This window comes from Pararge aegeria, chromosome 8, assembly GCF_905163445.1.
Source record: "Pararge aegeria chromosome 8, ilParAegt1.1, whole genome shotgun sequence".
In the NCBI taxonomy this organism is placed as follows: domain Eukaryota; kingdom Metazoa; phylum Arthropoda; class Insecta; order Lepidoptera; family Nymphalidae; genus Pararge; species Pararge aegeria.
Genome location: NC_053187.1, coordinates 10,756,111 through 10,882,982, shown reverse-complemented (window position 1 = coordinate 10,882,982; position 126,872 = coordinate 10,756,111). Strand labels below are relative to the sequence as shown.

The window sequence follows — 126,872 nt, the reverse complement described above, 5'->3', positions numbered from 1 at the left end:
TAAGATATTTCATAAGACTATTATTTCTCTTTCGGATGTTAAGCGTGAACAGATTGACTTTTAACTAGCAAACTAACGAGAACAGGCATTCACGAGTGCAAACTTATTTTTCACTGTAATTTTTTGATATCTAAACATCCCAGTATAATATTGATCTAAGGACTCGTGACTTATTCATGCATGTTCAAATTAGATTAATGGTCCTGTAGGCGCAGCTGTTAAAATGACAAGCAATATGTTGCGCAGCTTCACTTATAAATATTACTGCGCTGTTGCAAATGCCTGAATCAGCCATTAGTATGATACAAACTCATGTTATGCAAACTGTTGTGGGTGCATCTAAATGCTGCATATGTGTGGCAAGCACGTTGCACAGTCTTAGTGCTGAAACTTGCATAAGTGACCCATCCTTATCTTCCTGCATCTTTCCTCCCGGACATGGGATACGTTTTAATCCCCGGAAGGCACACATCTCCTGTGTGATAATTAGAAAACGAAAAACGCGGGCAACAGCGAGTTTTATATACGAGCTCATAGACTTATGAGCTCTGTGTGGTTCAAACTTAAAAATTTTACAGAAGCTTTAAAATTGGACTGCGTTATGTAATATCGATTTAAGGATATTAAAAAAAACGTGTTATAAATGTAGTTTGATTAAAGGCATGTTAAACTAGTTATTAAGCCACTATTGTGATAAAAAATCACTCTATAAAATACTAACAGATTTTTGACCTAGGTTAACGTGCCTGGATCAATATCGAAATAACTTGTTTTTTTTCTAATTTTGTTGTCTTATTTTGATAATAAGTAACTCAGTCCAATTAAAACTCACTAAATTAAGTTACTGCCTAGCAATGGCAAAGATGTCCAACAGATATACTGAAATATTAAAAGAAAGTAAACAAGTACTTAAGTCGTCTTAGGGCGTTTTAGATTGGGCATATTCGCCATCTCGTAAAAACGCAACCTAGGTAAAGGTACATTTAAAACAAGTAATAAAATACAAGCTTAAATGCGCTGAAAAAATACCCAATCTGTAAACACTCACACCTTAGTTCTTAGTATGATTAATTGTCCGTGTAACTCAAATTCGTGTTACTAGCAGACACTATAAAATTTACTAATTTATTTATTGTCACCTATAAACATATGTCACAGTTGATTCGACATAGGTTTACGGTTGATAGCCATGCTTTGTATGTGAATGCACATAGAAATATTTTATTTAGGAAAAATCAATAAATTATGAAGTTAGAATTTAAAAGGTAGTAAACGCTAATTTTATTGTGAATTCGCTGAATTATTTTTGGACAAAATTATATCATTATGATTCTAGGCATAGGAATCTCAATAGCAAGACACTAGAAATGCGGTGAATGCGTCAATTTCATATTCTAGAAAAAACAATTTTAACAAAACGTCTCGTACTAAAACTACTAGTGTACGCCGTTGTGAGAAACAGTAAATGGGCGTAGTATTTCCACTCCGAATTTTTAGTGGTACGGCCGCTGGCAGCTGTCCTTCGGCGACAAGTGTTTCTATACTTAAAGTGCTTATAGCACATTTCTGGCTTGTTATTAAGATTTCTATGATTCTAGGTAAACACCTTCATACATCTACTTAAACCATGTAAAACAAAAAATACAATTAGAAAACAGTTGTACTCTACAAATACATACATAGTTATTTATTTGCTCAGTGAAACACCCAACAGTTGAATATATTCCTATTTGGATAAGATATACTTAATGGTAAAGATGATGCCAAATTATTTTACAGAAATTAATCTACTTAAATGTCTATAAGACTAGAATAGATTCTGCGGCATCTATATAATAAGTATTTAATTTTTTTTTTATTAGGTGAAAGAAACCAATTTACGTAAGATTATATCTGAGGCTGTGCTTTTCTTTTTGCTTACTACATAGAATGTCATGCTTGTGATATGATAAGTTATTTTAAATTATGATGGCATACATAAAAATCATGCGGATAAAAAGATGCTATATTGCATAAACTCATTTAATTAAATAATTAATCTTTTTTTTGTTCTCAAGAGTCAAATAAGCCTAGCACTGAAAGGTTTAACTAGAGGGGATCATGTACCTACAAACTAAAAGTAGGGATAGTTGCGAGAAGTCCCCTTTTTTAATAGTTTTTGCTAGGCGAAATAAATTGCAAGCAAATTCGACCTAAATTAAAAAATATATATTTGAAATTTCTTAAACATTATTCAAAATTCAAACCGCCTCTAAAACTTAAATATCATATTTTTAAAATTACATAATTATTTTCTTTTATTTAACGATTACTTAAAACTATAGTATAGTCCAATCTATTGAAAATGAAAACGGTTGTTACCCTTTAAAGTATTTGAGTATTACAAAAGATTCCGAATAATTTACATCTTTTGTTTTTGTTTTGCAAATTTAATAGATTTTTTTATTTATTTATATAATATCTACTTTATGAATTCTTTAAATATTTATTTTGTGAATATTAGTGGCTCACTTTTAACATATACTTTGCTTTTAATACTTAATTATGTGTTTCTTTCGTATTGAAGATACACGTTTATTGTTAGATAGTAATAACATAGAAATTATAATTAAGTTAATATTATTTGTTTATAGCAGTGGCAATGCACTAAATTATAAAAAAAAACATTTTCAAGACTAATATGAGTGGTAAAATCTAACCAATTTATTATACAAATAATCTTACAATCTAACAATTACTTTTTAGTTTATTTGTTTGGATAATATTAAAAGTTAATAAAAACATACATTCTTAAACGAAAAAGAGAAAAGATTGTTTAAATAATAAGGGTATACCCACATATTGTCAGGATAGTAGCGAAACTTAAGGGCCCCATGCTCGATCCGTCGCTTCAGTCTGATCGAAAGAACGGATCGATATTGTACATCAATATTTTTGATTATTTACACGTAGTCGAAGACATTGCAACTAGCTTTGCTATGAGCTCGAAAATTACATTTCTACTAAGTATTCATTATATTCGGCTTTCTATTATGACACAAAAAAATACTAAATCAAAGAAACCATTTCTTATGTATGTGAAAAGCTTTTTTTCGAGATTAACCAGGGCGACGTGCGACGACGTTTGTTAAGTGTATGGGAGCCTTTACGCCTTAGGACAATAATAAATTTAATCCAATAACTTCAGATGACAGATTAACGTCTGTTTTCTATGTTTAATCTATCTGTAATCTGTTGATCTTATAAAAGTTGTTATTTGTTAAAAGTTTTATGGATATTTTTAGTCAATAACAAGTAATAAATGTATAGATTAAGTTTAGGAAATGGACGTAAATTGTGTAGTGATATCCTTTCCGTTGATTCTCTGGGAGTTTTTTCTGGCGTTAGCCAAAATTAAGTGCCAATAAGAAATAGATACGGTACGATTAAGCAGGCATAATAAGAAATAGATTTTTTTCCAGCCTGAGTTATAAAAATGTTGCTTGTCGCTCTCAATATACGTTAATCGGCACCCTCGTGCCAATCGTGTCGTTTTTATGAGGTTTTAAGCCAATAGGAAAAGAAGGCCTGTCCTTATTGGTGGAAAGTCATCATACAATCATATTTAGTTAAGGCACTTATAGCCCATCGGGTTATGAAAATTTAAGAGTTTAAAAGATAGTCCGTAGATAGGAAGGCGTAAAAAGAATTTAAAAGTGCACCGAGAACGCACACTGAAAACAGTGTGCGTTCTCGGTGCACTTTTAAATTGAAAAAAATAATGATAAACGTCTATCAAGTCTATATTAAATAGCGTTACATACACCTTCAAAACGCTGTTACACAAACTGTATATTTCTCTATCTTTCAGTACATCACTTACCTAAAGGGTAAAACTTAATTACCTACCCATGAAATAAATTTAAGGGTCAAATAAATGGCTTTATTTTTCTTATTACGACTATTAGTACGTAAAAATAGGTTGGGGAAAAAGTTTTTTCGCATTATAGTATGTATGAACTCGTAATAAAATCTCTTTGGCTATACTATTTGTATCAGCCAGATATTTTGGTATCATTAAAAGTTCAAATTTTATAGAAGATAATTCCAAATTCAAATTAGGAAAATGTGTGGTTTTTATTAGATTTTTGTACTGTGAAGATGAGTGAAACCAATGAAGAAATTCGATACTTTTTTTAAATTTTACTACAAAAAAGGTAAAAATGCACAAAAGCCGCGAAAAAAATTTGCGATGTTTATGGACCTAGTGCAGAGTCAGTGAGAGTAGCACAAATTTGGTTTAAGCGTTTACAATCCGGAAATTTTGATGTCAAAGATGTAACTCGCTCTGGTCGCCCAATTACGGATAAAATGGATGCCATTTTTGAAAAAGTGGAGCAAGACCGGCATATGAGTATTTACAACGTAGCTGAAGAACTGGAAATTGACCACAAAACAGTTTTGGCGCATTTGAAAAATACTGGGTTCACAAAAAAACTGGATATTTGGGTACCTCACGAGCTCACTGAAAGAAACCTAATGAACCGTGTACTCATTTGTGATTCTGTAATGAAACCGAACCATTTTTGAAGAAGCTGATAGCTGGTGATGAGAAGTGGATCATGTACGACAAGAACGTGCGAAAAAGTTCGTGGTCAAAGGCCTGTCAGGCTTCATAGACTATGGCGCAACCCGGGTTAACTCTCAACAAGGTGTGTGTGTGGTGGGATTGGAAGGGCATTGTTCATTATGAGCTGTTACCACCAGGCAGGACCATCGATTCTGAACACAACTGCGAACCACTGATGAGATAAAAGCTGCTTTCTCTCAACTTCCTGTTGAGAGAAAGCAGCCGGAATTAATAAACAGAAGGGGTGTGGTTTTTCATCATGATAACGCTAGACCTCACACATCTTTAGCCACTCAACAAAAATTAGGATAGTTTGGTTGGGAGTTGTTAATGCATCCGCCGTATAGTCCTGACTTTGCACCTTCAGTTTTCCACCTGTTTCGGTCACTTCAGAATTCTTAAGGCAGTGACACTGCCTAAAGAATTCTGAAGTGGTTAACATCACGAGAGGACTGCCAAAACTACTTGTCGCAGTTTTTTTTATCAGAGGCCCCAAAATTTCTATAGCAATGGGATTATGTACCTACCTACAAGATGGCAAAAAGTTATCGAACGAAATGTTATCTAAATACTCTAGTTATATTAAAAAATGTTTTGAATTTTCTTAAAAAATGCGAAGAAACTTTTTCCACAACCTGTATATTACAGTTAATATTAACAATTGGCAACCATTACTATAATTGAGCGTAATAATAAATGACGCAGACACCAACGCATAAATTAGCTTATCAGTATGTCTTGAAGTCTATTACCAATAGGCTAAGCAAGATGATATTGTTCAGTGTTTAGTTATCGGCGATCGCCCAAGTATCCGGCCTCTAAACAAATCGGCTTAGAAATGTTACATAGTCACAACCTAATTAATGTCTCACTGAGAAGCATAGGCCTTATATGAGTGGACATTACACTTATACGAAATAGGACTAGCTCGGACTTAAGAAATATTTTAACTGTGAAAAAGTTATGTTTTCGTAAATTCTTAAATTATTGTGAGCAAATACAAAGTACCCTCTAAAGATCTCATGCTTAGACCGCTATGCTATTCAAAGGCAATTGATATAACCTTCACAATGGTACTTACTTCATCAGGTCCTCTCGTTATAATTGAAATCCTGAAAGTATATTTTTATGATACGTTTTATTTTAACAATTAATTAAAAAAAATATAAATAAACATTTTACAATAGACTAACTCAGGCGTTATATTAATTAATGTTTTAATAATATTTGTATTCATTGTCTAGCAATGTTATACTCTCTGGGTCTCAGGTTACCGCCCTATTAATTGAACGTAGCTAAGCAGAAAATGCTCAACCCACTCAAAAGTTATAATTCAGTTTTTGACAGTTGTATACGTCTCACAATAAGTGGTTTGATTATTCGTAAATGCAAAAATATTTTTCTTTAGATTTCTTGGATAAATGTCATTGCTTATTGGACCTTTCATACCAATAACTGAATCTTGTAAAGCAGGTTGAGTCCTTTCTGCTAAACTACGTTAAATTTATCAAGTGTATTTGTTTTTTATTTACATATGTGTTCAGAATCTTGTCTGAGGCTCCGATATTTAAATATGCCCTTATTCATATATAACTTTGTAAACTTACGATTTTAGTAAATATGGTTTTGTAATTTGCAATATTAAAAGTGGCAATTACTTAGTTTATTTAGCATTTTAAGGCTAGGGCCTCATTCCTAAATGTTTAGTACTTACATTTTGTTATAGTACTTTGTCAATTAAATTTCACAGCTCCATGATATTGGGAAAATTTTTGTTGTGCAATTAGTGCGATATACGCATTTTTGTTGAAGAAAGTCGCTTTATTAATTTGGTTTTAATTAACGTTTTATGAAAGAACCATAATTTCTGGCAATAATAATTATTGCGATGATCGCAATGCCTCAATCAAATGTTTCGAATACTAATTCTTTCGTACACAAATCTCTAAATTAAATTGATAGGTCTAGAAGTATCCATTATTTAAGACCAGTCAATTTAGTCAAAGAGATATCACAGCAGAATTGGTACTTATGTGCTGCGTACTAGAGTAGTCTTGTGTCCCTATACGAAGTTTATGCGATCCATAGTCTCGTGTCTGGGTGGCTATTAAATCAGACTAATGGATTTCTTGATTTATAATTAACATGTCTGATCGGGTATTTCCCATTTGTTGAATGAAACTTAATCCATAGAACACTCTGTTTCACCCGAGCTCACTTCAAAACGATCCATACACTATAAATATTTTTCGTCTCAAATTGTTCCATTTCTCCATTGCAATTATTTTCAAGTAGCCAGTTTCATAATTGTAAGGCTAGATTTGTTCGAACAATTTGAGAAGTAAAAATATATGTTCTATGAAACAAAAAGAAAATTATTTTTATTTTGTCCGACAACGTGTACGTCAGGTTTCACAGAACTAATCGGGAACTAGTTTTCTACATGTCACTTGCAGTCCTGTGGACTGCGAGGTGTAGCGCAACTATTTGCTTTGACACTCTTGTAAGTAATACATTAAATACTCAAAAGATTGAATCAGACAACTATCGAAATACTGTCCCAGCTAGAATATATAAGACAAATTAATATCTGTTTAAAAAAACTTGTTATTATTGAACTGCATTATTGTGATCGTTTTGGACTCTTGTTGTATGTTTAGATGTATTTCTCGAATATTTTGAACTTGTTGACTGTTTGTCATGATAATGTAGTTCGATTTGAAATTTACATATTGCGACATTTTTAGATGGATGTGACCAAAAATATGAAATAAAAATTAATTAGGAATGATTCTTTTATTTACATTCTTTGGAGTACGGCATACCTTTGAAACTAAATTGAAAGTAGGTAATTAAAGATTGAAAAGTACGTGTACCGACGTATACTCTAGCGCATAAACAGAACTGAAATATTTGTGTACAACACAAAAGTGGTTGAATTCTTGGATATAAAATTTATTTTCACAAGACCAGGCTCACTGTGAGTTAAATTGTTTTAATTTAACAAGAGTAAAACAATGTGTTAATTATATTAAGTTGACCTATACAAACCGAACTACTTCTTCGAACTACTGTTGGCACGATGAGGAGGAAGCGCTACTTTGACTGCCTCGTCGGTCTAGTGGTCATTGGTAATTGAAATACGGATCACGAGGTGCTGGGTTCGAATCCCGGATTGGGTTTTAAATTTTGGCGATATTTTGATATTTTCTGTTAAAGAATTTTAGTAGCAGCTTGATAGAAAATTAGCGGTGACTCGGAGAGCAAATTAAGCCGTCAGTCCCGGTTATTATTACAAACTTGTGACAATAGTCGTTAAAACCCACCAACCCGCATTGGAGCAGCGTGGTGGGTCTATGCTCTTAAACAGTCTCTTCTATGAGAGAATCACTGTGCCCAGGACGCAGAGGATGCTGATGATGATGATACTAATATTTGATTTTAAGTTAAAGGGTTTGCTAAAACTGTGTTTTACCTTGCTCTGGCAGTTTTTTTTTGTTTTCCTCCCATATTCATTGTTTCTATTGTTTATTCAAATAAATACTAACTACACCTATATACTTATACTTCACAGGCTTTAGTGGTATATTATGTACTGTTTCTAAGACTTAAGGTATCTGTGAAACTGAAAACCTAATAGTTTTTGAGTAGACCACTGCCATAGTTTTACTGAAGGAAATAAGATACAGCCCTAAATTCACATGCAAATTTAAAACCAGGTGACTCCTTTCACTTTATTAGGTACGTGTCGAGTAGAGTAGATACTATGCGCGTGTCGGTCTTTTATCTTCAATAAGGTTGTCATAAGTAAACATTAAGAATGTTTTAAATTCGTTTGTGTGAAAAATTATATATGCTTTTTTGATTTATATAATATTTTTACAGGGCGATTCCTTATGAAATTTACTTATAACATTATTTCGTAATTTAGATACACGTTGTATAAATTAAGTATAAGTAAGTATTTAAAATACATATGATATTATGCATTGTATTCACATATATTATCATTTTTGTTGGAACTGTTTTATCTGTGATGTCACTAAGAAACGTCAGTATTCCAAGAAAAAAAAAACGGACTATAGGTTGCTATAATAGTTTAATTCGTTTAAAATATTTTGAAGAAAAATCTTGTTATCAAGGCAAATACGTTGTGTAGTGGGGAGGCGGCGAATATTGCGGTGGCTGGACATCCTTAACTTGTACCTTTAAAGGTCGCTTGTCCATCGGAACCGGAGGCTGCTTCCACCTGGTGAACATGATTAGGTGAAATTATTCGGCCGTGTTAATGGATAGGTGACTTTTTGGCATGTTGGCTGTCGCCTACGTATCATAATCGTTTTATTCTATGCCTTTCCGTTTCTGGTTTCTAAAAAAATGAGTAAATTAATAGAAATCCTTTTGCATATGCAGGCCAAATCTGAAACTCTGTTTTAGCAAAATGTCAAACACATTGGGACATTAGCGCGGAGAAGATTATGCTGCTAATTATTCTGTTGTACATAAGTTAAAAAATACTACTATTATTTTCTTTGTGGAACATTGTGAAAAGGACAGCAGTAATTTAAAAACAAAATTTTTAGTTACTTATGATTTTTTGTAGAACATAATTTCTACCATCGTAGGTGTAACGTCTTTAGCGAATGCTGAACTATACTGTCCAACCTGCATCTACAGTGATGACCGTTGCGATTTGCATGAGACTTAACAATGCAGGTTTGAAAGAGTTTTTAGTGAGAGGAGTGCGTCCAATCATAAGGAGTGCGGCATGAGTAAGAGTTGTTACTTGTCGCATGCAGCGCAAAGGTAGGTCGTCTAATTTTGGCCTCTAAGAATTAAATAAATTGTTGAAACTTTTAGGCGTAAAATATGTTTTAAAAATAGAAAAGAGGCTGTAGTATGTTTGTCTTTTCCATATTTAAAAGCAGACTTAACACTAAAAAAAACGAAACGATTGTTCACATTATCCTAAGACAGTTAAAAAAATGGACTATAATTATTTAATGAGCCAGCTCTTAAAATAAGTTTTAAAAAGTGACGTCTCGTCATAAATATATGAGGGTAGATGCTACGATACAGGTATGTGACGTGTTACAAGTATGTTTCCAGCCATACCACGGCACAAGGCTCAAGTCGTGCGGCGGTTTCGGGCGGGCGAGACGCTCTGCGCGTTCTTGCCGCAGTGTGTCCGCGTCGCGCACTACCGCACAACAAGCACGCAACGTGAAGTAGTAGATCAACTCAACGCCCGAAAGGAGTGAGAATCCTAGGAACAGTCCTGCTATGCCACCGAAGGATACTGTAAGATTAGATTGGCATGTATTAATACCTTTGACCTCGTTGGTCTAAAAGCATATTTGATTGTTCGTTACTCTTTGACGACCTCCAGGCGCAGCTGTGTTTTAGGTTGGAGGACCCGGGTTCGATTCCCGGCAGGTACAATTTGTAAATTTATAATTATTACATTTTGACTGGTCGGGAGGCTTCGGCAGTATCTAAGTTACCAGTCACCACCCTAGCGACGAAAAGGTGCCTCTAAGCGATTTAGTGTTCCGGTACGATCTCGTTCAGAAGATATAGGCTAAATATAATCATCATATTAACTAACAGCTAGGACCGCTATCATCTTTTTTGTAATATTGTTCAAATTATATTATCTAGAATCATCATTTTGTAGAAACCTACTACAAAATCATGATTTTAATTAATATAAGTAGAACATTTTTAGAAAGAACAGCTATCTATAAAAATTTATAAACCAAAATATAGCGACAAAGAGCACAGTAGGTAGGTACTTACTCTGAATATACCACCTTTTGGCTTGCCTTTCTGGGGGACCGAGTCCCCGGCGGAGTTTTGTGCGTTTTATGCAATTAAATATTACTTTAACGGTGAAAGAAAACATCGTGAGGAAACCTGCCTGAGAGTTCTCCATAACGTTCTAAGGGCGTGTGCAATCTACCGATCCGAACTTGGCGAGCGTGGTGGACTACGGCCTAAAACCTTTCTCATTCTGAGAGGAGATCCGTGCTGCTAATGGGTTGATAATGATGACGATTATTGTGTAAGAAAATCGTATTTATTTTGTAGCACCGAATATTTTCATTTGTCAAACAGCCAAATCTAACTTTAGGATCATTAGGGCTAGTGTTACACACGCTTCGAAGATTGGATCTTTAACTAAATCGAACAATTGCAGCGTTTGATTAACTGCTTCATTTGTTTTTTTGATGAATTTCTTAAGGCTGCCCGCACACAGTCAATATTTTCTTCCAATAATAAATAATATAATATTTAATAAATATACTACGACAATACACACATCGCCATCTAGTCCCAAAATAAGCGTAGTTTGTGTTATGGGTACTAAGATAACTGATGATTAATTTTTATGAATAATTTACATATATAGATAAACACCCAGACACTGAAAACATCCATGTTCATCACACAAATATTGTCCAGTTGATGGAATCGAACCCACGGCCTTACGGACGACTCAGAAAGCAGGGTAGCTGCCCAATCTGCCGTCAAAACTATATTACATACAAGAATATAAAATACTTCAATTCAACAATATTATGTCCAAAATTATTGTCAATATGCATAATATATGATTAATTTGTGCAAAAATAAGTTATTTATTGGTCTTCTTCCGAAGATATTTTTGATGCTTTTTATCGATAAGACTGCCCATTGTACCTGTGTGTTATATTTAGTGTTTTTTTTGTTTATAATTTCATTCTGTTAAATATACAATAAAGTGCATTTTCATTTCATTTCATACTTCCGAATATCTTAGGGCAGTTTGTCAAAATTAGTCATAATGCCTATTGTCAATAATATTTACGTGTGTGCGGGCCGCCTTAGGGGGCGCCTATGGATCCTGTGACATTAGACGTGCATATTGTAACTATGTAACAAGGTAAGAATATATAATAATTTCGTATTAATCATTTTTATTTAAATATGGGTTGCAAAAAATTCAAATGTGTACAAACCTAAAAGATCGACCCAACCAAAAAGCACTTCGCGTTTGTACCTCACCATGGGCCAAGAAACGAATTCTGTTTCAAGGGAGTTAGTTTGTGACGGGCCCTTGTTGGTACTGCAAAAAGGTTCCTTTATCAACATACTTAATCTTATCTACTAGCGGTCCGCCTCTGCTTCGCTCGGTTTTAATGCAGATACTATTGTGGGGCAGTTTAGAGTGATAAATAGTACAATTTCGTAGTACATAAATTTAATATATCGTGGTGTAGTGAGGGTTTGCAATGTAAGTAAGCGAACAAAAATATGTTTTTCAAATAAAAAATCTTTGAATTTCTAAGCTTTTCGCTACTATAATAAGCATAAAACCTTCCTCCTGAATTACCTTCTCTATCTATTGCTGAAAACTGCATTAAAATCCGTTGCGTACTGAGTTTATAAGATCTAAGCATACAAACAGTGGGAGCGACTTGATTTACACTATGTATTTAAAGATATAGTACCTGTCGTAAAATGTCGAAATATTGATATTTTTACTTACTCGATGTCTGTAAGTTTTTCAACCTCATACACTGTATGGGAACATCCTAATTCACACGCACAGCGAGTCACGTCGGTTATTGCAGCAACATGCTTAGCTATACATTCAAGTTCCTTCACAGTGCAATACTTATAGCCTTCTGTAAAATTAGTGTTAGAGAATTAGTACCTACATCAATAAATCCACGTAGTTAGTTATGTTTAGTAGATGCTACTAAAAACTGGATTTAAAAAGTTTAGCGATGTAGTCATCCACATAAATGCGTTGTAAATTCCTTTAAGTAACACATAGAATGCAAAGTAGATAAAAGAATTCCAAACTTTTTATAGGAAGCAACGGTACAGTTAAGGATAGATAAAAAATAAAACAAAACATTGCTCTAAGACGGTTGGTGCGTCAGAAATGTGCTGTGTATTTCATTCTTCGTGGAAATAAATAAATATTTATAGTAGGTATTAATAAGTAATTAATATTAACCTATTAAATTTAGATGAATGTTTTTTGTTTTACCAATCTAATTTAAATAAGGATTTGAATAAGAACCTACTCCATTTTTGTAAGTCGGCTAAGAATGGTAGGTTTAAGCATTAGTATGACTTCCTGTAGATAGTGATTAAGAAAAAAAATGAATCATACGCTTAATCAGTAGGTAATAGAAAGAATTACTTATGTGAGGATAAAAGTGTGGAACGCATTTGCAAAAGGACCGAGCCCGCTGCATTCGACACTGTCGCATACACGCTGTATAAGTGTAAATCTTGGAAGTTTCCAAAGTTTGCTCATCAGCGAAGATGCAACGGCGCTGGCGAATCGAGAGCTGACGAGCATCTTCTGTTGTGTACGTGTGTTTGACGGAGAAGGAAACTTTCTCCACGCGACGGTCCCAAGAGTGCTGAGCATTCTGCTCCAAACCAGCCATTTCTTCCGTAGAGTGTATGTATATCTAAAAATAGTGTTAACTCAAGTATTTAATTTTAAACCTTTAGCCATATAAAATACTAATTGATTAATCGAAAACGTACATCAATAGTCGTATCATTACGAAACGAATTGAACATGAAGGACCACTTCGCGTCAGTTTCGTGAATAAATGCTTCCGTAAAGAGTTCGTTTTGTGCTTGCCTAGAAAAGTTTCCGCAAATATTAAATTCAAGAAAATTATTGAAATAACAAATATTGCCAGCAGACACAATGTGAAACTTCTTAATTTTTTATTCCACTACAAATTAGCCCTTGACTTTAATCTCACTATCAGATGCAGCCTAAGATGGTAAAGGGCGAAGTTATGTTAAACCAATTTGTATTAGATATTAAGTGTATATAGCTCTCTTATTTCTACGTTATATCTTTTTTCCTCCCATGTAACGGCATGCCAACGTGGCCTTGAAATTTAAGTCTCAATAATCCAACCAAAGTATTGAATCGCTGCTTAAGAAGTTTCACTTAAAAATTGATTTTTGTTTTTCTTACAGCTTACCAAGGCCATGAACGTTCTGCGTGTCGCGAGTTGAAAGCGTAACAAAATCCCATTTCTGTAAACACTGGCACAAGCAAAGTACAGCATTCCTCGGAATCTCCTTTCCATTCGCAATCGTAGAACAATGTTTCACAGTGTCTTACAATCTTTAAATATAACATTTCTTATGTATGCTTGTATTAGCAATTAAGGTACGTAATATGTAAATCTAACTAGGTCAGGAAATTCTTATTGACAACTGAACCGATAGCAGTATAAGTAAGGTTAAGTTGACAGCAAGATGTACCTAAGAATTTATGAAAAATAATACTTACGCTGAAAACAGCATCTTTAGGACGTAGAATAGGTTCAACCTGGCCGTTTTCTATTATATAATGATCATTAACAAATTCCGAAGCTCGGCTTGCAATAGATTCATAACTTAATGACGCTAGCCACCGCAACATGTCTGGAGCTTTTGAGGGAGGGTCGGATTCCCACGTTCTAAATAACAACAAAATAAATTATCCACACTCATATTGTAAATGCGCTAGTCTGCATGGTTGTTACCTATGTTCGGCATAAACTCGGCACTGATAGTAATGGAGTTTGGCGCATAGCTTTCATTCTGGAGATGGACATAGGAGGATATTTTTCATCCTGGAAAAGCTCCCAGGAACCTTTCCCGCAGGATTTAAGAAAAATAACCCTAGTTACATGTGCCTGAGTTAACAGCTCAAATGATCTTGACGAAATTCTGCATAAAGAAAACTTGAATCTTAGAGTAACAGACTTCTGTATCCCAAAAAGACGAATTGTATTTAAATAAACCTAGCAAACGTGGATAATAAGTAAGTAAGTAAGTAAACCAGGCAACAGGTAATAATAATTAAGTATATTATAAAGTTGAAACTTTTGACATACTTGTTAATGTATGCTTGAAGCAACTCTTCGTCAACTGGATTATGATCGCATAATGTAACGGCAGGAAACGGAACGTCCCAGTTATGGAAATCGGTATCTAAGCCTATAAAATATCAGCCCTTATTAAAAATTGTCATTGATTGATAATTGTCATTGACATTTATGTACCTACTTACAAGAAAAAAGAAAATATTTAGAAAGCCCTAACAGTTTTCCCAAAGTACAGAATAAAATTAAAAACAACTTGCCTGTAATCGTAGGATTAGTCTGAAACTTCTCCCATAAACTTACAATAATAATACAAGTAGCCACAGCCCCTATAGCAACAAAACTGAACCACATAAACCTGCAAACGAAACAAATACATAAAATCATAATAGTATGATTTTTATGATACACATACGAATTAAGAAATATTGGAATCACTTACTTCTCGCAAAACGGTCGTTCTTTCTCCGCAATATATCGAACACCATGCAACGTGGAATTGTTGAAAAATTCTGTTGTTTGATGCCTTAGACTGGTTGCGAATAAAGACAATGGTCCATCTTTGGACGGTTTATCTTTTAGAATTGGTTGTTCCGCAACCCAGTTTTTACGTTTCCTGAAACCAGGGCCATATTTCGGCACCGCTTGGGGATACACCCTCATTATTATCCCTTAAATAATGTTAACTACCTTAAACCACCAAGCAGTATCGCTGGTGTCAGGATAGTATACTGTTAAAATTAGAAGCTAATACCTACAGATGGTCGATATCCACGGTATCACGCAAAGTAGATAACATCAGAGCTATCGACCGCATAATTGACCATTAACAAAAGAAGGCCATTTGTCTTTCAAACCTAAAACACGTACCTATTAACTCAATAGTAGGAACAACAGTACAATAAAAATTAATTTATTAAATTTATTGATAAAAACATACTGTTTAATACAATCATGAAGATATAAATAAATAAATAAATCATGAAGATGTTTTTTATCTACTACTATTCCGAAGTTTACAAAGCACTCATTTCATTGAATTTCTTTTTGGATGTAGAAGAATCGCCAAATTCGACGTCACGTGGTAATAATGGATCTATTTTAATATCCAAGTCTTTAAGTGCATCATCGAGTATTTTGATTTTTCCTAACAGTTTTTCAGCTTGGAGATTATAACCTGGCTCCAACATTTTTCCACTTGGATTCAACTTAAATAAATATTCGGCCTGAAACACATTAAGTTATTAATTTCAGGTATTATTTCCCTATACCTAAGTATTTACAAAAAACTATAAAAGCTTACTAGAAAATCAATGGGATCTTTTGGACGTAGCTTAGCTACTTCTAGCAGCCCAGAGGTCAAAGTTGGAAAGATATTGTTCATTAGGTAGTTCCTCATAGGTTCTCCCGCAGCAGCTAGAGCAGCTTCCTCTTCTTCGCGCATGAGAGAGTATAATTCCGACTATTATGGAAACAACAACACAATATTTTACAAATATTTTTATCTCGTGGCGCGCATCTTTGCCCTACTAATCTAAGAAGAAGACCAGAACCAATATACCAATATTCTTTTGGTTATCTATAAGACAAAGACATAAATAAGGAGTAACTAGAGTAAAATTTACATTGCTTAGTTTAAAATCAGATACTTTAAGTGAAAATTAAACACTCCTATGATTCTAAAAAAAAATCAATCGTTTTACAATAATATTCGTTTGGGTACCCTCTCTTACCCAATATTCCATTTTCTCTTCACGCTCTGCTTTCATTTTCTCTTCTAATTCTATAATTGCTCTTTCTTCTTTAGAACGAAGAGTTTCCATTTCTTTTTTCTCTTTTCTTTCTGTTGCTTCAATTTGAGCTATGGTAAATAAAAACTGTTAATTAAGTGGTTTGTCGAAGTTCAAACGTGTTATATTAAATATTCGTTCGTACCAATAAGTTTTCCATAACGACATGGTCTTCCCATTCGCAGAGCAACAGCTGCATAGGCACCTTTCATAGCATAATCTATGTGCTCCTTAACCGGCACCACTAACGGATGGAGATCAAGCTCATCAAAAAAGTTGAGAGGAGTGACATCACGCGCATCGCCTGCTCTAAATTCACTTAGACGCTTCAACACCATTTCTTCGTCAAATCGAAAATCATCTTCGGGTTGACGCATGGCTTTCTCGCAAACAAAATCATCCGTAGCATCCAATGATACAATAATATCTAAAAGTGTATGTTCAGTAATTTTAATTACAATTTATGTAAGATATTGCAGTGACATCAGAAATATAACAATACCCGGTAACATTTTTTTCAGCACATTACTATAGAGATCGACATCTTCATCAAATGGTTCTTCATCGTTTTCTAAGCCTGCATCTGAATCTTGTTCTTCTCCTTTCTCAAATACTAAGCAACACATGGAATGATTAGTTTTTATATCGATAAAATCTAGAGATATATATATATATATATATATATATATATATGCAATATTGAAGGTTTAGGGAACAGTAAGTAGGTATAGCAGGCATCTTACACACAGAACATTGTGTCAGGTTTGTTGGGAAACCATCTAGCACCCATCCTTTGTTTAAGGCTTCTCGACATAAAAGTCTTTGGCGTATATATCTATAAAATAGGAAAAAAATATACTGAGGCAATCGATACGATATTTCATGTACATAAATAATTTAGAATTATAATATAAAATAACTACTTGACATGCAGATAACCGACATTTCTATTGTAATTCGTAAGTATGATGTAATTACTTAGATAAATTGATTCCGACTACACACCCTAATATTTCGTCTTCGCCTAGCGGTCGTCCTGATTTTAATAAAGCAAGGTTTTGTTTGGCGTTCTCTTGCATGCCTTCCTTTTCGTCGGTATCGTCGACATCAGAGGCCCCATCATCTTCTTCGCCATTCAGCATAGGCAAATCAGTTGTTTCACCCCTCTCCCAATAATTTACGCGCCAAGACTGTAACAATTCTTTATCTTACTTATCTCTTAAACTTTTCTTAAACTTATTACCTACAAACTACCAGTTCATACACTTCCACGCCATCTTATCGCCAGTTATTGTGTCCACATTTGTCCATTAAATCCTGAACGAAAAGTACCATAACACAAATCCACAAATTCATTAGGAGTAGTAAAATTAAAAACGAATTCCTTGGAAACGAGATCCTACACATAGGCTACATCATGAATTGCTATGCTTGTCGTAGGAATACCTACCGTTGAACCAGAAATGTCTTCGAGTGAAGACTGCGAGCAAGCTGGTGTGAGACTCTCGAGCACAGTAGACAGCAACATAAATAGAACAGGGGAGGTGGGTGGATGACTGGACGAGGAAAACTGAGAACTGGGCGTACTAGCGCTTTTAGGTACAGCCTAATTTTGAAGAAATGAATTTAGTTTTATAAATACCAAGTCTTCTATCATATCATTCACAATTGTTTCCGGAGATATATAAAGAAGACCGTAGGCCTCGCAAAGGAGCTTTGACAACGTCGTCTTGCCTACAATTGGAGGGCCGTAGATAAGAACCTGCAATAAGCATCACATGATTTTATTATATATTTTATATATAAATAAATATATACGTTAAGTATAATCAAAACAAATCCATATCAACTACTTTTAACGATTATTTTTCTAAACATTTAATAATTAAGGCAATTATATCGTCCACCTTAAAAGGTTTTAATCCGTTTTCTTTCTTAAATTGGTTTATAAGAGCGGAAATGTTTTCTGAAAAAGTCAATTCCGAGACCCATTGTAGTGCCATCGTTTCGACAATAAAGGTGGGTTCCATGTTAAGATTCAAGGTCATCAAATCGAAAATTCTTTGCTGAAAAGATTTCACAATGCACAGACGTTAGAATTGAAAGGATAAAAATAATGACACTTGAAAATGATACTTACATCAATTTCCGGAATCAAGAAAGTATCTTCTGGCGGTATGCATTTGAACATTCCAGAGCCCACAAGTCGCCCTAAAGGTTTTATGATCTACAAAATATTAAAATGGTCGTATGAATGATTTATTAAATTGATCAATTCAGTTATAATATCCGATTTTAAAATAAAACTTAAATCAATTTAAATAAAACAGATAACCTCTCTTTGTTTTGTAACATTTTGCTCCACTGCAAGTATGTAGAGTTTCTTTGGAAAGTCAAGCACCAAATTGTAAACTATCCTGAAATAAAACTTAGCGTACATTATTATTTTGTCTATAAATAAAAGATAAGCGAATAACAATAGGCTCCAAGAATGCATTTCCGCACTCATTAAAGAATCAGTGCGAATATATAACGTAAAAAACATGCCCGCAATGTAGACGCCTTAGGATTCAGGAGCCAATGAACCATTTATGAAGTCATGCAAGAACGCGTCTTGTAGCAATTAAAAATAATACAACTAAATAATACATATGGAATAGTTAAAACAATTAACACATGATTTCTGTGAGTTAAGAGTTGAATTAACTCTCGATTCCACCAGTAACATGACATACTCGTGCGTGTTTACTAATGTTAGTCTGTAGGTCAGAACAGTGAACCGACACAAAAATGCATCGGCAAAGAATACAATACACAATATTATAAGCATTAACTATGGAGGAAATATTTTGTATTATTGCTATCATGGGGAGGAGACATTTTTAGGAGGGTAGTTTGAGGAGGGTAAAGGATCCAATTTTATATTCTCCCACAGCTTTATTTAGTCTCCGAGCATGGCCATTAAAGTGGAAATACCAGATTCTCTGCCTGGAAGGGTTTGAACCCTAGGGCTCGAAGAAGCGAAGAGATCGTCGGCCTGAGGGCGCCTCATGTGAGGCCGAACCTCGGCTCGGGCGACGATTGGAGTGAAAGGGTTACGGATGGTGATTAGTCCGCACGCTTGCGAGACCGTGGTGTGAGCCCACGTCCGGATGACGTCAGAAGTCGGGGACCTGTGCATGCGAAGACGCTGTGCAGAAAACGGTTTTGGAGAGCCTGGAATCTCTTATATGCGGAGGGAGGACGAAACGCGAAGGCGAAGCTCACATATGACATGATGGGGCGGACACAAGTTTCATAGTGCCACTTTATGACGAAGTGGCAACTTGCTACGCCTGTTCAACATGGGGTAGAGTCTACCAAGGATGAACGCAGCCTTGTTACGCGCTGCGCTAATGTGATCTGCGAAGTTAAAGCGACTGTCAAAAGTTACACCATATTTCTTGCTTCCGTGCTTTGGCAGGCGGAGACATTAATTTTATCCCTTGTCAAGAGATTTAAAATGTATCTCCTGCTTATGCTAGCCGTGCAGGCATGGCTTACTATCATTTTAAAATAAGTACCACTAATTATGGCCTCGAAAATTTGAGAGCGAAGAATAAGTATTAACTTTTTCTAGTGCATAACTTAAAATAAATATTCCTTAACCTGGCGTTACGTTCAAGATACTACTGATTAGTTTACTTAAATAATCTTTATGGTGTCTCCAGTAAAATCAGCAAAATTGTCTTTTTTAGGTCAACGAAAATTTAAATTAGATACATAATATATTTCACTTACTGAGCAAGGTCTTGAACATTGATTAGGGGAACAGCGTTGCCACCACGACCTAGAATTGGCAGAAGTTTTTCGCATTCCCATGCCTTTTCGAACCAGTAGAACAACACGTCCTCGCGGCCTCCGTAGGTGACCCCCGACCCGATGACTATAGCTCTGTCATTTCAGATTATCAATGTTCAAAATTAAAAAAAGTATGTCTTGTTCGGCAAAGTAAGATCGTGCGACCTGTTATCATACAAGCACATAACTGCCCAATGCAGGGCAGAGGTCTCGTCCTAGAATGATAAGGACTTAGTCCTTGAAGGCCAAGTGCAGATTGATAGACTCCACACGCCTTGATTATGACTTGACTTCGCACGCGGACATTATAGAGAATTTTTAGGCATGCAGATTTCCTCAAGTTTTGTTTTATATTTAATTTTTTTGAAACGCACATACCTCCTAAAAGTTAGAGGCACTGGTCGCACTTGGGCCTTTCATTCTGGGGGCCAAAATGCGACCAGTATTTTTTCTGAAATGCAAACGAAGATTTGGTAACTATTGCACGGATTACGAATGAAATTGATAATGCAGGCCGTTGAAGGCTTTCTGTTTCAATCTTCGAAAATCTTGACCATGTTTAAAATTCCTTTTTTTTCCTAATTTAACCATTTGTAATGTTATAATAATAATTCGTTCTTCAATTTAAAATTCTACGAATTTTCAACTCTCTTTCTAAAAATCACTTATTTTTTTTGTTACTTACATTATTAAATAACTTAAATTATTTACTTAATTCTTTAGTGTTATTCACAACTCACCTGATTTGTGATCTATACTTCCTAGCAATACCGATAACCTCGTTTTCGACATCATAATGCATTTTGTAGTTTGGGTGTGGCTTTCTTTTACGAAAATCCGTCTCGATGAAAGGCATATCTGGGGTATCCTTGATAAAAGCAGATAACAAAATTACAAAATTACATTCCGAAACTCGTTTTTTTTTTGCCTTCTAGAGTGAAACGAATTTACTATTTTGTTGCTTGAAATTTTCCTCATTAAATTAGAATTTCGACAATAAGCAATATTTTTTAAGCAAATTTTTGTGAACGAAATAAAATCACAATGGCAAAAATACCTTTATTCCTTTATAATATCCTAGTTTCTCTATCTCCTTAAATTATAAAATGATTTCTACATCATTGATTTCGTAGTCTGTATCTAACATTATTTCATTAAATGATACTAGTGGCATTAGGTAAAATCTAAGATAAAACGGCTAACCTATACGTTCGGCGTACCGGAACGCCAAGTAACTTGAGCAACGGAAGTTAGCGACCTGAAACCCAGACCTACTTAAGGCTAATCTAATCTATAGCCGCTAGATGTTGAGATCTACTCACATCGGTCCACGAAACTATATTAAAATAGCTAAACATATTAAATTAGCTAAATTGCTAGGGCGACACAGGTAGATCCAATAAAATAGAAAAACTTGACGTTTTAGGAGAACTATAATTTATACTATTGGAAAAGTTCGTAGAAAGGATAGAATACGACAACTATTATTTAAAGGCCTTTAAAGTGTACAACGTTGATTTCTAAACAAACCAAATTCTGACATACTTGACAAATTCTACACGCTAGAATCTGATCTAGATGTGTAACATAATGAATTGAGTTAACCTTCCCAACAATGTCATCATCATCATATCAACCCATTACCGGCCCACTACAGGGCACGGGTCTCCTCCTACAATGAGTAGGGGTTAAAGCCGTAGTCCACCACGCTGGCCCAGTGCGGATTGGTGGACTCCACGCGCCTTTGAAAACATAATGGAAAACACTCAGGTTTCCTCACGATGTTTTCCTTCGCCATTGAAGCGAGTAATATTTTATTTACTTAAAACGCACATAACTTAGAAGAGGTGCATGTTGGGATTCTAACTGGTACCCGTAATTGAAGTCTAGCTCTTACCTACTGTGCTGTCACCGCTTCCAGCAAGGTATGTGAGCACAGTTTGAGTTCAACTACTATTGTTATAACGTGATTTATCTACCTAGTCAATGATGAATGATTATATTCAAACAAAAGGTAATCGTTTGTAAAAAGTTTTACCGGGTCTAATGGCTTAGTAACGGCCCATGTCATTACGGTCGATATAAGAATCAGGTAACGTTTTTTAGAGTCGCCTGCGTCTCCGTCGTATTCTGGATTATCTTGTGCTTGCTTTTCAAAAAGCTCTTTTAACACTGTAACAGGTTTAAATAGTAAAAAAACTAACTTTTTAAATAAATGTTGAATACCAACTCAAACGTTAAGTATTTTTTTGTATAAATCAAGATAACTATTGCAATAATGCTACAACTAGCTTCTAGTCGCGAAAACATGTGAAACAACTACAACAAACTATGACAGAAAATGTGGGTGTAACCCGATAAAATTAATACATATGAGTAACCTTTTCGAGATTACAGGCATGATGCTTTGTCGTGTGTGTGCTTAAGCAATGCATATTTATATGCTATAGCAGCAAAGCGGTTGATTAGGTGTAATTTTTTTGAAGAGTTCCGCATTCTGTCTCCTAAACTCGGCATCAGACCTATAGGATATTTAAAAGGGATCATTTCGGAAACAACCCCTCTTGAGAAAAAAAAGAATATCGCAAATTCCCGAACATTGTTGTATCTTGTTGTAAGTATCTTTTATTATGGTTTGTAGTGTTACAATCGGTCATTTTGTAGTTAATGCTGTTCAAACCTTTAAGTGGCTAGTCACACTGATTAGAAATAAAATATTTGTAACTTTCCTTTAGTATGCATTGTGAACAAGCTGTTGGTGTAACTTAATAAATAAATAAATAAACATACTTCAAAAACATCTGTATTGATAAACTTTTCCTTTTTCAAGGATGTCAGTTAAAAATAATTGTGTAAATCCTATGCAATACCAAACACCTAAATGTCATATGATTTCACTCACCACGCGCGGCGTCGCGTTTTTATAATAACTATTATTGTTACACATTATAACGCCTGTAATACCACACCAATGCAAACGCGAAGCCTTACAGTCTACCTACTTATACGTAGAATATCGTGGAATACCTAAGGATTAAAATAGGCCTTAATAAGGTACTTAGGATGTTTTTGACGACCCACATGGCGCATTGGTAAGCGTTGCGGTCTTAAATGTGGAAGGTCCCGGGTTCGATCCCTGACAGGCCGGGAATATATAATTTAATTTTATCTGGTCCGATATGGTGGGAGGCTTGGGTCGAGCCTAGTTACTCCTCCACAGACGTGTCGAAAAGCGATTAAGCATTCCGGTTTAGGCAATCAAGGATCATAACTGCCATACCTCCAACCCATTACTATCTTAGACTGCGTTATCACTTATCACCTGGTGAGTCTGCAGTGTAAGCTTAAGTTTAAGTGGTATAAAAAAATGTATTTATGCTTACTAACATTTCAAATAATCCATAGCAATTTTCAATTCGTCTCTGCTATAGCTTATATCAAAGATAACCGTCCCACATGTAAGCATTTGAGGCAAACAATCGGCTGTTGGAACAATCCGGGCGACGCTATCCAAAGACTTGACCTTGGGGTTCACAACGGTACCTAGGCAGAAGGCAGGTTATTGTAGCATTTACATAAATTGAAATATAAAAGAATAATAGAATAAAAAGGTAAAACGATAGGTCGGTAGGTATACTACGTTTCCTTTAAAGTCATTACATTTTTTTGTTATGTACGTTTTATTTAATTAAATAGAACCTAATTTAACGGTGAAGGAAAACATCGTGAGAAATCCTACATGCCAGAAAGTTCTCCATAATGTTCTCAAAGGCGTGTGAAGTCTACCAATCCGCATGAGTTCAGCATGGTGGACTCACTATTTTAATATGTTACTATTGTAACGGGTTCACTGAGTGGACTACGTTACGGCCTAAACCGTCCTCTTTCTAAGAGGACAGCAGTGTCTTGTAATGTTGATGATACGATGCTTTAAATATGGAAATAGCGAATAATACCTATTAAACTCGATGTTCTTATTGTAGTTATCAACATTTTTTTATAAATTGTTAACTTAATTTTCACTTAAAAATAACGAAAAGAACATTGTAAGACAGGTAAGAAAAAATATGAAACACTCAAATATACTATAAAAGTAATTACACAGTGTGTTATAAATACCACCTCTTCTATAATAGGTAGGAACCTAAATTAAGAAATATCTTAATGTAGATAAATACCTATGTTTTCTTCTAAATTAGTAAAAAACCCGCTGGTGTTGGAGCTTAAATCGAATGGTTTCGTATAAAGGTTATATATATATGGTGGTGGTGTTATATATATATGTATATATATATGTATATATATATATATATTAAGGATTGAGGCTTATATAATAAGGCGGCAACTCCGGTGGTGTGGACACATATCCAAAATGGGTGAAGAAAGAGTGGCTAAGCGCATATTTTACTCCGAATTGCAGGTTGGGAAACGTAAGCAGGACGGGCAAAACTTGCGATATCTTGAAGATCGGCCGCGATGGAGACACTCCGTAAATAAAAAAGTATCGGAGTTACAATATAATTGGTGGAGTACTGACGTGCTGTCAATGTGATCGCACGTTTAAAACAAAGAGAGGTTATGCCAGTCACTGGAGAGCACATCAGGTACGCTCATAATGGCTAGAAGGAGTCGCTGTGATCGGATACGGCCAGGAGGATATATAGGAGATATATATATATATCTTAATATATATAAATCTCCTGTCACGATGTTTGTCCGCGATGGACTCCTAAACTACTTAACCGATTTTGAATTAAATGGGCACACCGTGAGCAGTCTGGTCCAACTTAAGAGATAGGATAGCTTAGATCTTTAATTATAGTATATATTATTTTATTGCAAATTATTTGTCTATAATTAATTGACAGTCACATGTTATATATAAAAAAATTAAACGCAGACGAAGTCGCGGGCAACAGCTAGTATATATATATATATATATATATATATATATATACTAGCGGACTCCAGGGCCATCTGTCGGGCTGATTTGTGAGTCTAAACCATCCAGGGTGCCACCCATATGCACACTACAAAATTCATTTAAATCGGTCCAGTCGTTTAGGAGGAGTTCAGTGACATACACACGCACACAAGAAATATATGTATGAGATTAATACTTATATATAAAAAAAACCTACTATAGAGTCGTATAGCGGAGAATAAGTAATAGAGCATAGTAAAATAGGCATGTGACACTTTGTAGGACGGTATACTTGCATGCGCTGCGAAGTGTTGCTCTGTTTATAGGTGTTTTCCACTTACCATCAGATAAGTCGTCTGCAGTGGAATGCACAGGATTTTGGACCAGGGTATGCAAAAAGAAGGAAGATGGCATAAAATTGAAAAATCCTTCCCCTTTATGAGTTATACAAAAAATTTAGGGTATGCAGTGCTTTTGTGCATGTATGAAGAGCACGCCACTGCTGGCAATCGAACCCGGAACCAACACACATAAGACAGCGGTCAGCATTGCGCCATCGGTCATAAAACTTATTTAATAAAAGTGTTAGAAAATTAGTTGAAAATAAATCTTCAGATCGAGATATTGTTTTCCGACGATTTCAGAGAAGCCAGATTTTAACCGCGGACCTTTGCCGTGCTATAAACCTGTTTTATGGCCACCAGTCGTCTGCTTGTTAATTGACGGCAATTAGAATTTAAAAAAAAAAGAGTGCTCCTTTATTGTAAAATCACATGAGTACCTATGATTTCATATGGTTGTTCTGGAGGTAGAAGTGATAAATGCTCCACGTGTTCTCCTATAATGGTTTGTGACGACTGCTTAGAAGATACAGCTGCATTTCTCAACAAGACTTTAGAAACTTCCTTTAAGTAATACTCTCCGTGATAGGAGTCCAAATTGTTAATAAAATACCGTTTGAATGAGTATAGCAGGTCATAATTAGAGGTGGATTTATCTGACGACATTTTATCCATAGATTTCTTCATGATAGACACCACTAAAAGAAATCGTCCTCTATAAGAAATTTCTATTCATCAACGAATTCAATGACATTTAATAATTTTTTTAAGTGTCAGAAAATTTTCAATTTTGTGCCATTTTTTTTTTTTTTTTAAGTAGAGTTTTTTTAGTCGCGTAACTATTACATTATGTTTGTTATATTTAATCTTGGCTCTGGAAACCAAGCGGTACTCAGAATTATCGTTCTCAGGATACGAGTTGCAAATCAGTGATTTTACGTTTGCTGCCAACCAACCATGTTTCAATTTTCATAACGTAGTGTTGGTATTATCTTTGGTTAATGCCACGTGAGAGCATTTATTGTTTCCGTATTTTTGGAAATTGTGCTGAATAGGTATCATTATCATGGTCACCCCATTAGAGAACACCTCTCTCTCAAAAAGTGCGTGCCGAGATTCGAACTCTGTGCCCTCGCATGAGAAGCCGAAGTGTTAACCACTAGGCTCTAGGGGACTCACCGCTCGAATAGGTATAACTTTTCTAAATGAATGAAAGAAACATATATATTTTAAGTCTCAAATATAATTTTATTCAGATATAGTAGGTAATACTTTAATAAGATACGTTATATTGATATATCTTTACTTATTTAAAAATAATTAAGTACCATACAAAATACAAAGGCATTATGGCTAGGCACAGATATCGATGGCTAACATAATGTTAGTAGTAGTTCCGCGGGTTACATCTACGAAAATGCACAAGGTTCAATGTACGTTTTGTGACGTCAATTCTGACAACTATTTAAAGGGGTGTCAAAATTCATGTCACAATAATACCATGCGAAATACAAAGGCACTATGGCTAGGCACAGATATCGATGGCTAACATACATGATAGTAGTATTTCCGCAGTTGACAACTATGAAAATGCACAAGTTTAAATGTACTTTTTGTGACGTAAATTCTGACAACTATTTAAAGAGGTGTCAAAATTCATGTCACAATAATACCATGCAAAATACAAAGGCACAATGGCTAGGCACAGATATCGATGACTTACATACATGTTAGTAGGATTTCCGCAGTTGACAACTACGAAAATGCACAAGTTTAAATGTACGTTTTGTGACGTCAATTCTGACAGCTCTTAGGGGTGTCATAACTAATGTCGCAATAATTTATAAATACGATGAAATAGTAAAACACGTGAGTTACGAATTATGCTTTCCTATATTTATTTTGGAGTTGAGACGGACTAAATAAAGCAAATAGCAATAGCAATACGATTTTCACAATCGATTTTATTTACGATCTGTAACAAACTACATCGCACATTAACCGGAATAAACATCTTTTTTCCCCGTTATAATTTTTGTAATTAAAATAATAATGGGCCGTTAACAAATCGCTAGGTCCAATCCTGTAGCGGTTTTGCGGGTCTATTGTATTTCTAGTGCGGTGAAAAATCCGTGTGTTTTGAGACTGTATCGTACTTATAATCTTCGTCTCACAGCTTATTGTGAATAACGAACCTTTCAGTAACGCGAGGATTATAAAATGAGTGTTGCAATCAGTTCACTCACCTTCCTCAAAGCATGTGTGGTTTTATATTGATCACGAAGTCAAAAATTTGAATGCTTGAAATATAGATCTCTTATCTATATTTCAAGCACAAAATCCTGCTATTGTAATCCAAACAATAGCTAACAGCTCTAGTTTGCTAACTTGTATTGCACAGAACGGCGCTAATATATCCGATATCACGATCTATAAGTCATAACATAACAGACATGACAAGCAGACGTCGGTAAATAAAAACAATAAAAAGAAATTTTTAAGGTAAACTTTAATTTAATATTCAAATCCGATAAACAAATTTTATTAAGTAAATATACACATTGAGAATTAGAATTACCTTTAAGTATTTAATATTAACTTTCAATATGATGAGTAGTTATATTGAAAATTATAAATTCATTACAAGATAATTCTTCCTTTTTAACATGTAATATGTAGATATAACCTTTTTATTGCATTATTTGTTAAGAACGGATTCGATTCAAATAGTATAATAATATATTTATATGTAACTGCACATCTGAAAACAACACCACTGCGAACAGAACTTGTGTTACACGGCTAGCATGAACAGGATTAATTTTTCATCACCCCTCTTCTTGCCGCGGTACGTATCGATGCTGATGATACGTACCGCGGCATTGTTCCCTGCCTATGCTAGCTGAGCTGGAGAAGATGTAAAATGAATACTCTGTAAAATATTACAGCTGGTAAAATACGTATCTTAACTTACTCATCTATTGCAATATCTAAACTATAATTTAAATGAAGTTTGCAGTTCAATGCAATATTATTATTCAGAAATTAACATTCTGTTTCTTATGCGATAATATATCTCCAGTTACACGATTTATGTTAAAACAACATAATAATTAACATAGTGGTGCCAATCCGGTTGTACGTACGTTATAGTATATACTAAACCAAACCAATAGATATAAAAGTAGTGCGGTCTTTTCAACGGAAAAATCATGAACATTGGGATATGTTGACAGCGACTTTATTGCTCAACTAAAAGCTATAACAGTAATGGTGAAATTGTGGAGCATTTATGTTTTTATATTTATATCATTGTTTAAATATTATATCGATCACAAGGCAACACTTGTAAGGAATCTATTTAGATAAAATTTTAGCCCTTAAGAATTTTGTCGCACCGTTGCAAATGACTGAGGTTGAGCAAATCCAACTCCGGATTGTATAAAAATTTTAATTTAGACTGCAAATAGCTTGAAAATTTTTAACAATAAAATAAAATTAACCTATCGGTAAATGTAATTTGAAAACATCAACCCCACTGGTTTAATGGCAAAATTTTTAGAACAGTTAGTTATCAGGTTAGTCTACAACTAAATCAGCACCAGTAAGTTTAACATGATTGAATACAGAATACAGCCTTAGATATAACATAAACTTTAAAATCTTTGTAAATAAGAAACATACCAATAATAACAATTATTCTAAGCTAAGAACAATAAAAAGTTTAGCGGTCTATTTCAAAGGCACAAATTTTGATGTAGCATAAAAATAATTAAGCGAAAATGCATTGCTGGATCTTAAAGCCGATACTTCTTAAGGCTTGTCAAAAAAACACTGCGACTGGGTATGTATTGTTAACTATATAAAAGTACATTTTCTTTGCATAGCACTAAATAGTGCAAAATATTACAATATTTTAGAATTTTAAATTGAGCAGTAGTATCAGAAATACTTTAATAGAATTCTTTTAGTACAACTACTAATTTATATTTAAGAGCACCATAGTTTAATTTATAACAGATTAGATATATAATTATTACAAAACACACGTAACAGGGTATTTGTTTTGCAGTAACCTCTTAGCAGTAACATATCGTGCGTCAAGAAACTTGAATGTAAAATTTTAACAAAAAGGAATGTTTAGTTGTCATATCAATAAATAACTAATTTTATAACAAGGCACCAAATTGATTACTGATCAGTCTTAAGGTATCAAATGAGCAAAATAAAAAAAAATCTGTGGCAAAAACCAGTATGGCTTTAGAATGGAATTGAAGGAATGTTTCGATTAGTCTCGAAAGACCTTACTTTTAGTAACGCTCTGGCTGTGTAGGACGGAGATCAAGGTTTACAAAGTAACGGATTTTTATGACATTAATAATATTATATTAAACTAAACGGTAACCAAACATTTCTGATTGATTTAATAAGAAATGATTAAAATCCAACAATAGTACATAGATTCTTTTGGATAAATGTACAATACTGAGTTTTTCTACCTTGAATTATGTGCCATTATTTGTTTACATATCCTATGGAATGTTTTTTTTTTTTGTTTGATCAACAAATTTCAAATGTCGCAAGTTATTTATAAGCGTCCTCATAAAATACTTATTGAAGAAACTAGCTGCATTATTAGTTAGGTAATTATAAAAATAATTCCAAAAGTTTGAATAAGTATCTATGGCACCTGTTTCACTTTACTCCTCGTAATACTGTTTAAAATATATTGTACTGATAAATATTCACTAATTATTGTAAAGGTTAAAAATATTCGATATGATTTACGGACGGCCTATAATTTTACAATATACACTACTACGATACGCTACATTTTTAAGTACTATGAATATCCCCCTATTCTGTAACTTTTATAGAGATCATTCGGCTCAATTAACAATATAGGTATAGCCTTTAATGTGAAGTGATGTCTGAAGTGCGATTAATCATAAGATCCAACATTAATAGGACTTAAAATTAGTCCTGGTAATCAAACCAACTAGTTTTTCTTGAAAAATGGCCCTGGCGTTCCTTGATGAACAGACATTTGTCATTTGTCATTTTAAATGCTTAGCAATGAACAAACGCACGAGCTTAGTGCGTGCTCGTAAGATAAAGATTAAGGGGACTGTTTACATTCCTATGTCAAAAGAGTTCTAATTTGTCATGTTAATATTTACCACCACCGCTTAAATTCTATATTAAATAAACGGTAAGAAATCTTTCACATGTAATAAAGTAAATAAAGTATACATATGTATACAGTCATACACACGGCTGTATTAGCGAATATTTTGTTATATATTTTATGCAGACTTCTAAAAAAATCTATGTTTAAACTATGTATTTTTTTATATGCGCTATACCGCTTTGGAAAATTATTTTATTGTTTGAACGTGTCTCTCAACGTGTTCCCGTTGTCACCAAGTCAGGATCTGATGGGAGGATTCCATTGAAATCAAGGGCACTACTTATTGCCAAATACAGTACTTGTTAGGTTAACCTGTCTTCTTTAAATCAATAAATAAATAAGTTTTTTAAGTCTGAAAGTCATTGAAATCGTTTAAAATATGCAAATTAGTTTGTTGATTGTAACCATTTAAAACATTATTGTAAATAAATTATTTGTCATATTCGAATTGTTTCATGGCTAGTATTTCAATGAGTATCTTTACTTGAAATAATACTGTAAAAACGGCTAACTTATATTCCTAATAATAGAATTTTTCCATGCTGGAACTGTTTAAATATTAAATATTAAATTGGTTATGTAAAATTATGTTAAGTACAATTAATATTAGTGGAGTTGTAATTTATAAACACAGCTTATGGAATGCAAGCTAAATAGATAAATCACTTAGATATAATGTTTGCAAAGAATGTGAAGCATCTCGCTTTAGGTTTCTTTCGAAACTTAAAAGTGAAATGGAAAATGGAACTCTTCTTTATATCAGGAGCTAGCTGGATGGAGTTGATTGCAAAATGACTGTAATTTGACAAGCTCATTTATCGCTCACCAAATATCCTGTCGTTTTGTTATTTGGGGTCTCAGGTACGACAACCTGAGCATAGCTTTAGTCCTTACTTTTGCATACTCTTATCCTTTAGGCACCTGCTCTAAATGTAAAAATGTGTTTTTTGTAAGGCACAATATCAATTCACTCACTTCGATCACTGCCACCTGAAATTACTCAGTAATTTCGGAGCACGTCACGCTTTAGTTTATGTTCTTCGGGTAATAATTACTTAAAAAGATATTAAAAACGGAAAAAAAGCTTTTTATAAACGAAGTTTCTTTTAGTTGTTAATGAAGCAGCAATAGTCAAAACACTACGTATCGCTAGCGCAATTTATAAATATGAGTATGTGCAGTTTTTAAAGTTGGGTAGTTATAACGGATTTGCGGTGGATTATTGTAATTTCTTTTTCTCCTATGCCAGATGGGGAGCTGGGTTCTGATGTAACGAGCCAAGGCGAAAGAGATGAAATCGGTTGAGATTTAGGAACTAAACCTTCATTTCTCTCAACAGGTTTCGGAGATGCCATTTTTGTTTGCGTCCGTGGAGGTTCAACCACGACTATAGAAACGTATTGGGAATTGTTTGGGTTTGTTTCATTTAAGATTTTCGGCGACGGTGTAGACGGAATCGATAAATTAATATTTGTTGATTCGTTGATAATTTTAACTTCACTTTCTCGAGCTTTTAGTATATTATTGCATTTGAGCTGACCTGGCGGTAAATTTTTGGTAGACGGCAAGTAGCATTTTGTTTGGTTGTTAGGCACTTCGTTATCAACTAAATCCAACTGATCTTTTTTAACTTCATTCTTTGAATCATCACTGTTTAATTTCTCTTTAACTAAGCTCATTAGAAGATCATTTAATGGATTAAATTCAGCAACTGGTGAACAGTTACAAGATGGCTTGTTAATCACTAACTGTGACAAGTTGCTCTTCTTTTCTTCAATATTAGTTTTATCCATCTTGAATAGAATCTTGTTGCTGATGGCATCATCTTTCGAAATTAGTAACTCTTCTGGACCCTCATCACTGATAACTTTCTTTGTTGAGGGTTCTCCCACTTCAATAGGTCTAGTATCACATTCGACCAAAGTAGATTTCTGTGATTTAGCGCTACTCTTTCTCGATAAAGTATCAAGACAAGCGTCAATGGCCGGAGCAGTAGGTTCAGCTGATGTACTGGGTTCTGGTTGAGAGGAAGTATCAGATTTTGTTGTTGTATTTTGTTTTTCACGTTCTCTTAAAACGTGACTTTGCCTCCGCGCGAATCTTTGACTAGGACGTCTTTCAAATTGAACCGTTCGACGTGCACGATTTTGCTGTGTAGTTTGATATTCAGTTTTACCTGAATATTGAAATCTCGAACCCATTCTGAAGAAGTTTTGTCTGGCAGATGGCCCTTTAACTGGGGCTCGTAAACGGAAGAAAGTGTGATGTTCTACAGCACATTTCCAAAGATGTTTACAGGCTTTTTCATTATGAAGTCTGAAAACAAATGTGTGTTCTTGTTCTCGACCTTGGTCATCGTCTTCAACAACCACTAAAGTCAATTTCTTCTTTTTAAAGTCCAGCTTACTGATTTTGGGCCAAAAAAATAATCCTATTTTTTGCGGTCCTTCAAATACAAGAATGCCTGTAGGAGTTAAACCTAAATGATACTCACATCCATCTTTGCCGAGGACAATGTGCATGTCAACACCATACATTTCAAGCCATTTTGCCTTGTTAAGATAGTTGACTTCTGCTTGAGCTGGAGAAAGACCCTTACATTTTTTGAATTCTTCCAATATTTCAATTTCCATTTCTTCACTTTGATTTGGGACAAATCTGAACTCTGATACAGTAGCAGGTGTGTGTATACACTCATCAAAGTCACCAAGCTCCGACTGCAAGGCCAATGCTGCTAATTCTACTGCTGTAGAGTGTGGGCATTCTAATTTGCTCTCTAAAATATCTTTTTTTAATTGTAAAAAGAACTGGTATCTAGTTAATTCTTCTCTTAAGTTATTAGGTTCAGATGAATAAAATTTCACCTTCAGTCTTAAAGTGTATGGCGGACCTATTTTTACTTGTTTTTTGATTGTTTTTGTTGGGTCCAGCCAATGTTTTACATTATTTGTATCAGTAAATTGTAACCCAAAATAATCCTTCTCTATCAAATCTAAGGAATAAAATACTTGTTCATATAAATCACCAGCACTAGCCTTTTTAGAAAGATTAATAGATAAATCAGTATCATCGAGAAGCATTACCTTGCATTGTATAAGGTTTTTGTTGATAGAGGCTTTCTGATTTTGCTTGTTGCGTGTCTGGCTAGAAGAACGCCCTCTTCTGCTGAGAAACCGTAACATTGTTATGGTCACTTAGATCTGTAAAGAACGAAAAAAACATTATTTTTCGATTTATTGTACTAAATTTAACCAATATGGTAGGGTGTGTGTTGTGCTTATAAGGGAATTAACTATGTAACCTTGCATGATCAGATCTTTCTATTTATTTTCAGAGTCCCAAAAGTGCAAGAGTGTCAAAACTATTGGTAGCTATTTCTTAGGGAATCTTATAGAAAAAAAGGATAGAGCTCTTTTTCACCACACCCAACAAACTAGTTTAAATTATCCGAATTAAATATTTTAGCACATTAATTAAGTAAATTTAATTTAAAATTCAAACCAATGCATTTTTATTTTTATTAGTTCTTACAAAGTTCTAAGTTGATACAAGATTAGTTACCAAAAATATTCATATTTTGGAGACCTGCCCAGTTTTTGGAGAATGCATGATGAAAACGTAAATTGCAAGGTATGGGACATGTATGTATGTCATAGGAAAAACTAATGAAATAGCTGCTATAAATTTACCTTATAGGAAGAAACTCTTGCTCTGCCTTACATATTTATCTGATCTATGACATACTTCTATTTGTCTGATCAACATGCTATTTTGTAATCCAAGTAACACTTCAATAATATTAGGGTAAAAGTTGATTTCATAGTTACATGTTATCAATAAGTGCAAATATTGTTACAAACGATTTCTTATCTAACACCACATGATTGTAATTTAATATTTGTTAATGTATTCCCAAGTAACATTGCAGCATATGGAGTATTAAAATCAATACAAAGTTCTAAATTAATCTACTACATGCCATTTACTTAATTACCGAACATTTATAAATGAAGGCTAGTTAGTTTAGTCATTAATTCCTTGATATAGATGACAAAGTCATGGGGGTTTCCATTAGAAAATTATATGTACGTAAAGTAAACTTTTTTTAATCATCCAGATTTTGTATTGTAGAAATAAATCATGCATTTTATCGATTTAAGTATATAAAAATTGCTAATAATACTGTCAATACATACCAAGTAGGTAAACGACCCAAGTAGAATAGCAACTGGAATCAACATTCAATCGTGATGGATAGATCACCAAGCACTAATTTGAAGCTTTACAAATAGTTACACATTACAGTCAGTACACACAGTTTACACTTTACAGTCAATCTCAACAACTAACGCAATATACAAAAGTTTTGATTATCCTTAAGTTACTAAGAATTAAAAATATAGTACGCAAAGTTTTTGTTGCAGTACATGGCGTTGATACTTCATAGGGACCTTCATAAATTTACAGTTCGCGATGAAGATAATTAAAAGTTTGACATTTGTTATTGACAGTGACATTGACTTAATTCTTTATATTGTCCTTTCCAGTCTATGCCATGAAAGTCGATTTCAGAGATTTTACTACTTATTATTTAAGAAATTTTCAATAAACCAAAAAGTGGAAGAACTTATTGTAGTACTTAATTCCCTTTTTAGATTTTTATATTAGATTAGATAAATCAATTCCCTATTTTAATATTATTGTACACACACTGAAAGAAAAGTAAAGTGATAATAATATTTGTTTTATTTTCTTACTGCAGGCTGGTATTTACTGAAAATATCTTTGCCCAATCCAGGAATAGACATTTTTGTTACTTCTGAAAAACAATTTCTGGATTTGTGTACAAAGTTCTTTAAAAGAACTTTTACAAAAGTCTGAAGAAACCAAAAGAACTTCTTTTCTTTTCGTTTCTTCAGACTTTTGTATCCTTATTGGTATCTTTTCCTCATTAATATGCGTGTTGGCAGTACTGATCAATCTGCTGTTGCTTTCCGGTCGCGGTATTTATATCCTGTGCTCTTTCTTCATAAATCATTGTCATTTATTTCTACATTCTTTGTGGTTAATGATTTCTGTTCTTGTGGATTTGTAATTTTTCAATCAAATTGTTTTGTGAACACCATAGCTGAAACTATTGAAAACCCTTAAAAATCGTAAGTTTTTATTAACCCTTTAATTTTTATTATTATGGAAATATATTCTATAATGGGGTTATCTTTGACATGTCGACAATTTTAAGATCAATGATATACATAAGGACTTCATAGTGAGTTATAATTTTTAAGATGCCTGTAGCTGATGAAATCCAGTCCTCATGGGCTGATGAAGTGGAAATAGATCAGGGCGCACTTCCACCACCATCAGAAGTAGTTGAAAATGGACTCAAAATTGTAACAGAATATAAATATGACAACGACAATAAAAAAGTCAAAATTGTCCGTACATACAAGATTGAAAAACGTGTTGTCTCAAAGGTAATTATTTAATTCTACCTATTTATTTATTAAAATAATAATTTGCCTGAAACTCTAGCCAACCCCACTGTTTTTGAGATCAAGTTACATATTAATACACCCTGATAGGAAGCCGAGAGTGCAATCTATAGATGGGATGGGCACATACTTGAACAAGGTATTGCAGTAAAATAAACCCACACTGCAGTACAAAAAAATAAATATCTTGGATGTTATTCTGCTGGTCACATGGTAACCATTTGTGTTTGAAGTCAACCTCAAGATCAGATCTGAGTAAGTTAAGACTCAGAATCCAAATCTCACTTCCCTCCAAAGTACTTAGTCCACTGCTGTTCCCATCTCCACTTGTTTTCAGATCTCATCATGAGTTATTGTTGTTGTCATGCCATTTCACATTTCTCATAAATGTTTTATGCTAACCAGTAATTCTTTCACATTTCACAGAGTATTGCAAAACGTAAAACGTGGGATAAATTCGGTGATTCAGCGAATGACAAACCTGGTCCTAACCCAGCAACCACCAATGTTTCTGAAGATGTCTCGATGCAATTCATTACAAGCAAGGAAGAGGCACAGCGTCCTGATGAAGGTGACCTAGAAGCCCTGAAGGTGAAATAATTAATACTTTTTACAACTTTTACCACACTTTCAAAGGTCTTCCTATTATTGATACATTGGACCTCTGGTAATCCGACAAAAGTTTTACTGGGCATTGCTGAACCATCAACATTTTTGGATTATAGAATACTGCCTAAGACCCCCTATAGTCTGGTTTTTGTTTACAAAAGAGGTCCTTGTAATCCAACAAATTATGGATCCAATGGGAAGATTCAATCTGTCCAATCATACATTTCTACATAAGACAAGATTGTCAAAAAATAGTCAAAATAATAGACACATTGGATTACAGGAGTGCTGGATTGGACAGTGTCCAGATTACCAGGGCTCCATTTTATAAGTGCCATTAAATAAATCTTAGTTGAAGTTTTCATATATGAAACTGAAAGGATTTGAAATTAGTCTATATTTTATTCATTTGGTACAATGTTTTCTGGTTTTTTGGGATGGATGTTGATAGAAAACTAAAAATATCTTATTATTGTTACATGCAAGAAAAATATTAGCATATGATATATATTGAGTCATTTTATTGATTGTGATCATCATCCCTTAATTACACTAACTATTCAGATTACTGCTGATGAGCGATAAAAAAAGTATTACAGTAGGACAAAATAATTATTGTAAACTGCATAAAATTTCAGCAGCTGGTCTAATGTTAGTTATTTTCATGTTATTTTGAGGCAGCTTAAAAAACTTCTAATTTATGCCTTTATGTTCTTTAATAGTATAAAAGCAGATGATATCCATCTACCGGTTTTACTACAACAATATACAAAAGTACTAAATAAATTAATCAAAATATTATTTTATTCCATATTATTTAATACCATTAATATTGTTTTCCTATTTTAGTCTAGGCCTACCAAGGTGCTGTTCAAATGTCGTACATGCCAAGGGGAACATTGGACCTCAAGTTGTCCATTCCAGAACACACAAGTAGCTCAGGCCAAGGCTAGTGAAGCAGCTAAAGCTGCTGGTAAGTTTTTGTATTTATTAAATCAATTTGGTATAACATAATAGGATTGCCAGAGTGCTTTCCATCACGCCCCGGGCTGTTCTGGCTGTGCCTTTTTAGGTGATAAAGTTAAGCACTCACACTAAGCTAGTTGTATTATTTGAGTAGTATGTTTTTGTAGTATTATTTTTCCTGTGTAGCAATAGGTAATCAGATTTGCTTACTAGATAAAAGTCCACATTTTTTGAATTTCATATAAAGTAATGGCTACTACACTGTCATGGGCTTATATTTTGATAGTCTAATTATTTCTGAAATAAAAAAAAATTATCAGAACTGATGAGACTAAACAAAATCTCTGGCTGGCTATATAAGAGTGAATTCTTGCAATGTACTTATAAAATTTTGTAATAACTAAAGTTAAATATTAGTTGTTTTTGTAAAGATTGTATAGGAATAAAAAGTAATCTGTATTTTTTTTATATTTCAACAGAAGCCAAAGCTTCCAGCACCAACAAGTATGTTGCACCGAATATGCGTGAAGGCGCAACTCGCGGTACAGGTCGTGAACCTCCAGGCGCACGACGTGACGACCTGGCAGCAATCCGTATTTCTAACTTAAGCAACTTTGCGGTTGAGGCAGATTTAGATGACCTGGTGAAAGGCTTTGGGCCTGTACAGAAGTTGTACCTTGCAAAGGAAAAGGTATTATACAAACAATTTGTTTTTTTATGTATAAATATTGCTATACAATCCCACAGCCCAAAGTAGATCATGATCTTGTAATCTAACTGTACACAACTTAATTTTTGTCATTAGTGTTGAGTAGTCAAACATGAATTGTGTTTTTTATATGCTTGTCCTTTATTCTTGCTGCAACTGAGTGTCTTTTGCATAGACCTTTTTTCTGGGTACCACAGATTATATATATCAATCTTATTACAGCATCATTAAGCAGGTCAGATATATTTAGATTTGAAACAATAAAAATATTATACATCACTTGTTGCAAGTGCAGTGTACATTTTCGTGGTGTTTCAGTTTCACTTCAATTACACACACAACTTCACAATGGTGGTTGAAAGGCTTTTGGATGGTGGTATGTTAAGGGGTCTTAATAGAAAAATGCAATGTAAACTCTATTGTTCCCCTTTTCATACTAAAACAGCAACAGTTGTTTAGGAAATCTCTGTTTTATAGTAATTGTTTATTCATAACAATAATTTTTTCAGAGTACGGGACAATGCAAAGGATTTGCTTATGTGCATTTCAAATTCAGGGGTGATGCTGCTAAAGCTATTACTACATTGAATGGTTATGGTTATGATCATCTTATATTGAATGTAGAGTGGTCCAAGCCGCCGCAAAACAATTAATGTACCCCCAAACAATTAATGTACCCCCAAACAATTAATGTGCTCCATGTTACAGATTAAAAAATAAATTTGAATAAACTAATGTCATAGTTTTATTATTTTCCATTCTGATAAAAAGCTTTGTCAAGCCTAGCCTAGATTCTACAATATCTTGCAACATTGGGATGAAGAAAAAAAAATAATTAAAAACAGGGAAATTATTTAATTAAAATAAATTACACAAGTCACAATCACATTATTCATAAAGAGTCCTCAATAACACTTTTTTTTTGTAAAAACCAAGTAAATACAACAATTTTAACTACATGCTATACACATATAACATCCACTATAAGCACAGAACAAATGTCACTTGGAATAATAAAATAGGTGAGAATTTTTTGTAGCAAGGTGGTGGTTATAATACATTTGCAATAAAAAGATCTTTTTTATGTATATTTGTTAGATATCAATATCGTACTTTTCATCATCACTGTTTGGACTGTATGCATCATCTGGCAGGCGAACTTCTCCACAGAACATAAGTTCTACATAATTGAAATAATCTAAAGCAATATTTGTAAGCATTGCACCAGTTGCAACACCAAGCATTGTACCAAGAACAGGTCTTTGGCCAATCGAGCTTCTTAATATTGCCCATAGGAATATAGAACCAAGGGGCCAAAGGCAGCCTCCTAGGAATGCCCATGAAAATCGTCTTGCAGGTGCTGCAGCTGCTAGGTGTGGCCTTGCCCACAACCACAACCCAGCACCACCTCCAGCAGAAAGAAATAACACATCTGTGATATCTCTACGAGGAAACAATCTGAAATGAAATTGTATATTTGAAAATGAAATTTGAAAAATAAAAAAATATTGCCATAATGTTACTAGGGAAGATGAAAGGATTTGATCCCAGGTGTATGTGGTATTGATTACTGAATTGTTTAATAAGGTGGTCATTATTCACTCGTCTGCAAAATTACAGATAGTAAATTTTTTTAATTCCACTTTTAATGTAGGCTATCAAACAAGTATTTATATGCATTTTTCCCAGGTACAGGTTCAAATTGAAGTTCATATTGCAAAGAGCAATATAGCCCTCAATTTTTTTGATACCTTGCTTAGCTTGGTTCATGTAGGTTGGTAAGGTAAATTTAAGATTTTAAAGTAGTAAAATTAAATCAAGGGTAATAACATGGTTACTAACCATCTAAGTTTTTAGGTTAGCATGAGCATAGTTAATTATTAAAGAAATAATCTGTACTAGTCTAGCATTTAGAAATAGGAGTTGTTCATTCCTATTCCTTGTCAGAGAGCGATAGGAGTTGTTCACTCCTCTTTCTCCTTGGAGAGCAAGTTAAATTGTTGCTAGTAATTATCAAGAAACTAATAATAATGGTTAATGTCCCTGCATAGCTCTTGTATAAGAAATGCCTGTGTCCAGCAGTAGACATTATTCAGCTGAGGACGATAAATATAATGTTATACTCCTGGTTCAGACAGTAATAGAAAATAAACCAGGTCATATGAATAAAGGGATCCTCAGAACTACTACTACTAGTTTATAGATATTAAAAAAAAATCTTAACTAACATTGATAAAGATAGGTTCTTTGTATTTCCAGGGCATATAAATATTTTGTACATACATACCTTACCATCAGATGGGGGTTCATTACACCCACCGACAAAGTTGTGTAACTTACAAGCCCCTGTATAGGCAAATAATAATATAACACATTATCTTTTGTAAATGGTGGTACTCTCACTTGATTTATGGATTTATTAACTGTATCCACTGTTTTATTTATGGTTGCCGGTAAAGTGTTATATTGCCTTCTCAAGTTATGATAAAATCTCTCTAAAAATTCCATATTGTGCAAGTGGTTATGCAGGTCCAATACTTTAGTCTTGATCTGTTGCGTAGCGAAGCTCAAAACATAATTTGGCAAGGGTAGGAGACGTGACGCTGTAATTTAGAATATATCTAACTTTATAATTTATTAGTTACAAGGTATACCAACAAAACATATAGAACAACAAATTACAATAATTTCTTTGATTTCACAGATTATTAGCTATTTTAAAAAGAAATCCACAGATAAAATAACACGAGCGTCTGTGTTTCTAGGACATCTATCTGAGGTGACTCATTCCTTTAAGAAACAGCTTTAGGGAAGCAGAAAATATATCTTTATTTTTTTCTATTTTTTTTATATAAACAAGAATAATTAGTTAAGAAACATGTGAATAGTAATCGCTTAGTCAGTATTCCATTTTTGATAAGGTCACTCACTCTGTGTGAGAGGTACCTTCAGCAGGGATAGCACAGGCAGAAGACAAAAATAACTCAGACAAGGGATATAGTTAACGTGTTCACCTACTAAAGCACAGAAACATGGAACAGGAGAAGTTTACTTCCGTTTATTATTAAACATATAATTTTTGGATATTATTTCCAATGCTCTGAGAGTTATAAAGCTGTAAGAAAAGATACATTTTTCTTTTTCCCGAGGAGAAAATTGTCTCCTGTTCATGCTAGCCGTGCTGGAATGACTTCTCCTTTTCACGTTTAAAATATCGTAATAAGTACTCGTTTTGGTCTAGGTACGTTCTAGGTATAAATATTAAATCCTTGGGGTTTAGGGGTTTTAGGTTTCAAGTCCATGATCAATTGGCATATGTCTTTGTGTTTGTCATTTTTATCTGTTATCATTATATTATCATTTGTCTGGTATGTGGATGTCATTTAGAATTGTCAAATTTTAAATTTTAATGTTATTGAGTATATTTATTTGCTGTAGAATATTATTAAAATCGCAGTTTAAATATGTTAAACTGAACATATAAGCCGTAAAAATGATTTTGTCATTGTTAAAACATCACAAGTTATCTAGAAATTTCACAAAACCCTTTGAAATCAGCTTAGTAACCTCTAGAAACTGTGCAAAAATTCTTGGAATTGAGACATCCTGCGATGATACAGGATGTGCCATAATCAATGAAAAAGGAGACATATTAGGAGAAACTTTGAATTCGCAAAATTTAATACACTTACGTTATGGGGGCATTATACCAGATGTGGCACAGGACTTGCATAGAAAGTATATTGAACCTACTGTACATAAAACATTAGAATCAGCACAATTGAACTGGTTAGACATTGCAGCTATAGCTGTTACATTAGAACCTGGTCTTCCCCTTAGTCTGGCTATCGGCATGAAGTATGCGAAGCATTTGTCTAGGAAATATAATAAACCCCTTATACCTGTTCACCACATGGAGGCACATGCTTTAGTTGCCAGAATGCAGCACAAAATATCATTTCCATATTTAACCCTCCTCATATCCGGTGGGCATTGTTTGCTGGCCTTAGTGCAAGGTGTTAATAAATTTCAACTTCTTGGTCAAAGTATTGATTGTGCACCAGGGGAAGTGTTTGACAAAGTAGCAAGGAGGATGAAGCTGCGTAATATACCAGAGTACTCACAACTATGCGGAGGGAGGGCTGTGGAAATGGCTGCTTCTAAAGCAACTGATCTAAACTTATTTCAATTGCCACTCCCTTTAGTTGATCACAAAGATTGTAATTTTAGTTTCAATGGCCTGAAAACATCTGTAATGTATCAACTTTTTAGGAAAGAAAAGGAACACTCTATTGAAGCTGATAAGTTAATACCAGAAGCAAATGACCTATGTGCTGCACTATTAATGACCACATCCAGGCATCTTGTACACCGGACACAGAGAGCTATGGACTTTTGCCATAAAAATCATTTATTACCTGATGAGAAAAAACAATTGGTGGTCTCTGGTGGTGTGGCATGTAATAATTACATTTTTAACACATTAACAGAGTTATGTAATGAGTTTGACTACAAAATTTATAGGCCTGAACCAAAGCTATGTACAGATAATGGTGTCATGATAGCATGGAATGGTTTAGAGAAATGGCAAAGAAACATAGATGTAGTGAGCAAAAATATTAATAGCTTGGATATAAAAGCTGTTAGTCCTTTAGGTGAAAGTCTCATTTCCAGTGTTGTAAAGGCTAGAATACCAACAAAGTTAATAAAAATAAAAGTAAAATTATGATATATTTTTTTTTTATTTAAATGATCAATTGACCTGATCTACTTACTGTTTCATTGTGAACCAACCACAAAACTTGCTCAAAGGGTTGAGGGTTGTGATTGGATGATGCAGCTTAATAGGTTTTAACTTTTTTTTATTCCACTACAAGATGTTTACTGCTGATAATGATGCAGTCTAAGATTGTAACGGGGCTAAACTGTCAGGGTTATGGCAGTTAATTGAAATCCATACTAACCAGTTTCAATGCAACGGTTTGGCGGCACGCCTTTGTCATATACGGAATCCGGGACCTTGCACTTAAAACCGCAGCATTCACCGATGCGTCTAGGAGGTTTGCAAAACTTGGTCTAGCGGTTTGCATGGTCGACTGTGTTTCACAAGGTCCTCGGTTCCATTCCAGTCGAGCTAAAAATAATTGGCAAGTAAGAAATTTTCATAGGGCCAGCGTGGTGGATTACAGCCTAAACCCCTTTTCATTGTGGGAGGAGACGCGTGGAGACACTACAGGGGTAGTGGGCCGGCAGGTATGTGATAATTATTCATTTTACCGATTGGCGTCCACTGCTGGACATAGGTTTTTTTAATTGGGGGCTACCACCAGTCAGCCTACTAAACTGCCAACCTCACCGGCTGCCCGGGTGCACCCTGCCATCTAACCGACGAGGCTCTGACAACCGACAAGTGGCATTATAACCACGTCTCGCCGTGCGGTCACGGGGGCGATCGGACTAAACAATGATTAGTCCAAAAGTCCACCAACAGTCAGATTAACGTCAATACCGAGGTCGATAATCGAGCTGAGGTCAGAGTCCTGGCTGGAGGCACCCTCGGGTCGACGTCTCCCACTCTCCCCCCCGATGTTGTCGAGCCCTGGGGCTCTTCTCATGGCGAGCTTTCACGCTTGCCCCACTCCCCCGGTGACGCAGTAGCAACCCCTCAGGTGGTTATCGGCAAGTGTCCTTCCGAAAAAGCAAAAAGCTCTACTACCGGGAGGGCGAACAACAGTTCCAAGTTGGTGTCGGAATCGTCCACAAATCCCTCGTCAACAATATTGTTCGAGTCGAAAGTGTAATTACGAAATTTTTAGTACCGGGTAGGTAGGAAATGGGATATTGTCATTGTACGACTAAGTGCCTCGATGAGCGCGTTAAATAATTGTCGCATCGGTCCCAGTTACTAGCATGGGATGATAATAATCTTTTAAGATTGGGCCTATCAATGGGCCTAAAGAGGTTATCATTTTAAAACTTATACAGTAGGTAGGTACCTTCCTAAAACTAAAGAAGGTTATGTAGGTATAGCCGTCGAATGAATACCTGATCCTCACTGAACAGTATACCTAATGCAATTTATTCCTAGAATTCCTTTGTGTTCATGTTTTTTAGTCAACTTTTTGCTTGTAGGTAATGAGTATGCACATCTCATTTTACCACGACGATGTTTTGTAATCCGAAGCTCAGTTTTAAGTCGCAGTGATCGTATGCTACGCGTATCTATCAGTATTTTTTAATTCATAGAAATGCTTCGAACACTTAAAAAAGGCGGTTCTTTCAAAATAACAGTGTTTTATTTCAAATTTAGACTGAATTCGACTATAAAAGGAAATAAAAGTATGAGAGGTTTAACCAGTAATCCATATGTACTGAATTTTAAAGATATTCCAGGCCCTAAAAGCTATCCTATTATCGGAACTTTATATAAATATTGGCAATTGCTTGGTAAGTTGCATTTTTTTTTTAATAAATTTTAATATACTTAGCTGTTGCATTGGTTATTCCTTACGTCCTATTACTTACTTAAGTCAAACCGGCAGGACGCGAGTCGCGACATTTCCCATAGGGAACTGGTTACATGTAGCGTATCCAAATAAAATACAATTTTACTCGGCACCAGGCTTTGGACAAGGCTAGGGAAAGAGGTGTATTAAGCCAGTTTTCATAGAAACTTTTTTTTCAAAACCTTTTTCTAAAATTATTATATCAACGCATTACTGGCTTTCTACACGGCACGGGTAGGAGACCCTTGCCGTGTAGAAAGCAATGAGAAGGTGTTAAGGCGGTAGTCCACCACAAGTGACAACCATAACAACAGATGTGTTTATATTTAAGATCAAATGGGGTCAAGGATTACTATGAAAACAACATTAAGGGTATGGTGGCAGATAATATAAAAAAAGTAATGAATAACAAAAAAATCACTCACATGTTCATACACACACGTGACACACGTGATAATATATTACAATTAGTAAGTGTGTTGATTCAGTATGCTCCGTTTTCTACTAGCCTTGTAGATAGACCAGATAAGCTGGATCTCTGAGCTTCTTATAAAATTGAGGGAAATAGTTAAGAAACATCTTAGGTATACTTATAATTAATGCCCAACCACCTCATAAGTAGATATTATTAGCCTATAATGCCCAACTGGTAGGCACATGATCTATACTTAGTTACATAGATAGATTAACACACTGTTTCAATGCCATTGGTGGGCCTTAACGTTGTCTTTAGTAGTTAGATAAGTTCCTAATATTGTCTTCTGTCGTATAAATATCCGTTAGCAATTGTTTTCTTATTTGCTTAACTTTTTTCACGTAAATACTCATCCGATTTATCAATTATCATAACAGTTTAACACAAAATTAAATATGACTATCGGCACAAAAACCGATCAAAGTCTGAGTTGGACTTTTACCAAGGTGCAATGTAAATACACCATTACTGAAGTGTTTACTGAAACACTTCAGTAATTAGTCGTAACAATATTAAGATTGAAAAAAAAACATTTTTTTTTTATTAAAGGCTTTTAAATATTCTTGGATTAAATTTTGAATTATTCATAGAGACGCAATTCAAATTAATATTCTCTAAAAATTATAACTCTCTACTTATTACGGTTCATGAAATACAACCCGCTAAAAACAGACGGATGAAGGACACATGGACAGACGTACAGCACAGATTTGGGAGCTGGGCTCCCGTTGGTCCGGATAACGGAATCCTGAAAATAACCATTAGGAATCTAAGCACAAAGATTTGCAGGCGACTACGATACAGAGGCAATAGACAAAGCGGCATGGCTCAACTGGCGCAAGTACGGAGGACTTGTCAAAGAGGAACCTGGTATAAGGCTACTACATGTATATGAGCCACAGCTTATAGAAAGCGTTTTCCGCCAGAAAGAACGGTACCCAGCAAGAAGGAGCCACGTGGCCATGCATCATTATCGTCTCAGCAAACCACAAGTTTATAACACTGGCGGACTTCTGTCAACGTAAGAAAAGTTATTTTAATGAATTTTAGATGCTTATAAAATAGAGTTCAAAGCGCAGGCAGGTAGGTATTAGGTATTAGAGGTAGGTATTAAGTATTGCAGGTATGAGAGGTAACCCTCTAATACTGCAATACCTACTTAATACCCATACATTTCTTGCAAGAATAAAATAGTCATTACGATCAACCAATTATAATAATCGTCTGCCAGAGTAGACGGTTTAACGTACGTTTCAAGGAAAGGGGTGGAGAGCGCTAATTGTCTAACTCTCAAGTTTTTACCTACTGTAAATTTCCTAAAAGAAAAACTTGATATCTAACAATTATTATTTGCCCGACCCCGAGATTAGAGATCGAACCTCTGGTGATCCGAAGTCGAATATGCTAATCACTCGACCAACAATAACAAGAATACACCAACTAGGTACCCAAATGTTTTTTTTTTTGCGTAATAACAATTGTTTTTCTTAATTCAGAAATGGTCCTGATTGGTGGAGAATAAGAAGTGCTTTCCAAAAGAATTTCTCAAGCCCCCAAAACGCCAAGCAATATGTTCAAGAAGTGGACAATATTGTCAAAAGATTCATTCAATGGATCCACCATAACAAACCGTCTCATCATGACGATTTTTTACAATATTTGAATCGTTTATATTTAGAAAGTAAGTCTACTATTTATTTATGCTATTACGTAATTCAGTTCTTCTAGAATAGTAATAAAATACAGAACTTAAACTCGCCGCGTTATAGGCTATTCTAATGCTCATTCGCGGGAGATGGTTGCGAGACCTGAATAGTAAGTTATCTGGTCGCAGTAATGTCGCAGTCAACGTCGACGGCTGAAGGCGACGACTTAACGCGGTTAACGAAGCACTTATGATAGGCCTTTAAATTATCAAATATCAACACAAGACCAATGGAAAATGAAATATAAAGAATCTTTTTTGTTGGACTTCGTTTAGTCATAAATTTAAATCAAGAGCAATCGAATTAGTTAAGCTGTAACCACTAAGGCAACACTATTTTCTTGTTTTTATACGCTTTATATTAGCTTCACTTGTATGTGTTTGTAACCGACTTCTTTGGGCGCGATTTTGATCCACTTTAAACGGTCAGATTTCTTTCAAACTTTGTAGACATATCGAGGACCGATGACAATACACTAATCTGAAAAGATTATTCCAATTTTCATTATAAAAAATAAGATTTTTTACTAATTACTACAGCGCCATCTAGACCCAAATGTAAAAAAACCTTTGGCGTTCGCGTACCTAACAAATTCCACCGAAAACATTAAGCTACTAGATGGTAGAGGGCGTTAGCTATTACTTTTTAATGGCCTGATTTAAATAATAATTAGAACTTGCATTTCGAGAGACGGGCACACTGACCAAAAAAAAAAATATTTTATCTCTTTAATGGTGGATGGGTTACCGATTAATTTTGCTCTCATAAAAATAATAGATCAAGAAAAACTAAAAAAAAATCGCTATTATGAATAAACTAAAAGAAAGAAATTAGTTTAGTTTTTTATACCAAGCGTGTTTTTTTAGTTTGTTTGAACTATTGAATTTTTTGTTATTTGTATTGTGTATCTGATACAGCTTTTTTGTCTGGCTTTAAGAGTAGGGCTGTCCTTATCATAATGCAGGATGCTTATAGGTAATGATAGTTCTACCTTTAGACCTGACGATTTAGTTTAGTTAAGATATTTGTGTATTGGCACTGTTTCTAATTTGTAAGCCTTATCCTTGACTAACCTATTACGTAAAATTACAAAGTATTTCTGTTCCAGTAATAGGAAAGATTGCTTTCAACGAAGAATTTCAGAGTTTCTCACCACATGAGCAGAATCATAAATCCCGAAGTAGTAAAATTATTGCTGCCGCTTTCGGGTCCAATAGTGGAATTATGAAGCTCGATAACGGCATAATGTGGAGGTTCCTTAAAACGCCACTGTACAGAACTCTCTCAAAATCTCAGGAATATTTAGAAAAGTAAATATTTATAACATATTTAATTTATTTACGTATTTATTTCTCGCTGGAAATTGACTTATTCTAATAACAGTCTAAAAGACTGGTATTTCAATAACCCAATTCTATCCATCTTTAGTCGTAAGTTAAATTTTAAGTCCATCCTACTAGCTCTCGTGTAACGTATATGGAAAAGTGTGTATCAAACGCTGCATTTTCCATTACGTGGTAAACACTTCAGCACTAACGTTCAACGATCTTCTGAGTTAGCTTCCCAACTCGCTGGGCTATGTCAATTCACTCCGGATCTTTTACATAAATTAGACGATTTGCGAGTTCCAAATAAAACCGAAGAATTTGAAATGTGCTGCAGAAGATCTACCTTTACCAGCCGTGGACGTCCATTGGTTGACATAATAATGATCAAGGGTTGCAAAAAACGTTCCATTGATTGATTATTCATGAAAACCAATCATGAAAATTGTAATCATGATGATGTGGTCACAAATATGGTGATATGGGCATTTTTAATGGAACGTGTTTAGGTGTGACTTTTTCGCGCAAATTGTGTATGGCTGTATAATAATATAGAACCTATATTTTACAGAATATGTATGGAAATACTACTGAACAGAATAACATTTTACGAAAAAGAAAAAGATGAAACTGATAAATCATTGTTAGATTCATTTATTCGACTTCCTAATATAGACTTGAAAGATTTAACTGGAATCATGGTGGATATTTTAATGGCAGCTATAGATACGGTAATGAACTCCCTAATATAGCGAATGCTCCTAAAAATAAATACTTGAACCACACAATTAGGAAATTAAGAAACCGTGTACACGACTAATGTTGAAGCATAAAATACCACTCCACTTAAGTAGTGTTTTTCGAACAGGCGATTAGTCACTACATTCCATTTAGCAGTTCACCGTAATTATTTTACCTTTAATGTCCTAAACGTTTACCATAAAATGGGGAAAATAAGAAAATTTTGTAAGCTAGCAATATTCCGCTGGTGTGAAGTGAGATGTGCGCTTTCACTGTTTTTGGACACAATTCACTGCATGCAATAATGGCTGAATGAGGGTTCTGAACGTCCTTAATTCTGTCACTTGAATTTTTTAAGAGGTTTTTTGTTGCATTTCAGACTTCTTACACTACGAGTTTTGCTTTATACCATCTAGCACGAAATCAAGAATGCCAAGATAATATTTTTAATGAAGTATTATCGCTTCACTCTACAGAAGAAAATGAACTTACTGCTGATCTGTTATCGAATGCTGTGTATGTAAGAAGCTGCCTTAAAGAAAGTCTTCGTTTGAATCCCGTCTCTATAGGAGTGGGAAGAATATTACAAAACGACATGATATTGAAGGGATTTATGATACCAAAAGGGGTACGTTGATTCTGATTTAGTTATACGCCTTGTGGTAAAGGCAGATCATAAAACTGTTGTCACCACCCCTCGTCTTTCCGCGGATGTCGTTCAAGGCGACTTAGTATATATAGCGAGTATAGCGGAGAACGAGCAGCAGGGTCCTCGGTATTAATATAGAGGACTAGACGAGGACGAGGGTATGCACAGGGTATGCAGATGATATATAGTGAAGAACATTTCCAGTACGAATTATAAAATCTAAAGGGTAAGCTTTTTATAGCTCTTACAATGCCTATCCTTAAGTTTTTTACAACTCGTACTGGAGATTTTTTTAATTTTATATCATCTGCCCGCTTAGTGTGCATGCAACTATATATATCCAATTACTGCGGTCACCAACCCAGCGTGGTGATTAATTACAAAAATAGTAATTAATGAAGAGTCTTTTTCCGATGGTAAGTGTGGAGTACATGTTCTGTTACCAAGTGATGTTTCACTTTGTGGAGTAAACCGAACCCAAATATTTTAGGTTTAACAATTCACTTTTTCCAATTTTTTGTAGGAAATGTAAGAACTAGTACGGACTACTGTTACACAATATAAGTTATCAATTCAGCTGTATTTTGTTTGATTTTATCGTCATGTGAATGGCGTGTACTAAAGTATTCAAATAAGTGGCTTCCCCGTTTCTAAAATAATCATTATTAATTGATAGTTATTAGTCGTATGTCCAACTGCTGCTACATGAAAAATCGTAAGGTAATCCGTTTTCTGTAATTTTAAGCCTGGAGTTAGTCAATAATTATTTTGCAACCCTAGTCTCGACAATCTTTAAGATGTCTCGCTGGTAGATTTTGTAAATTATGCCTTCTCACCTTTAATAATAAAAATGATGTTATCCTAGACGTCATTATGAATCTGATTTTAAAATATTCATAGCTGGCACTTATGCACGTAGTTTACTCATGTGCTTATGTAATAAAATTAATCATATTTTTAGACGGTGGTAGTGACCCAAAATATGGTGGCATCTCGATTACCCCAGTATGTTAACGATCCGTTACGCTTCAAGCCTGAGAGATGGATTCGCGATTCTGAACAATTTGAAAACATTCATCCATACCTAAGTCTACCTTTTGGTTTTGGACCCCGTTCATGCATAGCAAGACGTTTAGCTGAACAAAATATGTGCATTACTTTGATACGGGTATGGCATTATTTCTCATGTTTATGTAGCTGTTTGAGTATCCTTATATTTAACGCCCAACCTTTCCTTTCAGTTGATTCAAAAATATAAAATAACATGGATGGGTGGAGAACTAGGAATAAAAACCCTTTTAATCAACAAACCCGATCAACCGATATCACTATCGTTTACTCCTAGAACAACATAGTAGTAACAATTTCTTGTGATTGTAAAAATGTTGGACTGTATTTTCAAAACTTGAAAGCATCTATAACGGTTTAAGTTGCGGTCTGAAATCAGAATTAAATGACTATGCAGTGTTTATAATCTTTTATTTTTTTACATAATACTTACATAATAATTACAGTGATGAAGTTTACAAACTGGTCGCACTTGAATTTCCAGTATACGCTGTAGAGGTCAACAAATACCTATTTTATTTTGCTATTACAATGTTTGGTAATATACGTTCTAAGGCGATATTATGCGCGCAATGCGCTGAAAATGAAGAAAACCCTGTTTCAACAGTTTCTCCACGTATGTTTTCAACAATTACCTCTGAAGTTCTGCTAGGTATAAGGAGATTTCTATGTCTAAAACTTTGTAATGGAATTGTTGATACTTTAACAGAAGGTAGAAATCGAGTTGTGCTTATAAAACCATCAGGGTATGGAATAGAAGTCTTAACAGGTTTGTTAATTACGATCCCAAGTGGTATTTTTGGTAGACGAAAATTCAATAATGGCTTAATTTCAAGCATAGATTTTTCCACCATTATATTTTGTGCACCAACTATTTCCGATGAGACTGTTATAGGTGGGCAAGGAACAGTAAATCCGTAGCTGTGTTTTTCTATCAAACAAGTTGGTATATGAGGAAGCTTTGGCAATATGACTTCTATTGGAATCCTAGGTGGACTCAGAGGTATAAACGCTGGTAGTTCAGGCATCATCACAGTATCTTGTTCAATTATTATTTCTTTGACCACTACCGGTAGTCTTTGTTGCTTAATAACAATATGTTCTTGAACAACTACAGGTGTTGGCAGATCGGGCATCACTAGTGGTGACAAAGTAGGCGCTTCGGGAATTTCTGGCAATACGTCTGACAAAACATCGCTGAATGTTTCATCTCTCTTTGAGTCAGTTATGTTTGTTATAATTTGCGTCTTATACTCTGTATCATTTTGTACTCTACTTAAGAAGAATGAAGCATTCATACCAGATCCTATTAAGATTTGTGGTTGGAAAAAAAGGTTATTTCCTTCGTGGAAAATCTGCGACGAAAATGTCGATTCTTGTGATCTTTCTGATTTCATTTCAACTTTTTTGGTCCTTTCTTCTGTCATTTTTATTTCAGAACTAGTTTTTTGCGATAAGCTGGAAGCTATTCTATTAAAGTCATCTACTGCATCAGGTGATGAACTGGACTGTGCAAACATTGCAATTGAAAAAACCAAAAGTATTCGTGTTTTCTGTAAATGAATAAATAATTGAATAACATTATTTTGACAAAAAGAAACAACTGCATTAAAAAATAATTAAAACTTACCATCTTGCTGCTATCTGGATCCAACTTAAATTGCATTGAATTTAGAAAAGATTCGTTACTTTATATAAATGTTTTTGTAGCTAATAACTACTTAATTGGGACCTCTTGAACTTGTATATTATAAAAACCAGCCCCTTAATAACCATGTTATGGCACATTTTTGTGTTGCAATTAGGTGCATACCCGTAGGTTTTAATCATCCACAATTGAAGATGTAATAAAATCGGTTGCAACATCGTTCGAATTATAAATTCTTTCTGATATTTACTATTGTGTTAACACATTTTCTGGAAGCTTTCTAGCTAGGCCACTCATTAATAATGGCATAAAGAACGGTTAAGTGAATCTATAAATGATTATAACTCTAAGCATCGGATTTATTTATTTATTTATTCGGATTATTATCTGACCAAGAGTCTGACAAAACATGGTGGGATTTTGAAAGAACAAATATTTTACCTAACTAAGTCACAAAGATATACCTACGAATGAATAGTATTATTGATTAAGATAATATTGAATGAGTTATGAGAAAACTAATAAATGTTCCACTGAACGGTTAAGGTTGCGGACTGAAATAAGAATTAAAAGACTATGCCGTTGAATGTTTTTTTTTTACATAATTATTACAGTGATGAAGTTTACAAACTGGTTCCACTTGAATTTCTAGTATACGCTGTAGAGGTTAACAAATACCTAATTTATTTTGCTATTACAATGTTTAATAACATACGTTCCAAGGCAATGCCATGCGCACAATACGCTGAAAACGAAGAAAAACCTTTTTCAACTGTTTCTTCACGTATGATTTCAACAACAACAACAACAATAACCTTTAAAGTTCTGCTAGGGATTAATAGGTTTCTTTGTCTAAAACTTTGTATTGGAATTCTTAACAGATGATAGAAATCGAGTTGTGCTTATAAAACTACCGAGTATGGTACAGAAGTCTTAACGCGTTTGTTATAATACGAGTGGTGGTATATTCTAGTGGTTTTTTTGGCAGACGTAAAATCAATAATGACCTAATTTCAAGCATAGATTTTTCCACCATTACATCTCCTAAACCGACACCGTAACGTAAATCCGTACCTGTTATTACAAATCAAACAAGTTGGTGGAGAACAATATCATGAAAGAACAATATGAGGAGACTTCTATTGAAATCCAAATACTTTACCTAACTTAGTCACATACCTAGTATGATAATATTATTAATTCAAAGGTGTGTGTTCTTAAAATCCTTTAAATTAATAATATTTTTTACTGTGTTTAATAGTATGAGACAACTACCTTATGCCCGCCACTTCGTCTGCGTTTGTTGTGATTTTAAAGAAACGCAAAGAAAGAGATTATTTATATGGGTGTAAAATTATACAATGTAAAATTATAAACCTTCGAGATGCTAGCTATATCTAAGCAATATTTTCTCAAGATCGATTTAAAGGTTTTGCTGGTAAGCCCTTTAAAATTAACACTTTTTTCAACCATCTAGAAATTTTACCCCTGTTTATTTTGCACCCATGTTAAATAATCTCTTCCTTGGCGTTTCTTTAAAATCACAACAAACGCAGATGAAGTGGCGGGTATAAGGTATTTCCAGCACCCGAAACAACGCATAGTAATCGTTAAATAAAGAGTCCAAAGGATAAAGTTATTTGACTCGTATGCAGTAGGTTAGCCAAGAAAATTCCAACCTTTTTTTTATGAAATATTAGCGGTCACGCCCTCATATAATATGTGCAATGTATGAACATAAAAAGCAGTGTTTTAAATCAGTGAGAGAGTGAAATTTTTAAAACCTGTGACATATATTTATGCCTTTATTTAATTTTAAGAGCCAAAGTACCAATTTTCATCAAAATTGATACAAACTTTAAACCCTTTTGGAGTGAATTAAAAAAAAAATCCGGTTAGGTCAAAACAGAAATCTACAACAAAATTCCAAGTTTCTAACGGTTGAGGCTGTGCGATGATTATTAGTCCGTCAGGACCTTGAACTTTATATATATGGTCGTTTCTCGGGTAAAACTGTGGTCGAACAATGGGTAGAACGACTATATAAAAAAGCGCGGAAAAAGCTTGTAGAGCGAAAATTTATTTCAAGTCTAACGATTTTCATTTCCCTTTATAAACAATTCCGTTGTATGTTAAACTTCGCTATTAATTACCTAAATGCGGTAGTGTGTATTTCCGTGAGTTTGTAACCTCCAGCAAATTAATCCCTGAGCGGATCTTAAGGAAATTTGGCATTTGTCTTAAACTTTCTACACGCGAAGCCCGTCTCTATACAGCAAGTTAAGCTACATCTAACCTTTATTCAAAAAATCTGAAATGGTATGCAGATGAAGCCGCGAGTTACCGATATTAAACATACTACATACTTATACCAATACTAGCGGACCCGCGCGACTTCGTCCGCGAATGAGTCGACTTAGAAAAATAGTCGTATGTTATCGCGACAACAATTCCAGCAATTTCGTTACTACATATTTCCGTCGTTTGGCGTAACGTTTACCGTTCACGCATCGCACGCATCAGAATCTCTCAAAAAATATTTTTTTTGAAGTTTAGCAACATTTATCACTAAGCATAGTAGCCATTGGTGCGTGATGTTATATAGCCATTTGTTACTACCAATCAAAAAAAAAAAAAAAAATCGTAACAGGATTTTCGGAGATTAGTGCGTTCAACCAAACAAAATTTAAAAGCTTTATAATATTTCAATTATGCCTATCCAAAAACCACGTCAATCTTAAACTCCGGATTTTGAACGAAAAATGCGGAAAAAATAGCGATGCTATCCTGTAGAAGCTGTTTGCTTTTCCGCGATAAAAAGAAGCCTATGAGCTATTCAAGACTATATTGTTGGTATCTCTGCCAAATTTTAGCCAAATCGGTTCATACGTTGTGGCGTTAAAGCGTAACAAAATCCATCCATCTATAATCCATCTATAAATCCAAACATACATCCATCTATCCATACATCTATTTTCACAAACTTTCGTATTTATAATATTAGTAGGATGGTATGTTTGCATTCGATCGTTGTCCCATATGCCTTGCGACTTGCTCTTATCTCTGAAGAATTATGTCCTTGATCTCCGACAATATTTATCAGATCTTTATTAAAATTAGACAATGCATGCTTGGTAGTACACACTGTCAAATAAAGAAAGAATTATTAAAATAGGTGCAAATTTGGTGGAGATATGAAGTAAAATTCATAAAAAAATTTATATCATCATATAATTTATCCCATTGGAAAATTTTATCCCGGAGGAAAATTATTTTTTATCGGGATAAAAAGCATCCTAAATGTTGACCCGGAATACCAGCTACCACTATACCAAATTTTAAAATATAGTAAATGTACAGAACTCTTCCAGTTACAGTTTTTTCATAAGTATCGATTAGTAGAATTTTAGTATACAGAGTCTGTTATGTAAACGTGCATAGAATCCATTTTACTTTGTATATACATTTAAATGTTTGGTATTCATAGTAGGTATATAATGGATTATTAGTTAGAACAATATGGAATAAGGTCAATAATTTTATTGATTGTAAATGGATTAATAATTACGCAATCTTCTGAAATGACTATTTCAATTAATATACCTAAGTATTATTTAATTTTAATAATAGTACCTTATAAATATAAAAGGCAGCATTTCCCCGAAATCATCATTGTAACAAAGTTAAGACAACATGAAGGTGAGTATTAGTTTCTTCGATATTATTTATATGTAACTACTAAAAAAATTATCTATAAACCTCATTACCTAGATCTCCGAGTAATAAAAAAAAACTCTGACTCTACCAGCGGTTCGAAAGGCAGATTCCACTGAGAAGAGCCGGCAAGAAACTCAGTAGATTGCTCTTTTCTAGCAGTTTTATAGTTTAACAATCTTTAGAATTTTTCTGTTTTGTGAGACATAGGAGCAGAGTGACCTGCTTCCAAAAAGCCTTGTCGTTAAGGAATTTATCAATCGTGTCGTAGCCACGATTGGTTACATATGTTTTAAATTTTAATATATTGTTTAAACCTAGGTAAAGGTAGATCTAATATTAACTTCGGTATCAAGTTATAAAAGTATACACCCATTCCCACAAAGGATTTCTGTACTTTTTGCGGACGATATGCAGATATCACTAATTTATGTCCTTTGTAGTAGATCGATTGTTTACATCGGATTTTTGTTTATAATTACTAATGTTTTGTTTAATAAAGATTATATTATTATAAATATATTGCGAGGTTAGACTAGTAAGTAAACCAATTTCTTAAAATTTGGCACGTGGAAGGAATTCGCGTGAACTAAGTTTATATATCGATCGCACAGTTCTTTTCTGTAGTATCATCAGCTCTGCCTTATAACAATATATTATATTTTGGAAGTTATTACAATTAAACCAAATTTCATTTACTGATTTCTTTATATGGAATAACCCTTGAAATCCATCGAGGTTGGAATTTATACATTTGAAATCTAAAGTAACCGAATATAACGGAAATCAAATGGTTATTTACTAGTGGAATAATGTTGGTATTTGACTAGTGGAATTATCTGTACTTTATTGAAAGTTAGAAGTTTTTTAAATTTTAAATTTATATTTTACTATAGATATATATTATTGTTACAGATGTATCTTCTAGGAGTGCTTTGTTTGGTTGCATTTACTAGCGCATTACCAGTTCTACCTGAACCACCTGCTCTGCCACATCATGGGGATGTTATAGTCCATGATGCACAAAGAGGAGAACACGAAGAAAGAAAAGATGAGAATGAAGCGATGCCACCTAAATACCTCATTATAAGTTTACCAGAGCCTCCAATTTTGTCTCCTTTTGATGAGTCTATTCTTGCAGAATTGATAAATATAAACAAAGAACATGAATCTGTAGTGGATAAGGACTCTCAAAAAGAAGATCCTGAGGTCAATGATGATAAAAAAGTTATCACGCAGGTGGTTGTTCCTAGCAGAGGGGCTTGGACTAACATTATCAATTCTTTAGGCATTCCTATTTCCCTGCCGTCACTTTCAAGCCTTCTGCCCTCACTAACAAACATTTTTAACCGTCCCCCTCGGATCGTTTACCCTGGTTATGTCATTTAATAGATTAAATAGCAAAGGAGCCATGCTATTGAAATCACACTTTCTCAATCAATTAAACACAGTAGAATTTATTTAAGTTTTTTATTGAATCAAATTATTTAAGTTTATATTACGTAATTATAAATACATATCTACAAGGAATTAATAAAATAAATTAGACACGACTCAAAGGCACTTACCGATATGTATTTCATTTTTTCTTTTGTTTACATTAAAAGTTAATCTTAAGTAGTAGGTATGCACAGAATAAATAATTCGACATCATTGTGTCATAAATAAATGTTTATCGATAAATAAACTAGGTACCAATTAATATAGTCATTGGACCTAACATCTTTGGACACAAAAACAATATTGTATCAGCCTTTTACAATGTTTCTTGCAAATAAATAAGATTAAAATGACTCCATAACGTTCTCAAAATCGTCTGAAGTTACCGAGCCGAACTTGGAACTCGCACCGGCGCACCGCCATTTAGCGTGGTGGATTACAGCCTACACCCTTCGCATTGTAACAGTAGGTATACCAGTTAGCTATAAAAGTATTGGAGACGCTATTTGAGAAATGTTTTCTTAAATCTCAATTATCTATGCCCAACTGCTGGGTATAGGCTGGAAATCGAATCCTAGGCTTCGTAATCCAAAGTTGAACAAACTAACCGGTAGAACAATGAATTTACCCGGTATCAATACACATCATAAAAGTATTTCCGTAAGCGGTGACTAAGTTGAGCAGATATAACTTGCTTCAAACGATGTATGACAACATGATGAATGGTGCAAGTTCTCAAAGGCGTGCGAAGTTCTAAGACGACATCCGTGCACTTTACTGGCCCGTGAATGGGATGGAATAATAACGATGGTAAATAACGTCTTCCGATCAAACGATCTGTTGGTTTGATTTAATTCTTTGAAGTTTTATGTGGACTTATTACTTTCCCTCACCATCCGTAACGGCCCATTGCTGGTGCCACTTTAGCCAGGACATTATAGCCAGGGCAGACAGCTTAACGTGCTCTCTGAGGCAAGGAAATTCACATCGCCAATTTCCTAATTTCGGGCTGAGGTCCTCAATATATCTAAAAAGTTTTAACGAAATCAGAACGTTTGAAGAGGGTCAAAATCAAATCAAAAAATAGTCGTTTACAAACATACTAACAAAAATGCAGGTGAAGCTAATAAAAAGCATGTAATAAAAGGGTTGTGTAGTTCGGAAATTTATGTCAAGCGCTGGTCGCCATACAAATTTTTTACTACTTTTAACATGTGCTGTTATCATTGTGGTCCACATACCGCATAAGCTTGTGTCTAAATTGGGCTGGTATTTCCTGAGATCGACGTGTATGTATAATCGATACTATGTAATAGACTACAACTGCATTAAAGACCTCTCCCATAACCACCACTCTGGGTAGATGGATAAAAGTAGCACAGAGGACGCATGCTGCTGGGGCTTTTTCCGATATTTTCCCTTCGTTGCCTCGTACGACACCCGCGGGAAGAGGAGGGGTGGCCACAACTGTATTTTGATCTGCCGTCACCTCACGACACGTATTTTTTAACATGCTTAAATCACTGGCACTGTACTTTAGACTGGCATAAATTTAATTAAGCGATTCATCAAGGTTAATTTTATAAAAACGACAGCATAACGTAGACAATATTTATTTTTTCATACAGAGTACATCTTATGTCATCTTTATTTTCCAAAGTTGTCATACCATGGGGACAGAGTAGGTACGGGTGGCGGTGGTTTGTTGTGAATGGATTGCGGTGTGCTGGGATTTGATGGCTGAGGTGGTTGGCTGTTCAAAATTGGTTTGAATTCCTCTTGCTTCTTTATATCGTTCCAGGCAAACTTATGGTTGCCCCGGCTGGGAAGAGAAGGCGGCTGGCGGGGAACATTATTGGTAATTGAATCCGAAACGTAAGAGGCCGATGGAGCAAAATGAATACCTTCGATTCCTTTTGAATGACTCAAAGCATGATTAGGAGATGGAGGGCTGTGACGTTTTGGTGGTTCTGTCCACTGCACATGTTGTGATAGCGGCGTTGGAGTACTAGGTACATGTGGAGGTGTGTGAACATTCTGATGTACTGCGGGAACGTTCCAGATGGGAGCTGAATTTCTCTGAAGACTGGGTTCGTTGTTATGTGGTCTTGAAATGGCAAACTTCGGCGGAGGTGGTACCGGTGACCCTTGTGGCTCGTTGCTATGTCCTTGATAAGGATAGTTGTTAGATGAAACTATCGTTGGATAAACGTGCTGCGATTCTCTATCGGCTTTCATCGAGAAAATAGAGACAGGTGTCGTCGTTTGTGATCTGGTGTTGATGTATCTGCCAACGTTTTCTTCTCTCATTTCTATCTGTGGTGGCTGATCGCGCCTTATTTGCTCGAAATTGAAGGAGAATGTTGAGTCAGGGCCCACTTTTAAATTGGATTTAAAATTATCATCGAAGTAATCCATCGGCAGTTCATTGTAATTTGTACTGTCAGCTGCTAGGGCTAATGCCACGTAGAATAAGAAAATTATAGAAGAACGCATTTTTCTGTAAATAAAATGTTAATATTAGACATAGCTTATTTTACTGAGTCTTCCTACTCAGTAAAATAAGCTATGTTTTGTTGTTTGTTGTTATTCGAAGTCTGTCAATTTATTATAAATAAATTGACAGACTTCGAATTATTTTAACTGGTAAGTTTTCCTATAGTTCAACTACGTTAATACTTTAATATTAAAGACGTAGGCCTCTCAACTCTCCATAAGATAAAACATTTAAATTTACTGAAATTGAGAAATTTAACACAACTTTTGCAGGAAAATGGAAAAAGAAAAAATTTAAAACATGATTACATTACATTTATAAGAATCGACCCAGCAAAGAGTAACACTTTCTTTTTGCTTGCGGCGAGGGTTTTAAATACGAAGGACTTCTGAATACGAGTGTACTTATATAAATATATAAGTAATGTAAGTGACACAAAGGTTTATAAATATTTGTATAGCTTAAGTAAATTACTATTATTTACCTTGAAAGTGTGAGCGCCATCTGATGTCAACGAGTCATGGCTTAGGCTTTTTATAATGGTCGCTTAATTAATACATTATATTTAAACTCATCTGGTTTTCGGTAAGTGATGTTGCAATTTAAATATATGATTGTTTGATATAGGGTACAATTAACTAATCACCCTAAAGACTAATCAGTAACTACGGGAGAAAAAAATATTAAAAGTGATAGTTTATTTACGTTTATTTTGTTCATTCAATATAAAGATGCACAAAATGGTGTTCTCCTTGTTTTCTTAATCCTAAGATCCTTAGCGAAGTTATGCAATGGGGTTATAATAAAATCGTAGCTAATAAAAATCACGAATATTTTAATAATTATTTATTTGCAAGTAAATAGAACAGTTAATTATTTGCATTTATATATATAACCAGTGAGATGTTATTACCTTTAGAGGTAATACATACCTACATTAGTCGTAATAATACGAAACGCAAGACTCAACTTTATAGAAATGTAGACTTTATGTGGTAAACACAATCTCTTTTACTCATATCCACCATTAAATGAATGTTATATGAAATCTTTAATCAAATCCTTCATCATCCCAGGGATTAAAATCAGAGATACGATTATTTGAGAAAAAAAATTTATACATAAATTAAACCAACTTTTTTAAATTTGGAGTTTATCGATCGATCGATATCGATCTTTTTAAGTAAATACTTTGGCCAAACCACGCGTCAAATCAGCGTTGTTAGCAGCATTAAGGTTCGCGTCCTGTGTGTAACAAATTATAAGACTTGCTTATACAAGCGTGCCTTGCGATTGGTCGCAACCAGAATGCAGACTTGAATGCCACTGAAGGTGGAGGCTGAACGTTTGGTTTGTTAGTTTGCAAATGGATCATTTTCCTTAGAATGTTTCGTGTTATCACTTACTTTAAGTAATCATTGAATAGACTATTTTAAACAATAAGTACTAATTTGTATACATTAAAATTTAAAATTACAACCTTTCGTAATCGCACGACTGTTTTGCGTCCCCTTCAACCTGACTAATGTGCACACACATCAGTTTGGTTGAATTGGTATAACGGGACACTGCAACTCTTGAGGTAATTACATCTCACTATACAAAGAATATGCTTTGTAAATCGCCATAATTATAGTGAACTAAAAAGCTGGCAGATACAGTTATTTGGTTAATAGTAATATTAGTACGTGCACTTCTTATTTTTATTTTCGTAAAGAAATAATACAGCTCGATAATACCTACGTATTATAAATAATAAAAATCAATAGTTACGAGTAATCATAAATAAATCCCACTGTATAAGTTATAGGAACGAGATGTCATTGAAATTCTCTTACTAACATTAAATTTAGGAAAATGACTAATCATTCGCTATAACCATATTATATTCTTTCACCAAGCTTAAAAAGCTTTTAATGCTATGAAATGTAATATGCGCAGGGACATTATGACGTCATAGATTTGTTAACAAATCTTAAACTCTTAGGGATATATAACAAATTACAGTATAAGGCATACTTAGTTACTGAATTATAGTATAATCGATCTGATTTTCTCTATTTACTGGAGAATCTAGTAAAATAATAAAAAAGTTCACACTGTACTGATGAACTACATTAATAGTAGTTGGTCAAATATAAAAAAATACCAAAAAGGGTTTTGGGGGGGTTTATACTGAGTTTTTATTATTTAATAATATAAAAAAAATTGCTATTTTGAAATATTTAAAATACAACAATAAAACTAAAAAAAATATATATATCATTATTGCAGAACGACATGATTCGTAACTACATCTCTGAGGCTATCTGACCTGAGTGCTTTTTTTTACCAATTTGCCCAAATAATTTGACTTTTCATCTAAGTTTCATAAGATTCAGTTTAGTGAATTGACATCGCATTGGCCTAGCACTTAATTTCTGATATCCCTGGGGATCAAGTGAAATCCCTGATATCATCATTTCCCTGTTGCATATACATTAATTTAAGAAATTAAATTATTTACATAGTATTTATGTAGTATATTACACTACTAATGTTTCTAATGGAATGTTTAATTTGCATTATGTTTTAAATTATTTAAAGTGGTATAAACATCTGAGCCCTGTTTTATGATTATCTACGGCATTAAAATCATAACGTCGAATAAAACTCGTGACATAAATTTTTACACCTCTTCTTATAAGTTCCGTAAATTTTTATGTTAGATTCGAATTATAAGATAATCAGGGCTCTGGTATAGATTATATTATCTGTTTCGTCATTCGTCAATAAAAAGCAGTTATCTGTTTATGGAAGCATTTGTATTTGAGTAAGTTTCTTAATAAGGGAGCATAAACACGATCGCGAGGCGCCTACGCAGACTCATTAGCAAGAAAATGGCTTTGTGACAAATCAAGTCAAGTTCAATGCCCCTATGTCTAATAATATTATGTTGACGTTTTATCTCGGTAATATAAATTATTTATACGTAATAATATGTTTCTTATGTTTAGACTGATATTTCGTTTGGGCTGGTATTGAGTGTGCTGGTAACTGTTTCTCAGAAAAACCCAATATCTATTAATTTTTGGCCTGAGCTGGGCATTAAAATAATGTGATCTGTAGTAAAACATGGAAACCAATAGATATAATAAGAGATACGTTGCTAGTTTTCAGAACTATCGGGTAATTTAAATATTAATAAAAATGTTAGAATGTCAAAATGTTTTTTTAACTAATCTGGCTATATTATTGTTTGCATAATTAAAATAAGTTTGCCGTCATAAACAGCAATGTTATACATAAAATAAACATATAATTAAGTATTTTATGGCATCTAAGTAATAATAGATAATTCAATTTCAATTACCGTTTGTTTTCATTAAATCCAGTCATAATCATAGATTTTATAATCAAATTAAGTTAAATAAATTATTTATCATAATTAATATTTTACGTTATGTAGTTTAATGATTAATATAATAATATCTACAATTTTTTTTTGCTATACTAAGTATATATGGCTAAGAAATTTTCGTTCGAAGATCAATCGTTTTGTCTCCACCAATCAATTTGTAGAATTATTATTTTAACTATAAATACTGATAGCACAGGTGGTAACTTCAACACAGACGAAAATAATGACTTAGTTTATTTCACAGGTCTTGGATCATAAGGAGTTGCGTCATGACCGACATATCTGTTATTTTTCCGAATTTGAAATCCCTGGCCCGGTGATGTATTGTAATAAATTACTCTTCGAATTCCGAACGGATCAACATATCCAAAACTGCCAGTCCGTTCGTCAGCATCTCTCGATTCTTCCTCATGGTATTGTTTCGGAAGGTAGTATCGGAATCCGTTGCGTCTAAATGCAACGCCGTCGTAACCTGGGAACTGGGGCGTGTAGCCATCACCAACACGTATGCCTGGTTGTCTTCTCGTCCAGTCATTGGCATGTCTATAGGAGTTCGGATTGAATAAATCATAGCGTCCTTGGGGCGTGCTATCACTTCCATAATACCCGTCTATGCTATTGGTGTTTGATGGGTCATAATCATAAGGATTTGGTCGAGGAGTAGCTTCATCTGCAGTAATAGGTGGTACCGTTGGTCTAGGATCGTATGTGGGAGATGAATCAATTGAATTCGGTGATACTTCTACTCTGGAGGTAGACGAAGAGCTAGAATATGGTGGAGAAGGCGTTATGGCCACCACTGAGGGGTACGGATTTCGTGGGCTGTAAGTTGAAGATGGCAGTGGAGCGCGCGTAGTTGTTGTGAACAGAGGTGTGCCTCTCGGTGGATGATGAGCTGGTGCCGGAGTGATATTATATCCAGAGTCAGTTGGTGCTGTTTTCGCAATTTTTAAAGATTCCTGAAAGTAAAGGATATAATTAGTATAAAAAGAGAAAAATTTAATTCCAGGTGAATATTAGAAGTTGTACATACACCAATGGGTCGATTTTCTCCAACGTAAACAGTTTTTGATTTATAAATTCTATATCCTTGGTCATCAGCTATGTAATCTTGTAGCCTTAAATATCCATCGGCACCCACCCAGCCCGTAGTTCCTGGAAAAATAATAAATGTGTTCAATGATTCACTGATTTCAATGTTATTTATATAGTTGTTGAGCTGTTTTGAGTGTGGGTGTAAGGTTTTATCGACTTCTAATTGCGAATGTTCCATTTTAAGTGGATAATTTCAGTAAATGACATGTTCAAAAGTAGTGCCATTATTTCACAGTGTTGGGATTTGTGATAAACAGAATTCATGGAAGGACAGTGTCCTCCTTAAATTTTCACAATGTCAATGTAGCAGAGGCTTAGTCTACTTCGCTTAGAGGCTTCGCTTAAGTGATAGATCTAAATCTATCACTTTAGACATAAATGGACAGAAGCTGGCACGTTGAAGGATATGTTCCTTGCTTGCCCTGTCGAGTGTTGCTCCGATTAGAGGCGACGGTTTTCCACTTACCATCAGGCGTCCCACCTGCTTGGTCCGTCAAGGAGTAGGACATTAATTATATGTGCATTAATTAAGGTTATGGGCTTCTTAATAAATTATGATTAAATCAATTATGAGGTGGCTTTTAGGTTTGGATATTTCAGGCAATAAGAATTTATATCTAATTTGTCCATTAGAATGCAGTCATTGAATTTACCAAGAAATATGGCACTTTTTATTTAGATAAAAATGAAGGTGTCATTACCTACGACAGATCCATCTTTTAGGCGTCGTTCTTTGCGATACTGTCCGTTGTGTGTTTGGTAGAGGAAGTATCTTTCGTCGTCCTCGTCGGTCTGTATGTGGAATTGGTCTGGATCCTGCTGAGCACTGTAACCGTCTAACGCAGCCAGCGCACTATATACGCACATCTGTGGAATAAAAGAAAATAAGGTTATCGGTTATCATCATCCGACTAGTAGGTACTGTCCTAGTACTCAAAATAACCACTCACATTTGAGAGAGGTTAAGAGCTTAAAATCTCTATTTTGAACAATTCACTTATTATAGTATCAGCTGTTGCCACCGTTTTTACCTATCTCGTAGGAGTCGTTTGTTTTCCTAGGTTAAGCATATTTTACTGTCCGGCCTTTCAACTAACTCTGTATCAAAAATAAGGCAATTGGTTGCTAAGTTAGAGCGCTATTAAGTAACGTAAAAAACAAACACACTTTCACATTTATAACATTAGTATGGATTTCAGTTATTCCAATTTGCTTGCAATCTGAAATTGGAATGTGAGCATTTACTTTTGTAATATAGTTTGTTTGTACCGGTCCTGTATCGGTCAGTTTGATCGTAGTATTGCAATTATAAGCACTGATTGGAAGTGATTTACGAAGATCTTCGTGGTCCGGTAATGAGTTGATATGATGGTGATGATGATGATCGTAATATTAAAAAATACAATGCATGAGGAATTTGTTTCTTCACCATTTTTAAATTAAGCATGAAGTTTCTATTTAAGGTGTTTAAATTTTAAACAGCAGGATATAATTCACGATCTCAGTTTCACGAATCTCATGTCCGACGAACGTGGGATTGGGGATTGTCTAACAAAATCACTTAAGTCATTGTGTCAAGGATAATGCATTCCAGTAGCTTTGATAAAATTAACAAACATGCTAAAAACACTAACAACTAATGTTGTAATGTAAAAACACGCACAGTTTTTGCTGTTATACCCATTAAATGTTTTTGTGGGTGAAGTCTTCCCGCGTTGTGCACTATCCGTAAAATCGGGCATTAGGTATGTGAAAAAACAATGGTAAAGTCGTGAATCAGTGACGCACGGAACCGACACTTGTCGAACAATAGCTAGATGCTAAGTAGGCCTCGAAGGTCATAATGAAGTAGTGAAACTGTTTCTAATTTCAGAAGTATATGCAATATACTATATCACTGAAATATTATTAGTACTTAGGTGTAGTATACCCACGAAATAAGTAAGACATTTAAAGGAAATTGTACCAATATTGTTTTTTCCAATACCATCTAAAGTTCAAAGTTTTAATGAAATAAAATGGTGGTACCCATCCTGTGTACCAATCGTGTTCATAAGCTTAGCTGTAGTTTTAAATTTTCCTTACAACTGAGCAACTAAGGCTGATAAATTTCATAGAAAGCGGTAACTTATATCAGCAGTATCTCGATATATTATTGTAGTAGTATACAAATTACAGAATATTCTTTGGTCTGATCTGGAGGGGTGCTTAGGCTCTGGCTAGTTACCACCTTAACGGCAAAGATGTTCAAGCAATTAGGCAAGGGATAACTGATGATTATAGTTTTCATACTCTTATACAACTATCCCGGTACAGTTTTAGACTACAGTATTAACCGTAGCAGTACAGCAGAACAGTATTAACAGCACCGGTTTAAGCGTTATCTAATAGCTGATAGAGTTAGATCAGCTATCAGAAGATAGCTCCGAGATTTTATCACGTTCGAACAGTTTGACCCAGATTCAAATCAGTTAAGGAATGTTTAGTGAAGTCCTAAAGTATAAGTTAAATCTTTACTTGCTCTAACTTTAAAAGTTTAAAATAAAAACCTGCAAGGAAGAGTTGCAGATTAATGGTGATGTATGCATATAGCCTTACGCATGACTTGTCTCCTAGAATAATAATAGGCGCAGGTATTCAACAGCATACGAGGTTGATGGCGCAACCTCGGGAACAAAACGTGGGCCGGTAACTAAGGACCTACGCGGAAACACCAATGCATGTCAGATTAGATGACTATTTACAATGAGATACCGAATGTTTGAATATTTTGTGGAGCTATTTCCTTCAATAGCTATTGAACAACCGTGTGGTTGGTCTGGTACCTAGCATGTTTGACTACAGATCACGAGCTCCTGGGTTCGATTCCCATAAGTTTATCTATCAAGAAATTCAGTACGAGCCGTAGGAAATTGGCTTGCCGGTTATTAACATTGGCATTCTGACTAATATAATAAATGCAAACGTGTGTTTGTTTGTCGTTTCTTTGCACACTCTCTTTGATTTTGGGCATAGCGTTAGTTTAATGGACGGCAAGTAACATAGGCTACTTTTTATCCCAGGAAACATATGGTTTTGTAAAAAACCGTAATAACCGCGGTCAAGCAACGCGGGCAACAGCTAGTGTGATAATAATTGTTAAAGCCCACCGATCCGTGTTTAAGAATTAAGAGGCTTGGTGGGCCAATCCTCTGTTTCCTTGTCTACTATGAGGGTAATCTCAGTTGTAGGATGTTACTTCGAGTATATGCTGATGATGACCAATTAGATTGAAGCTGGCGGAATTCGGCAGAATCCGATACATGTTTTACGTAAAAAAGGTGTGTGTAATCTGTACTGCAACCCTGGGAAAGATGTGGCAGCTAAATAAATTTTTATTGGCTTCTTCTCGTTGGAAAAACACAATCAATGAGCTATAAAGAAGTTTGCTTTTACAAATCTGTTGATTAACAAATAACACTGGATATGTAGTATGTACCATGTAAATATTTAAAACGTAATAAGTTTTAATGAGATCACGCATTATTAAATTTGTTTAGGGCTAATTATATTTACTCTGTTAGTACTAGATTTTACGCCTACAGCAATTTATGCCTTAAAGTTATTCAGATAAAGCATATAATTAGTAAAAACGGCAAGCAATCGTATATATTGCTAAAAACTATTGAAAACCTTAAATGTTTTGTACTTTCTAGTCAGTGTCGTGCACTAAATATATGCGCAAAAGCATTGCCTATTCTTAAACTGATACAGAACTCGTATAGGAGAGAATAATTATTGCCGTTTTATGCAATTTTCCTGCAGTATGCATACCCTGGTAAGAAACCCAGTGTACAAACAGTATTTTTGCATTCGTTTTAGAAAGGTAACCTGTAATATTGGCCGCGTATAACACTGAAACTACTGAATTAATTAAAATGAAACTTTACATGATTTGAGTTCACACTACGAGGGGTCTTACCTCGTAGTGTGAACTCACGTGAATGGGATACTTTTTATCGCGAAATTCAGCACAGTTCTTTTGGGAGAAGGGGTCAAAGTGTTTAAAGATAAAATCGGTGTACATTTCAGATAAGGCATAAATGCCATATCTGAAATGTACACCGATTTTAATAATTATTTTTGTACTGTAAAAGTCATAGTATTAATTTGGTTGTAACCAAATTTTGTAAAGATCTGATGAATATGATAAAAGATAGAGGAAAGAACTCCTCAGCGGTACGGTAGCTAACCCGTCACTCAAGGCTATTTATACTGAATACATAAAAAGTTGCCAGATTTATTTCACAGCTATGACTGAATAAAAAAAGGTGAACATGTTCTTCTATGATCTTCAGCGTTCGAACCAATTAACAATGCGATTCAGATTCTGAGACGGATGGGTAACAAGTTTTCCTTTTTTCAATAATTCCGAAGTCGTACACCCACTCATTTGTTATAAGTAATTAAAAGCATTGTAAGTAAGGCGAAACACGAGGTCCCCGGGACGGACATTTGCGATTGGCAATGTTTAAATGATTGAAGTTTCAGTGCATCAGAATAACCTTGCACAATTAATTTAATAGCACGTTGAGAAGACTGTGGGATCTCAATTTGTTTATGCGTGTTATACACAAAGGCTCGCGTCACGTCATTGCTCTTTCATTGAGTTTGACGGCCTTCCTAGCGCAGCAGTGTGCGTTATGGACTTACTAGTACGATGAGTTACGATTGCCGGCGAAAACGAGTTAAGAATGTATAATTTTTAAATTGGTTTAAGCTCCGTATTCAATTCTATGACAGTTGCTAACGGGGACTGATAACTTGACAAAATTAGCATAGAGACAGCTTGCATCCTGGTGAGGGACATAGGATACTCTTTAAATCGAAAACAACAAACTGAAACAAACGGTAGATATTTCAAGGGTAGATTGGGGATAAAAGGAAAAAGGTGTAGAAGAATAAATGGAAAGGTTCCTTTTATTCTTCTACAATTTAGCCCTTTACTGCAATCACCCGGTGGTAAGTTATGAGGCAGCCTAAGATGGTAGTGAGCCAACCTGTTTGGCAGTAAAACCCATAGCCCTAATCTGTTTCTACGCAACATCGTACAGGAGCGGTAAATTGTTTGGCGACAGGCAACGGCCGAAGCCTCCCATCATATAAAATCTTACCTGTTACAAATTGTACACCGACTAAATCGCGAGCAATCACAAGTTATTAAATAATACATCACACCTAATACATGCATGCATGTCTAATGTTTGTTGATGTCAGTTTACAATAATTTCATAATCTATAGGTACCCGTGGAATAATTAGCAGAGAAATTCGGACCGGAAATTGAAGGTATTATGTCACCCTGTTACTAGTTATTGTGTTTCGAAACTAATGTAATGGACACGAACTTTGTGTCAGTCAATCAGTGCTCCATTTAAGGACCTTGTACCTGTTTGTATTGCGTAATACTTGCCTTAGTTTATCCCACAGTCTTGTAGTGCGAATTAAAATGACTCAGCGATGGAATTTTAATGGTTACGGTGTTAAGTGTCGCATAGTATTAATAAATCGACGTTGATAAAAATAAAACAAGGTAGTTTATTTTCGAAATGTTCTAAATAAATTATCCAGGATTTTTTTTTTATTGTTTTATTTTGCAATCATATGTCGGCTGGTAGGTTGTAGGTTATATCTAGGCCCTATCGTGATACAACTTACAAGATTTTTTTTCGAATAAATTACTTGGTTTACAATTTGGGCTTTCGCTGATGCTAGGAAAGACAATGGTATGAAACTATATGAACGATATAATCGAAAGTATAATCTATTAGTAAAAGCAGAATAAAATGGCCCTAAAATCACAGAATTAAGAACATACAGAAATCGTGTACACAACTAATATTGAAGTACCAAAAACCACTCCACTTTAGTAGTGTTTCTTGAACAGGTGGACCACTTCATTCATATCAAAAGATGACAATGAATATTTTACTTCCAATGTTCTAAACGTTTCTCATAAAATGGGGAAAATGGGAAAATTATGTGGGTAGCAAAATTCCGCGGGTGTGTAATGAGACGTGCGTAGGGTGTTTTCAATGTTTTTGTGGACACAATGCACTGCATGCAATAATAGCTGACTGAGGGTTCTGTATGTTCTCTATTCTATGTCTAAAATAAATGTTAGTTGGGGCAAAAATTTTGCTAATTCGATGTTTAAAAATAGGCTCACAATTTGCGGATGAGGATTTTACGCGGGCACTTTTTGACAACTGACAAGCACGTCTTTTTCATTTGGTCATCAGAGTCTCTATTTGTGGATTTTCGCCGTGCAGTGATAAGCGGATTGGTATTATAAGTGGGAGGGCCCGGGTTCAACTCCGTGTCGCAAAGCAATTTAGCGTTCTTTGACATCGAATAATGCAGATCTCCAATAGAGCAGCAGAGGAAGATGAGTATTATAACTGATGATGATGATAAAGCTAGGTATGTTTTTCTTAATATTAGTTGTTCGTAGCCAAAAACTTTTTTAATTCATATTTTCTATGGTCAAAAGAATCTGTCATAGATTTTAGAAAACATGGCGAGCTATTGTTATGTTGTAAACTCCTATATACATAAACTTATCTATGAATACAAAGCAGTGAATTTTAATAGGTCGATAAATGATTTTTATTTGTAAGCTTTAATGGGTATCGCTTGTATGGTAAAAAATGATGACCTATTGACGATGAAGTTGGGGACTTTTTAGTGATATCACTAGGTAGGTATGAGAACTAAGTAATTGTAAGTCACTGTCATTATATTCTTTTGCCTTATGTACCTACGATGACTAATCATAAATAATATGATAAAAAAATAACATTTTGAACTGTTATATTCCTTTTAACCACGTTTAAAAACCGTTTATTAGTCACATCTCATGGTTACAAAAAACCTGTACAAGTACTTAATGTCAGTGTAATCCAAAACAAGACAAAGTCGCGGGCAACTGCTAGGGATAAAAACTATACCACTAAATTAGTAACACCGTAGTTGTTCGTTTATAAAATATAGGGAACTTTTATAAAAATAAACTTAACGTTTATCATAACTTCTTATCTTTTTTTAGGGAATTAATAAGTGCAATTAAGTAATGAAATTTACATTTTGTTAATCAAGAATTAGAAAGATTTGTACGCGTCTACGCAACGAAACAACATGTAACGTAAGCCTACTGCCTACTACTGGGTATTCAACTAAGTATTTACTTATACAATGCCATAAAATATTTGCTAATTATGTGAACAAAGTAGAGTTTCTCTATTATTTTATTCCAGAAGTAGGTACAGAGATATGAATCTGGAAATCTACTAAATAGTATTTATTCCATTCTTGACTAACATAATGTTAACTGGCCATTATGTTAAGATAGGAATCAATGGTTTTATTCGTTCCGCTCATTCATACATATATCAGTTATGCTTTACTTTGCGATAATAGCTTCATTATTTTAAAGTTACAAATATACCTTGACGTCTCTAAAATACAAATTAAAGAGTTTAACTTTTAAGCTTAAAAAATAGGGCTTGTCGTGAGCTTTAGCCATATTTTTTTGATGCTTCTGCTTTAAGCTTTGTTGAATGATTGAAAATATTGAATAAGCAAACAGGGCACGGAAGTTGGTTATAGGTATTTTATTATATATTAAGAATAGGTATGGGTATTTAATATCGACGTGACAGATTGTTCAAAAACTTGCGTGCAACAATTTAATGGCGTTAATCACCCTACATAATTGCATTTTAATATAATTACCAAAACTTGAAATTAGGAACTACAGGTAGGTAGGTAATTAGCCTAATATCATTAGGTTCTTTAAAAGCAATACATTATTTTAATTCGGTATCAGTTAGCAAAGTGCAATTATTCGAAACACATCTTCATCCCTGTACATCAAAATGAAATTGGTGAGTACTGAGTACTGCGTATTTTATTCACTTAATTATTCTTTCATTAAATTCACAATTAAAAATTTATTTATATTTATTTATATTTAATATTTTTGATTCAAACAGGCCTGTCACAGGCCGCTATGAATCGTTCGTAACCAAACCATTTCTGCCTTTATTATGAGGTGATTGGTGACATTCATCATGATATTTATGGTTTGCTGGTTACTATTTTTTTTTGTTTAATTTTTTAGAAGGAAAGTTAACTCATAAGTAATGTTGTTTCTATTTTCAGTTTTTGGTAAGCCTTTGCTTATTCGCTGTAGCATCCGCTGCTCCATCTGAAAGCAGTGATAAGCTCGCTGCGATTCGTGCTTTACCAGCGCTAGAGCACGAGGAAGTCCACGATGAAGCCGGACAGTATGCGCTACGGTACGTGACAGCGGAGGGCACCGTAGTTTCAGAACGCGGGCGTCTTGTACCCTCCCACGACGGCACTGGATATGTCCTTGTCACCGAAGGAGAGGTTTCATACGTGAGCGATGACGGCAAAACCTATGTCACCAAGTACAGCGCTGGATTAGATGGCACCAAAGTGGAGGGAAGCCACCTTCCTACCCCCGTTGAAGTTCCTGCCAGCCCTTGAAATAAAGCAATGACATACTAAAATATCTTTTATTTATACATTTTAGTTTTACATTTGATTGTAAATAATTAGTCTAAAGCTATAAGGATAGTAGTAGAATAAAAACAAATGCCATAAATTGATGAACGAAAAATATATCAGCCTACAGCGTAAAAGACCTGTAGTAGTGATAATTACTTGCACAACACAACACAAGCAAAATAATTATTTTTTAACAGATTAGAGTTAGCAAACTGTTAAAAATAATTTTGAGTAAACCAAATTTCACGGTTAACATTATCCTACGGAAACGTATTTCAATGTTTTTGGGTGTTTTTTTGTAAATGAATGAATATTTCGGCTGAAATTGAATCTGGCTTAATTTATGAGCTCTCAGATAAGTACACGCAACGTAATATATTCCTATATTACGTTGAATGTACTTATCTGAGATTGATGAGAAACTTTTTCAATAATAAAAGATATTGTAATAGACGACAAGAAATGTTCCTATTCCAACATTACGAATAAATCAAACAATATTCTTTAGATTGATGATGACAGCAAGAAATCATCGATCTCGGAATTCAGTAGCGAGAATTGTGTTATTTAATTTGCTCTTAGTTCCTGAACAACTGGTAACGCAATGAAATTCTTTAATAGAAATTTATTTCAACATTTAGGTAGATAGCCATTGTCTTTTTTTGACCATTCACAAAAGTCACGAACTATGACGATGTTCGCAAAGCCCCGTGATTCATGGATACAACGTGCCCGCGATAACCATAAATGGAAATGAAATAGACCGACGACTTTAGCCAATATAGGCGGCGACGTTATGGGATTCTATGCAATTTGAGTCACTACGTTCACATATACCGTCTTCCTCTGCTGCATTCCTGCGATGCACTAACTACAATGCAAATAGTAATGTCCTACATTTCTTGTACAAGAAGCACGAGCATCTGATATGAATACAGTTATTTTAACAGCAGCTAGACTAAGAAATTCTCAGGATTTTTTACATTTATTTATATGAGAATTCTTGGAACAGAAATCTATTACCTGTCAAACATTTTATTGGTCTGGTAGTTAGTATCTTTGAATCCTTGATCAGGCCAAATATTATTAAGGTTTCTGTTTAGAAAGTCTCAGTACCTACTGGTGTTGGGCGTTGTAGGCCCGGTACTTCGAAGATCTGATTAAGTCGTTATTCCCGGTTAATATCGTTAACATGATGAATAAGTCGATGAGTATGAATCTGGTGGTATTAATATAGTCCAAATATGTTAAATTATATAGGTAGTAGTAAGTTTAATTTAATTTAAGAAAGAAAATGAGAAAAGGACTAACTTTACAATTTAAAGTTAGTTATTTTTTTACTTCATCAGTAGGTAAATAAATAATATTAAATTTAAAATTTTCCCCGAGCTGAGCTACTTAGCTTTTTTTTATGGGCGACGCTACTATCAACACCTATCAAACACCAACTTAATTGAGACCATTGTTACATTTGCTGTAGGTTCTGCAGTGAGTTTTTGAATTTTGAATTTATAAAATTAAATGCCAAAGGGTCGATGTAGATATCTTTTGGTATGAAGACCAAAATCGCGGGTATTTAATAGTTGGTAACTTTAGTATGCTTCCGCGTTGGTCATTTTAACGGGTTTTTTGGGTGTTTTTTCCCCCGTACACAAGCGGAATTAATGTCCTAATTAAAATTTTGTTCTCATGACTAATTACTCAGACCATGCTGGGGACATCAAGATATGAGATCACCGGCAATAGGTGGGCGTGTACTCAGGTAGTTGAAATACGTTTCGATGTTGGCCTGTACATTATTGTACAGGTAGATAAGTCCCCAGTTTCATTGGACCATGTCCTTCGTGGTTGTGGGCGCTGCCCACGTCTTTGTGTGGGCTGAAAATGCGCAAATCCGCATTGCACGCACTAAAATAACCTTGTAAGTCATGTTTATCAAGAACAATTTATCATATACTGTAGAACCAGCTCAATAACAGAACTTTTTTTAATCCTTACTCGTGTTAATATTGTGTTTGTTGGTAAGTCCTCCCATCATGCAGAAAATAGCAACGGGTTGGTTTCATTTTTTCATAAATTGTTGAGTTGAAATCATATTTTCATAAAATGTTTAGACTTTGTTTTTGGTTTTTTTTTTATTTTACTATAAGGTGCCTTGACTGCATTCTAACTTGGCGGCAAGTGACGATGCTTTCTAAGATGGTAGCGGCTTGATATGCAATTCTATAAAAAAAACCTAATCGATTCATAGCACGTGATACGTGGCATCATAGCAACCTGAATCCATAGAAAAATAAATCATGGCAACAGGACGTCTGAACATTCTGAAATTATAAATTCCCATATTGCCTCTGCCGGGGTTCGAACCTGGGATCTCACCAAGACATACAGACCACAGCACTCACCACTATGGTTGTAACAATATCAATAGTCCTTTGACGCAGCTATCACTTTTTATTCCAACCAAGATAAAATATAATACGAAATATGCAATAGTTAAGTTTAACATAAAACGGTAATACCTATTCAGGTTTCTACGATTCAAAAACATCTTTCACTATATTATTAAAGCAAAGCTCTCTCCGACACTGGCTGACCGTACATAACCTTTAACCGGAACCTTTGGTACACGATTATTAGTAAAGATAGAAAATATTATTGTATTCAGACGGGACCAACGAAGTAAAGCCAACATTTTGTGTTTGTAAAATCCTATTACGTATTTCTCGTTTGTATGCAACTTCGCACAACTGCACAGTTACTGCTACATTCCTAGTCATTTAACTTATTGACATAATTACAAATGTAAGAACTGTTCTTGGTTATCTGCTGCTGCTGTGCTGGATGAATTTTATTCAAGTTTTCAGTAATAGACACGTTAGGCATACCCATTCCTAATTCCGGGCTATTAATAAGAATTTATGAAACGAAAAATCTATAAAATTTTGTAAGGACTTGAGAATCGAGTCCTAGTCGATAAGTATTTACGGCCTACTAAACTAACGAGTTACCTGTTACATTAACAAATTCAAAATAGGTCTTTCTCTACCGACAAAGACGTGCAAATAGATTTAGCTTTATGGTACAATATCGCACAGAAACCGATTAGGATTTAGGATATGTCCCTAACAGATTAACCCTAACGGGACATATCTAAAGCCATCTTAAACGACATCATCTCAGTATAGTTATAATACTAACCACTAGGTGAGTTTGAAGTCAGAGCTAAACGTGACAATTAAAACAATATAAATATTAAACAGTTGCAGTCATTAAAACAATCAACAGTTTTGATTACTGTTTAAATATAATATTCAAATATAAACAAAGTTTGAATTAATTAAATATTTGAGAAAACACTGCATATTACAAGAGTTGCTCTAGTTAAGCAGTTTTCCGGAAACAACGAAAGTGATGCGCGAACGGCATAAAGGCGAAGGTTCTCACGCGATGAAAGCATCTGACGTAAGTAATAAGTAACTGAGTGCAACGCTGCCAACGTTAAAGATTATGCGTAACCTCAATGAAATTGCGTACGTGATTTTGTTTAAAGATATTGTTATGAATTATGTAAACGTTTTCTTGCCTTTTCATAATTCGTAAACAGCTTGAAATACGCTCACTATAAACAATTTAATATTGATTATTTTAGTGTCATAGTAAAAAGCAGTGACGATTAGTGTAGATAAGATAAGTCATTGGACTATAACTTTGTTGTAACTACTTATGAGTAGAAGTTTAAGTCAAAAAAAGTCAGGTAAATAGATTAGATTGTAATAGGTAATAAAGCATCTCACTGATGCTCTATGGTAGAGGAAAAAAGAAGAAACCTATTCTCTGCTAACAATGCACATTGAATTTAATTTATAGCTTTGACTTTTTGGTTAAGTATTGGTTATAGCCTAGTGGGTAACACTTCGGCTTCCCTTTTGGAGGTACCGAATTCGATCTCCAGCACGACCTCTAACTTTTGGGAGTTATGAGCATTATAAATTCAAACATTTAAAATATCACTTGCGTTTACTGTGTAAAAAACATCGTGAATAAACCTGCATGCCTGAGAGTTCGCATCACCTTTACGCAAAGGCGTTGGCCAGCGTGGTGGACTAAGCCCTTCTCATTCTGCGAGGAGACCCGTGCTTTGTAGTGGGCCGGTTATTGGTTCATAAAGATGGCGATGATGATGAACCTTTTATATATTGCAAATGTTAATACTGAAAGTGAGCCAAAGCAATATTGATTTTTATATCATTGTAAATCTTTAGGTAGTCGTAAAATGTAAGTAGAGTACAAATAAAATAAAATTCTACCTGGAGATAATTTATTAGGTCATTTACAGCTTATGCAAATGAAGTGTCATCCGACTACCCAACAGGTACAGGGTCGATTGTTCACATTAGATCCATATCACCTCAATTTAAATATTGTCATGTTTGAAATTCTGAACAAAAGAAATATATTTGATCATATAGCGTAGTTTTTTCAGCCATAGGTTACTATAATTTATTAGTCTCGTCGTTTTTAGGTCACCGTTCAACGATCTAACTAGTTTCAAATGTGAATTTTGAAAGGTTTTTATCGAGTACCAAGTGAGGTACCTACACTGTTTTGTTCCCAATTGCTAATTTCTTGCAACACATAATCTATATAACTGCATTTAATGAATTTTAACGAGAATTTTTCTCATATGGTATATAAGACAGAATTTTAAATGGTTACCGAGGAATGTTTGAGCGGATAACATTTCGCGATTTTTAAGAACATTGTGTTTGAGATACAGATCACGTGAACGGTCACATGAGAAAATACGCGCGCGCATTGTTTAACAGAAAGCCCAACATGTCCGATCGGAAGCCCAGTGGTACAAAAACACTTGATGTACTTACCCATTGTTACACAATTTTTTGCACAACCCGCTCTTTGGTATCGAACGAAATGCACTTTCTATTTGAAGCCTATGTGGACTAAGCAATGATTAAGATGTTGTCACATTACAGTTTCTTGTCATTATTCTCATTGAGTAATATCTTTTTCTGTACTACAAGTGAGTACTAATATGAGACGCAAAATCAATATTATCATCTTCATTGATTTTTAAGGAATTTACCACTGAATTGTGTTAGAAAAACAAATTGTCTATAATGTAGAAGCGCCGGGCTAAAATGATAGAGCAAAGATGTGAATATGTACAAAACCCAAAACAAAGTAATTTTTAATAGTCGATTGTCAATTTTGCTTTTCACATATTATTATCATATTATAATTAAGTATTGATTATATTGGTTACTAAAGTTAGTTTCTAAGATTTAAATTATACATAACATTGAACTTAAAAAAATGCTTATTGCCACCGCCCTGTTCAAGGATACGATTAATTTATTTTTAATTAATTCTTCGCTGAAAATTTATTTTTGTATTGTATTGGTTTACTTAAGTGTATAAATCATTATCAGATAAGTAAATAAAGCATTGTCTATTTACAGTTCTTCACGTATGAATTTTAGAATATAATCATATTTGCCTATTTTTTAATTTGGAAATGGAGTATGATTGTCTATGTCCACGATACTACATAAATATTAACGTATGAATTAATGACACGGAAGTAAGAGATAATCTATTGTTTGTTTCTGATTAGTGAGCACATGTTTGCGTTCTATGTCGACGCTGGTGATCACATCGCACAAAGCAGTGTGACCAAGTATGACAGATTTGCATATCGTACGTTTGTCGATAGAACGTTCTTAGTTATTTCATATATGGTGTTGTATGGCTACCAAAAGCTCTTTATTAACACTTTATCTAGGCTGTTTAGACAGAGGTGTTGAGATGGATAACTGAGAATGCATATGATGAAGAAACATTAAGAAACTTATATTTTCATGGGCTAGCAATAAGAATTCGTGGTAACGATATCAATGAAGCTATGTTTTTTGTATAAAGAAATGCTTGCTAAGGATGGAAGCATAGGGATTTGAGCTAAGTATTGAGATGTGCTATATTAACCGCTTCACAACTGAGATTCGTGGAATTGGTCTCATAGATTCGTAGTCTAGCTAGAAATTGCTTCTCACCTTTGAAACCGGGTGTTGTATGTGTGCGTTTTTTTTTAATTAGGTACAAATTATTCATACATTTTATTTCTTTTCATTTACACCTAACCCACTTCAAGTCATGTATGTAAGTTGCGGATCCGGTTATTACCGAATGCGTAAGTGTGTTTGTTTGTTGTTTATTAACGCCCTAACTAAGCTGCTAATCTACTTGATTTTTGGCATAACGGAGGAGTAACGTACGCCTTTTGTCTCAGAAAAATAAACGGTTCCTACGGGATTTGAAAAAAAACCGGTGTGAACCCGCATTTAGAATGCGGGCATCAGCATCACATAGGAGCAGCGTTGAGGTTCTTTCTAATTAGTTAGCAATATTTCATCATCATAACAACCCATTACCGGCCCACTACAGGGTACACTGGGTAGTGGGCCTGCCGCCCCCATACAGGTCTCCTCGCACAATGGTTTGGGTCACAGTACACTACGCTGGCCCATTGTGGATTGGCGGTCTACACACAACTTTGAGTATACTATGGTGAACTCTCAGCCATGTTTTCATTTCATTGTTTTCATTTTAGGTTTTCTCGCCATACTTTTCTTCACCTTTGAAGTGATAATATTTAAATTGCTTGAAAGTGCGTGCTGGGATTCGTACTCGGCCCCCCGACAGTGATGCCGAAGGTCTTGCGACTGGCTATGAACTAATACTTTTATACTCATAATGGTTGCCTGGAAGAAATCACTGTAAGTGATAAGGCCGCCTTTGTTATACAAATTTAATTGACTTGTACTTTTGTTGTTTTTGTCTCTTTTATTTATTTTTGTCCTGTGTGCAGTAAAGTATTTTTGATTGATTGATTGACTTTTATGATATCTAATTTTATCGAATAAAAATAAGCATTAAATATATGTTCAAGTGCATTCCAATTGCGAATCAAATATTCGTGGAGAAGGACGAGTCTTGGAATAAGATGCTTTTATGGTCAATTATTACTAGTGAATTTCCTGTTACTTGTGCAGAGTTCCTTACTTGCTTCTACTCAGACGTATGAATTAGCAATTAAATGTCCGTGGAATGTGAAATCTTGAATCCCGTGATGGTTTGCGGAAATGTACCTACCATGCCGAGAAGGATACTAACTGGTCGCTTTCACCCACGGAGTTTGACGAATTGACGATAGTTAACTGTAATCTAAGGTGAGTCAGACCATGTCGCCAGTTTACGTAAACTTCGTGACCCGCTTAGATTGGTGTACATTTGGGCGTAAGCAAAATAAAAGGAATATGTTACTTAGTAACTGCACAAGTTGGGTAAGCCGGTATCTAGGTACGAAGTAACAAGTATCTTATGCACGTTTGATATAAATGCAAGTTATATAAGAGTCAGTACAATAAAAATTAAAATGTATACTTGGTAACAAAATGTGAGTTTTAGCATTGTTTAGCCCCTTTAGCATTATTAGTTAATTACATTCAATATTTGTTCAGTTGTTATTTTGAAATTATAGAATCAAATCTCCGTTACTCTTGTTATTATGTCTCCTGTAACACAGTTTTAACTACCGCAGGAGACAGGGCTTCACACTCATGAAATGTATACGTTTATTTTGATAAAATAAAGATATTATTATTATTATTATGAAGCATGAAATAAAAGAAGAATCAAGATCACCAATTTGCGACAAGGTTACATCAAAGATCAAAATTCAAAATTCCATTACAATTATTGGACTTTGACGAAAGGGGTTTAATGAAGACACATATTAAATGTTTATTTCTATAGTTTAAATTTCTACTCTGTAATATCGATGTGAAATCGATACTCTGTTTTGACGAAATCTTCATTTAATTTCTTCTTAAAAAAATGTATTACCTACATGTATCATTATGATTTCATATTGAGAATAAATATTGCGCAGTTCTGTCATAAAATATTTGCAATCATCAGATTTATTAGAATTGCTTCGCACTTATTGCTATATTGAGATTATTCTATTTGAGATATAAAAGTTTTCGCAACTTGTCTTTGTGCTCCGATTTTGAATTACGTATTTAGTAACGTCGATTACCTTCGCGATTTCTTCATGATATAAGTCTTTGATATGACATTTTTATTGGAATATTCAGTGTCAAGACAGATTACCAACTGTATTTTATAAAGAGTAGGTAATATTTTTAAGTGTAGATAAATATTTGTTCCCTATTGCTACACATCATATTAATTAAGCGTTCTGTTACGTTTATAAAATAAGAAATCAACCGAATTTTTGCCACTTAGCGATCACTACAAAGTTTCAATAATACTGATTTTTTTCCATAGAAAATAAAGCTAAATCACAAGCTACTTGGGTTAGTAGCGTCCTAAGTAGCGTCGCCTGTTTAATGTTAAAATTGAGACTGATTTATACTTTTAGATATGCGGCTTATGCAAACGTGGCTATAAAGTTTTAAGTAGCCTTCTAATGTTATATGTATGAAGCAGCAATCTTAGAATGCTTTATTTATCTGAGGCAGTAATATAATTACTGCTGCTATAAAATATGTTGTGCGTTTTGAATAATAAAGTAAGGTTCTTTGATTATTATGATACAAGTTGTACGTGAGCTACCTACGCTTATTGATTTCGTAACATGTCAGTTAGGTTAGATCGTAACAAAACCCTCTGAGACAAAATAGTGACAAATGACACAACTGACTCCTCACTCACTCATCATCATTTCATCATCATCTAAACCAGATTCTTTTGCTGGCATTTCTGCTGCAAAAACAATTTTTTTTTTTTTGGATTTTATACTACCATACGATACCATACGATATCACGATACAGTATATCTACTTAATCGTGATGCTGGGTTGTTAATGACAATATTTTGAAGAGAACACCCCAATACCTAACAATTTTTGGCATCGCGCATCGTATCTGCTCATGACCTCGTGAACTGCAATTGAACACGATAGCCACTAGACCAGAAAGTTAGTTGTTCGAGCAACAAGGGATATTTGCAGCCTAATAAGTCCCATCGTTGGGCTATTGCTATTTGTGGCCAGTATTTTAAATATACGACGAGTTCATTGCGCCAGAGACGACTTGGTCGGACACGGTTTTCGCCTATCACTAACTAACTAACTCATCAGGCATGCGCTAACATGGCCGCCCAGTCCCACCTTAATTTGGCAGCTTTGTGTCCCACATTGTGGCATGTATGATTTGTGTTTGTACAGCAAGGCATGATAAGTTTTTGAATGTGGGGGTAACACCTACGGTTACCCCTAACCTCGTAATCCCGTGGGCACCGCTAAGTCCTTCTTCAAGATACTATCTCTGCAAAATACTGCCTGGATTAGTTTAGATGTACTGTGGTTGAACAGACTGACACATATTCGCATTTCGGATATTAGTATAGATGCTTCGAGGTTATAACATAGTGTTTTATAGATTCTATCAACATAAACTGGTTAACATTTTAAAATTAGGTATAGCTATCATGTTTTTTAGTATCTGTAACTGCACGTGTGTTAATATAATATAATGTTTAATCATCGGAATAACAGTGACATCTGGTAGAGTTCTCAGATTACCTTTTGAGTTATCAAAGCTAATGGTAGTGCGTACGGCAAATCTATGGGACATAATTTTCTATCTTTACTCCTCACGTTCTACCTTTTGGCCTCCGCCTCTAAACATGGGGTGAGAGGGAATAAGAGCATAAGCCGATGACATTTTTGTTGTTGGTTGTTGACAACAACTTGAAGAAGCCCACTACAAACTCACTTTTGGATCTAAGGACCGGGAACTTTTCATACCTTCGTTGTAATTTTATTTAATTTTAGTTACCAAATATAGTTATAAATTAAATGTACGTATCAAAAGTGAATACTGGATTGTTTGAGTAAATAGGTTTTCGTTTTTGACTTTAATTATTGACACAAACACTACAGTTGTCGATTACATGTAACGCTTTAAGTTATCCCTCCAAAAAAATGCCTATTTGAGAAACTTCATTATCTTTGTAGGTCAATCAGTGACCAGATTACTAGAATGCCTTTAATTTTTATAAAAATATTCCATACAGTTGCAATATCGTATCCATCAAAGTGGGTAGGAATCTTTGTACTTACTAATATTAATGTAAATATATTGAGTGCTGTGGGCGCTTCTAAATTGCAATTGTTTTGTATCTGCCTATTAAACGTGGGTAATTTTGGCAAGGACCTCGTATTATTTATAATCTATTGTGTGAACCGTGATAGGATTTTACTGATACATTGTTTTCTCAAGGTCATCGAACATTACTTTATAGTTCCCCTAAACAAGATTCTTACGTGAGTAAAGTATACCTTATGTGAACTACTTTCTTAGGTAATAAAAGGATCGTTGGTCTAGTGATTAGCGTGTTTAACTAACGGATCAATAGCTTCTGGGTTCTATTTATCGGTCGGCCCAAGAATTGTTAGATATCGTATTAATAAGTCAAAAAATATCAGTACCAGCACGGCGTTACCAAATTGGTGTTGTTTAGCCTCGTACCTCGGAGAGTATGTTAAGCCTTCGGTCTCGGTTATTACCATATGTGAAATTATAATTTTGAAAACCCAGCAACTCGCATTGTTACAACGCGGTTCATCTAAACTACATTTTTACGAATTATTAATTACCCAGGGTAACGAATTGTTTGGTAACATTAAAAGAAAGGTAAGCTATTCTTTATAAGCTATGCTCTAGAACCCTCTGCCCCTGAGTCTCCTCTGTGAGAGAAGGCCTCTACTAAGCAGCAGGACGCTAATAGGTTAGTGACGATAATATTACTTTCCTTCGGTACTTATAGCGTATGGTTAAAATATAATATTTTCTAGGGCCGTGTTTTCCACTTCGGTTCTTTTTCTACTATAAATAATAAATAAATATACTACAACAATAAGCATATTAGGCTAAAGTGTTTCTTGATGGAATTTTGTTATGAATTATATACATAAATACATATAAACATTTTCCAGTATCGAACACAGCCACGGACTCAGAAAGCAGGGTCGCTGCCCACTGTCCCTTAAATAAATAATTATAGTTAAGCATTCACAAGATAAGCTATATCAGTTAAGCGAGGATGTGGTATTGGATGAATAGGTATTCATAGGGCTCAGTTTTTGTAAACATACTCGAGCTATGTGGTAAGTACCATCTTATCCCGAGTAATTTTGGACTATACTATCACCTACACCCTAAATACTCAGTTACGTAAATGTTGCATTATTTCACGGATGTAGATCGATTATATCATGAAACATAAGTACATGCACCTATTAAGAACCAGTTTCTATTAAGATCACACTTCAATTGACGTTTTACATAATGCATTTTATAATACTTGTTAAGGCAACATAAAAAAGATTTACATTTCCTTAGTAAATAGTAAACAAGATGTAAGAGGCAATTCCGATGACAGCATGCCTCTAATAAATAATTGGAGCATTACAAATTAAGCACGTTTGAAGTAGGAAAACTATCATTAATTTTAGGTAAGATGTTACGATGGGTCACAAAAAATGTGTAACGGTAAGTGATGATAAGAATTCATAGTATTATTTAGAAAATTTAATTAATGAATATATCTAAAAATTTTGTTTGCATCGTGAGAAAATGCGATTTTACACAAAAAATTGTTTAAATTAAATATTTTACAAATCGAAAATTGCGATTTTTCAAAAAGAAAATAGTGTATAGCGGTATAGCGTTTTTCAAATGTTTAGTAAAAAAACTCCTACTAAATCAGCATATCCTACAAAAAAAATTCAATGAAGTAGATGGTAGGGAAGATTCTTTTTTTAATTTCTTAAACAAAAAATTATTTTAATTTTGCTTTCTGAGTCCAAGGCCGTGGTTTCGATTCCCACAACTGGATTCCCACAATGTTTGTGTGAATATCAATGTTTTTCAGTGTCAGGGGGTTTCAATGTATATTATAAGCATTTATGTATATTATTCATAAAAATATTCATCAGTCACCTTAGTACCCATAACACAAGTTACGCTTATTTTGGGGCTAGTTGGCAATGTTTGAATTGGCATAGTATATTTATTTATTTCTTTCTTAACCATGCTTTGCCTTTTAGAACCATGCCATGGAAGTATAAGTAAAATTATATTTTACAGTATTTAAACAAAATAGTCTACGATTAACAAGGTAGACACACTATTTTAAAATTTATATCAAACATAATTATAAAGTATAAATCTGTTTTTTACTTAATTATTAATTTAAAGTTTTATTAACATCAGACGTTTTGATAATAAACCAGACGATTCCGAAGCACATCCATTATAATTTAATAGGAGTCATCGTTTTGTTTATTATGTAAATAATTTAAAAATTAAGTGTCAACGACTTACAAAACGGGCGACCTCGGCCTTGACTTACCTAATACATTCATCTGTCATATTAAAAATAAAAAACAAGCGCAATCGGAGTTTTCAGCTATACATATAATGTATAAAACATTTAAATAAATGAAATATGGCTATCTGCTATTGCAATATGCCTCTATTTGAACGATAGCGATAACCTAAATCTGCGTATTAAAATGGTTTGTCTGTTTGTCCGAGCTTGTCTTTAGAACTGCAGAACCATTATTTTGACAGGCCTTTCAAAGGAAGGTACAAGATTATATGAAGAATGAAATTATAATCCATCTAGTAGACACTTGCAAAATTGTTTTTTTTTTGGTCGAAAGGGTTTTTTTTCGAAATGGTCCCATTTAAATTTTATATAAATCTGATGAAGAACAAATGTGAATGTTTCGGAGACAGATTTTTCCAAAAATAGCAAATCAACCGCGATTGCTTTCGTAGTTTCGCCAACTTATGTTGACGTGTGAGTTTACGTTTCAAAAGTGCGTATATACTGCGGCTGATTGCCTCATCGGGTGAAAGAAAGCCCACCCGGCTTATTTTTTGCGCAAAGAATCAAGCCTGGCTGTTCAGCGCTAAAAGGCAGCCAGTATTCTTGGCACCTTTACATTATTTAGTTTTTTAATTAGTTTAGTTATAAGTTTAATTGTAACATTATTTTAAATTTTTTAGAGCTTACTAGTTGCAAATTATTTCCCGAAAGAAAGCTTAGGCACTAAGTATTCAAGCTTGATTTATACAAAAATGTATTTACTTCTTAGTTGATATAAAATTAATAATAAAGTCAGTTTTGTTTAGTTAAAAAAAAATTTGTTTAGGTAAATAACCAAAGCTATTGGTTATATTATGGGTTATTAAAATTAAAAATTTTAAAATTAGTTAATATCTTAGTTTCCTAAATTAAGGCGTCGACATGTAGGTGTATATCATAGAGGTCAACGTAGATTTCGGAACCGACATGCGATCCTGCGTCACACACATTTTGTAATAATTTAATCCGATTTCAAAGTAGCAAGATGGCAGTCTTAAAAATAAGATTTTTGTAATGCTTGGCATGTTTTATGCAATATACGAGTAAACACCTACTTAACGGTTTTGTGGTTATAGAGTCAGACTTCAGGGGTCCTCGGCTCGATTCACGCCTCGGGCCTTAAATTATAAGGCTAGGTTAGCTGTCACGTTCTTTATCCGCGCTTATAAGGTTTTTTACACATTTCGTGGGAAACGTTTTATTTTCTGGGATAAAAAAGAGCTCTCGTTACTCTCCGTCTTTTAAATCAAATCAAGTTGATTGGTTGCTTAGTTAGGGCGTGAATGTATGACAAACAAACAAAAAAACGTGTGTGTACTTATGTACACGCGTTAGAAGTTATACTTCTTTAGCGTAACAAGATAATTTTTTTATCTTTCGCCTTATTCTACGTTTGTGGAAAAAAATCACTTACCATAGAAAAAAGGTATTGTTATAATTATTGAAAGACACTTGTCAAACCTTTTAAGAAAAACTAAAATGTTGACTATAGCTAAGTTAGTTAAGTTATAGACTAGACTATAGTATAGTTAATGGTGTCGGTTTTACGTGACGGTGTGCGCGCGCATCGTAAAAATTTACTCTCACCATTTTCCATAACGCGCGAAAAGTAGTGTAACTTCAAAAATCTTTTAAATTTATAATATTAGTTAGGATTGAGTTTTATGTCAAAATATACTCAGTATTAGCCAGAGTTAGTAAAATTCACAGTTAAAATCTCTTGCCTACATGTAATAACGTTTACAGCCCGTGAAAATGCATTGGAGAAAAAGCAGCTGATCTACGAGTATGTGCAGCAGTGGAACATTTATAGGCTTCTTAGCTTCTTACCTTTCTACAATTTATTAAAGTACATTACGTTAAAATTACGTAGATTGTTAGCTATTGAAGTTTTGTTACGAAAAAATATTTGATTCGATAATTAAATAAAGTAAACTGTAGAACAAATTAGTCTCAAATTTTTTACACGCTTTCCTGTAGGTTTCTTGCATTTTTGCAACCAACTCGTTTGGACTTGATTTGATCCTCTTCGAACGGTCTGATATCATTCAAACTTTGTAGATATATAGAGGATCGATGATATAAGAATGATGTTCATTTTAATTTCCAACCATTATCTTTGTCTAATATTAGCATATTTTGTGGTGAATGGGTAACCAATTAAGTTTTCTCTAATAAAAATAATAGTTTCAGAAAACTAAAGATCACGCTTTTATAAATAAACTAAATTAAAAGCCCTAACAAAACTATTGTCATCAGAGTAAAGAATCCAAAAATGGGTTATAAGTACGAGTAGTTTTTTTTGGTTTATTTAGTGGAAAAAAATAATTGGTAAAGTCGCAAAAGTTTATTAATTTAATTTTGCCCCCAAACATTAAATAAAATCTCTTCCAAATCTTTATGTAGGTATCATAATTACTATATGACGCAATGTAGTTTTATAAGTATCATTTGCTCTCAATTAAAGTTTCACTTATGTAAGTATAAAAATAAGGACAATTATTTAAAATTATAAAGCGCGTAATTTATTTATTCATAAATATTCATTTGAACAAAGCGCAAACCCATTTAAAAGTATTTTTATGCAAGATCTTGTTATTAAAATCCATAACCTTATTGTTAATATTAAAGTGTGTTACACAGATAACTTACTTCTAAAAATATGTGAGGACAACAAAAGACACTTTTTTGCCTATGGAAAAAAAGATTCGATAAAAAAAATCTGTGAAATGTTTCAGAAATATATGAAGCTTACATCTGTGAGTCTATTTAAATGTTCGGGGTCATGAAGTGGTTACATTTTAGACTTATGTTTATATTTATTTTTGTGGTTTTATAATCGTGGGTGAAGCTGCGCGCGTGCCTAGTATAACGAAGAAAACCCCAAACTTCACTATTATACTAGGTACAGATAATTAAAGAAACGAAAAATTAACTAATCATTAAGTTTAACTTATGTGTGTATGTATGATGTGGTGCTGGAGAAGAATGCTAAGAATACCTTGGAATGCATTCCGGACCAATAAGGCCATTCTTGAAGAACTCGGCATCACGCAACGTCTATCCTCCAAAGTACAGGCTCGTATTCTCACTTTCTTTGGTCACGTATCCAGAAGAGACAACGACTCCATTGAACGTCTGGTTGTCCAAGGAAGTATCGAGGGCACCAGATCACGCGGAAGACCGCCCATGAGATAGGCTGACCAAATAAAGGCTGCAGTGGCTGTCCCCTTACATGAGTGTGCTAGAAAGGCAGCTGCCAGAGAGGAGTGGCGACGAATAGTTAAGCGTGCCACAACCCTTAAATGACGACCACGACCGCTCTGACAAGAGCGAACCGACTGAGAAGAAGAAGTTTAACTTATAGGGTTTTATAATGAGCCTTATTTCATCATAATCAATAGCCTATAACGGTCTATAGCTGGACTTAGCCGCTCCCAACGGGAGATTTTGGCCATATTGTAAGCACGCTGGGCAGACGGGTTGGTGATCGCAGTAGGTGCCCTCGAGCCTACTTTACTGTGTTCGTAATACCCATTACGTAAATCTATGTTTTCGAAAGCAGGTCATATTAATAAACCTACTAACTACTACCATAGATTCAGGTTTCTTATAAAATTAGTAGGTGTATCCTAATGGTTAAGTGTGAGAGAGGCGGCGGCTGGAGGTGAATATACGTTTCTAGGTTCTTCATAGGGTTGTTAATTAAGGTTTTTTAGCATATTAATTAGATTTATTAGAACTCTTTTAATAAAAGTTTTCTGTATTTAGCTATTTTAGATTCAGTACTATAGTTAGTTTTTACTGTAATACACAGAGGCTTTCAAAGATTTCATGATAAAAAACTTGAAGAATGATTTCATAGTTTTGAAAACGTACTCTTACATTATATCAATGGTTATAAACTAGACTAAGTGATGAATGTTTTTGGTATACAAGTACTTTAGTAACACATAATTTAACAAATAAATATTAATGTATTTAGATACCGGATATTTTCCTTAAAATAAAAGTAATTTAATACGAAGATTATATATGATTGAAATGTATAACAACTAAAAAGAATAATAATTGTTTGAGTGAATGTCAATGTAAATATTGCTATATTGTACTCCTATAAAAAACTCCACGCAAACTCATATCAGGTGCAAAAAATGCAACAAAATAAAAACATATTTTATAAAATAAATATTATATTATTTATAATACTTACTTATAAACATTAATTTTGATAAAGTTTGGTATAAAGTATTGCTAGCCCTACGTAAAACGGTCGTGCGTTACGCAATTGGCGAGTTGGTGGCTCGATAACTTGCTCTACATTCGTTTTGTCTCGTTGCAGACTGCTTGCAACTGACCACTTTACTGGTTTTATTATCCCATAACAAGTCTTGAATATTTCACATTCAAGTTATGTACGAATTCCAGTAAGCTTGATTGTCCTATATTCGGCGTCTGGGCTTTATTTGCTTATCTCCTAAACTGGCTGAAATTGTTTTATAAGTTCGCGAGTAGCTGGAATCGATTCGTTTCGCAGGTCAGACAAAGACTTATTAAATATTGTGGTATTTTATTTAAAATTCTCTATAAAGTTGGAGTTAGTAACTTGGCGGTGTCACACCCCTATGCAACGGGGATCACGTTAGTTCCCTGTTTTTGTCATTAATATGACGTTATTATTTGTGTCTTATGATCATTAATAAGTTTTCTAATTCTACATGTTCTGTGCTTATTACACGTCTACGTCAGGAAAACATACTACTTAACTCTTCAAAGTGCATACAATAGCACTTTATAACTCAATAATACCATTCATATGCGTTATGTTAACAATCTCAGAAGAACGCGCATTGTGTTCCAAGTTTTGACTTCCGAACGTGCTGAGAGCATTCGGTGCAAGGTTCCTGTCACGCTATTGTTAAAACCCGTTCCACGATATAATAGCAGCCATTAAAGATTCAAGAATGAAGGTTTGTTCGCTATCGATTGATTGTTAGCAAAGGAATAAGCGATTCTATTTTTATGTTTCATTTTCAGTGTATAGCATACAACTTTTTTGTTTCTGACTATTTCAAAGGCATTGTTTGCGTTATCTCTTCGAGGCTTACGTAGGCAAGGTTTCTACCAGAACTTTAACGAAGTACATGTAACTGACGTAAACAATGTGCTAATTATAATTTTAGTCATATAATTATTTGTTATATGCTAGTAGTATTAACATGACTTAGTTCTTCCTTACCTTTCAAATACTGTGTCAATTTTGCTTAGAGTACAATATGCATACATTTTTTAGGAAGTATGCATGCTTATTATATACTTGAAAGTATTATATTCTGTTGAAATTCAACAAATTTTAATTGTGTATGTTACAAATTGCTTTTAAGAGAAATTAATGGTATAGAATCATGCAATCAGCCGGATTTCCTAAAGGTAATAAATGTATATATACCTGCTTTGTATCTATGTTTTGCAAGTTTGACATTTACTAATCTGTAGCAATTAAGCGTTACTAAAGAGATTTCTGTAATACATTGCATTAAAAGGATGTAGAACGCTTAAGAAGTAATAATTGTACGCTATGTTTGTCATGTTTGTCAAATATAGTAGAATTTAACTAAAGAAGAAGTATCCCAAAATGTATATTTAGATTTTATAATATACTTTATCTGTTGCCTGAGCATTTTTTGTTTTTCATAAATCCCGCGGGAACTGTAAATTCCGTGAGTATGTGTAAACTAAAAAGGAATATATGTCTTAATCCAGAACTAACATTCCTAATTCCAATCAAATTTGTTCTGTAGATTATGAGTGAAAGAATAACAAATATCCATCAATACATCCATACACACTTTAGCATTTATAATAGTAGTACAATTATAGGATAGTCTAATATAGAAATGCACGTTTACCTAGGTAAAACGCGCGCACTTAGAGAAATAATAATATCTATACAATCTTTCTTTAGTTTTAGGCAGAATTGAGTAGGTAGTCACAGAAACTCTGTCACAGAAAGGTCTCTTATAGCCTACTTCAATAATAAGCTCAATACTATGTTAATGCTTGCACATAACAACAATCTTATGTGAAAGCTCCGACGAACATCTTAAGAAGCTTTCGCAGTAGTCCTTGAAACGGCGCGTATTGTGAGGATGTTCCTCACTCTGGAGCCCTGCGCGCGCCGGTTGGTTGGGCATTCAAAAGCCCCGCAAGCGGAGGGTGGATGTTTTTTCTTATAAATTTCATAATATTGTTTTATATTTTTTAAGCAGTGTTAAGAAATTAAAAAAAAAAAATTAAAATCAATAAATGATAGAAAAAACATCGCATGTGATAGAAAGAGAAGGTGTGTGGCCTTCAATGAGTCGCTCTGTCATAGGAGATTTACTGTCGTTTTACCAACTAAAGAGGGAGCAGAAAAGTTTTGCTATTACATTTTTAAGCCAACGTACTAAGTTAAAAAAATGTATTTTTTTTCACAGCTTTGTTTAAGTTTTTAACACCAGTTATAGTTTGCAAGATCACGTAATTTATATAAAGCTTGCTCAATTAAATATTGCAATCTGCTTTTGTATGTAGGTGAGTATGCGGCTGAGGTACCTTCCACTTTCACTGGTATTGGTAGGACGATTGAAAGTAAAGTGTATCTGGATGAGGCGGTGATACAAAAAATCGTGACGGAAATTGTTTAAAGACTGCCTATACCGGATATTATTACAAAACATTTGTATGGGTGTTCTACATATTGTTTTGTTTGCAAATAGTTGTGTTTGGCTTTGTTTTAGAGTTTTAGAGTATAAAATGTAATAAATTGATATAATTAATAAAATAATATTGTTCCGCTATAGTTTTAGGAAATTAACTGTTAAAATTTGTTATAAAAATAAGCGGTGATAACCATTAAATCAGCTATTTTCTCAGAAAATGTGTATGTTTGTGCATGTGAGTAAACGTATGTGAATTATTGTTTATTTTTTTATTTTTCTGTTGTTATTGTAGAGTGAATATTTTTCAGTGTCTGGGTGATTATCTATATTTTATAATTATTTATGTATATTATTCATAAAAATGATTTATCAGTTATCTTAGTACCCATAAAACAAGCTACGCTTACTTTGGGATTAGTCGGCGATGTGTGTATTGTCGTAGTATATTTATTTATTTATAAGTATTTATGTATGATTGAGTATATATTAGTTTATGATTTTATATTTATTTATTATATTTTTCTTATTTGTGCAATTTTGTTTATGTATTTGTATTTAGCTTGAAATAGCTAAATACAAATTAGCAGGTTTACAATAACTTTACACCACCTGTCCGCTCTCACTCATCTTGTCCTAATCCAAAGGTTACCTGGCAGAGATCGCTACTAAGCGATAAGGCCGCCTTTTGTATTCTACTTCTGTCTTTGTATTTCTATTGTTTTTTTTTCCTAACTTCATAGTGGTGTACAAATAGAGTTAAATTAATAAATAAAACATAAATAAGTATTGTACTGTTTGTAGGCGATGGATTTCACCTACCATTACTTTGGGTCATATGCTTGGTCAGTAGGTTTTGTATATTAAAAATAGTTTTACACAAAAAATTCTATCCCATTCTTTGTGTCTTTTTTTGTTGGAACGAGCGTCAAATATATAAAATCTTTCTTTCACTTTAAAGCCCGTCTGTTGAGAAAGGTTATTATAGGTTGTAATATCATGCTACGACCCTGAGAAGCCAAACAAACGTAGCATGGGCGAGCGATGCGAAACGGTGGGTTGAGCTATATTGTGTAAAATAGCGCATGCAAGTTTGTACGAGTATCTTATCAGCAGTTATACGCGGAGGAAGCAACGGAAAACCGCTTATGAATTAATAAATTATTACAATGTATCCATTTAAGTGACTGTATACAAAAAAATTAAGCTGCATGTACTTATTCTTTTGTTTTCACCTAGAATCCAAGTAGGGAATACAATCGCTTTTTTTCGGGTCAAGGGATATTAATAAAGTAACATACCTATTATATAATCGATATTTATTAAGAGCTCAACCAATCACGTTGATTATAAATATTCAGATTGCTTCCATACTTTTCCTTGCATATCTGTTGTTGATTGGCATAATAACATCGGTATACCTTGCCACCGGGTGGTTCATAACTTAGTGCTCTACGTGTTGGGTGTAATCTACCGCTATATCCACACCACGATTGAACACAGTTATAGTTTAACGTTACAGCATTAGTTTCTGTTTTTAAAAGTATTTTACTATCTCCTTCGACTAACTCTTTCTTTTTAAGACCATCAGAGTACGGTACATAGAGATCGTGATCACAATTGATCGTGTCTTCACCCTGTTCACATATAAATTCCTCCTGCGACAATATATTGGACTCGTTCGGCCTCGCTACGTTCCCAAAGTCTACCAATTTGGTGTGTGAATCAACATTGTCCTTCTTATGGCAAACCCGCCCACCGTCTGAGTACGCTAAGCAATCGATCAAATAGAATATTTTATTCGGAATGTTGTTGGACAAGAACAGCAACTTATCAATATTTTTATAATTATTATATTTGACAGGTTCGCATTGATATATTTTAGATATCTGTAGAAAGCAATACTTGAGTGTTGATCGTGGTGAAACTATTTGAATGAAGGAGTATATTTTAACGTCTCTGCATTCCGATGATGAACAGTTGTAAAATACACTATTTCTTGCAGTCGGCAAATATGGTTCGTGCGATGGAATGTTGTCGTCAATAATTCTTCTACGGCTAGAACTGATAACCTTTTGGCAATATATTGAGTTGTCCTGTAATATAATTTATAAAATATATAGAGGAACCTGGTACTAAAACTACGCATGGACCAGTTTTGGTGACATATTAGTACCCAATATCATTTTTTTGCGTCTGATGACTATGGGCCCAAAGTCTCCAAAGCAAGCGCTGTAAAATTATAGTCCAAAAAATGCAACCGAACGTAAATACGTTCGGTTGCATTTTTTCTGTATATCAATCATTTTTAGTTTTCGCTTACATTGTAACAGCCATTTAGTAATTTGGAAGATAATTAGATTTAAAAGATATGAATAGTTACCTTTGGATTATTCAAATTCGCACCATATAAAGGCAACGCGATAATATAACATGTATAAATAAAACGTTTCCTGCCCACGCTCCGAGGCCCACGTGTTTTTTTTTGTAAAAGTTTTCATTAGAGTATTCGTGACTTACGCGTTATTGTTTATACCAATCATATAAGCAATTTGCATAGGAATTTGTAACGCTAACTCATTAACTCGTTTTTGTGAATGCATTTACTTTACCAAATTTTAGTTCACATGATTTTTAAATATTTAACGAAAATAGGAAATAAAAGCAACTACGTGAATATTATTCACGTAAAAAAAACTGTAAATAGTAAAGTAAATAGTAAAGATAAGTGAGTAGTAACGACAAATAACGTATAAAAGCATTATTGTAATGATAATAACATTACATAAATTTATTTTGTAAGAAATATGTACAGAAATTTGTTGCAATGAACTAAAATGAACTTTTTTTACATTTATTTTGTCTACCACCTATGTAAAATGTCCAAAAATGTATTTAAAGTTAGCATGGTTTTTTTTAGAATAAAATAATAAGCTAACTAACAAAAAGGTACCTAATAATTTTTCCTGATTTCCAGGCTAATGTTCGGGAGAGCTAACACGCTTTTACCAATTATACCGTGGAAATCGACAAAACAGAAATTCATGGATTACTGATAGTTATAGAATTATATATAAATTACCTTTTCGATAAAACATTTAACTTCCGTGTTGTAACGCTGAAAATTAATGATTATAAATTATCAGTTATTATATATATTATTAATATTTAGTTATTAGTTTTATTTTAGTACTTGAAGTGTTATTTAATAAACGTTATTTTTAGTATCCAACAACTAAATTTTATCGGTTTAGTGTTTCAACCGGACATACTCGTAGGTAACAAACAGATAAACACACAAGCAAATATACAAAAAACGGACACACATTTGCCATTAAGATATTGGTGAAGAAATATTGGTTTTAAAATGCATAAATCTTTGGTAACAATAAAGAAAAAGTATAAAAATTGAGCATTTTTTTTTCTTTTGTTCTTTTTTTCGCATTTATAATATAAATATGTATTAAACTTAATTTTCACTGTAAGGTGTTTCGCAAAGTGTCGCCTGATTTTATCCAATACAAATCTATTCTACAGACTAGATTTGTATTGGAGTGAGAGACTTATCACTCCAATACAAATCCGGTACTAAATCTTTTCTACAGTTGGAAGAGATTTAGTACTCGTATTTAGACGGTTCTGCTAATGGGTATTACATCAAAACCTTCCTTACCGCTTGAACTTCTAACAATAGACACTGACCAATGACTAAACATAAAAAAGTGAAATTCATTTCTCCAACATTACATCATGCGTGCAAAATAAATTGCGTTTACAACGAAATGTTTTAACAATGAAAATTTTAACTATTGATCGCTTCATTGCGAAGTCATATTGTTAAATTTGATTGGTTAATAGGCAACTAGTTGTGCCTGCGGCATTACCCGCGTTTATTGTGAAATAAATGAAAAAAAGTCTTTATAATTAATGTGATTCATAATAGATTAAACTCATAAAACGGTTCACATTAAAAGCAAAAAAAAAAATCATTCGCAAAGGCGGTCTTATAAAAAGCGACAAGGCCGCCTTTATGAATTGCTTTTTTTCTAAGGTTGTATACAATTAAGTATTACAAATAATTTTTATTTCCACAGGAATCCTTAGCCAAGGAATAAAATTAGCTTATGACCGTCTCCAGGATGCAAGCCTTCACGAGTCTTTTTTGTCAATATCACTTACATTGTGCAATGGTAACAAACAAACAGACTTATTTATAACATTATAATTTATTATAAAAATATAATTGTGTTATAAAAGTGGGGAAACTAGAACTACATAAGCTAATTTAGAGTAACTATAAAGTGTGTAAGGATCGATATAATACATAGTACGTACTGCGTACGTGGCAAGAAAGTAAGATCTACAAATTTAAGACTCAAAATATGTCGTTTCAGCAAAAACACAATAATATAACTTGTTTAAAGGTTTAAAATCTACAAACTCACCAGAAGAAAAAGCTCCTGTTTATACATTGTTCATCCCAGCCGTTTGCTGAAATTGACTCTGAAAAGATAACAAAATATTACTTTTTAATTGTTATATTGAATAAGCATAGTGAAGATCAACCGACACGATAAATGATGATTATATTAAATCAAGTAAAGTGAGTAAAACATCCTTAAAAATATAGGTTTCATAAAAGTCCTTGCAATGAATAAACTAAGTGTTAAACTTAATTCGAGTTTAAGCCGAGTGAAGCAAGAAACCCAGTAATTAGATTATGAAAATCAAGCTTAATTTGCTTAACTCCGTGAATAACACCAAACAGATCAAGGGCAATGACCGGACAGAAGCATCTTCAGAAGCAGTTGACTTTACAATGAATAATTGTAAAAATAAATCCTAAGATTTTTTCATTGTATTTGTTTATGAATAATTGTTATTATCATGGTGTTCTCCAAAGTAACGCCTGCTTCTATTCAACTCTAATAAGAAGGTTTAATAACGTAATCCATGGACTAAAACAGGTATATAATTTGTAATTAAAAGAATATTTGTATCTGTATATTATCATACTACTAGTCATATAGTATTACAAACTCATGGACATTTAACAACATAATAACGCAGGGGAGTATAATCATAGAGTACTACTGATAAGTGATTAGGTGTAGTACTTGTTATTATCTCGTGAGTCAAGGACATAAATTTATACTTATAAAATTTACCTGTCAACGGTCTCTAATCACTGCCACAGGTAAAAGGTACCCCATTTGATATTAACACGACCCAATACGACGAATTTGAATATCACGACTCCCACGGTACAGTGGTGAGTGCTGTGATCTTATAAGAGAAAGGTCTGGGGGATGACCCCCGGCGGTAGCCATTTGGGAATTTAACTTTTTACTGGTCTGGACTGAAGGGACACTTCGGCCCAAGCTAGTTATCACCTTGCGGACAAATTCGTGCCACCCAGCGATGTAGGGTTCCGGTACAATGTCGAGACCACACTCTAAAAAAAGAAAGCCAACTAAGAGAGATTTTCTCTTAGTTGACGTTATATAAATTATAACAATTATGATAATAAACATAACAACAAAAGCTGATTAGTTATAGCAGCAAGTTCATTATAGATTGAGCTAATCACTATCTTGTTAAGAATAATCAATTTTTTTTAGAGTGCATGTTCGGAAAGTGATTAAAACTCTGGTTTAAGTTAAACGAGTCAAGTCCTTTTCTCGTGAAAAGGACTTGACGTTCATGCCTTGACTCCTGTACATTCAAGCTTCGCAGTAAGTAGCAATAAATTAAATAGAGTCGATTCATATTGTTTAAGCGACACTTAAACAATATGAGTGGACTCTATTTAATTTATTGGTTAGTACCTTTTCAGAGACATATATACTTTTATATATACAACTGCTTAATGAAGCACAGTCAAAATGAGCACAGAAATAACTATACTCAATCTACGTACACCCACTTACAACCTCGAAGAATCTTTAGCAAGACTGTTAGCTAACTATAATAGATTAAACTACAATAGATCAGACAGACATCCAACATTTTCAATGTCACCAGTTTTCCAAATCATGATGAAGCATCGTAGTATTCAAAAATCATGACCGACACAACTTTTTTGACGGCCGATTGGCGCAGTGGGCAGCGACCCTGCTTTCTGAGTCGAAGGCCTGAGTGGTCCAAGGGTGAGTTCGAATCGCGTAACTGGAAAAATGTTTGTGTGATGAACAGAAATGTTTTTGGTGTCTGGGTATTTATTTTTATATTATAAATATTTATGTATATTATTCATAAAAATATACATCAGGCATCTTAGTACCCATAACACAAGCTATGCTTGATTTGGGCCTGGATGGTGATGTGTGTATTGTCGGACTATATTTATTTTATTAATTTATAACTGTCCGTAGTTATTGCTTTACTAGCGGTTGCGCGCGATTTCGTCGCATCTTGCCTTACGTAAGTACAAAACTTAGTTTCAAAGGGTTTTCATACAGAAACCATTTCTGAAGAAGAGTGTCCGACACAGACAATGTAATTCTTAAAAAAATTCTGATATCGCATAATATTTATTTAAGCAGTCTCACAACATAACATCACCCCTGTACACTCGAAAGGGTTACGCAGATGTATTCACTATATCGGGGTACACACACATTGTCTATCAAAATTAGTAGTAGTTGCATATTTTTACGCGACAGGAAACTATTTGAAGCTTCGACCTATTCCAGCTTTATTTATACTAAAATTTATTTGCTTCTTAGTTCGAAGCTAGTTTTAGTTTTCTTAAAAAATGTTCTTCAAACGTGCAAAAACGACCTAATATCTATTATTGATTTGCATTGCGTGTAATGATTTCTAATGTATGTTTGAATCTTTGCAAATGAAGGGATTATTTAAACTCCGTGGTCGAGTATTTACGCTCTAGTTTTGGCAAGGTTATGTGTAGGCATACTGGACGTAACAATGCGACATGTGTATCGTCATCGTATGAAATATGTAATGTGACATTGAAAATGTAGGTGAGTACGACGGCCATCGCGTTATGACCGTACTTTGTTAGCAATTGCGGAATGGTACAACACTAACAAGAATACCTAGTTTACGGCAGCTTTTAAGTAATCATCATTATGTTTTAAATTAAGAATCGTGTTAAAGCGGTAAAAGGGCCGTTCAAAAACTGTATGAATTTCTTTTATATTAAACAAGATTTATTTTAAACAATTACAGGTTACTTAGGTTAGGTGAAAGTTTGTAAGGAGAAATTTATTTCAATATAAGTTATTTATTTTCTATATTAAAAAGTAGAAAGGTCTATGTCTGTCAATACGCTACTTCCGAATGGATCGGAATGAATTTTAATACTTTTCCGTGGGCATAGGCTATTACAGCAAAATTTCTTCATACTTCGGGAATACTCCGCAGACGAAAATAGTTTTCCCAGTTTTTTGTTTTTAAAAATACGAAATGACGCGATAAATTGGCCAGCAGGTATAACGGCCATGAGTTGATAATAATTATGATTATGATGTAAAATCTATCTCTCTTTTAAATGAGTTCTTACTTAAACATTAGGATAAGTAAGCCGTAAGGTTTATATACCTACAATAAATGCAATGAACCTCATCATACTTGATGATTTACTCTTTAAGAAATAACTATATGATTTGGATAACGTATCAGGATTACAACGTAGTGTTATAAATTACTGTAACATAATAATGACTAAAACATATTTAAAGAAAGTGTCCCATAATGGGACACTGAACGATAGTGAAAATACAGTGGTCCTGTGCATACTAATGAAATTTATTGACGTATCATTTAACAGTGTTGATTTGAGTGTGTTTATGTGTTGCATAATATTGGCGATTAGTATGCCACGTTCATATGATGTTTTACAATTATATATAAATCAATCTTCGTTAATATTAAACAAATTATTAATCATCATCATCGTCATGCCGGATTGGTACTGAGATTTGCTTGGCAAAAATAGCTTAATACTCGTAAAAAATACTGACTATAACATATAGCCTCAATTATAAATCTAAATCGGAATAATTTTATAAGTTTTCTGATTTTAAATTATTCTGAGAGTAGACATACACTTTCCCCATTTATATTATTATATTTTTTCCCCTAACATTGCGTATTTAATATCTACTTACTAGTTCATACATTTTCCTTCTTTCTCAAAGGAGAGAGAGAGAGCAGATCCACCACGCTGCACCAATCTGTATTGGTGTGTTCTAAGGATATTCTATTTATTTTTTGTTTGAGTAATTAAAATATCACTTGCTTCAACGGAGGAGGAAAACATCAAAGGAAACCTGCATGCCAAAGAGTTCTCCATAATGTTCTCAAAGGTGTGTGAAGTCCACCAATCCACACTGGGCCAGCGTGGTGAACTACAGCCTTAACCCCTCTCTTTGTGGGAGGAGACCCAAACCCTGTATTTTGCCAGTAATGGGTTGATATGATGATGATGAAGTTTGTTGTGGGCTTCTTCTTAGACCAGGACGCGTTTGGAACCCTCGTAGCTTTAGTTTTAAGTTTACAAATGTGGTTATCGCCATCATCTCACTACCGTGTAATTCTCATGTAAACATCAAAAGTGCCACTTATGGGCCTACTTGAATAAAGATATTTTTGACTTTGACTTTGATGATGATGATAAAGAAATATATTACAATCATAAAAACCAAGGCCGACAATTTAACATAATCTAAGACTATTCAGATATAGTATAGATAAATAATAATATATTTAATGTACCTAAGTACAAATAAACGAGTAATATGAAAATTTTACTTAAAGCTTTAATAGGTATAATCTATTTTAAACATGAAATGCGGAAAAGTAACTCTATAGCAAATAAAAGAGACAGTTGCGGCATATACTCGTAATACTGCGGTTTGTTATTTAGAATAGCTATCTATTATGTCTGTGTGCTATTGTATTATGTTGATGGATTTATATATTATTAAAAAAAACCAAAATTTGAAATTCATTTATTTCAAGTAGGTTAGTAGAGTATGGGTTGTTTCACTGTACAGATTCTACTTATAAATAACTAATCGTACCTTACTATGTTATTGAATTTTATATTTTGAAAGCTATTTCGAAGTGAATGCCATATTATATTATTATTATTTGAACTGTTAAAACTGTGCCCGTTTCCTTCAGCCAGTTTACTGCACTTGATCATATATCAGAGAACGGTCAGCAGCGTCCTTAATGCTACTACCACCATCTGCTGCCATCGCCAATGTCTGCCCAGCGGTGATTATGAGAAACCCTCCGTCTTATGAGAACCCTCCTCAAGGGGGAGGTTTAGTCCTTTAGTCCAGCAGTTCACTGTTATAGGCTATTGATGATGATCATAAGTTAATAGCTTGTCAGAAATTCCTACCATATTAAGGTTGACAGGAAAATATAATATTGGCTAGAACATGAATTTGGAAAAACAACCTGATGAAAACCTGTACAAATGTTTATCTGTAGTTTTTATTTTTACCAAAGATAATTAAATTGTGTATACGCATTTGTTGGAATTAAGGAAGTCGTAGTAAAATTTATTAAATAACTTCCTATTTGTACTGATTATAATGATGATAAACCGTCTTTTCTAATACTAGTTAAGATGCGGATTCGTACCTACTTGTAGGTATCTCATAGTTCAAAGATTATTTCTTACACCGCAACTCTCACTTGATTGTTAGTTTAAAGATAAAAATAAAAAAAAACATTATAATATCTTCATTGTTTCTCTTTTTCTGCTAACGTAGATCAAAAAAGGAAATCGTATGGCCAGACAGGGCGCGGGAAACTGAAGTTGAATTTGATCAGTTTGTCGCTCCATAGTCTCTACAGCTGGCATGGATATTCAAGTTGCCAAATACCACACATTAAAAATAACAACCAGCCAGTTGTTTCAAAAGGAAAGGCAATTATATTTTTTTTAATATTAGACTTTTAATGCCTTTTCAAATAAACTTTATTTAATATTTTTAGTGGCAACCACTTCCGAGATAATAGTGAGTTTAGTAAAAAAGTACGCTTTGATAATCTGTGTCTATTTAACACGCTTTTATCTGCCAACATAGTGGTTCGATTACACGGTGGGTTTCCGACACTGCCAATTTCAACCGTGTTAAATCATCAAGGTCTGAATTTAGTGGAAATCAATTACGCTTACATACGTACATAGACTGTTAAACACGTTACGCTTCCGTAGTCTGGAAAAAAAAGGAAAAAAATACTACAAAATCTTTCTTAAACACTAGATTTACATAAATGATTGAATTTAAAGCCTCATGAAAAAGTTAATATAAAAAGTAAGTAGAACACCTGACAGGAGGAAGCACAAAAGTGCAGTACAAGCAACCTTTTATAATATCGAATTACCTCCTCTGCTTTCTTGCTTAAGTTAAGTTTTTTTTTGTAATTTTAGTTCCCAATCGTATTCGTCCCAATCGTTGGATCTGTCCAACATGCGTTCGAGAGCGTTGCTTCAATATTCGTTTTGCAATTTTTTGGGGTCGAATAAAAGACTAAAGTTGACATCAGCTCAGCCGGGATATTGAACTGGTTTTTTTAATTTGTTGAAAAACTTCGACTGGTTTATAGATCCCCACATCCTACTTTTAGCGGATCGAATCTAAAGCCGACGAAATAAATACCTATTTAGATTATTTTTTCTCAATACTGTTAAAATTAAAATGAAGTAGAAGCTACAGGACTCAACTTTATTATCAAATCAATTTAAAATATGCGATATCAATTTAAAATTTTGTAAAGTACTTTTGTATTGCCTATGCTGCTAGCCACCTAGATGTGTTATTGTATCCAACAACGTCTCTCTAATGGTAAAAAAGTAGTTAAATAATTAAGTATGTAATATTTAAGATAATAATTATGTAAGAAATGCCGTGAGCAAGTGCGTGCTACGTGGCGACTAACTAAATTAATATTCCGACTATTCACTGTAACGAAAAAATAATCGAATGATTTTGAATCATGATTCAAAAGAGCATTTTCTTTTTTAATAATTCCCTTGTGTGGTAAATTCACCAATTTCGAATGACGAATAAATACACTGAAGATCGAATACATTAATTAATATGACACCTTGTAACACCATAAAAAAGTTACCGTGTATAAATTCTTGAAATTATTTATTTCGAGAATAGCCATAAATATAATTTATATATTGATTTGTGTCTCCATTCCGTGGATTCTGGAGAAGGGACAACTGGGAGTTTTTGAACTTAGCTTGTTGCATTTTATAATAAAACTGCAACTGCCTGTGGCTTCACCCGCTTGTAAAGTATCATCAGCACCTAGTTTTATCCCATATTAATCGGGATTGTCTCTTGTAAACATATTTCATCAAATATTAAAAAAAAAAAACCATTGCTTTGTTACTGCATGTATGCCGGAGAAAACTAACAAACACGCGTTCGCGTTTGTAATATAAGCAAGCAAAGTAATCCCTACTAAAAATAATTCTTCTGGGTAGAGTTTCTAATATCCCATGAGATTGAGATATTCTCCAGAAAGCAAAAAATCAGCAGAGTCAAATAAAATGAATGCTAAAGATACAAAGATTGAAATAACTTGGTATACTAAATAATTTTCTACAAATTTATATCCCGTATTACACCTCGGGGATGGAATTCTCTTGGTTTGTAGGTTGTCTATCAGTCTGACAAAACAAAGCGCTTTTGATAATGTTAAAGCTTAAACCGCAATGAAATCTCGATACAAAATATAACTTGCGAATAAATAAGTGTATCTAAATCATTCTGTCATTTAAATTAAAAGATTTGGGAAGTAGATGAACTGTTTTTTTATGAATGCGTTAATCTGGTTTTGCCTTTATAAAAGTAATGTGTTCGTTGACTTTACATTGTTGGCCTAATACAGTCTAAGATCGTATATGGATAATGTGAGTACAGTGAATCATTTACCAATCCGATATCATTCATGTGGTTTTCCTCAAAATGAAAATGTTTTTTTAACTAATTCTAATTTGTGTGACACATCTTAAACTTCATGTATCTTTAAAATAGCTATTCATTTACTTTTTCTTTACCTATCTAAACATTAAAGTATTAACATTAAATCAATGACTATTATACCGACTGTGGTTAAAAGTTCCGTATTATATCACCCATTACTGGCCCACTACAGGCTACGGGTCTTCTCCCGCATTGAGAAGGGGTTAAGGCCACCACAGGGGTTAAGGCGCAGTGTGGATTGGTGGACCGCATGCCTTTGAGAAAATTATTGAGAACACTCAGGCATGCCGGTTTTCTCACGTTGTTTTTCTTTGGTGAAACCAGTGTTATTTTAATTACTTAAAACGCACATAACTCAGAAACGTTAAAGCGCTTGCTGGGATTCTAACTCGGTCCCCCCAAAAGTGAAGTCGAAGTCCTACCCACTGGGCTATTCCCGCTTCTAATAAAATAGTTCCGTGTACTAAAATCTTAATAAAATGTAAAGTAGAAAGGTATATCTATTACATATATAATGAAATTATGATATAGGTTCACCTATATCATTATATCGTTATATTTATGCTATAATATATCTCATTATGTAATCTTATACTGCAATCATTTGCGATGTTTAATTGAGTAGTAAATTGATAGTTATATATCAGGAGTGAAAATTATAATATAGTTTCCTTATGTTACATACTAGGTTAAATAATCAATCTGAAAACAGAATCTATTGACTTCCGAACGGATGTGAAGTTTTAATACTCAGAGCCATTTGTGTAGGTGGGTATAATTACCCTCACGACTTTGTACTAATTATCGTGTGCAATTGAATGGAAAAATCTTTAGCAGTATCGATTATAATTGAAACCATAAAATAATTAATAAAGAATTTTTTTTTAATATAAAATGTTCATCTATGTATATAATTAAAGAAGTGCAGCTAGTAAGTAGTACCTACTATTTATTGGCTAATGTACATGTTGCCAATCGTATTATATCTTTGATAATATTTGGTTTATATGTTTTGGGATTCGTTTTTTAAATGGAACTTTTTTGAGAGAGAGTTTTCTGCCTAACAAGATATTCGATGGAAGGACCAAATTGAGACACATGCGCTAATTAGGTATGTTCTTTTTTGGACCATTAGTTCCAAGGTCAAATTTAATGTACCGTAGAGAATTTATATTATAATATTATCATACATTGTTAAAGACGTTGTTGTTTGGTAAATTACTGATTACAGTATGCTATGGTGTTCCATGCTTTTTGATTTTAAGAGGATTTTTCCGATTTTAGCCTGCCTTGTATTAGCCTGGTTTGGATGTATTTTATCTGTCTACACTTTATTTATGGTATTTATGGAAGAACTACTTAAGAAATTATTTTCAGTTGTGCTCAAATTCACTTTGGCTTTTCATGTAAGAAGTATATAATTGTTTGTTTGCAGTGAAGTCTAGAACACATTTGCATTTTTTTCAAAATATGGGAGTCTTTCTGAATAAATCAAACTACATAAAATTGAGCTAAAAATGTAAATCGAGCAGTTGTCTTTTTCAGTTTTTATAAGCGTTTTAACGAGAAACACTTGCGAATTAATAATATTTTTATATAGCTTGCGAAAAATAGATTATAATAGGTAAGAATATAATAAATAAGAGAAAAATATTAACACTGATTAGTATAATCCGTGCTAATGAATAGATTATAAACAGGAGTCCGATTTCGTAGAGTGAGATCGATCGCTTTTTATAAATTTATCTTCGGTTTATACGCAGGGTCACTTTTTTTTTTCCCGCTTATGTTTTCCGAGTCGTGGTGTGCCTAGTGATGTTGGTAATTAGCTCATTAGTTTTTCTAAAGATGCGCGACGAAGCAAAACGGTAAAGCGTGTGTCACGTCAACTGTACCTGTGTAGGGAGGAAGCAAGTACAAAATAATGAAAAGAGTGACCTACAAATGACACAAATTCGCAGGTAAATTCAGAGAAAACAGAATAGTTCATCGATATCAAAAACTTTGAAAATGAAGGTAAAAAAGCCTTGATAATTTTTCTTTCAAGGATAACATTTGGTTTTGTTTCACGTCACAGTTTAAAAACGTAACTGAGGAAAATACCAAAGAACTTATATTTCAATTCATATTCATTCACTTGCGACAGCCTTAAAAGTATAAAAATATTCAATGTTGCTTATGTTACAAAAAAACGAGTGTCCTTACTTAAATTTCAGTATAAGAAATCGTCACCGTCTAATGATTTTGTTAATTAGCCTTTTTTTGTTTTAACACTAAGTAGGTATGTTGAAAATCACCACGTCTTTAATTTGGTAAATTATAACTTTGATAGTTTATCTTCTTCTTATTTGATGTTTAAACGATTAATTGAATATGTTACAATAGGTTTAAACTACTAAATTCAATGTGATTTCATACCGTAAATATATATATGGTAATATTTTGAGCATTATGAGGCATTTGTTAATTCATATTTTAATTTTTTAATGTAGCTGTTACCCTTAGCTTCACTTGCGGTTGATTGGTTTTATTTAAATCCCGCGGGAACAGTTATTTTTCCTAGGCTAAAAAGTAATCTGTATAATTTTTTTGGTCTCATCTTAGTTGTCAAGCTGGACATAATAAAAACGCTTCTATTGTGTCCTGTGGTTACAGTGTTCAGCAGTTTGATAGGAATAAAAGCTTCCTATGCTCATCTGTGGGTTTCAAACTATTCATGTGATTTATACTATTAAGAACAGTGCAGGTATTGAGCCGAAAATAAAAACAAATTAATAAATAGACAAACAAACAGAGATTTTCGCATTTACAATATTGATGCTGTCTTTTCTATTCTGGTTTTCTACATTTAAAAACCCGAAGATTTATTTTGCATACAAAATTTTCTAACAAAGTCCTTGGTAAAGCTATATTTTTTGTAATAGAATAAACAAAAGTTTCTAAATTAACAATTAAGATTAAAAAAATATTAAAATGACATACCTACATGTGCTAATTAATAATTTAAAATATTTAAATTATAAATTTTTAGCCCATTTAGATCTTTTATGTAAGTCTCTGTACATTCTTGATCTGTTTAACATAACGTAACGTTGTCATGCAAATGTAGAGTAAGTTATCAAAGTATACCTGTGAAAAGATTGTCGTTAAACCTTTTTTCTTTACTGACCTGATGGCGCCATACTTATTAGAAGTGTGATTTAGTGGCCCATCTCTTTTACAGATTAAAACCTGAGATTTTAGACTACAAGCTAAATAAGCTGTCATCAATCCAGGATCTGATAAAGTTTCGCTGCGTTATAAATTAATATATCTTAGGATTGTAAAAGGACCTATAAAAGATTTTGTTTCTGCGAAATTACCGCAAACCTTGCCATATTTTTGCTTTAGATGTCCTAAAACACGTAACACAATTTCCGTATAAAGCTTTTGATGTTGTAAATTGACTTTTTTTGTCTTTCGAAAGTCTTTTGTTTTTTTAATCGTTGCCTTATTTCAGCTCGGTAATCAATCGTATGTATAAACCTTCATAATTCGAGCAATCGATTGCCGACAAATGTTTCAACTTACTAAAAATGTGGAACAGGATGCGAATTATTAATTCCTATTTGTTTTTTAATTTTATTATGAAATGGATGTGAACGTGTTTGTTAAACAACAACTCTATTTTAAATGTATTAGATAGTGTTATTATTAAGTTCTTTAGCAAGGGTTAATTATAATACCTGAATCAAAATACTAACCTTTCCAAGTTGGCCGATTAGTTTCTAATAGATTTGTTATAAATGTAATGTAGCGTTATATTTATATTCACAGGGGGTTTGTTTTATTTAAATTTTACGAAAGTAGAACTAACACTCCAATTGTAAACTAACAAAGAATATTCACAGCCTGTTAAAGAGAATCGCAACAAAAGGAAATGAGGTGTGTCCTCAATACTTCCATTTAAACGGATAGTTACAACAAAAAGATTAGGAGACAATACGTCGCGGCCGCGATCGCATCGAGTTCGGAGTTTGAAAAGCACGTGTTGCGCACGCGACTTGCTTTTGACTACTAACTCGTTGTTTGCCGCCAAAACCACGCGGAGATAGTATCTTGCAAATCGAATTCATTCACTATATTATGCAATGCACTGCTTTATAGATATAGTATGGTTGTATACCGCGACCGGGTTAATTTTCGCGGGTGACCCGGTAATGATTTTAGGGCACGGAGTCCGAAATAATATAGCTAGGCTCCTATATCGCATTTTTTAAGAAAATTCAAAACATTTTTTATATAGTTTAATTACATTTAACTAGAGTATGTAGGTACCATTTTGTTCAATAACTTTTTGCCATCTTGTAGGAAGGGACATAATCCCGTTGCTTTAGAAATTTTGGGGCTTCTGATCAAATAACCGCGACAATAAGTTTTTGCAGTCCTCTCGTGATGTTAATCTGACACTGCCTAAAGAATTCTGAAGAAACCCAAACAGGTGGAAATATGAAGGTCTCCCAGCCAAACACTCTTGATTTTTGCTGGGTGGCTAAAGATGGTTGTGGTCTAGCGTTATCATGATGAAAAACTACACCCCTTCTGTTGATTAATTCCGGCCGCTTTCGCTCAACTTCTTGCTTTAATTTAATTCCTGCCTAGTGATAACAGCTCATAATTAATGCCCTCCCAATCCCACCACACACACAGCATCACTTTGTTGTGAGTTAACTCGGGTTTTGCCACAGTCTGTGAAGCCTGACCGGCCTTTGACCACGATCTTTTTCGCACGTTCTGGTCGTACATGATTCACTTCTCTTCACCAGTTACCAGCTTCTTCAAAAATTGGTTTCATTACATCGTAATATTTAATCACAAATGAGTACACGGTTCATCAGGTTTCTTTCAGTGAGCTCGTGAGGTACCCAAATATTCAGCTTTTTTCTGTACCCAATTTTTTTTTTTAAACTGTTTTGTGGTCAATTCCTACCAAGCTACGTTATAACTACTGATATGCCGATATTGCTCCACTTTTTCAAAAATGGCATCCATTTTATCCGTAATAGGGCGACCAGAGACCAGAGGTGCATCTTAGACACCAAAATTTTCGGATTGAAGACGCTTAAACCAAATTTGTGCTACTCTCACAGACGCTGCATTAGGTACACAAACGTCGCAAAATTTTTCGGGGCTTGCGTTGCAGTTTTACCTTTTTTGTAGCAAAATTTTAAAATGTATCGGATTTCTTCATTAGATTCACTCATCTTCTCAGTACGAAAAGCAAATAAAAATCACACATTTTCCTAATTTGGATTTGGAATTCTTTAAAATTTAAACTTTTTATGCTAACAAAATAAGCCAGATAAAATTCGAGTAGTCTAGCCATAGAGATTTTATTAAAAGTTCATACATACTATAATGCGAAAATACTTTTTCCCCAACCTATTCGATTTTGAATTTTATTTGTTACGTGGGGGGAATCTTCCTAAAAAATACCCGCCGTCGATGGAGATCAGTATACGGATTTTAACCCACTACAACCAGCGGTGGCGCATCAGGTGGTCGCATGTGGAGCTGGCACGTCCCGGGAGAAAATAGTCACCAGACCTCATGTTCTTCCCTTTGGGCAAGCTGCCGCCTTCCCGGAATCGTAACAAAATATGGTAAACTGCAAGAGCCGCTCACGAACCGATGACCCTACATCATTGATACTACGAATACTACAAAACTGAAACATGGTCAGCAACTATCTTGGCTTGTAGGGTTAAGATGTCAGTCGTTCAGTCACTGAATGTGATCCATTAAAAAAGAGATCAGTTGTCGAACCAGAGTTACGGATATACCCCAACGAGTTGAGACGCTAAAAAGAAATGTGCTCATAGATAAGAGCAAAGAAAAAAAAGCATAATTGTAAACTGTATATGCAAGCTCCTCTCCTTCTTTCTTTTCCTCTGCCTCGTTAGTTAGTGTTATAGGTTCGAGGGATAATAGGTTCGGGCTACAAATCCCGGTTAGATCAATAATAATAAGGTATTGCGTTTACCGTCGACGTGGTCGCTAACTATGAGCCTCATAAGAAGGCACACAGAGTTACTCAGCGGAGTTGAGATAGCTATGTAGAAATCTATAGATCCGAAGAAGTAGGTACAAGCGCAACCGACTTAGCTCAACGAGTCGCTAAGGTGAAGGAAGTAAGGTGAAAGAACATAGTTCCGAGCACCGGGTAAAGGTTCAGTTTCGAATCTCCATTAAAGTTTTATTTATTCCTTACATAGTGCCATAGATATCCTGGTCTTGTTTAACGCTCAATAGTTATATTGATTCAATTTTAAGATAAGTTAATTGGAAGATTAATGCCATCTGTATACAGACTTAGGAATTAAAATGGTAATGTTCGATCAGAGCTCGATGTAAGCTGCTTATTTGAATACGACCTAATACATAGTTCACAGGAAATGATACAGATGGCGTAGTGTTTGTTTAATTTTCAAATTTAATGGCCATAGATCGCATAATCGTCCAACCAGCAAGCAAGAATGTGCTCGCTGCTTCAAACCTATAAGGGCTGGGATTTTGTCTGTGGTTAGGATCACGGAACTTATCAGATGATAATATGCAGAAAAGTTTTGTGTTATTTAGTTATAATGTTTTTTAGGATTCCGAAGTTAAAAAGAAACCCTTGTAGTTTTCCTATGTCCCTCGGTCCAGCCCAGTAGTAACTAGGAATTTAGCGTGGGAAAGCAATAAAAAAAAACCTAAAAAGAATTGTCTAAGATTTTATTTTATCACTTCCTGCCTTAAACCAAAACTGGGGATGAATTATTTCCTAGTTTTTCAAGGACGTAACGTAGTCGCGGCTTATTAAATGTTCTTGGAGTTGAAGTCATTTGCTGTGTTTGTGTTGTGTGAACAGCTAGTATATAAGTTTATGAAGCATGTAAAAATGAAAGAAGTTAAAGAAACATTGGGCATTGGTTGAAATGAGAATATCTTCAGCGTTTCAAACAAAATCTCTTTTCTCTTTCTGTATGTTGAGACAGTAAACAGTGGAACCCTACATGGCGCGTGCCCCGACACGTACTTGAACCGTTTTTTGAGTCTTAGTTGCTAAATAAATAAAATAATTATATTATATTTTATATAAAATGTAAAAAAGGAAAACAAATCTTATCTTTCCAAACATAATATAACGATTTTGGATTAGGGGCAGTCATATATATTATACTGGATTATCCAATTCAGTTTTAATGTCAATCTTTGAAAAAAAAAATCAGTAATAAATCTAGGCATCAATCTGTTCTTCTTTATTTTTGGCTATTTCAACACAACATGAATCAATCAATAAATTACTGCCCAATTTTAAGAGTATCTTCTGATTAACATTTCAGCCTTTATTCGAAATGTATCACTTCCGATGACGGGGTTAGTCCATTTTCTTTGCAAATACTTATTTTAAGGTTACATATGAATTTTCAGGTTTATTTATCAATATTTTATCCGTAAAATTAAAACAACTTAAATGTCAAATCACATTTCATAATATAATAAAATAACATTAAAATATGAGTATAATAAATGGCAGCTTATGGCAGTGTTTACTAAGTAATAAAAAAAAAAAAAAATTTACAGTTATACACCATTAAAATAATGTTACCGATTGTTATCACATTTTTATATATTGTGATTTATTATGTACAGTTCTTATTCACTATCTATTTAATTTACTAAGTAATAAAAAAAAAAAAAAAATTACAGTTATACACCATTAAAATAATGTTACCGATTGTTATCACATTTTTATATATTGTGATTTATTATGTACAGTTCTTATTCACTATCTATTTAAGAATAATTGTGAATATTGCTGATGTTAAGTAATGCTTTTATTTACTCTACTCGGAGTCCACTGGATAGTATAGCCATTTAAACTCGTATCCTTTAAGTCCATATTTTTCATCCTTCTCTGTATCAGGCTTTGGCACTTCATCAGACTGTACGTCTAAAATTTCCTGGGAAATTCGTGGATGAAATCCTTTTTCATCCGCAATATAATCTACTCTTGTTCTAACACCACTTCTTGCTGTGACATAGTAATATCCAATTTTTACTCCACTCTTGTATCCTTCTTCATGGTGACCATGGAAACCTACTGTGTAGTTAAAGGTATATAAAAGTTCTGTCATATCAGTTTGCGTTAAACCTTTTGGCAAACCATCGTTTTCTCCTTGATTTTTGTTATAAATATCAGTATTTTTATCTACTACTTGCATTTGGGCTGCTATGAGAACTGGTTTTCCAATATTTTGCTGTGAAGACCCGAAGGACGTAGGCGTTGTACCTGTGTTATATTGTTTTTCTGTGTTAACTCTTTGTAAAATGTCCATAAAGGTTTTTGGTTGTCGACCTCCTGGTGTTTCTTGAGCGGAAGTATTTTTTGGCTGATAGTTCCTGCCAATTGTATTTGATTCTTGAATATAACTTTTTTCTATGTTAGTTTGATGGCTTTGTCCTAATGCAGTTGCGCCAAAATCTTGAACTCTGGATCCTCCTTGTTGTTGATTACTTTGAGGAAGATTTAAAATTTGATTATCGTCTCCCGTCGCAAAAGGAGGTTGTAAATGATATTGCCCATCGAATATTCCTTGTTGTGTCTGTTGCCCTGCATTCAGTTCTAGTTGATTATTTAATCCAGCACTAGATTTTACTAAAGAGATTGGCTCTACGCTTAATTTTTGCTGGTAATTTTGTTGACCTTGTGCCTTTTGCAAATATTTTCGCCCTACATTAAAATCATCTTGAGGATTATTTTGCGGACTAGGTATGATTTGTGAATACTGTTCTTGATTATTAAAATTAACTGCTTCATTACGATAAACTTGACTTGGATTTGGATTATTTTGTTTTGGTGCGGATTTCTGTTGATAGCTTTGTTCCAACTTTGACGGTGATAATTGTTGCCGTGCTGCCGAATTTTCATGCTGTGAAAATTGTTGATTTTTATCATTTTGTGAAAATGTTTGAGAGTTACCGACCATTTTAGTGTTTCCTGCGATTGGCAATTGTAGATTGTCTTTTGGTGATAGTACTACAGAACTTGCTAATTGTGGTTGAGGTGTTGTTGTTGTTGTTGTGGGTATTTTGCAATGAGAGCACGATTTTAAAGGAGAACTACTTTCTTGTTTGTTTTGTTGAGTTTTAGCAAAAGATTGTGGTTTTGTCAGCTGTTGTGGTGATTGAAAGGAAAGAGAGTGCCCTTTTCTTTCACCGCTATCAGGCGCAGTTGGATCTAAAATTAATATAAAAACATATTTAGTGATACCAAAACAGTAGGTGATATTGAACTTGAACTAAGCAGGATTTTTTTATAGTTAATACTCACAAGGTTTAACTCGAATATTCTTCATCGATATTATTTTAAAGTTTCCATTTTCGTCTGTTGCGTAAACTGTTACATGATATACACCGTCAGCGGTAATGAAACCAAATTCACCCATAATTATACCATTTTCATCTGAAAAGAAACGTTAAGTTTAAATTACTAAATTGATACTAAATTTTGTTATAACAGACGAACTATGAAAATAAAATAAATAGAAACTCAGGTATAATAGGACAAGTATATTATTATATGGAGAGCTAACCACGCGAGGAAAGTAACTTAAAATATGGAAAATTAATAACAATGGCTGATCAGCCAACATAATTTTTGAGGCGAATAATTATGATTGTTACAGGATAAACTTGTTTACCACATAGTAGAAATTAGCATTTATTTATTACCATATTTTCCAGGACTTAGAGTAATAAATTAATTACTACTCATCGAATACTTTATAATACTAAATGATACTATTTATAACTCTATGACACACTTTGCCTCCATTTCTATGTTCAGTTTCTAGAAGTATTTATTACGTAGATAAATGGTAACGTACACAATGCACCCAACCAATATTTTTAACTTCATAAAATGTGCAAATTAATGTAACACGATGCTCTCAGGTTAGTAAATCGAAAACATCTTGGGAGAGGAAATTAATACTTTGGCGATGAACATTATTTTATATCCCATTTTTCACAGCTCAACTCTCAAACCAGGCGCTCTTTATAGACGTTTCGTCAGTCCTCTGTCTGGATATCCTTATTCTATAGCTACGATAGGATTCTAAAAGTGCCGTGTTATAAAAAGACACACACAACAAACTCTGTCAAGTTTATTAAACGCATCTGTTAGTTATATCTTTTAACGTTATACCTTTCTTTTCATGTCGATGTTGCTCTCCATCAATCGTAAACCCAAACTCGTATGGCCGGTTTTTGTCGGTGTATTTATCAGCCCCTTGTGTTTGAAAATAGCAAAGTACAACATAGAGAGTTAAACATACTGCTATTAGTCGGCCCATCTGAAAAAAATAAGTTAAATTATTAATTAATTGATATTTTATAGAAAATATACGATAACCATAATCAAACGAAATCTTCAGATCGAAGATTAATAAGTCCTACACCGTTCTAAATCTGATCTTGATAAGGATGACCCTACTAACGTTATTCAGCTATTGAAAGGTTTTGGCATGTATTGTTTAAATCTAATTATTATCAGGCATAGGTCGTTCATGATAACAGTTAAATTTAAACTATTGATCGAGACATCGTATTATGACCTGCCCAATTAACTAACTTTTCAAACAAGGTGCCAACTCGTCGTCATCATACAAAACGCTTTAGATAGCAACATTTGTCAACTCATCTTATATTTTGTATGGGAATAACAGTTTGCCCCCACTTGGAAAAATAAATGAATCGAGCAGTTGACCTCCATATAGGTTTCTTTCGGATTTATATTACAGCTATAACGTTATTCAGGACCCGAAGTCAAAAGCGTCATATTAAAATCAACTGTATTTGTATTTTATTTGCAAATAAGATTTGCACTAACGCCAATGATGTGTGATCAAAGCAGAAGGATCAACAAACAACCAAGCTATCAATTTAAATTTGCTTCATACCAAAAGTTTTTTTCATACTTTTTATATAATATGTTAATGTGTCTAGATATAGTCAAATATACGGGTGACATAGTCATTAGGTAGGTATGCGTACGTAATTTAAGTTCAAGGTATGTTTCTTTTTAAAATGAACAAAAAATGCCAAAGTGCATCTACGAGTATGTCTAAAGCAATTTTTTCATTAGTTAAAGTTCAATCTCACTAAAAGGCAGGTCTCAATTATTAGAGCTATGTGTTTTAAAGTAATGATTACTTGCTTTAACGGTAAAGGGAAACATAGTGATTAAAACTGGACGTCTGAAAGGTATCCATAATGTTCTTAAAGGCGTGTTAAGTCTACCAATCCACTCTTGGCCAGCGTGATGGACGTGAAGACCTTTTCTTCTTTTCATGGGAGACCCGTGCCCAAAAGTAAGTAAGAAGTGACAAAATTAATAGAATACTAGACGTGCTCTGCGGTCCCGCCCGTGTTAATTATGGATCGCAACGTACTACAACAAATCATCTACGCCTACCCCAATACATTCCAAACGTACAGTTTTTTCCATCTTACTAGTAGTGCCAAATATACCAACATATACATATGTTAAGTACAGATGATATTTCAACATATTTAAAGAAACGATTGAGGTGTGGGGAGATCTGTTCCTTGCTCTAGGAGCTTGAATCACCAACTATTTGAACCCTCAATCTCGCAAATATTGCCAATCCAATGACCGTCTCGCGGACCTACTCCCGTTTTGCCTTATTTGAAATACAATTCACTAAAACAAAATAGCGCTGTGTAAGCAAGTTTCAGCACTAAAGTCCTCATAAATATTACAACACTATTAAGTTCAGTTAAGCCTTAAACATAACTGATGGTATAATCTATCCAGGACAAAATGAATTATTTAAACCGTTTAACATTTGACGGGGTGGTTAACATTTGGATCGTTGTGTGACGATTTTATAACATTTGATGGTATAAAATCGTCACACACTTGGTATCCCTTGTCTTAAAGGAATTGAACTGAATTTCGGGATAAGGAATATCTTGGATACTTCGGAGTATAAGTTTTAGCGTGATGCGATGTGAGCAATTTTTAAATAAGGTTATAATAATATTACCCTATTTCACAGGATCCATGCATTTTTCAGAAGAAAACGCAGGTTACTTATGTTTATGTTTTTATAAAATGAATAGGTAAACACAGCTCCCATGGCTTATTGTAAAATATGCTTTTGAAGGTATATTGCTAAGGCTATAAATGTATGTACTAATGAATATTTTATTCGTATAAACAATACCTATAAAATATTCATGACTAAAAATAGTAGTAAAAATTTTTATAAATGAAGACTTAATGTAAATTTGTAAATAAAATGCGTTAAGATAACAGATTTTTATAGCAAGAAAAATATTAACAATCAAGTTTACGATTTCTGCTTACCGACAGGAGAACATAAAAGTCAATATGTAATTTTTCTATGAAAAAAAGAACTGCTTGTTTAATTTTATGTTAATTTTATAGCAAGCAAAGTTTAATTCAAATGACCAATGATTTTTACCAGAATAGAATCTTTGGGTACTTTTTGTATTGTTAGCACGTAGATTAAGACCTTGGATACTTGAACTAAACTGCTGTTGTTTGAATTAAGGTGGTAAGTTCGCAACGATAGAATTCTGTACTGATTAAACTGTTAGGATTGTGCATTGTTTGTATATTATGTAGTAAAGTTTGAAAAAAAGTTCAATTTTGTAGAAAGATTCAAATAGCGCGAAGAAACCTACATTATGGTACTGATACATGTAGATCAGAGATCCACAAACTATGTTTTCCAATTTTTGGGAACCTAATTAAAATATGTAATACCCATCTCATTCATGGCAAACCAAAATATAGCCAATAGGTAGATCCACTATCGTTGACCTCATTTATATGTTATGAACCCTTAATTTTTCTGTACAACTTGCATGTCGTCTTTAAATCGTGGGCCTCAGTAGATATAGGTCACTAAAATTTTGCCTGTGTCTCTGTCACTGTTGGCAATGACAATCTAACCTTATCTACATTTCATCCGGGAAAGACTAAATAAACGACGTAGCTTTGCAGGTAGTATTGTATGGGACCTAAATTCTGACTAAAGTCATTGTTAACTACTAGTATTGAATATAAAATTCTAGTTTGTACTAATTTTTCGTCCAAGGAACTACCGCGCGTCAAACCCAACCAAATAATTTTAAAAGCTGTGTTAAAATAAATATTTAACCACGAATACCAATTATTGGTGATCAAATATAATAGGTTTTTTGATTGTGCACACTGCGAACATAGCAAAGTTTGTGTAAATCAATCTCGCGTCGGACGCTAGATAAGACGCTAAATAAATAATAATATTAATGCAGATAAATTTAATTAAGGAAGAACATTAATCTTGGAGTTATGGACAAGCATAGCTTAGCAAGCGTAGTCGTGTGGAGGACTGATGGATGTTGTTGTTCGACGACGGTCCTATAGTAACAATACCTAACAATGTATTGAGCCGAACAGGAAATCAAACCTAGGACCTCGTGTTCTGTAATCGAACATGCTAACGCGCTCTTTTTTTTGTAAGCTGATTAGGTAGTTCGGTTTCTCAAACTCAGTTTTGCAAAATCAAATGTTATGTTCTCTGCTTTATACATTTTATTACTTTAAATGATATAACAAAATTTATGAATATAAGATAATCTAAACTTCTACAATTAAAGGAAAATTAAATCAACCTACACTAATGAACTAATCAAGTGGATTTCTAACATTTGTTCTAACGTTTGAATAATAACTCAATCAACAAGCTGATGAACCTAGCTTCACGAGTTATAAAATCCCATTAGTTTTTGATTACTTTGAAAAAAAAACTTTGATTTAGTACTTAATTGTTCATTTTGAATATTTCTTAATGACAATGTACTCACCTGTAACCAAAGTAGTTAAAGCTGAACTAACAACTAAGAAAACCTTTTTCAGGAGTTTTTTTTATTTATTTTTGTGATAATAATTTACTTATTATTATTTTTAAGCTATTCCTTAGTTCGGCTAGTCACGAAATTTTCAAGAAAAATTCTTACTATTTTCAATATAGGTAGTTAGATTAAAATCGATTCGTTTGATGAACCAATCGTCATCATCACCATCATAATTTCAACCAATTGACTTCCGCAGCCAGGCATAGGTCTTTTGTAGGGAATTCCAAAATCTGTGGTTCTGAGCTGCTTGCTTTGACAAACCGATTCGCCAATAATAAACAAATAGATAGAAAATAACCAATAGATAGGACTTATATACCTCACTACTAAGAAACGAAAACAAAAAGAATTTGTATATAATTAATATAATATATTTTTAATATTATTAGATTATTAAGGTCAAAAGGATGCTGCAAAATAAATAGCAGCATGATGTGAAAGTAAAAAAAAAAAATTGCAACCGTAAATTATCGGGTAAAAATATGTAGGTATTTGAAATAAAAAAAAAAACTGTAAACCGTCTCCAAGAGACGAGCTCAATAACTATATTTCAAGGAAATTGAAATACTACATAACTAATGTTGACGAAATTCTTTATGTTAACCCTTAGCGAATAAAAAAAATCAAAAAATCTAGAAATGGTGGAGAAATCGGTGCACCGCTTTTTAGGAATTCAATTGACTTAATACAATAAAGATATAAATTGTTTGCACGTTACTTACTTTTTTCTATATCCATGCATTTGGGGTTTAACCGTGCGGCTCGTTGCGCAACTGTTCTCACGAGACTGTCGCTTATTTGTAAAACGTAACTTATTAATACGTTTACATAGAGTAGATGAAGCACACACAGTCCTTTATTTTCGACTAAAGGTTGTGTCAAGCCTACTTATTTATGTACGAATTTATTTGATTTTGCTATTAGATATACAGATGGGTTTTTGACAAGTTCAGCAAATTTTGGATTCACTAGATCCGTCTCGAATGGCGTGCTAAAATATATAGTACCAATACACATTTCCACTTTATTTGCGAACGCTTTTAGCGTTCCGTATACCCCAAAATAGACAACGGAATATTGATATGGGTAACTCATATGACTCACACACAAGATCCTTTGTACTTCATGTCTACCGGTCGGGATAAGTTAGGAACATATTACATAATAAATTAAATTCACCCAATCACTGACGTTTAGTACATACAGGATTAATTAGATTATTATTATTTTAGGTTTTAGATAGGTGAAATCTTTATTGCACACAATTAAGGGATACAGATAATAAATATTAGAAATAGTAAAAGAAATAAAAATGCGGTAGGGCGGTCTTATCGCTTTATGCGATCTCCTCCAGACAAACCTTAATGAAAGAAGCAAATAAATGATTATGGAAACGGGATAGTGCAATATTTAAAAAATAACATGTCATAACATGAACTACAACAACAACACATAACAATAATAAATAAATAGCTCATACAAATATAAATAATATAGAAATCCATTCAAGACTATAACCGCTTTGACTGGAAATGAATTGCCACACACCATCAAGTGACTGGCAGGAATGTGCAACCTGTTGTCATCCTTAGCCCTCAAAAAGAACTGAACATTTCTACCGAGAAAGTTCAATCAATCTGCCATAAAAAAATCCGATCCCGACAAATAATGCGTGAAGAACATTGTAAAACAACGATATCAGGATATCTGAATCATTCAGGTACACTGGTGTGGAACACCAACACGTAAACTAGTTAATTTAACGAGTGCTCTAACTGTCATGCTTTTATAGGATTTTAGAGAAATGATTTCGGTTTTAATTTAAAACTATTACATACATTTAAATTAATATAAGGCTGATCTTAATGTTGATTTTAGAAATATTGCAGGTATACTCAAGTTTGATCTAGTTACTAACGATTTTGGGACTGAAATATTTTATCACACTTAAATGCTCGAAACCTCAACTTCATGACAGAATAACACAAAACCTTTCGATTTTAGACTCTACCCGGGAATGTAACGCGTTTGCTAGTAATCCGTAGTTAAACATGTTGACTCCTATAATAACGAGACAATGTAGTAAATACTAAATATACCTTGAAACCCACAGATCGCCATTTAGCTCCTAAGGAAGCGTAGCTTTTATGGGTACTAAGAAGATTGATGAATAAAATGCAGGATAAAACCCAGACACTGTAATATTTTCCTATTGAGCGCCCTGCACCAATCGGCCGTCAAATGATTATGAACGGTCTTTAAAATCCCACGAGTAACGCAAAATATATGTAAAGATAAATTAAATTCAACGGGACCCTCCACAAATGTCTGTTCTAAACTTGACCGGTTTTTTTGTAAGTGCAAATAATACGACTCTCTGACACTGTAGACACAAATCTTATAGAATGATCGTGGGCTTTTATGTCATATGACCTATGTACTTATTTACGTGGAAACTTAGTGTTATTAAAGTAATTCAAATTAATAAAGTCTACGTTTGCAAAAAATTATCTTTACGGTAATAAGAAACCCCTCAACTCACATTAGAGAAGCCGGATAGGTCGATGCTCTATAACAGTGGCGTGCACTTCATACATGCAGAAAACCACTGCATACCCAAATTATTTTATATAACTCGTTTTGGAGGGGATTTTTTTCCATTTTGTGCCATGTACCTGCTTTATGCATACCCTGGTCAAAAACTCTGTGCACGCCACTGCTCTATAACAATCATGTAAGATTTGATTAAGAGATGTTTTAGATTAAGAGTGTAATTAGTTATACAATAAAAGCCGATGTTGAGTTTTTTTTATGGTGTTTCTGCATTTAAAGAATCATTGCAATCCACGCCAGTTTGGTGCCGGCTTTCAGATGATGGACTTGTGTGGATAATTAGTTTATCTGTGGTAGTTTCAACTCCGATGGTTAGGATCAACACCAAAGCGTCGTCTTCGTCGTCACTGCTGCCTTAGTTGGCAGGCATAGTTTTTTCTTGGCTAGTAGGTATAAGAATTCGCAAGCAGTGCTCTCAAAATAGGTTTTCAGGGATACCTAGATGATCTAAATTTATAGGAGAACAGGGGGAGCTATGGAAGTTTTTCGTATTATTATTAGCCTTTTGAACTCTAGCAATAAATTTATTGATAATATTTCTGCGGATAAAGACATCTATCTATTAGTAATCTAGTTTCAGATTAAAATTATTGAGAAATAAACCACGTTTCAAGTAACATTTTTGGTCGTGTTGGCAGGTTTTTATATATAAAATAAGTAATAAAAATAGTTTTAGCGTGTTAGTTGCAATATGTATTCTTGAATAATACATATTATTATGAAACAGAACAAAAGAGCAAACTGCCTTTCAGGTAGAGCCTAATTTTTAATGGCTAGCTTATAATGTGGTATCAATTCAACCGAATCTTATATTCTAACTTATTTATAGAGGTCATTTGTTTAAGTGTTCAATGTTTACTTTACAATTACCACAACAATCAAGGTTGTTTGTATGATTTGATGGCATCAAAATTGTTTATTTTTATAAACGCATTTGGTTCCTATTTACATTTTATAAGAAGGTTAAGATACATAGGAAATGGAACAAATAGTAAAAATTAAAAAACGAGCAGCTTTATCCTCAGCAGATTAACAGCTTAGGAGAATCCTCTTTAAAGATACGTGCCGTTTTTAGTAAAATTATTATAACTTAATTCTACTAAATTAGTAAGTAGGCAACTGATAAAACGGTCACATGTGCTAGATGTTACTTTTAATTCCTTAAATATAATTATTAAACAAACTTTTGCTTACCAAACTCTTTGCTTACCTTTTCGAATATTATTTACCATTCGACATAATAGGCAGGCTTTGTTTATAAATCTAAGTTATAAATGCCTAGTATTGTACTGTTACATACGGTTAAAGATTTATGATGCAAGTTCATAGAGCGGTATTTAAACGTTTCCTAGTATAATCGTCTTACTAATTAATATTATTATAAAGGTCACGCTAAATGTTCTAAGTATATGAATCCATGGCCAAAAGTCTCTGCACTTAATGGATCAAATACATACGCAAAAGTTGTTTATTTCAAGTAGGCCTACGCTATAACTCAAAAGTATTCGTTTAAGCTTATACGTTTGTGTAGAACCTTTATCACGTGTGTTTTCACCAGTTGGAAAAGATAAGATTCAGAATGAAAATTCAAATCCTACTTACAGCACTCAACACTTATGCCGGGATGTTGAAACGTGTAGTTCAATGTTGAAAGTTAAGTTCAATGTTTTTAATTATAATTTCAATTGCGGAAATCCTTTCGGACTTTCGGCAAAATAACTCCCGCTTCTATCCAATTTCCCTTAGCCCCAAAAATGAGGTTTTTATTTCGCTATATTGCGACGATATCAGTTACCTCATTGTTTCTATTCGTAATATGATTTTTTTACAAATAGGTAGGATGTAGGCAAATAAATATTATTATTATTATTGGATATTCACTTCCTGTCGCAAGTTATAGTGTGTTGCCTTCGCAGAAGTGTCGTTTGTCCCTAAAAGGGCTCCCTATTGACCCACTCTCCCGTGGGTTTTATAGGCTATTAGGCAGCAGACCTCTTTCAACGGTAGGGTTTCTTATAATAATTACCACACTGGGTAGACTTGTTGAAGACCGAAGCATATAGCAGGAGTATACGAGCACGCAGGACGCTTAATAATTTTATTAATAATTAATTAACATAAAATGTCTTTGTTTGACAAGTGAAGAGTAGCTCACCCTAGTAAAGTATGATTAATTTATTTTATATATATATTATGTTCACGACATTATTTGTGCAAAAATATGCGATTAAGGAACTGAATACGCTCACGAGCTATGCTGTTGGTGTCATCACGATTTGAATAATAACTTGTAGCCGAAACAAAAGATATATATAGTAAGTATGTATGAAATATATATTTTTTTAGGTATATGTAATACACTCAAAAAGTTTGCGGCCCCTCTCGGTAAAATTCGGCTAAATTAATATTTATATTATTATTATTTCGAATTAATTATTTAGAAAAGTAAGTGAAATAATGTAGGTTTTTTTTAACGTGTTTCCTAAAGACTAGCTAAATTAGTTCGGTTCACTTTAATTAAAAACATTTATTGCATTAAGATGAAACAAGTTTAGTTTTATTTGAATTACGTTCTCTTGAATACATGAATAGGTATATCGAGCCAAAACTTCTTTCGTAGATTTTGCTATGAGATATAAGTACTCTTTTTAGTGCTTGTAGGTAATAAAAATACTGCGATTATTTGGAGTAGTTTTACTCTTATTGAAATAGTAATCTTTGAAGTCCTAGTGTAATTTTTATAAATTGTCTTCATCATCATCATCATCATATAAACCCATTACCGGCCCATTCCGGGGAACGGGTGCCCTCCCACAATGAGAAGGGTTAAAGAAATTGTTTTCTTGTACACAAACGAAACAATGAATTGAGTAAGATACTTGAACATACCGCCTAAGACTTTTGTTATTATGCATTTGCGTTTCTCAGAATAAACAATTGTAAAGATTTAGGCGCAGCGTTTAAAATAATAACAGACCTGTTAAGTGTAGCATTGTAATTCATAAGCATGTAGAGCTACTAAGTTATTTGGTAGAGGAATATTTACATAGTATTCTTAACTTTCCAATATAGTTTGGACTTTAACGATAAAAATCCAATACATTTTAAATTTTTATCCTTGTACTTAGTAAGTGATTAAATACAGTCAATTAAAACCAAACTTTCAACTATTTACCTCGGTTAAAGGATTTATCGACCTTTAAAAAACACTAAAAAAGTTAATTTATTTCACTTATGTCAGAAATAATCCTTATTATGAAGTATGCTTAGCTCAACCCATATAATGAAGAAGTTTATATCTTTATCACACATACGTTAGTATGTCAATGAGCTCTTTCTAGATGGCTGAACCAATTTTGATGAAATGTGTCGAAAGAAAAAGCGACGATGACTTCACTTTTGGGGGGCCGAGTTTAAGTTCTTCTAACTTTTCTAAGTTATGCGCGTTGCATCACTTGCTTCAACTGTGAAGTAAAAATAGTCAGGAAACCTGCATGTCTGAGAGTTCTACATAATGTTGTCAAAGGCGTGAGAAGTCCACCAATCCGCCAGCGTGGTGCACTAAGGCCTTAACCCCCTTCTCATTGTAGGAGGAGACCCGTGCCCTGTATATTAGGCTGTTTAAGAGTTGACATGATGATGAGTGGTTCAATCGTTTACACTCATATTTCCCTTTTTGGAAAAAAAAGAAAGTGACCGTCAATCTTCATACTAAAATATTCTTATGAAACTGGATAGATTCTGCAATTGCTGCTTTAAGATCAATAAGATCCAATTTCTATTGGACATTAAGATCTGGTTTGGTAAAAGGTATTAGTAAAAATAACTACGTGTAATTAATTAAAATATTTGTGGAAAAAACTATTGGTGTATTACTAATTAGGTGATTAAAAGGACTATAAATATTAACTTTAACATATTTCTGTATCATTGTCTGTGAGAAAATCAAAATATCAAGGTCGACATAAGATAACATAGTTTTACGTCATCATGAAAACCGTAAGTTTTGAAAACTTTACATTTTACTTATGTTACGGATACATACCTAATACTTCTCGGATTATACACGTATCCACAAGTGTTATTGATCAGCTTTTAGGTATTACTTTTTTGAAATCGTCGTAGTTTAATTTTACCAAAGGAGGTCATAAGATTGAGGCAGCACTGGTTTCTGCACAGATTCTGGTTGTCGCGTACTATTCTTTAAATTGTACCATTTTGTTTTCTCGTTGAGTTCATGGAATTTGAATGCCAATATTCTCAATGCTGCTGGCTCAATCTTAGTAAAGTTGGGTCCCTAGAGTCTTACTTATCTCGGAATCTCTATTACAGTTTTTCATCTTATCTCTCTGCGTTGCGGCGTCTCTATCCGCTTCGATCCAAGAAGATAATAAGTCCGCGACTGCTGCCCTAAGAGAGCTGCCGGCCCTTGAACACGAGGAAGTTCACGATGAGTTCGGACAGTATGCGCTACGCTATGTGACAGCAGAGGGCACAGTTGTATCGGAGCGGGGCCGCCTCGTCCCTTCCAAAGATGGCACTGGCTCTGTTCTCATAACTGATGGAGAGGTTTCTTATGTAGGGGATGACGGCAAGACGTATGTTACCAAGTACACCGCTGGTCTGGATGGTTATAAAGCAGAGGGATCACATTTACCACAATCGCCTGAACCGGAACCTGTCCCATCTCAGTCTGTCTTAATTTCAAGCAATCAGGCACAGTGAAATAAAGCATTACTTGTAATTAATTACAACTTTTATTTACCGAGGCAATGGTAGTGGTACCTACTCATTTCGGTGCGTTTTTAATGTACCTATGTAAATTGAAATTACTAAGAAAAATTTCATTGCGTGTGAGGTTTCCAAAATATAGTCGTAAGCAATCTTAGTTGTACCAGCTACAGATGGCGACATCTTCAACGAACAAATTGGCTGTAAAGTGAATTATTTTTCGTTTATTAAAGTCTAGATTTACCTTTAAAACCTAAATACGTTAGGGAAAAACATGCCTAAAAATTTAAACCCTGATCCCAATCCTAAGAGCGAGGATAGCCTAGTGAGCGATAATAGCCGGTGAAGGAAAACATCGTAAGGAAACCTGAATGCCTATGAGTATTACATAATGTTCACAAAGTTGTGTGGAGTCCACCAATCCACAGTGGGCCAGCGTATAAGACTACGGCCGTAACCCCTTCACATTGTCGGAGGAGATCCTTGCCCTGTAGTGGGTCGGTATTGGGTTTGTATAGTGTTGATATGAAGATCCATAACGATTTACATTGACGGTTGATATCTTATTGATCTAGACTTAGATTACCATAACATAAAACAAAATTTCTGAGCCAAATGGAGACGTGTTCGTAACTTTTGTAAAATAGGCCTTAAAATAAATAATAGGCCTTGTGTAAAAAAAACAAAATTAAAAAACCGCTTATAAATACTGCCCAAGCAAAGTTCGTCATAATAAAACTTAGGTAGGTATCCATCTTAGGTATCGTTTATTCCATTAGGTCTTTACGACATGTAAGGACTGGCATTTAGCTGTTTACGAAATATTTGCTTGTACATTGCTTATGCTACCTATAAAATTTCTTAGTGTGAATGAATATAATAGAAAACTTGTGGTTGAACACAGCTGAAATTGTATTGTTTTCCAAATTGCAAAACGTTTTCTATGAATAAACGGTCTCACCAAATATATCCTAGATAGAGAGCCCAATTACGATTATTTGGTTTTTGTCTGTCTGTTTGTCAGTTTGCGTATTACTTGGCAACTACTGAACGGCTTTGAATGTGATTTAATATACTTATAGCTCCAGAGTCCGGGTTAACATAAAAGCAACTTTTTATTCCAACAAAAATCATCATCATTTTATACACCCATTACAGGC

General features: G+C 33.9%; 12 protein-coding genes across 15 annotated transcripts; 5 read left to right on the top strand and 7 right to left on the bottom strand.

Moving 5' to 3' along the window:
• Positions 1-8,689: 8,689 nt before the first annotated feature.
• LOC120625528 (sodium channel protein Nach-like) lies at positions 8,690-15,170 on the bottom strand. The gene is made up of 11 exons (XM_039892569.1): positions 14,951-15,170; positions 14,769-14,866; positions 14,521-14,623; positions 13,932-14,100; positions 13,618-13,763; positions 13,163-13,262; positions 12,807-13,083; positions 12,141-12,279; positions 11,611-11,717; positions 9,725-9,908; positions 8,690-8,858 (listed from the first exon to the last, which is right to left on the bottom strand). The coding sequence occupies exons 2-11, from the start codon at positions 14,860-14,862 to the stop codon at positions 8,747-8,749; spliced, it is 1,431 nt and encodes a 476-aa protein (XP_039748503.1). The 5' UTR covers positions 14,863-14,866; positions 14,951-15,170; the 3' UTR covers positions 8,690-8,746.
• Positions 14,992-35,037, bottom strand: LOC120625527. The gene is made up of 19 exons (XM_039892568.1): positions 34,791-35,037; positions 31,808-33,794; positions 25,844-25,996; positions 23,526-23,681; positions 22,177-22,310; positions 20,879-21,006; positions 18,634-18,715; positions 18,439-18,525; positions 18,206-18,364; positions 17,941-18,060; positions 17,304-17,488; positions 17,042-17,133; positions 16,801-16,911; positions 16,444-16,725; positions 16,242-16,369; positions 15,812-15,970; positions 15,449-15,734; positions 15,267-15,365; positions 14,992-15,124 (listed from the first exon to the last, which is right to left on the bottom strand). The coding sequence occupies exons 2-17, from the start codon at positions 33,774-33,776 to the stop codon at positions 15,525-15,527; spliced, it is 4,155 nt and encodes a 1,384-aa protein (XP_039748502.1). The 5' UTR covers positions 33,777-33,794; positions 34,791-35,037; the 3' UTR covers positions 14,992-15,124; positions 15,267-15,365; positions 15,449-15,524.
• Positions 35,038-35,604: 567 nt separating this feature from the next.
• LOC120625623 (eukaryotic translation initiation factor 3 subunit G-like) lies at positions 35,605-39,108 on the top strand. Its single transcript, XM_039892706.1, has 6 exons — positions 35,605-35,750; positions 35,883-36,071; positions 36,516-36,680; positions 37,548-37,671; positions 38,144-38,355; positions 38,883-39,108. The coding sequence occupies exons 2-6, from the start codon at positions 35,883-35,885 to the stop codon at positions 39,024-39,026; spliced, it is 834 nt and encodes a 277-aa protein (XP_039748640.1). The 5' UTR covers positions 35,605-35,750; the 3' UTR covers positions 39,027-39,108.
• Positions 39,109-39,211: 103 nt separating this feature from the next.
• Positions 39,212-43,425, bottom strand: LOC120625624. 2 transcript variants are annotated; one of them, XM_039892708.1, is made up of 3 exons: positions 43,338-43,425; positions 40,661-40,976; positions 39,212-39,831 (listed from the first exon to the last, which is right to left on the bottom strand). In XM_039892708.1, exons 2-3 carry the CDS (start codon positions 40,879-40,881, stop codon positions 39,468-39,470), a joined length of 585 nt encoding a protein of 194 aa, XP_039748642.1. In that variant the 5' UTR covers positions 40,882-40,976; positions 43,338-43,425; the 3' UTR covers positions 39,212-39,467. The 2 variants fall into 2 exon arrangements, with proteins under 2 accessions (XP_039748642.1, XP_039748643.1); XM_039892709.1 differs by lacking the exon at positions 43,338-43,425 and adding an exon at positions 41,056-41,074.
• LOC120625622 (probable tRNA N6-adenosine threonylcarbamoyltransferase, mitochondrial) lies at positions 41,791-43,104 on the top strand. Of its 2 annotated transcripts, XM_039892705.1 has the most exons (2): positions 41,791-42,111; positions 42,646-43,104. In XM_039892705.1, exons 1-2 carry the CDS (start codon positions 41,867-41,869, stop codon positions 43,100-43,102), a joined length of 702 nt encoding a protein of 233 aa, XP_039748639.1. In that variant the 5' UTR covers positions 41,791-41,866; the 3' UTR covers positions 43,103-43,104. The 2 variants fall into 2 exon arrangements, with proteins under 2 accessions (XP_039748639.1, XP_039748638.1); XM_039892704.1 differs by having other exon boundaries at positions 41,791-43,104.
• Positions 43,426-44,576: 1,151 nt separating the features above from the next.
• LOC120625620 (cytochrome P450 302a1, mitochondrial) lies at positions 44,577-51,246 on the top strand. 2 transcript variants are annotated; one of them, XM_039892702.1, is made up of 8 exons: positions 44,577-44,820; positions 46,144-46,375; positions 46,851-47,035; positions 48,169-48,370; positions 48,957-49,116; positions 49,506-49,754; positions 50,737-50,943; positions 51,017-51,246. In XM_039892702.1, exons 1-8 carry the CDS (start codon positions 44,622-44,624, stop codon positions 51,128-51,130), a joined length of 1,548 nt encoding a protein of 515 aa, XP_039748636.1. In that variant the 5' UTR covers positions 44,577-44,621; the 3' UTR covers positions 51,131-51,246. The 2 variants fall into 2 exon arrangements, with proteins under 2 accessions (XP_039748636.1, XP_039748637.1); XM_039892703.1 differs by lacking the exons at positions 50,737-50,943; positions 51,017-51,246 and adding an exon at positions 50,299-50,459.
• Positions 51,247-57,857: 6,611 nt separating this feature from the next.
• On the bottom strand, positions 57,858-60,141 carry LOC120626010 (WAS/WASL-interacting protein family member 1-like). Its single transcript, XM_039893290.1, has one exon. It carries the CDS (start codon positions 60,139-60,141, stop codon positions 59,293-59,295), a length of 849 nt encoding a protein of 282 aa, XP_039749224.1. The 3' UTR covers positions 57,858-59,292.
• A 3,455-nt stretch (positions 60,142-63,596) lies between these two features.
• LOC120625922 lies at positions 63,597-108,431 on the bottom strand. The gene is made up of 5 exons (XM_039893192.1): positions 108,132-108,431; positions 96,844-96,901; positions 65,339-65,504; positions 64,576-64,697; positions 63,597-64,501 (listed from the first exon to the last, which is right to left on the bottom strand). The coding sequence occupies exons 2-5, from the start codon at positions 96,868-96,870 to the stop codon at positions 63,776-63,778; spliced, it is 1,041 nt and encodes a 346-aa protein (XP_039749126.1). The 5' UTR covers positions 96,871-96,901; positions 108,132-108,431; the 3' UTR covers positions 63,597-63,775.
• Positions 72,526-73,189, top strand: LOC120625924 (flexible cuticle protein 12-like). The gene is made up of 2 exons (XM_039893194.1): positions 72,526-72,561; positions 72,839-73,189. The coding sequence occupies exons 1-2, from the start codon at positions 72,553-72,555 to the stop codon at positions 73,187-73,189; spliced, it is 360 nt and encodes a 119-aa protein (XP_039749128.1). The 5' UTR covers positions 72,526-72,552.
• LOC120625923 lies at positions 93,701-96,228 on the bottom strand. Its single transcript, XM_039893193.1, has 3 exons — positions 96,072-96,228; positions 95,481-95,516; positions 93,701-94,494 (listed from the first exon to the last, which is right to left on the bottom strand). Exons 1-3 carry the CDS (start codon positions 96,129-96,131, stop codon positions 93,721-93,723), a joined length of 870 nt encoding a protein of 289 aa, XP_039749127.1. The 5' UTR covers positions 96,132-96,228; the 3' UTR covers positions 93,701-93,720.
• Positions 108,432-112,259: 3,828 nt separating the features above from the next.
• Positions 112,260-119,150, bottom strand: LOC120625818. Its single transcript, XM_039893046.1, has 4 exons — positions 119,091-119,150; positions 114,623-114,770; positions 113,747-113,878; positions 112,260-113,653 (listed from the first exon to the last, which is right to left on the bottom strand). Exons 2-4 carry the CDS (start codon positions 114,768-114,770, stop codon positions 112,260-112,262), a joined length of 1,674 nt encoding a protein of 557 aa, XP_039748980.1. The 5' UTR covers positions 119,091-119,150.
• Positions 119,151-124,971: 5,821 nt separating this feature from the next.
• On the top strand, positions 124,972-125,706 carry LOC120626009 (cuticle protein CP14.6-like). Its single transcript, XM_039893289.1, has 2 exons — positions 124,972-124,980; positions 125,314-125,706. Exons 1-2 carry the CDS (start codon positions 124,972-124,974, stop codon positions 125,704-125,706), a joined length of 402 nt encoding a protein of 133 aa, XP_039749223.1.
• The last annotated feature ends 1,166 nt before the right edge of the window (positions 125,707-126,872 follow it).

What these genes read in the sequence shown, in the direction of transcription:
- LOC120625528 (XM_039892569.1), bottom strand. Translation starts at nt 14,862, where the DNA reads ATGTGGTTCAGTTTTGTTGCTATAGGGGCTGTGGCTACTTGTATTATT. An exon ending in CTTCAAGCATACATTAACAA is followed by an intron (nt 14,101 to 14,520) that starts GTATGTCAAAAG and finishes GTTGTTATTTAG; the next exon opens with AACGTGGGAATCCGACCCTC. An exon ending in GACTTGAGCCTTGTGCCGTG is followed by an intron (nt 8,859 to 9,724) that starts GTATGGCTGGAA and finishes CATGTTCACCAG; the next exon opens with GTGGAAGCAGCCTCCGGTTC.
- LOC120625623 (XM_039892706.1), top strand. Translation starts at nt 35,883, where the DNA reads ATGCCTGTAGCTGATGAAATCCAGTCCTCATGGGCTGATGAAGTGGAA. An exon ending in AAAAACGTGTTGTCTCAAAG is followed by an intron (nt 36,072 to 36,515) that starts GTAATTATTTAA and finishes CACATTTCACAG; the next exon opens with AGTATTGCAAAACGTAAAAC. An exon ending in GTGACCTAGAAGCCCTGAAG is followed by an intron (nt 36,681 to 37,547) that starts GTGAAATAATTA and finishes TTCCTATTTTAG; the next exon opens with TCTAGGCCTACCAAGGTGCT.
- LOC120625622 (XM_039892704.1), top strand. Translation starts at nt 41,867, where the DNA reads ATGATTTTGTCATTGTTAAAACATCACAAGTTATCTAGAAATTTCACA.
- LOC120625624 (XM_039892708.1), bottom strand. Translation starts at nt 40,881, where the DNA reads ATGGAATTTTTAGAGAGATTTTATCATAACTTGAGAAGGCAATATAAC. An exon ending in AACCCCCATCTGATGGTAAG is followed by an intron (nt 39,832 to 40,660) that starts GTATGTATGTAC and finishes ATTTCATTTCAG; the next exon opens with ATTGTTTCCTCGTAGAGATA.
- LOC120625620 (XM_039892702.1), top strand. Translation starts at nt 44,622, where the DNA reads ATGCTTCGAACACTTAAAAAAGGCGGTTCTTTCAAAATAACAGTGTTT. An exon ending in ACTGGCGGACTTCTGTCAAC is followed by an intron (nt 46,376 to 46,850) that starts GTAAGAAAAGTT and finishes TTCTTAATTCAG; the next exon opens with AAATGGTCCTGATTGGTGGA. An exon ending in TAATGGCAGCTATAGATACG is followed by an intron (nt 49,117 to 49,505) that starts GTAATGAACTCC and finishes GTTGCATTTCAG; the next exon opens with ACTTCTTACACTACGAGTTT.
- LOC120625923 (XM_039893193.1), bottom strand. Translation starts at nt 96,131, where the DNA reads ATGAATTTCACTTTTTTATGTTTAGTCATTGGTCAGTGTCTATTGTTA. An exon ending in TATTGTTAGAAGTTCAAGCG is followed by an intron (nt 95,517 to 96,071) that starts GTAAGGAAGGTT and finishes ATTAATTTTCAG; the next exon opens with CGTTACAACACGGAAGTTAA. An exon ending in TTAAATGTTTTATCGAAAAG is followed by an intron (nt 94,495 to 95,480) that starts GTAATTTATATA and finishes ATTATATTACAG; the next exon opens with GACAACTCAATATATTGCCA.
- LOC120625922 (XM_039893192.1), bottom strand. Translation starts at nt 96,870, where the DNA reads ATGTATAAACAGGAGCTTTTTCTTCTG. An exon ending in AACAGGAGCTTTTTCTTCTG is followed by an intron (nt 65,505 to 96,843) that starts GTGAGTTTGTAG and finishes TTTATTCCACAG; the next exon opens with ATGTGCGTATATAGTGCGCT. An exon ending in AAAAGATGGATCTGTCGTAG is followed by an intron (nt 64,698 to 65,338) that starts GTAATGACACCT and finishes TTATTTTTCCAG; the next exon opens with GAACTACGGGCTGGGTGGGT.
- LOC120625527 (XM_039892568.1), bottom strand. Translation starts at nt 33,776, where the DNA reads ATGTTACGGTTTCTCAGCAGAAGAGGGCGTTCTTCTAGCCAGACACGC. An exon ending in TGCTATGGATTATTTGAAAT is followed by an intron (nt 22,311 to 23,525) that starts GTTAGTAAGCAT and finishes AACCTGTTACAG; the next exon opens with TGTTAAAAGAGCTTTTTGAA. An exon ending in AAGATCCCATTGATTTTCTA is followed by an intron (nt 15,735 to 15,811) that starts GTAAGCTTTTAT and finishes AATGTGTTTCAG; the next exon opens with GCCGAATATTTATTTAAGTT.
- LOC120625818 (XM_039893046.1), bottom strand. Translation starts at nt 114,770, where the DNA reads ATGGGCCGACTAATAGCAGTATGTTTAACTCTCTATGTTGTACTTTGC. An exon ending in ACATCGACATGAAAAGAAAG is followed by an intron (nt 113,879 to 114,622) that starts GTATAACGTTAA and finishes GTTTCTTTTCAG; the next exon opens with ATGAAAATGGTATAATTATG. An exon ending in GAATATTCGAGTTAAACCTT is followed by an intron (nt 113,654 to 113,746) that starts GTGAGTATTAAC and finishes TATTAATTTTAG; the next exon opens with ATCCAACTGCGCCTGATAGC.
- LOC120626010 (XM_039893290.1), bottom strand. Translation starts at nt 60,141, where the DNA reads ATGCGTTCTTCTATAATTTTCTTATTCTACGTGGCATTAGCCCTAGCA.